This window comes from Miniopterus schreibersii, assembly GCF_964146895.1.
Source record: "Miniopterus schreibersii genome assembly, chromosome: 14".
Lineage (NCBI taxonomy): Eukaryota > Metazoa > Chordata > Mammalia > Chiroptera > Miniopteridae > Miniopterus > Miniopterus schreibersii.
In genome coordinates this window covers 18965248-19106995 of record NC_138114.1, presented here as the reverse complement: position 1 = coordinate 19106995, position 141748 = coordinate 18965248, and the positions used below count along the sequence as shown (strand labels likewise).

Below are 141748 nucleotides of genomic sequence, written 5' to 3'. Positions count from 1 at the left end.
TGTGTTCTTGATTAGAGCACTTCCTTGGGCAGACACTATATTTAGAGTCATCATCCCATTCAACATTCCAACTCCACCACAAGCTAAGTATTATGATCCCCATTTGCAGATGGGGAGACCGAGGCCAGAGGGTGTCTGACTTCAAGTCGGTGCTCATTTTAGAGGTGGGTGATGGAGCCAGCTCTGGGGGCTGGAATCCTCTCTGACATTTTCCATAATGAGGGAGAGAAATGTCAGTGTTTCTGGAAGTGTCCTAGCTGGGGCGGGCTGGGGAGGGGGTGAGGGAAAGCATGAGTACTTTGAAAGCCCTCCCTCAAGGTCTTGCGGTTCTCGGACGCGATGCTGTTCAAACCCCTGTGTACTTTCAAGAGGTTCCCCTCAACACCCACAAGAAACGCTGTTTCTCCTGCGTCACACTGAAAGATTCTTTAACATGGGCCTTTTAAGTTTCACTTTGCACTTCTTAGCTTATTCTTTCCTTTTCCTACCACCCGCCCACCTCACCCATCAACAGCCCTGCATGACAGTGTGTCCACGCTGTCCACAAGCAATTTTCATTCTTTCTTTGAACTAAACGAGGCCATCTCCTGGGCTGAATTAAACACCAATAGTTTATGAAAATACCCATTTCCTCATTCCCACCCCAACATTTGAGGTCATCCGTCTTAAATTTTTGCCAATCTGATAAAGAAAAAAATTGCCTTTTATTTTTATCTTAATATGACTTTCCCAGTTACTAACAAGATGGAACATTTTTTCATATTTTTATTGGCCACTTGGATTTTCTCTCTTATGTACTTGCTATTTTTCTACTGGGTTGTCTTTTTAAGTTAATAGGCTTAAATTTTTAATGCAATTTGTTTCATTTATAGATATAGATAGGCATTAAGCCAATTCTTTCAGTTTTTCTTGTAACTTTTTAGAGTGGACTTTGTCATAGAGAAGCTATGTTATATAGTCAAATTTATGCATTTTGTATTTTATGTCTTGTGTAAGCAGACCTCCCTTACCCGAGGCTATATATCTATTTCCTGTGTTTCCTTTGACTACTTGCACAGTGTAGCCTTTTGTTTAGTGCTTTAATTCATCTGGAATAAGTTTTGTGTGTGAATGATATGAGGTAGAGAATATGATTTTTTCCAAATGGGCATCCAGCTGGCCCTACATTGAACTACAGCCTTCATCATACATTAGGTCCCCATGTACATGTGGGACCATAGAGTAGACATGTGGTTGTCATTGCTCCCAGCATCCACTCATCTTCCATTGGCCATATCTGACTTTCCATCATCAGGAAGCCACCGAGCTCCCTGAAAGGTGCCTCCTGCATGGTCAGTTGGGCTAAATTTTCTCCCAAGGGTTTTGGGAGAGAATCTGAAGAAAGTAGGTTCTGAGAGATCAAAGCCATCTGCTACCCCCTCCTCCCTTGGAAGGGAAGCCCTGGGTGTGTGTTGGGGGGACAGGGAGGAGGGGGTGCTGTGGAAGCCCTAGTGGAGGGCCATGGGGTCTATAAAAACATTAGGTGGAGGGGGGCTGTGGCCATGTGAGATGACCCCACTCTCTCGGGTTGGCTGGGTCCCTCTGTCCCTCCTTTCTGTGCTAGGCTGGTGCATTCCAATAGGCCCTTGTCCCTCCTGCCTGGGACCCCCCATCAGTGCCCTGGGTGGCATTCTCTCCACTGGGCCTTCTCTCCTTGGCTGAGGACAGCAGGATCGTGGCTTCATACAGACCTTTTCCGGGGAAGGTTTGCTGAGGAGGAAAGTTGGTCCCAGCAGGACCTTGGTGGGGAGGTGAGAGTGGAAGGCCAGTGCAGCAGGCTGTGGTGGGGGTGCTCTATCCCTGTGGCTCCACACACAGCACAGTCTCTGTGGGCGTTTCTTTTTTTTCTCTCTTTTAAATTGTTTTTGTTTATGATGTTATGTTTTTAGTTATGATTTCAAAGAGAGAAAGGGAGAGGGAGAGAGAGAGAAACATGAATGATGAGAGTCATTGATCGGCTGCCTCTTGCGCGCCCCCTACTGGGGATCGAGCCTGCAGCCCGGGAATGTGCCCTGACCAGGAATCGAACCCTGACCTCCTCCTGGTTCATAGGCTGACGCTCAACCATTGAGCCATGCCGGCTGGGCTCTGTGGGTGTTTCTTGAAGGAACAGATACTACCGAGCATTTAATATGTGTCTGACATGTTGCTTCAACCCTCCCAGCCTCAGTTTCTTCTTAAAATGCAGTTTATAATGTCCCCCTGGCCTCCCAACACCCTCTGAGCATGAGCAGGACTCCCCGGCAGTCCCTGGGATCTGAGGCAGGACAAGTGTTCACCCATGAGCAGGGCCCTTTCAGTGCTGCTGTGCCTACATGTTTATAGGCGATTCCACATTAGATCCTCTCCCACACATGGGCTCATGTGTGATCCGAACCCCTGCCGTAGTTGTTAGTTCATCTAGGCGCCACATGAGGAACTGGGGACTCAGAGGGGAAGCTACTTGCTCAGGATCACTTAGCAAGTAAGGGCGTGGCCCACCACACACATCTGGTCTGGGAAGGCCTTGGAAATGCTGTGCATTCCAGATGGTACTAATTAGGGCTCTCTTGCCCAGTTTTGTTGATGCAACAAGGACAATAAATAAACAAATGCTTTTTGGAAATAATTGGGGGACATAATTAGGGAAGAAATGACCAGAACGTCTAAATCACTGAACCTTTTTAAGGAAAGCCCTAGTATTATTTCCATATACACTATAGGTGATAGCCAAGAATAAGCTACTGTACGACCCAGCTGGGGTCCCTGTGGCACCTGCTGAAAGGGGAAGATAAGAATCACGAGGGATTACTTATGGTTTACAAGCTAATTTGCACGGTTTGCCTGACAAGCACATTTGCATGGTTTAAATGGTTTCCAAAGAACTTGAAAGCAGTTTGGGTTCTTAACAAAGTTATAGAATCCCTTTCCATCTCATTTGCCCTGTGAATTGGCTCAGCAAACCGTATTTTTTGTTTTGTTTATGTTTAGACTGTGGCTCCAGCTTAAACATAGGCTTTTCTGTTTCTCCTCTGCCCAGCTTGCTGTTTAGGGGGCAGGCGGGCCCGTCCCCTGAGCTGCCTCCACATCAGGCTGCTCCCTCAGCTGTGGGCTTCCTGGGGGGGGGGGGAGGGCCCTTGGAACGGATGGGAGTGGCTGCTAAGGAGTGAGGCCCTCTGGGCCAGTTTGAGAAAGCCCCTTTCCTGTCTTGCCTGTGGGGTCCTCACCTGCCAGCTGCGGGTGTTAGAGAGATAGAGAGGAGGTCAGTATGCCCAGCTTGGTGCCTGACACACGTGCTTGCCTGTGAACTCATGCCCCCTACTTGTCCTTCAAGTTTCCTGCAATTCCCAATCCAGCCTCCCCACCCTCTGCTGGCCCATTGGCAGCAGAACCCCTGGTTTGAATCTCAGTTTTCCCAGCACTAAACGGCTGGGGGTTTGGGTAAGTTATCAAACATTTTTGTGCTTCGATTTCCTCATCTGTGAAGTGGGGCTCTTAGGAAAATTAAATGAAATAATGCATTTTTACGCAGGGCCTGTCCCACAGTGGGCACTAAAGAAATGGTAGATAAAGGTAAAAACAAACAAGAAACCCTGAATTCCCCTTATCACTTTGACATTTATTATGAGTTTGTGCTTGTGCTCTTTTGTACAAGTGCCTGAGGACAGAGGCACCTGGGATGGCTCTGATCCGAAGTTCCTTCCTCCAAATGTAGGGGCTCTTCATGCTGTGGCTCTTGAATTGTTTCGAAGTAAAGGAGGAAGAGTTGGGGTGCAGTTGGCCTTTCTGGATGAGGGATGGGTTGTGGGGAGCTGCTCCTGGCCAAGGGAAGGTGAAGAGGGAGAAGCCAGGAGCTTTCCCTCCAGCCCAGCCAAGGCTCTTCTCAGGTGCAGGGCTCCAGGGCCCACAGTCCTCCCCCCCCCCCCCCCCCCCGTCCCTCCCTCATCTCCTTTTACCCCCATCCCCACTCCAGGCCAAACAATCTGTTCTCAGTCCTCAGTCATGTTAATTAGTTTTGGTCCAACAAATGTTTTCGTGTTTGTGATTTCTCTTTCAGACCAGGCTTGGTGGGAATTCTGAGATAAACAGATCATGGCCCCTACACTCAGTGAGCTCATAGTCCTCTGTGTGCGTGTGTGTGTATGTGAGAGGGTACATGTAAACATCCATTCATTCAACAATGTTTATTGAGCACTTACTCTGTGCTAGGCCTGGCCCATGCTAGAGGCTATGGAGACAGTGACGAGTAAGACAGAATGAGACAGTCTGCCAGGAAAGAGGACCCTGAGGCCCAGTAACGGGTGCCTGTCCATTCAGCTTCCTTCCTGCTCCCCAACCGCACTGGCCAGTGACCACTGGATCCATGTTCAAGTCCTGATTTGACAGGAGGGAAGGAAGGCACAAGCAGGCCAAGGCAGAGAAGCTAGCTAAGAAGGTAGGTGCAAGCTGTGGAAACAGTTTGATGGTTTTTCAAAAGGTTAAACAGAACTCTCACATGACCCAGCACTCTCACTCTCAGGTGTTTGTCTAAAAGGAGTGAAAGCAGAGACACAAACAATTACTGGAGCCCCAGTGTTCATAGCAACATTATTTACAATAGCCAAAATGTGGGAAAAACCCAAGTGTCCATCAACAGATGAATCGTTAAGCAAAATGATATATCCATGCAATGGAATATTATGTACCCATGAAAGGAATGAAGTCCTGACACATGCTACAACATGGATGGACTTGGAAACATCATGCTAAGTGAAAGAAGCCAGACCCAGAAGACAAATACAGGGCGGGGCAAAGTAGGTTTATAGTTGTTTGTATGGAAAATAATGCAATCATTAATAAATAATAGTACAAGAATAAACTCTGTTTCATGTACTCACAACTGCAAACCTACTTTTACCCCACCCTGTAGTGTCTGATCCCACATATATGAGAGACCTGTAATAGGCAAATTCATAAGGATGGAAAACAGGATAGAGAATAGAGCTTACCAGAAGCTGCTGGTGGTGGGGGGTGTTAACTATTGTTTAATGGACACAGAGTTTTTCCTGGAGGTGATGAAAGTGTCAGGTCTAGATAGGGGTGACACACAGCACTGTGAGTGTTTTCAATGAACTGGACGCTTACGAATGGTCACAATAATAAATACTATGCTACGCATGTTTTATCACGTTTTTAGAAAGCGAGTGGCAGGGTGGCATGAGAGATTGCTCCTCCTGAGACATCCCCCTGAAACGGGTCCTTGTCAGCCATGTTAAGGCACATGTTGAAGATGGTGATAAGGGTGGTGGAGGGGAGACAGGGCACAGTACACTCTCGACGTTCAGGAGTCAAACCAGGGTCTGGTGGAGAAGGTTCCAAACAAAGGTGAGGGGAGGGTCCCCAGCTTTCTGTGATATCTCATTTCTCTCTCTCTCTCTTTTTTTTTTTTTTTAAATGTTTTTATTGATTTCAGCAAGGGAGAGGGAGAGAGAGATAGAAACATCAACGATGAGAGAGAGTCATTGATCGGCTGCCTCCTGCTGGGGATCGAGCTCAAAACCCGGGCATGTGCCCCGACCAGGAATCGAACTGTGACCTCCTGGTTCATGGGTCGACGCTCAGCCACTGAGCCACGCCCGCCGGGCTGTGATATCTCATTTCTACAGTGGGCATGAGTACCTCCCCTCGCAGGCTTGTTGGGAAGATTAAATACACTGATACATGTACAGTCCTTAAAACACCACATTAACCACTCAAGAAATAGTATTTCTTAGCATTGCGTTTCTTAGCATAGCGTTAGTGAGAGAATGGAAGTGAAGAGGCAGGGAAAGGGAGTGAGGTCTCTCTCAGTTACTCCCACTTGGAAAAATGCTTTAAAAAATCAAATCACACAAAGTCCCGAGTTACCACGGAGAGGGAGAAGCAGGCATGTAACCATGCCCTCCCTCACCGACCCCCTCCCGATGATAGAAGACCTTGGGTGGAGGCCAAGGCCCTAGTTCTAACGGTGATGCTTCCTGTGAGTAAAGAGGGACAGGAGACCAGGACGTTTTCTTGAGGCCCCTTCACTGTGTGGCTGGTAAGTATCACAGGGAATTCGGGTTTCCCAGGAGAAAAGCCAGTGTCCTGCCAGCGAACTGATGTCACTGCCTTTTAAAGACTAAACCAGGAACCAGCTGTTGTGGAGATTAACTGTGAGCCCAGATGTGCACTTGGAGCCCCACAGTAAACAAATTAGGATTATACCCTGCAAAACAACAACAGCTGTTCTGGTTCTGGCCCCTGGGGTTGTGTATCTGGGCCTTTGAGAAAAGAAAGGCAAATGGAGCGGGGCTCCTTCAAGCATCTGGAAAGCCATGTTTCTGGGGTCCACCTGCAGAGCAGGTTCACAGTAATTAGGATGTTGGGTCCGTTCAGCCATACCTGCTGAGGGTCAGGGACTAGATGCTTATAGAAGCAGGGCCTAGCCCCCCTGGGCTGGACAGCAGTGCAGAAGTCATTGTTCTAGCCCCCTTTTTTACAGCTGGGGACCCTGGGGTCTGCAGGGAGAGTTTTATGTGATTGCAATGTACTAAAAGAACTGATGGAGGTGGGGCTCAGTCTCAGATCAAAAGTGAGGCTCACATGATAGATCTCTATGGCTAGCCTGGGGTGAATGCATGGCCAGGCTCATTTCATTTGTGGTTGGGTTTCAGTTGTTGGCTGTGAGGGGGGTTGATCTCTTTCTGTGTGACACTAACTCTAACGGCCTCATGAGAATCTCACCCTTGACCCTGGTGTCAGCTGCACCAGACCTACCCCCCATCCGGAACAGCAGAAAGCCAGGCAGACAGTCTGCCCCTGCCGATGTGTGTCGCCGCCTGGCTGTGGAAGACTTGGCTAGAAAGGACCTCATCAGGCAGCAGAGGGGGTGGCGAGAAGAATCCCATGAGCAGGTTAAAGTGGTGGACCTGGCTGGCCCTTCTGAGGTCACGACCTTCCTAGGCCAAGTGAGCACCAGCTGTCCCCAGAGAAAGAGCTGCCCCCGCTGGAACTGACGCAATTAGCGACTGAGTCAACTGAGAAATGAGAGGTCTGGGTGGGTAACAGTCAAGAGGTTTTCATGTCTCTGGCCAGTAACGGAGAGGAAGGGGCTGGCCCAGTCCCACGTTCACCTCTACCTGGGCAGTGTGTGTCCCCTCTCTGGCTCCTTCACAGAAGTGAGGGGAGGTAACTGCCTGGACTGGAGTCAGTTCAGTGGTTCTTCTGCCCAACCAAGTCTGAGATGGGCTCAGAGATTTAGATCCACAGAACCCCTAACCAAGACCAGGGCTGGATGTTATAAGGAGGCAGTGTAACATGATGGCTCGTGTTCTTCCCCATGTAAAACAGCTGCCTCTGGAGGTAATGAGCTCCCTGACTCCGGGAGAGTTTGAGCAGAAGCTGGAAGATTCCTTGGTGGATTTCATTCATTCATTCATTCATTCATTCATTCATTCATTCATTCACTCATTCATTCACCCATCTGATAATCCACCCAATATTTTTCAAGCATCAGACATGCCAGGTGCTGGACTAATTGATTCAACTACGAATAAGATAGATATGGCCTTTGGCCCTTGGGAAATAATGGGAACTATAGGCACAGAGTAGTGGGAGCCATGACCTAGACCTGGCAGTCACAGAAGGCTTCCTGGAGGAAGCCACATTTGAAGCTGAAGCCTGAAGCTGAGGAAGACTTAAGACAGAGGAGAAAAGTTCCAGAAAGAGGAGGCAGCATGTGCGGAGGGCTAGAGAGAGTATGGCCAACAGAGGAACAAGTAAGCTCAGTGAGGCAGGGCTTAGTGAGGGGAGAACAGAGTTGAGAGTGGGGTCATGCTAGGAAGTTTGAGTTTATCCCAAGACCCACAAGGAACGAATGAAAGGCTTTAAGCAGAGCAATGATGTGGTGAGATGTGCTTCTTAGCTGGTTTCCCAGAGGCAGACCTTGAGATGGGGATTTGTGGGTAGTTTATGTGGGAAGTGATTCCAGAAAATACCAGTAGGGGAGTGGGGATTCAAGACAGGGAAGGAAGTCAGCCAAGAGAGCGTGTGTGGCCAAGCAAGTCGCCTCTGTGGGTACTGGAGCCTAATCCTGCTGGGGAACTCTGGGAGCCAGCATAGAACTTTCCTTCAGAGTTATTCCCTGAAGGGGTCGGAGCTGGGGTATTTATAAACCACCTCCACTGGCTGCAGAAGACTGTTCGGGGCTGGGCGGGGCATGGACGCTTCCCCAACACAGGTCTTCCAATGGGACAGAGAGAGTGGGCTGCAGAATGGGCCTTCAGACAGAGATGCAGGGCTTGGCTTAAAGTGGGGCCCCAGGGGCCATGGGCAGGGCGTTGGCACCACTGTGACTGTGGGGTGGAGATACAGGCAGGGGCATACAGGGGCCTGGAGGTCAGTGAGGAGGCAACAGGAAGACTTAGCCAAGCAAGAGATGTTGGCAGCCTGGGCTGGAGAAGCTGTGGTTATAGGCAGAACGGGACAATGTCAGGATGCAGACATGGCTGGCCTTGGTGACAGATGTGAGGGGATGAAGACGCTGTAGAGGAACCGCAGCCTCTCAGAGCCACTGCGGGCTCCTGCACCTCCCCAGGGCTCCCCCTCATCTGCATGCTGCTGCTCCTTCCGCAGGCCTCCTCTGCCTGCACACATCTGAGACGCCGACACAACCCACAGGGCGGCCAAGGGCCGTACCCCAGAGACCATGAAGCATGTTTGAAGGGAGATGAAGGTGCTGTGGCAACTGCTTAAAAACACAGACTGGGTTGTGGTCTTGAAAGAGATCACTTGGACCGCGGGTGGGGGCGCTCGCGCACTTGTGTGTGTGTGTGTGTGCGTGTGCGTGTGTGTGTTGGGGGGGTGAGTAGGAATGAAAAAGAGAAAAGCAACCCAGCCAAGCCCCCTACCCTGAATGTCACCCCACTCCCTGAACCTTCCATTATGCTCCCATCTGTCCCCCATGTGGCCTCACGAGGACAGATGCGCCCCGTGGCTTCTCCCCTGGCCGCCCAGGGCCGGCTCCAGGCAGGCGCAGCCTGTTGAGTGATGGAGCCGTGCACAGTCTCTTCCCTTCTGGGCTTCATGTCTTTGGGACGGAGGGAAGGGAGGTGCTGGGGACAGTTGAGTGGTGGTTCTAAGGACCTGGGCCCACAAGGGTGGGGTGGAGGGTGGCTGGAGAAGGGGGTGGGGGTGCTGAAACAGAAAGGGAGAAGAAAATGGGATCGTGTCACCAACCAGGGTTTACTGTCCCCAGTGATAAAATCCCAGTTTAATTGATGAGATAAGTAGAAAAAGAAACCAATGACCGGGGGGAGTTGGTGTACGGATGCCTGGCTCCTTCCATCCCCAGCTTCGATAACTCTGAAGCTTGAGTTCTTTGCTGGCTCTGGTTGTCCACAGCAGTGATTTGCCAGATAATGTACCTTTTATGGGCCACCTTCCCTTCTCCCCTACTGGAGCTTCCTGGGACTGCCTCCTACATAAATGACCTACACTCAGGTCCTGATCTCTTTTGAAGAGACCCCCACACCCCTATAGGTGCATCCGACCAGCAGACCCAGTCATGTGTCCTTTCCTAGTTACAGAAGAAGCATTTTCAGCTTCTGGGTCAGGGAGGTGGCTCTGTTTCACATCAGGACTCCTAGGTGGTGTATCATCAAGGTCGCAGTAAGAAGCTATCTCAGTCCATTTGGGCTGCTATAACAAAATACTACCAACTGGGTGGCTTATAAACAACAGAAATTTATTTCTCACAGTCCTGGAGGCTGGAAGTCCAAGGTCAAGGTGCCAGCAGATTCAGTGGGCCCACTTTCTGGTTCATAGATGGTGCCTTCCTGCTGTGTCCTCACATGGTGGAAAGGGCAAGGGGCCTCTCTGGGACCCCTCTTGTAAGGGCAGTAATCCCTTGTCCAGCTGTTGTGGATCAGGGGTTGAGCATCAACCTATGATCCAGGAGATCCCGGTTCAATTCTTGGTCAGGGCACATGCCAGGGTTGAGGGCTCGATCCCCAGTAGGTGGCATGCAGGAGGCAGCCGATCAATGACTCATCACTGGTGTTTCTCTCCCTCCCTCTGAAATCAATAAAAGCATATAAAAAAAAAATAAGGGCAGAATTTCATATGATCACCTCCCAAAGGCCATCGCCTTGGGGATTACAATGTCAACATATGAATTTTGGGGGGACACAAACATTCAGAAACCAATGGCATATTCAAATGATATTTTGAGGGCATTTGTCTATAAAGGGCTTATTTACAAAGCCTTAGGGCTGTGGGGAGGCACGAGGGACAGTGTAGTCACTCAGGATTCACACCAGCAGAGCTGTTGCCACCCTGAGGTCTGAGGGAATAAAGGGAGGGGAGGTTACTGGGATCCAGGAAAAAAGAGACAGCTGTGCAGAGGCCCCCTGGAGAGGAAGAGGGACATAGCCAACCCAAGGCCACCTCGCTGAGAGACACTGAGGGGAGTAAATGCCTAGAGATCTCCCCTCCCTCCAGTCTCTTGCCCACTGACAGGCTCAGACAGGTGAGTCTCCTGGGCCAGAGCAGTGGAGAGCAGAGTGCAGATGAGACCTGGAGGGCAAATGGAAGATATCTGGTATAGTGGGGAATTTCCCAAACAAACAAGGACACTCAGGTGTGACAAAGTGTCTCCATGTCCACGCGGGGTGGAAACTAAAATGTGTTAGATTTTGAGTTACTGCTGAGAGCTCCATGACGGCCCCTCAACAAGAATGGGCCATTCCCTCTCCTTGGTCATATCCCACCATCTCCCCCAATGAGCCAGGCTTTCTGAGCCCTGTTGTCCTCTCCAAAGCTGTGCTTGGAGTGGAATGCCCAGGACTCGGAGAGACCTGGCTCTGCCACCAACTTCTGTAACCACAGTTAAGTCAATCCCTTCTCCTTCTGGCCCTCACTTTCCCTATAGGTAAAACCAGAAAGGTCAACCAGATGACCTTTCAGGATGCCTTTCATAGCACTGACCTTCTAGGAAGCCTCATGGCACCCTGAGAAGGGAGTAAAACAAAGGTTATCCTTTTGGGAAACCAAGGCCCAGGGAGCAGAAGGGCTTGTTGGAGGTCACTGACCACGTGGAAGTCAATGACCAAGACTCCCATCGCTTATCAGAGCTGTCCCCTGAGCCTGCCCTGCCCCTGCTTGCCTACCATATTTATTTTCGATTAGTGCAGCAGTCAATGTGAAGTTTCAAGATTTCTTGTCTGCTCTTGTTTGTGTGTGTGGCTGTGAACGGAAACGTGTTAAGAACGGTGGTTTTAAGCTGATTTTTAGAGCTCACCTGTCTCTCTTGCCCCACTTGAGGATTCAGAGTCAGTGTAATATCACTTTGGGAACTTTCGAGCCCAGGGGTCCACACAAGCCTCAAGGGGCTTACTTTATAGGGCGTTTCAAAGAGAGTCAGGAGGCCATGCCAGCAACTCTGAGCCTCCTGACAACTGCCCTGCACAGCCTGTGGGCCTGTTCCTAGGCCTGTGTCCTAGGCACATGAAACAAAGACCATTTCATTTTATATCAGAGCCCAAGACTCTGGCATTTACTGTACTCCAAGGCCAGGAGGTCCTCCGACACTACCTTCTTGGAACCACTGCCCTCTCCTCTCAGATTGTGGGACAGGAGAGAGCTGTTCAGCCTGTGAAATAGGTTCTGATGAAGTCAGAGTTTCCAAATTGATTGCTCCAGATCAATGATGGCACACATACATGTTCTCTTTGGCCTGTACCATGTTTTCCCACATCAGTTTATTTTTACAAGGTGAAATGAATTGCCAACAATTAGAAATCAAATTGGTTACTTTAAGATTTCTGGTTACTTTAAAATTCTAGAAGACCTGGCAGCACTGGGCTCACATTCCTGCCTGGGAATGTTTGGCTGGTGCAGAGCTACAGCACCCGCTCACCCCCCAAATAAGACATGTGCCCTTCAGTTCACCATAGTCCTTCCCATTCCTTATTGTCTCCCAGCTGGGAGCTGAATGTCCATTGACACTTATCACCAAGTTTATGCTGCTGTTTCTCATATCAGAGAGTTATGAGGAAACTAAAATATTTTGGGTCCCCACATTTCCAACAAAAGTGGAAAGCAAGTTTATTTATATTACCTGCTTGCCCCGGAGGTGGGCCACCAGTCCCATTGTATAGGGATGTTAGAGTAGAAGTTTATCTCCAGAGCTGTGTTTGGTCCCCATCTTCTCCTCTGTCACAATGACCACCATTACAGTTGTCATCACACCACATTTATTGGTTCTCTGGCAGATTATGTACACAATGAAACAGGTCAAGATAGTCCTTGGTTTGTCTGAGAGGCAGTTTGGTGGGCAAAGAAGACAGTAAACAGGGCAGCTGGGAGAAGAAGGGGTTAGATCTAATATGATGAAAAATTCACCATGGTATAAAGGGCTGCAAGGGAAGCTCTTAAATGACACCAAGCAGCCTGGTGGGAATGTCCCCCTGGCCTTCTGCCCAGCTCCTGACCTAAGCGTCGGCCTGTGTAGCAACTGTAGGGCACAGCCCGGCAACAGCTCATTTCCTGGGCTCAAGAATGTTGGAGAGCCAAGGCAGTTTGGACAGGGACTCAGGGCTGGTCTATAAATTCAGCTACCTCACTGAAAAAAAAAAGCAAAAGCAAAAGCCTGTTTTCCATCTGTCTAATAGGGATATGAAGATAGATGGGCCCTGGCTCCCTCAGTGAGAACCCCTTCAGTCCGGGCACAGGGACTCTATGGGCCCCCTGTTGTCACCACACCGCTCCACTCCGGTTTCCTGGAGGCTCCCCTAGCAGTCCTTGGGGGGCGTACTCCAGGCAGGTTCCCCCTGTCAGGTGAGGCAAGCATTTGGCAAGGTAGAAGAATTTCAGTCTACCGTGATTCAGATTACACTGCACCTCCACCTCTTTTAGGCTAGACTGTGGTGCCCGGTCACAGGTGCCGAGGAGGTCATCATCCCAGCCATAGTCTTGGTCCCAGACCTGCACCCTCAGGGGCCCCCCTGTGGCCAGGATCACATTCCCAAAGTCCAGCCGTGTCTTCCACTGGGGGTTGTTATTGTTCCACACTGTGCCCGTCCTCAGCTCCTGGCCTCCAAAGAAGACCTTCAAATAGGCGTCAGTGGAAGTAATTATGTCTCCCCACAGACCTGTGGCCTGGAAGTTCATAACCGCTAGCTGGGCCAGGCCTCTCTGCCGGGGACAGCAGTCCTGGTTGGTGACTGATGTGCCATGGCACACACACAGGCAGGGGTTATGGGGGCTCTTCTGCTGCCCTGGGGGGCAGGGCCGGCTGCAGTTCTTCCAGCGTGCCTTGTCCATCAGGTACTTGCTCACGGCCTGCCTCAGTGCCTCCCGCCGTGGGTCCTGCTTCTTCAAAAGCACGTGCAGAGGCTCCAAGGTATAGTCCACTGGGCCAGGAGAGTCCACCAGCGAGGTCACCCAGGCTGAGAATTGCTCTTGCCCGGTGTGCTTCCCGAACAGCAGGTCGGTCATGGAGAGGTGGTTGCCACCCACCACTTTGGAGTAGCGCTCCTGGTAGACCTGGTGGAAGGAGGCTTTCATCTTATGCTGCTTCTTCTTCTCCTCACAGGCCTTGTATTCCATGGAGGACTCGGCGAGCTTGCCTATGCTGACCTGGGCCTCGACGGCCAGGCAGTCCGCCACCTCGTTGGCCGTGAGCCCTTCCAGGGCCAGCTCGCAGGTGCGCAGGGCGGTGAGGGCAGAGACCCTGCCGCCCAGCTCCATGGAGTGGATAAAGTGGGTGCCATAGTGGGAGATGAGGCTGCGGTAGTCGGGCTCGGTGGAGGCATTGAAGTGGGGGGGCAGGGCGGTGATGGCCTTCTTGAACTCGGGGTGGAGTGGCGGAGAGTGCACCAGCCGAAAACTGTGGGGGAGAGAAAAACATCAAGGGGGGCCCAGCAGTGGGTAGTCTGTCCCTGATTCCATAACTCCCTCAAGATTGCCCGAGGTCACATGTAAGGGGCAGAACTAGGAGACCCACTCTGTCTATAGCTCCTCAATGACCTAGCTACTTTGTCAAGGCATTTTCGCTTTTCCTTTACAAAATAAAGTTTTTTCTTTCCTTTTTATTTTCTAATTATAAAAACGATGGCACTGCACTGATGGTATTCCTCTAGCTTTGGACCCTTGTCTTGTGTGTTCTTCGTCTGTCTGTCCCTTGGATTGGGCCCCATATGCCTGGATTCCTGGCAGCTCTGGCCATGCAGGCAGGAGGTGCCTGCCTTGTCTCACTGTGGGGTAAACCTGGCCTCCCAGTGAGAAATCGGGGCAGGTGACTTGGGGTTGCCCATTGAAACCGTGCATTTCTTAGGAGTGGGACCTGAGGGTGGGTGGTGTGACCACTCTTGCTCAGCACTGTAGCCTTAATTCCTAACACACAGTAGGCATGAATAGTGTCTGAGTGGATGAAAGAGGCCCAGGGATGGGAGGCATCCAGCTAGGTCTCTTGCCCACAGAAGGCTGGCAATGCCCACTCAGAAGGCCTGAAAGCACCATGTTGGGGCTCTCAGGACAGCTTTGCTTGCTTCCCCTCCACCTGTGCCCTCCCTGGGCTCTTCCAGAGCAGGGCCAGGGGGCACTGAACCACCTGGTGTGTGAGAACCTGGGCTGTGGCTTCCTCCTGGTGGAAACAGCCTCAAGTCCCCACTCTCCATTCCAGGGCTCCCAGACCACCCAGAACCCTCAGAACTTTTTCAAGCCCCCTCTGCCGCCACTCCAGTGCTCACCTGTAGAAGCGACACTCTATTGTGTCACTTCTAAAGCTGTACTGGTCCTGGTGGGTTTTCTCGGCCGCAAAATTGGCTTCCTTGGAGTGTGAGCCGGCCACTGATACTCGAACACTGGTGCTGGGTTTGGGATTTACTTCCAGCCCCACCCGCCAGTCATTGCGGATGCTGGAAGCTGCATCCTTGGCCACGTCCTCAGTGGAACTGGCCTTGGCCTTGATCAGGTGGCTCTGGCAGCCTGAGCCGTGGGCGCGCCAGTGGGTGAGCGCCACAGGCAGGCGCCGGAGGGCATTATTTTGTAGTGTGTTGTGGCAGAGGGTGCAGGTGCGGTCCCGCCGTAGATATGTCTCTGTGTTCACTGGGAAGGAGCCTGAGCGCTGGAGATTGGTCACATCCACACCCTCCCCTGCTAGCAAAGAGCCAGGCACAAACTTGCGAACCTTCTGGCACTCAGATCGCGCAGCAGTGTAGCAGTAGCCAGGGGCAGGTGTGGGTAGTAGCAGGAGTAGGATGCCCAAGAGGAGCACATGGGTGGCCATGGAGCTGTGGAGACAGGGGGTGTTTGGGCTGTGGGAAGCTGGGGACAGATGCAAGGAGAATGTCTGGCCTCTCCCCTCGACTGTGGATGATCAGGGCATGTAGAATGGGGAAGGAATGAGATATCTCTTACATCACTGATTGTTAGAGCTGGAATGGCCTTTACAAACCTGGTCACCTCCTGCCTTGTACAGATGGGCCTAGAGAGAAGTGACTTACCCAAGGTCACACAGCCAGAAGGAGCTCCTTGCTAGGATTTCCACTATTTAAGGCCTACTGGGGATCCAGATTGATGGCTCTGTCCCCTCAGTGGCTACTGGTGGGGAAGGGGTTCTGTGTGCACAGGAGGGGAACAGAGAGTAGCCGTAGTAGATTTGGGAAGGGACCCAGGGACTCTAGAGAAGACTGGATTCTGGAGAAGTGCCATTCTGGGCCCTGGAACAAGCCATGCTTTCCCCATTCCACCTCTCTCTCTCTCTCTCTCTTCCACTAAGCCTTTAATGGAAATGCAAAGAAATGAGGTTGTACACCACCATTATGATCCCAATCTTCCCTCTGGGGCCCTCTCTTTGAGCCTCGTGGAAGAACATCAGCCTAAATTCTAGAATAAAAGCTCTCCGAAGGCTTATGCCCAGTGGATCCTGTGTGGGAGGGTCCTTTAAGTTTGCTCTCCAGATCTCCTGACGCTCGAGTCTGCTTTTCGGCATTCCCCGCCACACTCCGGGGAATTCTGGCCTGACTATGAGCTTCCTTTTGCCCACTATTGGACAATGATTAGTTGTAAGGTTCTTCATTTTGAGGTGGTCCTGGAGTCTCACCTGAGCCTACTCATGACCTGGAATCTCCTCTCTCTACCTCTATCCAAAATTAGCTCCTCAGGGGCCGCTCCCCTCCAGCACCTTCCCCGGGCCAGCAGCTTCTCCGGATCCCTGGGACTATGGAGAGCAGGAACTTGCCCTGCATTCCTGCTGGAGTCTCTGTGCCTGACCGAGAGGAGCGGCTTGAATGGTGGAGCTCCAGGCAACACGGCAGTCCCTGGGGTGGTAACAGAATAGGGAGGGTCTCTCAAAGGCGGACAGGTTATGGCAATCAGGAGGCCAACACAGTTCATATCCTTAATCCAAGGAACTAGTCTCCCTCTTGGCGCTCATCCTGTTATCTCCCAGGAAGCCTGTTTCCAGCTGTCAACATTTTAAGGGGTTTCAGAGACATATATTCTAACCTCAAGTGTGAGGAAACTGAGGCCCGGAGTCAGCACTAAGCTGCCCAGGGAATTAGTGACAAGCATAGCCTGGGTCCCAAGTCTCTTGTCTTACGGGTCACGACACTTCCTGCTCCATCAGGTTCTTCCTCCAAAGGAGCAGCCCCACTCCAGTGCGCCTCTGGCCCCACCCAGGACTCCCAGCCTCCCTGAACCCCTGCTTCCTCCGTACCTGGAGTCTCCGCAGAGATGCTCTCATGCAGACACCCTCTAGCCACGGGAGGCTCCTGAAGTGGTGGTGTCAGCCCTCCAGGCAGGCTCACCACACAGCTCATCACCAGGCCTCCACTGTTGACATCACTTCTGCTTCCTGCCCTGCCCCCCAACTGTGGTCACACACCCCCCTCGCTCTCTCCCCTCCCACCAGCACCCACCCTGTCCTCACCTCTTCATCCGGCCCTGCTGACAGCCCTCAGGAAGCAAACTGTGAAGGCCAGAGGTTCAGTCTCCAAGTAGAGCAGCCTGGGGTGCGGGGCCCTGGGGCAAACAGTGAGGCCTCGAGTGGAGAGAACACAGGGGCTTGAGGACTTCCATGCTCAGCTCTGGTGTCAATGAGCAGGCCCCAGGGGTGGCTTCCCTGCCTCTACAGCACTGCGGGAGGGCCACCTAGGAGGCAGAGCAGAGCAGGCACTCACAGCATGGGCTCGGGCTTGGGCCAGGCGTCGGCCAGCCGTATACTAGCTGTGTGGCCTGGCAAGTTCCTTTAGCTTCTCTGGCCCTCAGTTTCCTCAACTAAAAGTGAGAATAACAATAGCGTAGACCCCAGAGGTTGTGAAAATTTGGGGAGTTACTACATGTGAAGTGCTTAGGACAGTGCCTGGCCCTCAGCCAGTGTTCATACATGTGACCATTCCATCTTCTGTGAGTGGGGTGTACATGTATGGGGGAAATAAACATTTTCAAACCTCCTTGCCCACTTCCTGCCCACACCTACATCCCAGCCCAGCCCAGGCTCTGAGCTCCAAACACGTACCCCAGGACAGGGCCTCCTGTTCCTATCTTTGTGAGAACTAGCGGCCGAACTGGTCTCCAGCCTCCCCCTCCCAGCCTCCTCACCAGCCTTGGCCTGTGGCTACAGCCACAGAGTGGCTAGATGGACAGCTGTGGGCTCTGCTAGGGAGAGATATTTGGGTGGGGCCAGAGGCTCAGGGTCATCATTTTTTTTCTTCCCTGAGGTCAGGGTGGGTAGTTTCCATGACTCACAGGGCAACTTCTGGGGGGCAAAATCATACTGATCTGAGGTGGGGACAGCTGGGTAAGTGGGGAACTGTTCTCTTAACTTCGCTCTCCCACTGCGTCGATGATGGGAACAGAGAGCCACAGACCCTAGACCACATGTGACACCATGAAGTGGCTTATACCTTTGGTTCACGTTCTCCCTTACGTCCCCTGCTCTTACGGAAAGAAGGGCTTACACTGCCTTCTCGGACCTGACCCACCCCCTCCCCTTACTGATCCCCTCCCGCTCCCAGAGATTGCAGCCTCCTGACCCCGTTCCAGCTCCTGCCCAGGACCTGACTCAGATGGCCAGGCCGTGAGGAGGATAGTTCTGACTGCTCTGGAGATCAGTCTGAAGGGCGTGGAAACCCCGTAGGAAGAGAAGCTGAGATAGCGGGAGCAGGCTCTGATCTCAGCTTTGCTGAGAACTTGCTGCGTGACTCTTGGCAGGAGCGTTCCCGTCCTGTGCTAAGTGAGTTTGCTCATCTATGAAATCAAAGGGAGAGCTTGAGGATGTCTAAGAATCCTTAGATCTTAAGTGCTGAGCAGTGCATTTAGCGGGTTGTGCACTGTGGGTGAAGTGGCTTGTGTCCAGGAGATGTTGGTGGGCAGCCCATGAAAGGCAAGTGGTGACATGGAGGTTTGGGCCTATGTGACTGTTGAAACTTGGTACTTAAAATGTGCTTTAAGCATAGTTTTTCCTCAGAGATATAAGTTTCAACTGCCAGATACCATCTCTATGGTTTATTATTAACAACTTTGTTGAAATATAATTCACAACTATATTGTACAATTCAGTGGGTTCTTAATATAGTTGCAGAATTGTGCACCAGTCCCCACAACCAATCCAGAACATTTTTGTCACTCACTGAAGAAACCCCGTACCCGTGAGCAGTCATGGCTTGTTTTCCCCAACACTCACCTACCGTCTGTCTCTGCGGGTTTCCCGATTTGGACATTTGATGTTAACTGAATCATATGAGATATGAACTTCTGTGTCTGACTTACCGACAATGTTTTTAAGGTTCAAGCGCGTCGTAGCATGTGTCAGCACTTTATTCCTTTTCATCACTGATTGATGTTGAGTTGTATGAATGTACCACTTTTTTACTCATTTATCAGTTGATGGACATTTCAGTTGCTTTCACTTTCTGGCTGCTAATAATGCTGCGATGAACATTTGTGTCCAAGTTTTGTGTGAACGTAAGTTTTCATTTCTCTTAGGTATAAACGTGGGAGTGGAATTGCTGGGTCATATGGTAACTTTTTTAGGAACTGCTTTACTATGTGGCTGCACCACTTGACATTCCTCCCAGCAACGTGTGAGGGGCCCACCTTCCCCACATCCTTGAGAGGATCTTACTTTTTGATTATTGCCTTTCTTGTGTATCTGAAACGATTTTGATTTGGATTTCCCCAATAGCTAATGGTGTTGAGCATCTTTTCATTTTCTTATTGATTCGTTTGTCTATATTTTTTGGAGAAGTGTCCATTCAAGTCTTTTGCCCATTTTTGAATTCGGTTGCCTTTTAATTGTTGATTTATAATAGTTCTTTATATATTTTAGATTCTAGGCCCTTATTAGATATATGTTTGCAAATATTTTCTCCTATTCTGTGAGTTCTTTTTACTCTCTTGATGGTATTCTTTGAAGCACAAAAGTTTTTAATTTTAATAAAGTCCTATTTATTTATTTATTTATTTATTTATTTATTTATTTATTTATTTATTTATTTTTGTTGCTTTTACTTTTAATAGCATATCCAAGAAGTCTTTACCTAACCTAAGGTCATGAAGATTTAGTCCTGTAACTTCTTCAAAGAGTCTTATAGTTTTACCTCTTACATTTAGGTCTACTATCTACTTAAAGTTTATTTTTGTGTCTGGAAAAGGGTCCAACTTAATAATTTTGCATGTGAATACGGAATATGTGTATATATTTTAAAGTTACAAAACACTTACTCTTGACAGAAAAGCTCCCTGGATACCCTACACAGAATGTGTGAGGAAGATATTGATCGTGGTTGCATCTACTTACACACTCCATACCTACTACGTAAACAAGACATGGCCTAGAGTCAAAGAGGTCCTTCAACAAAACAAGTGTTTACATTGTAGTTTTTGTGCCTATTTTAGGATCCAAAATGCAGTGGCAGGTGGTGTTCCCCTCATCCTGCGACCATTGCTTGTCCCCTTTTCTTTGCAGGTTTGTGAAACTTTGGGGCTCTTCCTCCCCCTTCAATATCTTACCCAGAATTATGCTTGAGTTTTCATCTTTGGTCTTATAAAAATGAGTGCAAGCCTTTTTCCTCTTTTTCCATTTGGTGGCAGAGTTTTTAGAAGGTTGACACTCAGTTTTTGTAGTTGAGTAGATTTTTAATTACTGAGTTCACGTCTTCAACATTTATAGTTCTATTCAGGTTTTCTCGGTGGGGGGATGTGTGTATTTTTTCTGGTATTGGTTTTTGGCAAGTTACATATTTCTAGGAACTCTTCCAGTTCGTTTAAAATTTCACATATGTGGGTGCAAAGTTATTTACAACAGCCTCTCTTTAAAAATATCTCTCTGAGGCTGTAGTGATGCCCCGCTTTTGATTACAGATATTTAAAATTATGGTTTTTCTCTTTTGTCTAGATCACTAAAGATTTTTGTAGATTTTATTAATTTTCTCAAAGAACATGCTCTTGGCTTTATCCATCCTCTCTATTGTATCATTTTTGATTTTACTTATTTATTTTTAATTTTTAAAATTACTTAAAAATTTTTTCAATTACAGTTAACATTCCATATTTATTAGTTTCAAGTGTACAGCATAGTGGTTAGATATTTATAGGACTTATGAAGTGATCCTCTGATAGGTCTAGTACCCACTTGGAACCATACAGTTATTATATTTTCCATTTTATTAATTTTATTTTTAGCTTTTTATTTCCTTCTTTTTCCTATATCCTTTGAGCTTCCTCTATTGCTCTTTGTCTAACTTCTTGAGCTGAATCTTTAGCTCATTAATTTTCAGTCTTTTTTTTAATTGATGCATGATTGACTTAGAACATTAGTTTGTGTACAACAAAATAATTTGATATTTGTTTGTATTGCGAAATGATCACCTTAATAAGTCTAGTTAACATCCATCACTTTACATAGTTACAGAATCTTTTTCTTGTTATGAGAACTTTTAAGATTTACTCTCTTATAACTTTCAAATATATAATACAGTCTTATTAACTATAGACACCATGCTGTACATCACATCCCCATGGCTTATATTTATTTTATAGCTGGAAGTTTGTACCATTGGACTCCCTTCACACATTTCACCCACACCCCCAATCCCTGCCCTAATCTGTTTTTTACATCTATGAGATTGTTTGTTTTCTTTTAAAAATTCCACATACCAGTGAGTGTTTGACTTGGTCTGGCTTATTTCATTTAGGGTAATGCCCTCAAGGTTCATCCATGTTTTCACAAAAAGCAAGATCTTCTTCGTTTTAATGGCTGAATAATGTTCCATTGTATATGTATGTGTGTGTATATATATATATATATATATATATATATATATATATGTGTGTGTATAATATATGTGTGACATTTTCTTATCCATTCATCTATTGAGGAGCACTTGGGTTGTTTTCTTATCTTCATTATTATAATACTGCAATTAATATGGGGTGCACATATCTTCTCAAGTTCGTGTTTTTGTTTTCTTTGGATAAATACCCAGAAGTGGATCAGTCTTTCTTCTTTTTTTAATGTAAGCACATAAGGCTCTACATTTCTCTAAAAATCTTTTTAACTGCATCTCTAAAGTTTTGGTATGAAGTACTTTCATTATTGTTGTTTCCTAATATTTTCTAAATTTTCTTATGATTTTTCCTTGACTTGTGAGGTTTTTTTAAAGTATGCTTTTTACATTTCTACAAAAATGGAGTTTTAAATGTTGTTGGTTATTGATTTCTAACATAGTTACATAACACAGTTACAGAACATGTTGTCTACATGACAACCATTTAATGTATGTTGAAATTTTCTCTCTTCTAACTGTCCAGTTTTGTAAATGTTCCTATGTACCTGAGAAGGATAATTTTATTTTATAATTTAAAATATTTTTTATTTTATAATTTGCTAAATTTTGGGTGCAGGGTTCTATGTTCAAATCTATGGTTCCTTTGATATATTGATTACTGAGAGAATCATGCTAAAATCTCTCGTTGTGAAAATAGATTGTTCAAGATCTATACATTTTCCCCTACAGCTAGATATCTGTCAACTTTTGCTTTATGTTTTGAGGTTGTTTTATTAAACAAGTTTAACATTGTTCTGTTTCCTGGTGAATTGAACTCTTTATGTGGTAACCCTTTTAATCCCAAATAATGCAATTTTGTCTCATATTACTAGAGCTATCCCATCTTTTTTATTGTTATTTTTAACTGTGGTAAAAAACACATAACATAAAATTTACCATGGTAATAATTTTTAAGTGCACCAACTTTCTTTTGATCAGTACTCATCTTAGAGATCTTCTATCTTCCTTTCAAACTCCCTGTGTTTTTGTTTTAGGTGGGCTGCTGTTAAACATGATTAGTTAGATGCTGTTTTGTCATCCAGTCTGACTACGTATATAACTGTGCATTAAGCCCATTCACATTTACTGTGATTATTGCTCTATTAGAGTTTATTCCTACTGAACTTGTAAAAACTTACATTTTTTCTCTTTAATGGGTTAGATCTTAAGATCTTTCTGATTCTTTAGTGATTAACCATAAAGATGCTCACATTCCTTCTTTGCAAGGCCTACAGCTGTTTACTATTGTTTTCCTTTCCAGGGATACTTGGAATGCTATTAACTAACATTTCTCTCTCATTCTGAGGATATGTTTTGCCCAGTATTTTGGTTCTGTCTTGTCTTTCCTCTACTAGATTAGTCCTCGGCACTGTGACCTAATGCAGTCAGCGTTCATTTATATTTACCCTTGTGTTTCCCAGTTTCTTTGCTCATTGCTCTTTCATCTCTGAGTTTTTGGGAAACTGAGAAATTTCCTTTTTTTCTTAAAGTACACCCCTTAGAAGTACTTTCAATGGGTGTTTCTGGTAGCGGCATACACCCTAGTTTCTGTTTGCCTGAAACCTCTCTATTTCACCTTTGTTTTTGAATCATAATTTCTGCTGGTTGACACCTCTTAAAATAACTTTGAAGTTAGCTCCTTGTTTCTAGCTTCCATTGTTACTGTTGTTTGTCAGTCCTTTATAGAGAATTCGCCTTCTTTTGAGAGGAGGGTCTGTTAAGATCTTTCCAGTTTTGATTTTCCAAAAATTTACTACAAACTATGTACCTAGATATGAATTGCTTTTCTTACCTTTTATTCGTTTATTTGGTAAAAACTACAATAGATTCAACCACAACTGAAATGAAATAACCTAAATAAAGTACTTCAGTGTCAACTGTTCCATTGAACCAATATTTTCCCATGCACAGAGCACTTACTAATCTTGATAGTATTGTTTGAAGGCTACTTCTCTAAGCCCTCAATTATTTGCACAATCAATGATGATTTTCTCCATTCCCAATGGAACTAACTGCCTTCTTGAATTTCCAGTGTTATGTTTTTCCAAAGACTATTGCCAGGTTTTGTGAACTGATTGTGCTGCAATGATGAATTTTTGGACATGGCTTGTCTTAAAAACTTCATAATTGCATCACTTTATATAATAACTTATAGCAAAAACACCTTTTAATATGCAGATAGAAAAAATAATTTGAATACTTACAAAAACCAGAGGAAGAAAAGTTTGAGATATAGGATTTGGAAAGGCCAACTTGGGTTTGCACTGGAGTTGAAGTGTAAGCAATTTTGAGTTCCCCTAAGATGTCGGGGCCATTGTAATAGTCTTCTTTGTTCAGAGCAATGACTTCTTTTTTAAAAAAAGATTTTTAAAATTTATTTTTAGAGAGAGAGGAAAGGAGAGGGAGAGAAATATCAATGTGAGAGCGAAGCATCGATCTGCTGCTTCCTGCATGACCCCTACTTGGGATTGAGCCTGCAACCTGGGCATGTGCCCTGACTGGGAATTGAACCAGCAACCTTTCAGTGCACAGGATGATGCCCAGTCAACTGAGCCACACTGGGCAGGGCAGAGCAATGACTTCTAATCTTAGATTTGTGATACCTCTGGATGTCATCAGGTATCTCTAGAGGTGTAAAATGCTTTTAATTTATCCTGTTTGGGATTTGCTCTTCCTGAACCTGAGGATTCACATCTTTCATCATCCTGGAAAACGTCTTGGCCTTTATCCCTTCATATATTCTGTCTCCTTCATTCTCTTTATTTTTTGCCTTTTGGAATGCCAATTAGAAATATTTTCTACTTTTTGTCTCTCTGTACTGTGTTCCTATTATTTCCTCCAGTTCTTTGCTGCAATTCACTAATTCTTGCTTTAGCTGTGTCTAGTCTGCTATTTAATCCACCCACTGAGTTTTTAAATTAGGTAATATATTTACCAAGATACAAAAATCAAAACAAGATAAAAAGATATATGGTGACTAATCGTGCCCCTGCACCTTTCTCCATTGGCCCAATTCCAACTTTCCTCCACAGGTGGCATTTGCTTCCTTTTTGGTTTCTTTGGTATCCTCTCAGAGGTATTTTTGCACAAACATAAACAAATACTAGTATTAATGTTTGCTTATTTTCTCCCTTTCTCACACAAAAGAAACATAATTTACATCTTGCTTTGTGTTTTGATCTTGTTATTAAATAGTATAGTTTGAAGATCTTTCCATATCAGCGTGTAGAAAGTTTCCTCATTCTTTTATTTATTTATTTTAAAAATATATCTTTATTGGTTTCAGAGAGAGGAAAGGAGAGGGAGAGAGAGACATAGAAACCTCAATGATGAGAGAGCCATTGATCGGCTGCCTCCTGCACACCCCCGACTGGGGATCGAGCCCACAACCCGGGGAATGTGCCCTGACTGGGAATCAAACCCTGATCGCCTGGATCCTAGGTCGACACTCAACCGCTGAGCCATGCCCGGCCGGGCTCATTCTTTTATTTTTTAAAAATCGTTGAGCAGTATTTCATTATATGGTGAAATATAATTTATTTGACCAGTCTCTCATTGATGGACATTTGAAGTATTTAAAGTCTTTTGGTCTCACAAACAATGTGCAATTAAATGACCTTGTACATAACTTGTTTGTTGGGTCAGAACTTTATGCATGTTCACTTTTGTTATAAATTACATATGTATACACATACACATATATACATACACTATACACATGTAGTATGTATTATACATACTAAAGTGTGTGTATATGTATATATATGCCATCCATAGGGTTGGCATCAGTTTTCACTTTTACCATGAGTGCATGACTGGGTCTGTTTTCCCTCAGTCCTACCTTCAGAGTGTGTGATCTTCCAGATTTTTGTTAAGTTAATTTTTACTTTTAATGATTTTTAAAAATTTATATACTTTGTTTTATTGTTGCAAATTTCATAATTATGTTTTCTATTCCTTTAAAAAATTTAAAAAACATTCAAACATACTCATTTAAATTTTACATCTAGCCAATATCTAAAGCTTTTAGTGCAATTAATTCTTTATCTTGTTATATCAGCTAAATCTCCCCTCTTGGTGCTTGTATCCTTACGTGTTTTGCTTATAAGTTTAGATTGTGAGCTCATGCTTGGTTGCTCTTTATCTGTGGAAATACCGCAAAGCTTGGGTTGAGAATATTCCTCCAATGCAGGTTTGCATTTGCTTTTGTGAGGCACCTCCCAGTTTCACCCACCCATCTATTTATGTTTATATTTTGGCTTGGCATATTCTGATCCATACCAGTAGTGTAAATTTGAACCTCAAATGTCGGGAAGGTCAGTCTGTGGTTATGATGTTTTAGGAGACACTCTGTCCTTCCACTCAGATTTGAGACTGAGACAAACAAGTGTCTTACTTGACTCCCTTTCCCAGTAAATAGATCCTTTTTCTAGTCTACCCTTTCATTGATATTATTAGCCCTCTGAGAATTTATTTAGGTTTTATGTGGGATGATCTCAGCTTCAATTCCCCTACCTCATCCCCCACCCCAAGACATCATTGCTTTTTACCCCTGTGGTTATTATAACTTGGGTTCTAGAGGCACATGCCCTCGGGGCATCCAAGGCTGGTCTGCCTGCTTTTCTCTCTAGTTCTTACTTCTTTGGTTTTTCGCTCCTTGGGATTTCTCTTACTTATTTTCAATTTCATCTATGCTTCCTAATACATGCAGTTATATTTAATGCAGGCTTTCTAGGTATTTTGCAGCAGGGGAGATTTTAAGGATAATTATTTTATAATTTTTGACCTTATAAGTATTACTCATTCAGTAAATATTTATTCAATAAACATTTCATTCAATAAATATTGGATGAAATCAATATTTATTGATTGCCTTCCAGACTAGTCTATCCTATTCTTTCTATTTTATTCCACAAGATTCAAAAGACTCTAATAATTATAGCAACCACCAATTAATTCACACACCATTAGATGAAGGGAAGATTTTTTCCAGTTTCAAGAAAGCGATCTAGGCCCATGATGGATGACAGCGACGAACAGGTTTGTAGTGGTTACAAATCCACGCTGACAATATTTTTATATGAGAGACACCCAACTAAGGTAGCATTAAGAGGGCATTTGTAATACCCTTGATTTGAGGTCTACCCTCCACAGAAATCTCTACTAATTAATAAAACGAGTCTAGATTGCTAATGTGCATATCATGGAAATGAGCTGTAGCAGTAGAATCTCTTGCTTTTGTAAAATCATTTAAAGTACTGAGCGTTGCTACAAGAATAGCTTATTGTGGGGGTCCCCCAGAATGCTGGTACTTACAGGATCCAGGACACCGAACTCCTCCCTCTCGCCTGTCCCGTCTGTGTGTCTCTGTCTAACTTCACAGTCTTTCATCTCTTCTTCTTCCTCTGCTCCGTTCTTCGCCTTCACCAGCTATCTTCTTGGCTCACTCATCTGTTCAATGTCCCTTCATGGCTGTTGAAAAATGGCAGGCCAGCCTTCCCCATTGACTCCCATGGCTCAACTCCCGATATTATATAGCATAGGCTTTACTGTTTACAAAGACCTTCACACACATTTTTTTCATCTACTCCTAACAACGTTTTGACAAAAATAATTTTTTAAAGTTATTTTTTTAGTGAAAAAAAATGAGACCCGGCAAGAAGTGCTTGCCCAACATTACACAGCTAACAAGTGGCAGGGCAGGGACCAAGCCCAGGTTTTCTGGCTCGACGCCAGCATTTTCTCAGGAGCCCAGCTCACATATAGCTGCCTGGTGGATTCAGATCCAAGCCAAATTCCAACATCTGGAAAAATTGTATTTCTAACTCATCGGTGAGCTCCCAATTTTCTGATATATCTATGAAAGAACAGTAGGTGTGAGAGTTCTCTGTGAGAGCGGTGGCTTCAGATTATAGAGTTTAAAAATTTAGTGTGGGTTTTGTGAGTGTCCTGAGGGCCATGCTTGGTCATGCCCGGGAGTTTTTGATGAGTTACTAGTGGTCAAGAACTTGTGAAAACATGTCTCACTGAGCTCAAACCTGAATGGAAAAAAAAAAGTTCTGAGTAAGAGCCTGACTAATGAGTCTTTGGAAGAAATTGAGCGGTGTCTGAGGCTTTAACATCTGCCTTTCAGTTAGAATAGTTTCTTCCTAAAACCCTACAGCCACGTGCATTTGACCAGCACAATGCTCTGTGCACATTCATCCATCGTGTGACTCCCCGATGGAGTCTTCACTGAACATCTATTATGTGCCAGGTGCTGCTAGGTATTGATCATTGTAGAAAGAGTTCCAAAAGCACACCAGACAGGATTCTATCCTTAAAGGGACTACAATCCAAAGAAGTTTTAGCACCATGACTAAGTTTAGTCTAAGAAGCCAGACTGAAATTCGGCTCTATCACAGCCGAACTTGGATAGTATCTAATCACTTTAAGCCTCAGTGTTCTCATCTATAAAATAAGGCCAATAAGGCCAACTACTCCTGTAACTCAGAGTATCAATGTGGATATTAAATGAGGTAATATATGTAAAGGGCGTAGCACACAGTAAAAGCTCCAAATAAAAGTTAGGTTATTGCCAAACAATTTTAAAGGAGGTTTGGGATATATGGCTCAGAAACGAGGAACCACAGTAGTCCAGAGTGGTGGTTTTGGGTTTGGTTAACCCACTGATGTCACCAGAATAGGACTTTCTCGAAGGATTGGCAGATGGCTGAGATTGTGCAGAGGTTTTCAGGGAGGGGAAGAGCAGGAGCAAAGATATGGAGGCAAGAAATAGGGACTCACAAGGAAATAGCTTGTGTTTATGGGTAAGACTAGTATATAGGGTACAAGTAGATAGGTATTAATAACTATAATTATTACAAATATCCCATATTTAACATTCACTATCTGCCAGGCACCTTGGGAAGTGCTTTATAATTATGATGTAAATTAATTCTCCCAATACCACGTGGAATCTCCGTATGAAATGTTGAAACTTACCAGCCAAATGTCCTTTCTAGAACAAAGCCCCAAAGGAGAAATGGCTGGGAGTAGAATCTAAACTGAACAGGACAGTGAGGAGCCCAGAGAAGATCCCTACACGATGTCACCTTACACGCTGGGGAGTGGTAACAGAGGAAGCGGTTCTCAAACTCCTCTAAGCCACACTTCAAGGACATTCTTTTACGACAACAGAAGAGGGAGCCCTAGAGTCATGAATCATGGCCAAGAAATCTCTGCCCATCAACCCCACTGAGTACAACCCAAACATCCACTAACTATAGATGGGTGAATAAATGGTGGTATATTCGTGCAATGGAATTCTACACAGCAACGAAACATGGTGAGCAACCGATACAAGAAACATTCTGGATGGATCTCACATGTAAAATGTTGAGTGAAGAAAACCAGATGCAAGAGAATACAAACTGATTCTATGTATATGAAGTTCAAAATAGGGAAAACTAATCTATGGTGGCTGAGATCAGAATAGAGGTTATTTTATGAAGGATTTAGGATGGGGTAATGCCGGCAGCCTGAGCCCCGGGTGAGCCAGTCGGTGAGCACCAGGGGCAAGCGCTGGAGGGCGCCCTGCTGCAGGGCGATGTGGCAGAGGGGGCAGGCGCTGTGGGGCTGAGAGAAGCTGTGTGTCCACTGGGAAGGAGCCCAAGTGCAGGAGGCTGGTCACGTCCATGCCCTTCCCTGACAGCTAGTAGCTGGGCGAACCAGCAGATATGCTCTCAGCTGGAGCATGGCTAGGTAGCTGGGGCCCGCAGTGCGCGGGGCCAGCAGGCGAGGACGATGGCGGTGGAGCACACAGGTGGCCGCGGGGTTGCAGAGATGGCTGAGCATGTGGCGCTGAGCCTGAGCAGGGCACGTAGGAGACAGGTCTTCACAACACCTCCTCCCCTCCCCTCCTCTCCACCGCTCTGCACACCACCATGGATTCAGCCACACCCAGCCCCCTCTCTAGCCTCCCTGCCTCCTGCTCCAGGCAGGCCTCCTGGCAGCAGCGGAGCTGTGTGGGGTGAAGAGCAGGAGCTGAGACTGGCTCAGCCCAGGGTACTCTGGGGCCCTCTGGGAGGAAAGAGGGCCCATTCTGAAGCCAGGGGGTCTTGGTCATGTTGCATGACCAACCATCAGTTAGCTCAGGAGAGGGACTGTTAATGCTAAAACTGGGCAAGTCCTGTGTAAACCAGGGAGAGTTGGTCACTCTGGCCATGCACCCAGCCAATGCTCAGTCTGCCCTGGGAGAAGTAGGACAGAGGCCCGCTGGGTGCTGCAGACCCAACTGGCTCTGGCCCAGCTGTGGCCCCTACATCTCTGGGACCTTGGGTGCTCTGCTGAATGGGTTCCTGTTTCGGCTCTGTGACCATGGGCCAGAGCCTCTGCTTCTATTTCCACATCTACAAAGCAAGATAATTAATACCCACCTGCTCAGTGAATCACACAGGGTCGCTGTGAATGTGAAAGGACCTAGTGGAGACCTTTGACAGGTGGCCGCTGGCATTATGGTCACCTTCACTCTGTTCTCACTCTGGTGGGGGGAGCTTAGAAAGCTGAGCCCAGGTCACCCTGTCCTTACTTGGCTGCAGCTCTATTTACACACCCTGCTTCCAAGCCTTTCTTATAGGAACACATTTGTGGCTGTTTAATCATGGTCAGCACCACCTTTCTCACCTGCATAGCTTTGTACGGTTTACAAAGGCCTTTCACAGACACCCAGAATATAATTTGATTACCTCTCAATTTCTCATTTACAGAGCACAGGATCTACCAAAGCCCCCAGACCTGAGTGTCTGAGTAATTTATAATCCTCATTTAGAGCAACACTACTTGATGCGGTCAGAATAACAGCTGGCGTTTGTTGTCATGGAAATGCCCAATCCTCCCCTGGCCTCCTTCCCTCTCCCGGAACCCCGGTACCTGGCTCCCCCACCAGCCCTCATCTTCACTATCTCGAATTCTGCTTCCAGATGTTTTATTGCAAGTCAGGGCTCAGCCAAGGGAAGAAAATGATACTGCTCACTGCCCCCCTTGTATTTATGAAGACAGGTGGCTTCTCCCCACCCAGCTCGCAGGCTTGCATTGCTCCCACATTATCGGTTGGGAGACCATTCCTATGGGTCTCCATATGTCTCCTTACAGCTTTCGTTTTGGACTATGTTTTTGAGGATTTTGCATAATGGCTCTGGAAGATAAAGATCTTTGTCTATCTCCAGGACCGGGGGCAGATTTGTTTGCTCTCCCCCCAGGGCAATGACTGAGCAGGTTTGTTAGCAACTCAGGGTTCCTCAGCTGTGACACAAACCCACTGCTCGCAAGCATTCACCCAGGCCTGCCTCTAACTTGGTCCCGTGGGACTTGGGGTCAAGGAAATGTGAAGGTCATAATGCCTGCTACGCCACTAGCAGCAAAGTTCTTGGTCTCTCTGACCCAGAAGTTTCCTGTCTTCTGCCAGGAAACTGGGTTAGCCTACAAGTAGGACAACGTCTCAGACCCTTCAAAGCAATGTAGTTTTGTGACAAAGACGGGTGCTGATGGAGATAGGCACTTCTGGAAGAGGAGGGGACAAGAGCCCGATGGAGGCCATGATGGGGATATAAGAAGACCCCATGGGTGTGGTAGCAAATGCGCCCACACAAGTGGCCGGGGAGGGGTGGGTAAGGCTCCCTCACTCTCCTTCCTGTCAATGATGCTGTGGGGGCTGGAGGGAGGAGGGAAACAGCTGCTGATTGTCACTTTGGCTGTTGTTCCTACAGCCAGGAGGGGGAAGGGCCAAGGAATCCCCAAAGCTGATAGACAGCTCTGGGTGGATCCAATCTGAGCCCAGGTTGCCAGAGGGTGCTGGAAACCCAAAGCAGAGGATGGATCCCAGCTATTGATGTTTCTTCGGGTGACTTATGAACCCGCATGGCCCTGGACACTAGTCTGTGTCTTGTGTTTGGCTTTCTGACATTTGCACTTGGACAGTGGTGAACCTTCCAAAAGCCACTGCCCAGGGACTGATGGGGGACTCTGCCTCCCCCCCCACTCACACTTCAGGAAGGTGGGAGGTCACTGGGTGGGGCTGCCTCCAGAGGGCTCATCTCAGCTGCTCACAGTGCCACAGCTGCAGAGATATTCGGACCTATTTTGAACGTTTGGTGGAGGTCAGTCACTTCCGAGTGGGAGGATGCTTCCTTGGCCAGATGGAGTGGATTCAGGCAAGCACATAGCTCAGGAGCTCTGGTTTTGCAGCTTACAACATGCAATCTAGAGTCCTGTTTTAGCTCATTCCGGATTTAGGACTTCGCACTGTACTTTAATTCTCCGTGTGCTGTGCTCGCTTCATGACCTTGCATTCCTGCGGCTCTCTCTACCCCTCTGCCAAGGCTCGGCTCCACTAGCCCTACGCAGCCATCTGGTGACTGAGTCAGGGGCCCTGGGAGAGATTTCTGACCCGGTTCCCACCCCACAAACCTTCCCTTTTCCCAGCGCTGACTTGGCTAATTGATCTGGAGACCTTGCCAAAAAGTATATCTTGGAGGCCTGTGGAGCTTAAACGTGGGACAGCTCAAGGGCCCTGAGGCCGTGGTGGATGGGTGAGTGATGGTGACCACTGGGAGTGCTGCATCAGCTGCTGGGTGAGATGATGGGTATCCAGCCTCATTCAGTTCCCAGGGCCTGAGCATCCCTGCAGGCTGCTATCCTTTCTTACCTTGGAGTTGAGGCTGCAGGGACCATCTCTACCCAGAGCATAGGGCACAGGACTTAACCAGAGACTTACAGTTTTCTGAGGCTGGCTGTGGGTCCAGCCCAGTTCCAGCCATGCTGGGGAGCCATGCCTTATGAGGAGCCGTTATGAAGCTAACAATTTGGTGAAAAATGACATGCTTGCAGATGTTCCAGGACAGATTTGGGGGTCTGAAGAGTTGACTCCAAGTCCCCACTCTGCCACTTTCTAGCTGTGAGACCTTGGGCTGCTTACTTAACTTCTCTAGACCTCAGTTTAAGTTTCTTCTGTAAATGAGGATTATACCTACCTCATAAAGGTTACATGAATAAAGATGGTAAAACCAATTTTAACCTGACATTAGATCCTAAGGGAAGAAGTTATCCCTGGTTGGTCACACTCAGAATGTGCAGACCTCTTGGCTGAAAGCTGTGCTGACCGAGCCCAGCCCAGCCTGCAGCACCCACACTTTGCTCCACAAACATATTATTGTTACTGTTATTATATTGATTAGAAGGTTCTCTCCATGGGGACCTTTTGACTTAAGCCTAAGTCCATAAACCATGATGTCATGGTCCTTTTCGGCTTGCTCTCAGAGCCAGGGGAGTTTTCTTTGCAAGCACCACCCTGTGGACCAGAGCCTAGCCTGCAGCCCCTGCTCTGGTGCCAGCATAGATATTTTCTGTCCTAATCAAATCCCGAATCCACAGTCTGCATCGTGAAGGGTTCAAAGTCTTAGAGGAATCATTTAGCTCCCTGGAGAGAGCTGTTCACCCAGTGTGGAGAGCTGCAGGGAGGGGGCCTCAAGGCTGTTCAATGCAACATGTGTTCATTGAGCATCTAGTGGGTGCCAAGCCAGGATAAGACAAAACCTAGGCAAAGAATGGCCCCTGCCCTTAACAGATTTGTAAGAAATATTTCAACAAGAAGTATGCATCTTTCTCCTAACACCACATCTGGCTTAAGAAAACATAAGTGACTAATTCATGCCTTCTTTCATTAATTCATCAAACATTTTCTTTATGGTTTCTTTTTCTTAATTGTTGACAGTATTACACATTTCCCCATTTCCTTCTTCATCAAACATTTTTAAAGCATCTACTATGTTCCGGGCTGTATGCTAGACAGTAAGTAAAGGTGAAATGACATCTTTAGTTCACAGTTATTAAGCCAATGAACAATTTCAGCACAGGGAGTCCTGCAGAGTTTCTCCCAAGGTACAGATGTGGAGCAGAAGAGGGAGTAATTGAATGATTCGCTGGAGGGAGAGTGGGTGCAGTTCTGTGTCTGGGAGGAGGTAACCACTGACAAGGAATTTTGAAGGATGGGTGATAGCTTGCCAGGTGGAGGCATGAAGGAAAGACACCCCAGGCTGAGAACAAAGCCTGTGCAGAGGCTGGGGCTGAGTCATGGACAGTCAGGGCCAGAGGCACTGCAGAGGTGATGTCATCTACCTACTCATGGTACAGAGGGCCGAAGGGACTGCCTACAGCTATCCAGCCAGTTGGCGTCAGAGTTTTGACGGGAACCCTGGCCTCCTAACTTCCCAGCTGAGTTTTTTTTCTTGCTGGGCAAATGCCAAACATCATACTAAACATCCTCCTCACCACTTAAATCACAAGCAGGTATCTGTTCGGGTCACCTGAATTCAGTTCAAAGTTTATAACTGGAGAGCAGGGCTGGAGGGCTGATGCTCACTGGGGTCTGCGCAGTGCTTCCCACAGCGCCAGGTACACAGCTGGTGCCCAACAGATGTCTGCAGCCTTCTCCATGGCAGGGTGGTGGGGAAAAGCCTCTCCCTCTTTTGGAGGACACAAGGATGGCAAGGTCCGGTGACTATTTGAAGTTGGGACTTGTGAAAGCACCTATGCCCGTCCTAGCAGGTCACCTCCACCCTGGGATGCCTGACCTCTTGTCTGGGACCCTCGCTAGACAGTGAGCTCAGAATGTAGAGACTAGTCTGCCATGGTCACCTCTGGAGCCAGGGGTCCAGCCCAGGCCAGGAGAGGAGGCGCCAAGGAGTTTTTAGATGTTGACCATGAGCTGGAAGATGGAGTGGGGAGAGCCTGTGTCCTGGGTGCCAGTGGACACCTAACTGGTTAGAGCCAGCAGAGGGAGACTGAGAAGCTCCAGCATTTCGCTGAGATGACCTCTTTTGGAAGGATGGTGTCATCTTTGGTTTCCTGCCTAGTTATCATTTCCTCCCCTCCCTCCTTCTGATGGAGACTTGATCTGCTTCCTATTCTTTGCCATGTGCTTCTGAGGAGGCCTCTGCCCTTGTCAGGGACTAAGGGATGGGCTGCGGGGGGTTCTGGACACTGACACCTGAAGGAAAATTGCCGCAAGGGGCCTCTGGAAATCTCTACCTTGCTCTTCAAAAGGGACACAAGAAAATGCAGAATTCTACAGGACAAATGTCCCGATTTCTCAACCAAAAAAATGGACCGGAGAAAAAAGAGGAAAAAGCTGTTTATAGTAGGAGTCGGTAAACCTTTTTTGTAAAAACCAAGTAATAAGTATTTCAGGCTTTGCAGCCCTTACTGGCTCTGTAGAAACAACTCCACTCTACCTGTGTAGCACACAACGAACCAGAGATGATGTCAACGGGTGGAGGTGGCTGGTGTCCCGACAAAGCAGGCCGCGGGCTGGGCTTGGCCCTGGGCGTAGTTGGCCCACCGTGGTCCCGATGAAAAGATTCGTCTGAGCTACGTCAGCCAAGTGCAGTGTGTGGACTTTGTTTAGACCCTGATTTGAACAAACCAAATCTTAAAAACTAAACAAAACAAAAATGTTGTTGACAGTTGGCGAAATTTGAACAATGCCTGGATATAAGATCATTTTAGAGATTATGGTTAATTTTGTTAGCGATGACAAAGACGTATGGTTTTCGTTGTCGATGTTTTGTTTTACAGATGAGAGTCTTTACCCATTAGCTACTGATACTAAAGGGGACATGATGTCTGAGATTTGCTTTAAAATTGCGCAGGAGGTGGAGGGGAGGGGGTAAAAGGGAACAGGACTGGCCATGTGTTGATAACGATTGAAGCTGGTTTATAGGTAAATGAAAGTCTTCATACTATTATGTATTCTTTTGTGTATGTTTGAAAATTGGCATAATAAAAATTTCCAAAAAGAGGGGACAAGAAAGAACTCCCTCTTCCATTGCCCCTGGTCACTGTTGCATCTGGTGAACGTATGTTGCCTGGTGTTAATGCAGCCATTTTGTGACTAAGAGGGGACAAGCCCGAGGACCAGGCTAACGACCAAACATGGCAGAGTGGGAAGAGAAAGGAACTGGGGTGCTAGATGATTCTGCTGAGTTGCCAAATTAACCAGGTAGGAACAGGCCTGTTCCAGTATTCCATATTATGTGGGGTAATAAATTAAGCCCTATTTAATTTTTTGTTTTGTTTTGTTACATGTAACCCAACTAATAGAGAGAAAGGCAAAGAATGGAGGCCTGGCCCCTCTTTGCTGCAGGATGCCACTCATGGCATCTAAGAGGACACCAGGATAAGAAAGGCTTGTGTGAAACGAGTCTTTGACAAATCCCTCTGAGTCCTGGGAGAGGTCTCTGCTTTCTGCCTAGCTTCATTGAACCCCAAAGAGTGAATGTCAGGGGCTGCCCTGGACTTTGGTTGGAAGGATGCTGATGTTGCAATCATAGACCTACAGTTTCAGAAGAGGAAATGGCAGAAACAGTTCCCGAAGGACAGCTGGCCTTTCTGGCATCCTTCCTTACTAGGACAAGGACACCTCCTCTCCCTGAACCCTTCCATACACAGTAACCACAACCACACAGTGTCTGCACACAGGGCACAAACAGCATTGTTTCTAACTGATCTCATGGTTCAGCTGGTCTCAGGGGTATCAGCTGTTCCGTAATGCATGACAAATCACTGTGGTTAACTTAACCCGTCTGAGTCTCCTAGATACGGGCATTAGACACTTGCCAAAAAATGTGCAGAGGGAATGCTGGGGGGCGGGGGAGAAGGGCCACCAGGCATGGTCTCTGGTTCCTTTGGATGCTTTTGGAGCTCTGCCCAGACTCAGAGTGCAGATGCAGCTCCAGCCCAGGCTTAGGAGACTAGATGGGAGGTGAGAGCAGCAGCCTTTATTTTGGAGCAGGTCACAGATCCTCAGTGAGTTTGTTCTCAGTCCTAATTTGGCCCCAGTTTTAAAGGCTTTCCTCAGAACAATGACTCTTAAATTTGAAGATTTGAAGATTGCAGCAGAATCCCCTGGAGGCTTTAAAACACAGATCACTGGATCCCAGCGCCTGGGTTTCTGATTGAGTGGATCTGGGGCCTGAGAATTGGCACATTTAACAAACACCCAGGTGATGCTGATTCTGCTGGTCTGGTGGACCCTGATTCGAGAACTACTGGCCTAGAACTTCTTAGCAGGACCTTGGCTCTCAGGTTTCAGGAGAAAGAGATCCAAGCTTTTCTTCTTCTTTGGGCGGTGGTGGGAACCAATGATGAATGGCCAAAGGGCCTGTGGTCCTTGGATAAGAGAGACGAAGAGTGGTGACGCTCTAAGATCATCTGACCAGGAAGCAGGAGTCTTGGGGTGTGATCCTGTCCTTGAACAATCTCATTGTGTGGCCTCAAGGGTCACTTCTGCTCTCTGGGCCTCAGTTTACCTCTTTGTAAAATGGGCACTTTTCTATATGTGTTCCAGTTTTCACAACAGAAAAGCTTTTTGAAAATAAAAAGGAAGACAAAATGAAGCGGGTGCCCTCTAGGTGATGAGGGTGGAAGAATCTCATGACGGCACCATCGTGTCCTCAGAAGCTTGTGGGTTTGAATTGGACTTGGGTGTGTCTGTGTGACTCTGATATTAACCAGGTGTGAATACTGGGGCAAATCGCCTAACCTCGCCGAGCCTGTAAATGGGGAGCAGGAGACCGACTTGCAAGGTTTCTGTGAGAACGGAGGTAAGTATGTAAAGTGTCTGGCGGATGAGTGGCAGCTAAGTGACTGATTGTGTTGTTTATTATTTTTTTGTTAATCTTCACCCGAATATATTTTTTCCATTGATTTTTTTTTTTTTTTTTAGAGAGAGTAGGAAGGGAGGGATGGACGTAGGGGGGAGGGATGGAGAGAGAGAGAGAGAGAGAGAGAGAGAGAGAGAGAGAGAAGGGAACATCGATGTGAGAGAGACACATCAATTGGTTGCCTTCTGCACGCGCCCCGACTGGGTCCAGGGATCGAACATACACCCCAGCATGTGCCCTTGCCCGGGAATTGAACCCATGACCCTTTGATGCGTGGGCCAATGCTCTAACCCTGAGCAGCATCAGCTCAGGACGATTTTGTTATTTTTCACAGCTTGTCAAGGCCTGGGGGAACACAGAGGCAACCCTTCTCCCCCATCCCTGCCCCACTGTGGAGCCTGTTGACATTCACGTTGATGGTGGAATCTGAACGTGCGTGTCTCTCAAGTTTTCCCCTAGCATGATGATTCTGGGAAACACTTAACTCCCCCAGTTTTCCATGAGCTGTTCCTTCTCCAATTCCCTTTCCTTTGATGATTAATTTAACTAATATTGACTGAGAGCGCACTAGGTGCCAAACACAGGACAGCCACTGGGGATACAATGAGGAGAAAAATCTGGACACGGTCCCTGCTCCCTGTGGACTCATCGTCTAGTGGGCGGAGCGGATATTAACTTGGAATCGCATAGAATCAGGGGAAACTCAACAGTGACAAGTGCTGTGAGGTAGACAGAGATGGTGCAACAAGGCAGGGATTGGACCTCGCTGGTGGGACTTCAGGAAGTGATGACTGGAAGGATGTCCCCAAAGTGAGAAGGGTGAAGAGGGAGACTAGGTCTTTCAGGACAGAGGGAACAGTCTCTGCAAAGGCCCCGAGGCAAGGTGAACATGCGAATCAGGAGCTAGCTGGGGGAATGTGGAGGCAGCAGGGCTGGCAGGACTGCCCCGTGCAGGGCCTCGTGGGCTGGATTAGGGAGTCTAGTCCTTATCCCGAGAGCAGAAGCTTTGCAAGTTTTATAGTGGAGGCAGCTACACGGTCTGAGGTGTGTTTCAGATACCTCCTCTGGATGTATTTGGAGAGGAGGTTTCAGGGCCCAGAGAAGAAGAGTGGGGTGATCTGTTAGGACAAACTTGTGGCAGCGTCCAGAAGGGGCACTGGTGGCCTGGGTGTGGTGGGGAGTGCATTCGAGATGGAAGGAAGTAGCTGTATTTGGGCGGCGGAGGGGTCCTTTAGAGTAGACACTTTAGGGCTTAGAGGTGATTGATGTGGCTTGTGACAGAGGTGTCTAGGGCGGCTCTGGCTGTCTGGCTTCCTCACTGGGTGGATGGTGGTGGCTTTCCCTGAGTTAGGGCAGAACTCCCTTTCTCCTTTCCTATGTCAGAGCCCAGATGGTCACTGGTCACACCAGAGGTTATGAGAAAGGGACACTTTGTGTATATTTCAGGGAAACATGTAAAGTGCTTAGCATGGCAACTGGTACCCAACTAATGACAGTCACCTGCTGGACTCCCTGAGCTGTAACAACTCTGTGACTGCCACTGTGTCACCCATGAACCCATCTCTCAGGGGTTCCTGGCCTCTTGCCACAGACACCAGGCTGACGTTCTTACTTCCTTGGGGAGGGAGGCATCTGTGCCTCCCCCTGAGGTGGGGAGATTTTGTTGTGTCAACCTCAAACCACCTCCTCTTCATCCTGGAAGGTAGAGCAAGGGAGGAGGAGCTGGTGCTTGGGGGAGAGGCTGCAGGTGAGAGGGCAGGGGCCTTGGTTTTGAAGCCCGGGGGTCTGGCCCTACTCTAAAGTAGCTATATGACCAGGGGCAAGTTCCTTTCCCTCTCTAGAACCTCAGTTTACCTAATGTGTATAATGCGGGTAAACATTGGATTAGAGACTTGTCAGAGCACCTCTAGTTCCAACTCTCTGGGTTTTGGGCTCAAAGGAAAATCGACTGTAGGTCAGGACTGCCTTCCTCCGCAGGGGGTGCTCACTCAAGGTGGACTGTTCCCCCCTCCATGCCTGTGCTCGAGCAGGAGCACGTCCTCCTCTCCTCTCCAGTGGGCTCAGTTCGGAGCCCTGTCTTCCATGGAACTTCCCCTGAGCCCCTCTCCTTCGGAATCCCCACGCCCGGTGGCCCTGCTCCTTCATCCAGCGCAGGCTTCTCTCTCCCTGTCTTACCCGCTCTTCAGGCTTCCTCATGCACCTGTCATTCCTTCCAATTGATCGCAGACTGTGCAGAGCAAACTGCGTCTCTCCCTCTCCTGCCGGGGCTGTGGACCGAAAGAGTGCTGGGAAGTGTTGGATATGGACTGTCAGTAAGAGAAACACCCAAGTCTTCCTCCCCTGTGCAAAATCCCCAGGCAAGAAACTGGGACCCAGAACTTGCCTGTTTAAGAGGGTCGCCGGCCGATGCCAGTAGATTTCTTTGCTTTGGCTGTGTTCATCTCCAGAAAAGGGCTGGCCACCCAGCCATTTTCCCCACCTTCTGGCCCAGACTCTGAGCTATGTCCCTATGCCCCCTCTTCCTAACAAAGGCTTCCTCAGTAGAAAAGAACTTGGACATACAATACTTGCCAACAAAAGCAACCATTGTAGCCCCAGGGAAGGGGGTGGGGGTAGAGAATCAGGGTGAGGTTTTGCTCTCTGCTTGCCAAGACTGGCTCCAGGGAAGGCCCCAGCCCCACTGCTCCTGAGTCAGGCTGCTGGGGCTTACCAGATCTAAGGTAGGAATGCGGTGGAGTCTGGGGACAGGGCTCAGACCCCTGAGTTTTCCAGGCAAGCTTCTCTGGAATGGCCCCGTAGTAGGGAGAAAATCGGCAATCACATGCCATATCTTTTCCCTCTGTCCTCACAGGGTCCCCACTCTGCACCTGGGAAAACTGAGACCCTGAGAAGGGAGGCTGTTTTATCTTGAGCTCTTTTAGTGGGTTCATGGAGGGCCATAATGGAGAGAGTCGCAGGCCTGGTCATCTCACGGCCTCTCCTCCACGTTCCTACTAACACACACACACCCCTCACATTCTTGCTCCATCAGCCTTCCCACACAAAACCATAGTCTGGCTCTTGACCTCACAGATCTTAAAGGAAAAGAAAATGGAGAAAGAAGAACTCTGTTCTTCCAGAACTAATATAGATCAATTTGGTGGTGCCATTGCCAAATACAGTCAGCTGTTCATAACTGCAGGTTTTACATTCGAGGGTTCAATCAACCACAGATAGGAAATATTTGGGGGGAAAATTCCAGAAAGTTCCAAAAGCAAAAAATGAATTTGCCACGTGCTGACACTATGCTGAATCCATGTGAATGAAATGATGTACAGGCATACTCGGCTGTAGCCTGTGTGCAAATACAGATCATATGCATATACTATGCCATTTTATATAAGAGACTTGAGCATCCATGAATTTGGTGTCTGTGAGGCTCCTGGAAACATCCCCCAAGGATACAGAGGGAAGACTGTCACCAGATGCTCTGATGTTGCTTGGAATAGAATACACTCTTTATTTCCACAAGACTCTAGAGTTTGTGTCTGTGACTCCAGTGATCCTCACGATTTTCCCTTCAACAGAGAGAGAGAGATACTGCAGGCCAAAGGCAAATGAATTGCCTATGGCCTGTACATGCCAAAGGCCGGCCTAGAACAGTCCCCTGACTGCTGATCTTGTCTCTCTCTCTCTCTCACTCAGCACTAGACTCCTGTGTCCTGATCCCAGCTCTGCTATAAATGAGCTGTGTGACCTGGGACACATCACTTCAGCTCTCTGAACTTGCTTCACAAATGCACTGGCCCTTCAAAACCTCAATGCCACTTTATTCATTCCACAGGCATTACCTCTCAGGAGTCCCGGAGCCAGGAGCTGGGGCCATGAGGATGAACACACTGGCTCTCTGCCCACAAGGCAGGAGCATATTCAGAGCCAAGCAAGGATGTAGATTGGGACACCTCTTGTGGGGTGAAGAGGGCAGGAACCCAAGTCCTTTCTTAGGGGACTCAGGGGTTTCCAAGAGAAGTGTGGTTAGAGAATTTCCATCCACAAGTTGGCCTCCCAATGTCTGAACTCAAAGGCAGAAAGATTACACAAAGATTACACTTTACACAAAGATTTTTTATTCTACAGTTCTTTAAAAAATCTCCAATTCCCTCCTCTGGAGGCTTGAAATATAGTTCATTTGCAAGTCATTAGGAACACATTTATAGAATAAAGCTGGAGAGCAGAGCAGGAGTTGGGCTGTTTGCCTGACTACTGAACTGGTCTGGGCAACATTGCAAAACCAGCACCCACTCTCATCTCTCAGACTTTTGCAGTTTCCCACCTTGGGATGTGTGGCAGGTGCTATTGGTGCCAGGGGTGGAAATAGAGAACAGTTATTTATTGAACACCTACTATGTGCTACAATTAACACCCATTTCATGGATGAGGAAATGGAGGCTCAGAGCTAGGGTTTCTGTCAGGGCTGTCTAACTGTAAAGCTAGGGCTCTCTCCTCACCTTGCTCCGCCCTACTCCTCTTGACTGGGACACTCCTTGGAGTCCAGGGAGCTGCAAAATAGGTAGATCCAAGTGGTCTGAAGGTTTGTGGGGGCATCAAGGAGACTCTCTCTGGGAGATGCTCAGAGTCTCCCCACTCAAATGCAGTCGGACATCCCTTCTGCTCTGTGGCTCTAGAGAGCCGCCCTGCGGCCAAGCAAGGGGAGCAGAGGAGCCAAGTAAATCAGCTACGGGCTCTCGCTCCGGTACTCCCCGGGCAGCTGGTGGGACCCTCGCTCCCGACGCTCAGAGCCGCAGCTGTGGCTCCGCGTGGCACTTCCGATCCGGCGGGGCCGCTCGCCGCCGCAGTCCCCGGCCCCGCGCCCCGCCCCCGCGCGCTGCGCCCCCGGCTTCTGCCCGCGCGGGCCCCGCCCCGCCGGAGTGCCCACCCCCGGCCCGCCCCGCCGGCCGCTCGCCCGGCTCCCGCGCGTCCCGGGGCATCACGGCGCGGGGGAACCGACCGCCGACAGTTGGCACTGGGGGCCATGGCACGTCGGCTGCTTCGCCCTCCCGCCGGCAGCCTCGGGCGCCCGGAGCCAGCTGTCCCGGCGGCGGCGCCGCGCTGGGGACCCGGAGCGGGCGGGCGGGAGGCGGCGGCCGCGGAGGCCGGCCGGTCGGCGCTCCCGCAGCCCCGGGCGCGCTCTAGCCTCGCCCGCAGCCCGGACCTCGGGGCTCCGGCGCCCGCCCGGCCTGCGTCCCCGCGCGGCCACATGGCTCCGCTCCGCGCGCTGCTGTCCTGCTTGCTGCCCCTGCACTGTGCGCTCTGCGCCGCCGCGGGCAGCCGGACCCCAGGTGCGTGCGGGTGGGGCGCGCAGGGGCGCGTGGGGCCTGGGGTGCACGCGGGTCAGGGTGACCCGACGGTGCCTGAGGAGCTGGGCAGCGTGCTAGCGGGTGGGAGGCGGTGCGCACGCTCGGGCTAAGCTCTCTTTTCTTCCCCTGTGCCATCGACTCTGTCCCACGATTTCTGTAACTTTCTGGCACAAGTTTTGGAGAGAGACCCCAGGAGAGGATTTGGAAATACGGATTCTCTTCTTAGGGCTTGTACATCTGTCTCTTTGTCTCTGTGGTTTTTTTCTCTCTGTCTCACTCTCTCTCCTGTGCATTTTTCTCTTTCATTGTCTTCTCTCTCCAGCTTGTGTGTGTGTACGTCTGTGCAAATGTCTGTCACACACATAGAATCAGGCTGGCAGGTGGTTACCCTATACCCCAGCGAACACTCCTGCACAGAAACACATATCCCGCTCCCCAGCATTGTCACGCTCTGTGCAGACACCCTGTCACACACAGATCAAACACACTCCACCCTCACCTTGCAGTGTCAGGTGAGTCCTGGGCTCTGAGCATGGGGAGGTGGCTCCCGTGATTTCCAGGCAGGGTGGTTGCTTGTCTGTGAGCTCTGTTCATGTACCAATTGGATCCCTCTAGCTGATGTCTTGGGGTTCCTGTGCTGTAATAGGTAAACCAGAGGAGAGTTGGACATGGGGGATTTTCAGGACACATCATTTCCCAGGTTTTATCAGTGCTGTGATGGGGGCTAGAGAGGCAGGAGATAGAGCTGTGTGGAAATGAAAATTCCTCCTAAACTCATATCCATGAATCACCAGGCCTGGCAGCCAGGGAGCTGTCATTCCTGCCTGGCCTGGCTTGGGCTGTGAGGACGGGGCCGCTGGCATGCAGCCTGGAGCATGGGGCCATGACCTCACACTTAATTCAGTCGGAGTGGGCAGGTCACCCTGTGCGTCTTTTTTTATTTTTGAAGATCTATACTTACCCGGCTTGGGTTGGGCCATGTAGAAGTCTCAGCAGCCACTATGCTGCTTAAAAAAGTTTTCTTTCTAAACTTGGAAAAATATAGAACTTGTATTCCCTCCTTTCCCTTTCCAGCTCCTCCTTTCTCCTTGACACGTGCCCAAGATCCCCAGGGTTTCTAGGTGTGTTTGTTTTGCCAGCTGCATTCAAGGAGCTTGTGGAGGAGGGCCCTACCCCAGGCTGGTCTGGTGACTTCAGCACATTGGGAATGTTTGGGCAGACCCTCTCTTTGCCCTGGGGGGTTTCGGAGGAATTTCAGTGCTTTCTTCTGCAGTGCCCAAGGTTGGAAAGCTTGTTACTAGAGTGACAGGACTCTGCTTGGCATTATTTGTTTTCTTCTGCTAAGTTGAAAAAGGACCTGGGGACTCCTGGAAACAACTTATGTCCACAAAGTACTTGAACACCATTCATCCGAATGCAGAGATCCAAGGGCTCAGGAAGCAAGAGATAAGAAATGGATGAACTTGGGCTAAGGGATCCTTTCAAGGTGACACTCAGAGTTGCAGATCGCTCCCTGCCCCAGTGGGATTTCTGGCTTTCCTTCATCTTTGTACAGCCTGTACTGAAGTAATTCTTTGTTTACCTCCAGCAGAGCTGCCTCTCTCCCGAAGGCTCAGTGGCTATGGTGTGACAGTGCCCTGCAGCACAGATTTTCAGGGACGCTTCCTCTCCCATGTGGTGTCTGGCCCAGCAGTATCCTCTACAGGGAGTGAGGCAGTGAAGAGACCACCTGCACCACTCTCAAAGTCCAGTCACCTACGGGTGGCCCGCAGCCCCCTGCGCCGCGGAGGAGCCACCCCACAGCCTGACCGAGTGGAGCGCTACTCCCTCTACTTCAATGTCACTGTTTTTGGGGAGGAACTGCACTTGCGCCTGCGGCCCAACCGGCGGCTCTTGGTGCCCGGGGCCTCTGCAGAGTGGCAGGAGGACTTTCAAGAGCTCTTCCGACAGCCCTTGCAGCAAGAGTGTGTCTACACCGGGAGTGTCACAGGCATGCCAGGGGCAGCTGTCGCCATCAGCAACTGTGATGGATTGGTAAGGGACAATCCTTTCCTCAAGCCGCATTTTGCCCTTCCCTCCAGCCCCTGGCTGCCCCAGTCTCTGAGCCTGGCAGACCTGGTTTTCTCCTAAGCTCCCCTATGTTTGGGACTCCTGTGGGCACATTGTGTGGTCTGGGCTGTGCTGCTTTCCAGAGAAAACCCCACAAGCCCTGCTGGCACCAGGTTTATGCTCGCCAGGTGGGTAGTGGCCCAGCTAGCATGATGCCTTATCTTGTTCGTCCCCTCACCATCCGCGGACACAGTGGGGCCACAACTTACCTGGCAGGGATCTCTGAGCCCAGATGCACACGGGGGCTAGGAAGGCGGGCTCTGCTGGGATTGGTTCTTGGCTGTGGCGCTTACTAGCCACAAGGCTTTGGATGAGTTACTTACCCTCCCTGTGATTCTTTCCTGTGTGTAAAGTGAGGCTTTATTCTTTCTGCACATACTGTCTGTGTCCCATATGCCCAGCTCCATTCGGGCTCTGGGGGCTACCGCAGGGCCTGAGGCAGACACAGTCCCTGGACACATGGAGCTGACACGCTGGTGATGATCACATGACCTGCCTTACTGGGCAGCACAGTTGGCAGTCAGCACCTGCCTGGCATGTGGTCCAGCCTCTGATGGTGTTAGCTGCTCTTACTTTTACCCACTGTCTCTGATCCCTGCAACCAGCCTGCTGTTTCCCAGTGCTTTGCTCGGTGAGTCCCCTCTCTTAGGACCTGCTCCCTCCTCCCAGGCACCACACTGCAAACTAGAAAGCCATGAGCAGCTTCTCTCTTTCTCACGCTCAATTCCTGCTGGCTCTTGGCCCCCTCACTGCTCCTTCCTCAGTGCGTCAGGCCCCCCTGAGTCCCTGTGGCAGCCTCAGAGCAGTGGGCACTCTTTTCATGGTCTCTACTTTGTCAGATATGAGCTGATGTGTCCCAGGAAAGGACCCACTTGCCCTTCTGCCTTTCAGCTTTAAGAGAGTGGTGAGTCATATGGGGGCAGTCTTTCCTCCCTGGCAGGGCTGGGAGCACTTCTCACCATCTCCCCATCCTTCAGAGGGATCTTCCTGCTGAGTGTCATCGCTGCCTTTGTCTAGGCCAGTGCTACTCAATCTTTTTTCATGAGGCCCCCCCCCCCCCCGCCAAAGAGCTTTTTTAGACATTCTTCCTAATTGCCACCCCCATGAAATTTTCATACCACAGATATACTGACTATATGTTTATAAACTATGTATATCTGCGCTTTATATATAAAGACTAATTTTTTTGCCTTCCAAAGAACCAGATTTTGCCCATTGGAGGGGATAGGGCTCCCGTTGAGAGACATGGTCTAAGCAGCAGTTGGTTTTCAAAGTTGAGCGTTGGGGTGGAATCACCTGGAATGCAAGGGTTCCATGGAATGGACTCTGGGAAACCCAGGATGTAAGTACAGCTGCAGAAGGCGAAAACCTTGTCCTGGTGCCAGGTGAGCCTTGGCTGCCGGCCCACCCTGGCTCAGCATTTCTGTGCAGCAGGAGCCCTCAGTCAGCCTGCTGGCTAGCGCTGTGCTGTGGCCACACATTTTGGTAGAAAATCCAAGGTGACAGATGTTTGAAATCACCCAGGGATGCAGGGTCCATGCAGATGGAGAGACAGAAAGCGCTGGTGCATACCGGTGGCTTGGCTGAATGACATGTGAACTCCTTCTACAGTCATCAGCCACGGAGGCTGTCAGCTGTGCAGTGACTGGACTGGGTCTCCTACTTCTTTGACTGCCACTATAATGGCACACTGGGGACCAAACAAAGGTGTCAGTGAATGGTCATCACTATTAATAAGTAACTGATAAGTAACTGTCCACTCGCTTTGCACCCTGAAAACTTCCCTGTCATTGAACTAGTTGAGCAGCCTATTGATAAGTGGTCACCGACTGGTAGATTGACACAGGGATCGGGGTCACGAAGGACCTCACCCGGCACCCATGAAGCTAGAGCAGGTGGCCACAGGCTGTGGTGTATGGTGACAAGCTGCACTCTGGTTGTCTGGGGTGGGAGGCTGCTTGGCGGGCCTGGGGCTAGCCATTGCTTGGCAGATGTTGCTGACTTTTGGTGGCCTCTGGGTAAGTGTTCTCATCAGCTGTGTGACCTGAGCAAGTTCCAGCCCATGTCTGGGCTTTATGCTTCTCGTTTGTCCAAAGAGGGGTTGCATTTGATGCTCTCTGACAGGTGGAAATCAATTCAGAATGATGTTTGCAGAAGCCAGGTCAGGTCTCAGAGGCTGTCCTGTGCATGGGCTTCCAGAGGCCTGTTCTGCAGTGGAACTGAGGCTCGCCTGCGTCCCATTGCCCTTGGTGAGGGGTGGAAATGGATCTCACAGGGCTGAGCCTCAGACTGGGCCGGTGTTTAAACCAGGCCACTGCTTGTGACCTCGACTGTCTCCAGAGGCGAGTCCCTCAGTCTGAATCCCAAGGGCCTCCCCATCGAGCTTCCTGACTGGCCACAGCCCGGCACAGAGGCCTCCTTAGGGCAGAACTTTCTTCACTTCTACCCCATTCCAGAGACCTGCGTGTGAGGGTGAGTAACTGTTTACAGTGACCCAGCGGGGCCACCTTTGGACTCAAAGGCTACAGTGCAGCATTTCGATGATAAGGTTTAACTCTGAATCTTCATGTGGTCTCTGGGTTTTAACCTCATTTTCTTCAACATCTCAAATGCCGAAGCCATTCATTCCAAAGAAAATATGAACTGAGCACTGGCCATGAGCAAGGCCCACAGGGAGAGGAAAGTGACACAAATAATAACAGTAACAGGAATGAGTCCCGCCCATGGCCCAGACACAGCATGCATATTGTCCCAGCATGCGTACTGCCCCAGAACACATGATGTCGTGTGCATTCATTACCTTCACCATTGTTTAGCTGAGGAAACTGAGCCATGGGAGGAGATCTGAAGATGACGCAGAGAGCTTCCAGTGGCATAGGACTTTATAGTTTGCAAAGCCCTTCAGTGGAATGGCTGTGTAGGCAGATATTGCTATTACCTTGCTTTGCACAGAGTCAGGTCCCTGCCCTCGAGGAACTTGAGTGCCAAGCAGTGAGGACCCCACAAGTAGATTCAACATTACCTTGTTGGTTTATCAGAACACAGTGGGGAGGGTACTCAGTAAATGGGAGCAAATATTATCTGTGCCATCAGAGAAGATGATATTTGAACTGGGCCCTGAAGGATGAGTAGAAGTTTGCTGGGCCCAAAGAGTAACGCAGGCATTCTGGGAGAGGGAAGAGTTTGAGCAAGCAATTGAGGGACCACCATTCTGGATGGGGTTAGGGAGGGGATCAGAGAAGACACACTGGGCAGGTGGGCCTTGGTCTGACCGTGAAGGAAGGGCAGAATGGGAGAGGGGGGCCGGGGCAGGAATGCGGCAGTCTGCTATCTGAGAAGAATTTGGGCTGGGAGTTGGGAGATGTGGCTGTGTGACCCTGGGCAAGGTACCTTCCTTTTCTGGGCTTCACTTGCCTCCCAGGTACATTGCAGAGGTGGAAATGGATGAGCTCAGAGCCCCTTCCAGCTCTAGTTTTGGCTCTTGGTTACACAGGGCAGGCCTTGTTGGAGGAATTTGAAGCTAGGCCCTTGTAAACCCATAGTTGGCTCCTCTCTTGCTGGTCAGTCCTGGGGCCTACTCCTTGCCAAGCCTGGGCTGGGCTGTAGGGGAGAGAGTAAAGATACCAGTCCTGAGCTTGACCCTCACAGCCGAGCAAACTTGCCTGTTGTAAGATGGTCTGAACAAAGCCCTGTTGCCAGCCTCGCAGCCATTTGGCACCTTAACTGCTCTGGTGAGAAGTACTGTGTCTAAACTGGTGGCTCAATCTTCATTTCAACTGGAACCTGCAGTGTGGGGCAGTGACCATCACCCCTTCCAATTCTGCCATCCATAGCATCACTCACCATTGGGCACCTGGGACAGACCCTGGGAGGATTCTAAGCACTGCGGTTAATTCATGCCTAAAACTGAGCAATGGGCACTTTACCTTACTTCCCACCGCTCTTCTGGAGGGCCTGGTATCACAGCTGGGCGAGGGGGTTGGGAGGGATTCAGGATTGAGGGAGCCAGGACCCAGCCTTGGATGAGTTTGTAGGCTAATGGGGACCCAGATATAAAAGCTGACAAATGGCAATCTTGTGTGAGGCAGCAGCAGGAGGACCCATTTGTTTTAGTTACAGTATCCAGGAAGACTCCCCAGAGGAGGTGGCATTGGCTCAGGACTGTTTGAACATTGTGAACAAGGAAGAAAGTGTGGGGCCCCTGGCCGGCAGAGAGAGCAACTGACTCAGAGAAGCTTGAGGGCATTTAGAGGATGAAATAAGGGATGTGGGAAGACCAAGTCCAACTGCAGTGTTTCTTCTGGGGTCGGGGGTGGCTGTCAGACCCTAGGGTCCAGATTAAGAATGTGCCCAGGCAGCAGTAGCAACCTATGCTCTTCAGAGCCTCCCTCGGGGAGCCTGGCCAGTCATTACAGCAGCCCTCCCCATGCTCAGCCTCCGAGGGCCTGTGGGCAGGGAGGCCTGGGCAGGACCCCTGACTGGGGCCAGGTGCAGAATAGACCCCTACTAGTGACTGTGCCTCTGAATTCCTGGGAGGAACATGGAGACCCGGGGTGGGGGCCAATTCCTTGTGGGTCCTACAGGGCTTCTGAAGTATAGGAATGGGGTGCGCAAAGAGGGGTCCCTGCTTCCTTGTGGGGCCGTGTGCTCACTGTGCCCATCTAGAACCTGGACTGCCAGACTTCTCTGCCTTCCTGGGTCCTGGGCCTTGCTGCCCGGCACTGGGGCGATGGGGGCCTGGCTGCGCTGCCTCTGTGAGTCACAGGACTGGTGCGGAAGTGGCTGCACGTGTAAGATTTGTCAACCATCTGGTTTTATTTTCCACTCTCTGCAGATGGTGCATTTTTGTTGTTATTGTTAATCCTCACCAGACGATATTTTTTCCATTGATTTTCAGAGAGACTGGAAGGGAGGGAGGGGGAGAGAGACAGAGAAAGAGAAACATCGATGTGAGGGAGACAAATTGATCAGTTGCCTTCTGCACACGTCCCAACCGGAGTGGGGCTCCTGTAACCCAGGTACGTGCCCTTGACAGGGAATCGAACCTGAGACCCCTTGGTCCATGCGGCCATGCTCTAACCGCTGAGAAAAACCGGCCAGTGCGATGGTGCTTTTTTTTTTTTAAATTCTCACCCGGGGATATGTTTTTATTTTTATTTATTATTATTATTATTTTTGGTTTATTTTTGTTTAAAATATTACAGATGTCCCTTTTTCTCCCCCAATGACCCATTCCACCCTGTCCCATCCCCCTCTCCAGCCCCTCTCCCCACCATTGTCTGTGTCCTTGGGTTGTGCATATACGCATATAAATTCTTTGGTTACTCTCTCCTCCTCCACCCTCTCGCTCTCCTCCATCCCTCTAACATTTATCAGTCTGATCTATGCTTCTGTGTCATTGAGTCTATTCTGTTCATCAGTTTATTAAGTTCTTTAGATTCCACATATAAGCGAGATCATGTGATGTTTGTCTTTCTCTGCCTGGCTTATTTCACTTAGCATAATTTTCTCCAGGTCCATCCATACTGTCCCAAAGGGTACAAGATCTTTTTTCATAGCTGCGTAGTATTCCATGGTGTAAATGTCCCACAGCTTTTCTATCCACTCATCTACTGATGGGCACTTGGGCTGTTTCCTGATCTTAGCTATTGTAAATTGCACTGCCATGAACATAGGGGTACATATATTCTTTCTGATTAGTGTTTCTGGCTTCTTAGGATATATTCCTAGAAGTGGGATCACTGGGTCAAAAGGCAGCTCTATTTTTAATTTTTTGAGGAACCTCCACACTGTTTTCCATAGTGGTTGCCCCAGTCTGCATTCCCACCAGCAGTGCACTAGGTTCCCCTTTTTCTGAATCCTGGCCAGCACCTGTCATTTGTTGATTTGTTGATGGTGGCCATTCTTACAGGTGTGAAGTGATACCTCATTGTGGTTTTAATTTGCATCTGTCTGATGATTACGAGGATATGTTTTTAGAGAGAGGAAGCGGGGAGGGAAGAGAGAAACAGTGATGTGAGAGAGAAGCATCCATCCATTGCCTCCCGTACACACACTGAACCCGCAACCTTTTGGTGCATGGGAAGATGCTCCAACCAACCGAGCCGCCTGGCCAGGGCTATAAATGCTGTATTTTTAGCAGGTTACACTGAGTAGGCCCCTGGCAGATGGTGTCAGGAGGGAACAGGGGAGGCTGAGTCCCAGCCCTTCTTTTTACGTCTATATAATGTTGTACAAGTCACAGAAGCTTTCTGAGCCTCAGTCCTTTAGTTTTTAAAATGGTATTACAATGGGAGTGTGGGGTGGGGTTGGGATTGATAGCTAAAAGGTCGGGTATTTTTATGCAGTGTTGAAATGCTCTAACATTGATTGCAGTGGTGGTTGCAATAACTCTATGCCTATTCAACTCTAAAAGCCGTTGAATTCTATACTTTAAATGAGTGAATTGTATGGTATGGGAATTATATCTCAATAAAACTGTTACAAAAAGTGCCTGGCCCATAGAAAGGCCAGTGGCAGGCATTGTTAGTAGTAATCAAGAGGCTGCAGTCTAGGGTGGCAGAAAGTGAGGGGTCTCTTTGCTCTGATACAGACTAGCTGTGTGGCCTTGAATAAATTTCTAAGTCTGTCTGTGCTTAGATTCCTCATCTGTAAGGAGGGAGAAGAGCCATCAACTATCAGGTTGTTCAGAGGATCAAATAAGATAATATAAAAAAGTGGCCGGGCCAGGCATGGCTCAGCGGTTGAGCGTCGACCTAGGATCCAGGCGATCGGGGTTCGATTCCTGGTCAGGGCACATGCCCGGGTTGCAGGCTCGATCCCCAGTCGGGGGCGAGCAGGAGGCAGCCGATCAATGACTCTCTCATCATTGATGTTTCTATCTCTCTCTCTCCCTCTCCCTTCCTCTCTCTGAAATCAATAAAGATATATTTAAAAAAAAAAAAGTGAGGGGTCCGGTATATGGTGGGGCCTTAAGAATGGAGACTATTATTAATAGTAATATTTATTTTTACAGTAATGACTACAGTAATTACAGTAATTGTTAATGGTGAAAAATACTACAAATATTGTTAGAGTCCCTTGTATCGCAGCAGTACATAGATTATCAGTGTTCTTGATGTGAGTCTGAGGCCACCTGTGGTGCCCAGGCTGGCCAAGGCCTGCTCTCTCTGCCGCAGCAGCTTTCTCTGCTGAGTGGGTCAAATAGCGCAGTACATGGAGTGTGACTTTTACAACTCATCTGTGCTACCCCACTACCTTCCAGGACAGGAGGATACTGAGAGGTGCCAGATGGAGTATTCCATTAACAACCTGTGGGGCCCTGCCCAGGCGCAGGGCCTTGACTAGGTCCTAGGAGTGCAGGGCTGCAATGGAACCCTCTCTGCCTGTGCTCCAGAAGCCCACAGTTTAAAGAGAAGGTCAACACGCAGTAGGTGATGTGAGACAAGACCGACCACACTATGCTTCGGTGTCTTGTGGAAATGCAGGGAAGCGTAATGCACTCAGTGGGTGGCCTGGAGGTGAGTACTGAGAAGGGAGGTGCTTCCTGAGAAGGAAGGCTTCCCAGGGGAGGGGACATTTGGGCCTGCTTTTTAAGCATCGGTAAGAGCTTTTAAAGCCAAGAGGTAGGAATTATAAGCATTCTGCAGGGAAGGAAATCCTATGTCTTCACAGGATTCAGGGAATGGTAAGGCATCCCAGCTCTCCATGGGAGAAGGGCAGTGGTGAAAATGCAAGTGTGGAAAATCTCTGCCTCACCATGGAGCTTAGACTTGTCCCTGTGGCAGTGGGGAGCATGGGAGGTCTGTAAACGGGAGTCACATTAGTGTTGGGGGAAGTATCTTTTCCTTTGCCTGCTGGTGCAGTGCTGGTGCGGCAGATCTGCCTGTGGCTCATTGGTGTCCTGTGTCAACACCTGTCCTTACTCTGGGGGCTGCTGCTTGTTGGCTGGGGAGTGAATGGGCTGTCCTGGCAGCTCCTTCAGAAGCCCCAGCTGTGCTCTGCCCTACCCTGGAGTTTAAGTGGTGCCCTCACCTAGCTGGCCTGACCCCATATATCTTGGACTATAGGCCACCTGAGCTCACACGTCTGTGCTGAGAACCCTGGGAGGGGCAGGGAGTGTCTGGCCCCACGTTGGCATAGGCCTTGCCTCCTTTCTCCATGTGCATCTCCAACCTCGATGGTGGCACCTGCGCTGCAGACCCCGCCCACACCCCAGCCAGACTAGAGTGTTCATGCCTCCCTTTGCAGCCCCTCTGACTTTGTTCTCTCTACTTTCACTTCCCATGGTGCTTTCCCCTTCTCTCTGCTTGATCCACCCCCCCACCCCCAGTCTTGGCCATTTGGTTCTCAGAAATCAGAGACTGTCTTACATTTCTGCATTTCTCTGGGTGGGAAAGAAGAGTCGAGTACTTAAAGTGCTGCCACAGTGCCTAGATAAATATGGAAACTGAGGCAGGGCCCATAGTAGGTTCATTTCCAGATCTCTGTTCTCCCAGTCCAGTGCTCTTCTTGTTTCCAAAAAGCCCCGTGCTGTCTGGGCCTGTCTGAATGGACTGGCTGGTTTTCCAGTCCTCAAGGTGGTCTGATCCTGCAGATTTTCAGCTCCCCAGTCTCCCGACAGCTGTGTCTCGCTGGATTAATAATTTATTTATGATATGGAATAAAAGCCAGACATCACCTCACTGCCACTCCTCCCGAGCAGAGCCGGCCTCCTGTTCCAGCAAGGGCTGATCTGGGGACATGTTTTATTTTTCTTCCCTGGCATCTTTGGGCTGGCTGGAGCGCTGGTGAGTGTGGTGGAGGCTGCACTTGCCTCCCATCTGCCTCCCAGTGTCAGTGTGGTACAGGCCCAGGGTGGGGCCTGGGTGAGGACCCAGGGAGTCTCTGCATTCCCCGACCCTGCAGTGGGGAGTTCCCAAACCACCTGCCAGGGCCAGCATTCCATTTGCAGCATGTGGGCCTTGCCCTGCCTTCAAAGACAACAATAATAGTAATACTTGCAGGCCCCTGGCTGCTCCAAGGAGCTCCACATCGGCACAAATAACGCTCGTGTTATGATAACCTCCCGTGGCGAATCCCAGGTCAGCATCGTTTCCACAGTTCACCCCGACTTTGGCCTGAGTGTGCACAGCTGTGGCTGGAAGAGGCATGGAAACCTCTTGGTCCCCTCTTCACTTTCCAGACTAGAAAGCAGAGGCTCAGGGAAGGGATGAGACTCACCCGGGGCCATGCAGTGGGTGATTGTCAAGGTCGATGTAGTCAGGGGGCGTGACTCCCAGTCCAGTGCTCCCCCCACGATGCCATGTGGCCTCTCGAGTCAGTGGAAAAAGCTGAGTAAATGTGAATAGTGACTCAGGGTCGTAAACCTTGTGATGGCCAGTGATGCGATGACCCAGCAACAGCTTGAGAGCTGGAAGGCTAAAGAGATTGGTCCAGAGGTTGCCCTGTGGGGGTGTCCTGGGACTCCTTGGGCCTGGGTCCCAGGTAGAGGTGTTTACAAGACTCCTGCTGTGAGTGTCATTGTTTTCCTAAAACTGGGTGGGCAACTCAGAAAAAACAAATGTCAACAGCCCAGTTAAAGGGATTGGAAGCTCAAGGGGAACCTGATGTTTCTTAGCCCCAAGTCAGCATTGCTGATGTTTTATCCATTTTCAAAATATTGGAGGGCAGTGGGCTACTATTCTGCACACATGGCTTGTGGTGGAACACGACAAACCCTGCAGTCTCGTTTTCTTCTGCTTCTGCGATGCAGCTGAACAGGCCCCTTTTAGAGAAAACCCCGAAGGTGGGGACGCTCGTCAGGACATGCTCGTCTGAATGCAAACCCTGTTCCCAGCGGGCCTCCTGAAGCCCTTTGTCAGCTTTTGCTCCTAAGCCAACCAAACACTTCTACCTTTGATCTGTCCAGAAAACACCCGTCCCCCGGGCCACCCCGGCCCCGCAGCTTCATTTCCGCCCCTTGAGGCTGGCAGGAGCTCACACTCGGAATTAGCTCCTCCGGCCACAGAGGCCTTGTGTTCCGTAGCCCAGCAGGCTGCTGGCCCCGGTGCGCTGAGTGCTTAATGCTTTGTCACCTCATAATTTACAGGCCCTGGATGGGGAGGCTCTAGGTAAAACACGATCCCCTAAGCCATGGCCACGGTTTGTGGGAAAGCAGATCTCTCATTAAGGGCCGTATGCCCCCGGGGAGTTTGTTTCGGAGGTTTGGCGCCAGGGATGCTTATTTAATGTGGTTTTGTCCCAAAGTTGGTCACGTGGCATGGGTCAGGACTTGTCCTCCTAAAGCTTGCGTCTAGAAGAGGAACAGACGGACACACCTGGATGGGGGTAGAGTGCCCTCCAAGAGCCACTGGGGGCACAGAGGAGGGAGAGATGATGGGGTGACGTTTGAGCTGGGCTGGAGGGCATTACTGGCAGAACTCGAAGCAGAGGCATGGCCTGGGGCCACGTGAACACCTGTGGTTCAGGGTACAGAACAGACCTGGTGCGGCTATGGGGGGTGTGTGTGTGTGTGTGTGTGTGTGTGTGTGTGTGTGTGTATTTTTGTTGCTATTAACTCCCAAAGAGAAACAAACAGGACTTGACAAGAATAACAAGTGCTGGGGTGGTCGAAACCACCCTGCTGTCTCTCGGGGTGATGGTCGTGGCCTCCCTAACTGATCTCCCTACTTCCATCCTTGCATCTGTTCACCAAGACCTCCCCTAACGCTCTTTGGGGAGCAGCCCCTAGGGCCCTGGGAGTCGTCCCTCCTTCCGGTCCTCCTGTGATCTCCTCTGCTCCTCCCTCCCCGCTCCTGGTGCCCTCCTGGCTGAGACACTCCTCCCCAGAAACTTCCAGCACCTAACCCTCATCTTCCTCTGGACTTTGCTCAGATGTCACTTTCTTAGTGCCATCTTCCCTGACTCCCTTATTTAAAATTTCAACGCCCAGTTTTCTCCTCTGCTTGATTTTTCTCCGTGGCTATTTCCATGTGGTGTGCCGTATTTTACCTAGTTCACCGCTTGGTACTGTATTAGCTCAAGTGAGGAGGAATTTTTGGCTGTGTCCTCAGCACCTAAAACAGGGCCTGCTCGGTGCATATCTGATGAATGAATGAAGACTAGATAAATAGTATTGCAGACAGAGGCTTAGGAGAGGTAGAATTGCAAAGATGTGTATGAACATGTAAAGAGAGTTGAGGACCTGGTGAGTGGCGGAGTGGCTGGGATGTGGGTATTGTGTTGCTAGGAACTGAGGGCGTAACACAGACAAGCTTTGATGAAGTGTCCAAGTTCTAAGAAATCAGGAAAACATGCTACTGGTGCTGGGCCCTGAGCAAGATTAAGGACAGTAGATGCCTAATTTGATGGTGATTTCCAGCTCTCCGTGGGCTCCTCCCACTGTGCAGAGGATGTGGTGACGCCTGAAGGGGATGTGTTATCAGGAGTTATTCTGTAGAGCTGGGTCTGGCACAGGAATCCAGGCAGCCAGGTCTACTCCTTCCCATCCTCCTGTGCTTACCCACCTTCTGTAGGGAACCTTCACCACCCCCCACCACATCCCTCATTTACGACTCACTGCAGACCTGCCTCGTGTCAGACTAAGTGGGAAACATTTTACATGCATGATCTTGTGTGGGGGAGGCATGGTTTAAAACCAAGCCAGCACCCCTCTGGGCCAGACTGATGGATCAGAGGGGAGGCCTGGCTGGATCAATGACCTGGGACAAGTGACTTCAGCCTTGGGGGGGACTGGCTGCATCTTTTATCTAGAGCTGCCCACCATCCTCTAGCTTGCTCCTGAGCCATAGGGTTCAGACTGCAGGGCCTCAGTGCAAGGGGCCACTTCTCAGCTCAGGGCCTGGCAGCCACCCGCCGTCTGGCATGTGAGGACTGCTTCCTGTCTCCTCCTGAAGCTACCGCCACTGCTGCCAGGACTCTGGGCCAAGCAGGGGGCCAGGCAGAGCTCCCAGCCCGAGCTTGGTGGGCGGTGGTGGTGACAGAGGGGAAAGCCTCAGAGCCACGTGGCTCCTGGGCACAGGGAATGGAAACTGGGGGTGGCTGCCAGCCTGGCAAAGTCTGCCCTTGACTCTGGTTGGGCTCCAGGGTGGGGGTTTGCAGCAGAAGGGGAGTCTCGGACACCTGCAGTGTGAGGCCCTGCCCTGCCCCTGGGCCAGTCCTCCTGACACTGGGGGTGAGGTCATAAAAAGTGAGCACCTTTCTTTTAAGAACTTTTATCAAGCTTTTGAAGACCTAAGCAACTGTGTTTTCCACGGGCCAGAGGACAGAATCAATCACTACCTTCATCTTCAGCCGCAGCAACAGCATGAGAGAGGTGCTGATGTGGAGACTCCCCAGTTGGGGTGGCCAGAACGTCATTGATTTGCCACTGGCCACCCAGCAGATCACAGACCCTCTCCCCCACCTCCCAGACCCCCCCTGCTCAGGGAAACTTTAGTGAATTCTTCACTTACAGTGGACTCGCACCTGGAGGGGAGGAGATGGTTAAGTTCTAAGACAGCACCTAAGGCACAGCTCACATGTGGTCCAGGTGGCTCCTGGTCATGCTCCGCATGGGGAGATGCTCGCAGCGGAAAGGTGCGCAGGAAGCCAGCCTGTCCAGACTCCTTGCCCAAGCTCCCTCAGCCAGGGCATGTGCCCATTGCCCTCTCCTTCCCTCTGTATTTTTCTCGTCCATTTCCTGCATTTTGACAAACTCTTCTGGCCCAACACTCCATGCTGCTACTGCTCTCTTTGTGAAACACGGATGATCAGTTCTTTGAGCACCATTCCATATTTTGGAGGCTTCCAGAGTCTAGATCATTGGTTCTGGCCCTGGCTGCAGATTAGAATCACCAGGGCAGCTTTGAGGAAATCCTGATGCCCCCTGCTGAGATTTGATTCATTGGTCTGGGGTGTGGCCTGGGTGTCAGTAGTTCTGCAAATGCCCCAGGTGATTCTACTGGGCATCTAAGGGTGAGATCCACTGCCGTAGCCTCCTGGGTTTGACAGAAATGTTGGGATCACATGGGGAACCAGGAGAGGCAGGTTGAAGAATGAAGGAAAGGAGAAGGCTGCCACCCTGCCGTGGGCCAGGCCTCAGGAGGGGCATTCCTCTTCATCGTTTTATCCCAGCCTCCCAGCAACCCTTTGGCTTCAGTGTGGAAACTGAGGCTTGGAGAGGGCCTGTCACTGGCTGGAAAGGACAGGCTGGGGTGGAGCTCCAGGTGCTTCACTCTCAAGCAGCCTCTACACCACTTTGCAGGGAAGTTGGGTGACAGAAGGAGAGTTACACGTTGTTTCCTTTTTAAAATTTTGCTTTAAAATAATTGTTATACAATTACGACTTGCTCATTGCAGCAGGCAGACATTCCATGCAGGATGGACTTTTCCTTTTCAGGTAGGGGACTTTTAGAAAAGTTAGAAAAGACTTAAAAGTTCAAAGAGAAGGAATTGCCCACAGTTTTGCCACCCAGAGACAACTCTCCAAAAACTGGGTTTTTCCACCAACCTTTTATCTGTGCATGTTCTTTCTTTTAAAATTACCCTGCACCAGCCTGTTCTCTTGGTAAGGACTTCTCCCCTTAAGGATGCTCAACCACTGGTATTTTTCCTCAGATATTTTTTTCCCTGTTTACAGGTAGGGGATTTGAGCAGGTCAAAGCCTGGTCATAGTGGAGCCAAGAGTTAGAGACAAACCATTTTGTGGTTCTAGAATGCTGCTCCTGGCATTCCCTTTATGAGCCACTGGGGCTCCCAGGCACACTTTGAACAATAGTTATGATAACCATGCAGAAAACTCGAACACGTGCATGGTTCTTGCTGCCACGTGGGACCCTTCTAGGTGCTCTATTAATATTTCTCAGAGCAACCCCACAAGATAGGTGTGTTGTAATCCTGAAGCATAGGGATGTTAAGCGACTTGCCAAGATGACGTGGCCTGAGAGGAGCAGAGTCCAGATTCTGGTTCTAGGGTCTCTGCATTTACCCACCACACCCACCACATCACTTCTCCCCCTAAGAAAGAGTCTTGCTGCCAATGGACAGGGCGGCCCAGCAAGACCTCAGTAGCCTTTCACCCAGCACCTCCCAGGGTGTGGGGCCTGCAGAGGTCATGACCCTAGAAGTGAGGCCAAGCAGTCATCCCAGATAACTTCCTCTGGCTGGTGGAGGCTCTCCGCTTCCTGCTGTTCCTTCCGACCTTTTGGCCTGTCCTGGGAGCTCTAACGCTGCCTGCGTGAGGCAGGGCAGGGTGTGCCAGGACAAGCCTGGCGATTCTCGGCTCCATGCTCTGAGGGCTTGTCCTCCTGCCTGTCCCCAAGGCTGCAGCTTGGAATGAATCGGCTTTCAGACTTTCCTTGGCGTGGGCCCAGGCCTTGGCAGCCCAGCCTCCAGCAGGGCTCTTGTGGCTTGGGGCTTCCACATCAGGTTTGAATTATATGAATCTCAGCATCCCCAGGCCTTCATTCCAGCTCTGCTGACTCATGCTTTCGTGGTAGTAGGCAGCCCGTGTGTCTTGTGTGTGTGTGTGTGTCATCTGCCTGCACATGTGTTGTCTCTGTGTGTATTTTGTCTCCGTGCATGTGTGTGTGTCACCTTGGTGCGTGTGTGGCATCTCCCTGCATGTGTGTCATCTTTTTTTCATAGTTTTATTGAGATATAATTCACATGCCATGCAATTCATCCATTTAAAGTGTGTGATTCAGTGGATTTTTATCATATGCACATAATTATTACCACATTCAATTTGGGAACAGTCCCACTATCTCAAAAAGAAGCCCTGTACCCTTTAGCTATAACACCCTAATCTATTACCGCAGCCCCCAGCAATCACTAACCTACTTTCTGTGCCTATAGATTTCCTCCTGTTCCGAACATTTCATATAAATGGAATCATATAATATGTGCCTTTTGGTGACCGGCTTCTTTCATTCCACATAATGTTTTCAAGATTCACCATGTTATAGCAGATATCAGTACTTCATTCCTTTTTATGGCTGAATAATATTCCATCGTGTGATATACCACATTTTGTTTATCCATCAGTTGGACATTTGGGTTGCTTCTACTTTTTGGCTCTTCTGAGTAGTGCTGCAGTGAACATTTGTGTAAAAGTTTTTGTGTGGACATATATTTTCATTTCTCTTGATTATATACCAAGGAGTGGAATTGCCCGGCCATATGTTGACTCTGTTTAATATGTGAGGAACTGCCAGACTGTTTTCCAAAGTGGCTGCATCACTTTGCATTCCCACCAGCAACATATAAGTTCCTATTTCTCCACAATGCTGGCAACACTTATTATAGGACTTTTTGATTCTAGCCATCCTAGTGGGTGCAAAGGGGTATCTCACTGCGGTTTTGACTTGCATTTCTCTAACGACAAATGATGTGGAGCACCTTTTCACGTGCTTACTGGTCATTTGAATGTATTCCTTGGAGAAATGTCTACTGAGATCTTTTTTCTATTTTTAAATTGGGTTGTTTGTCTTTTTATGATTGAGTTGTATGAGTTCTTTATATGTTCTAGATACAAGTCCCTCATCAGGAGAGCAGAGGTTGGTCTCTCATGTCCTTATGCACACCCCAGCTCCATCATTCTAGCTTGCAGTAGATGCTTCATGAAGACATAAGGACATATTGAGGGAGGAATGGATCTGGGCCACCTTGAAGAGTCCTGGCAGGAGTGCTGTTCTCAGGGTGTGTGGGTGTGTGGGATGGGGCTGGCCCCCTCTCACTTGTCATGACTCAGAGGCAATGGCCCAGGATGACCCATCAGAGGGTCTGTTACCTGCAGGTTACGTTGGGTGCAGCTTTCAGCTGTACTGACTTCAACAGAACAATGGATGGTGGGAGAGATGGGGGAAGGATTTGAAAAGCTCCAATCCTGGAACCCACCCCTCCTCTTGATTTTTAGCTTGAGTGCAGGGAACATGATGGTGCCATTTCCTGTGATGAGGGATGGCAAAGGAGGAGTAGGTCTGCTTTAAAGTTTGAGGTGCCCACTGGAGGCCCAGGGTCTTTATCATGGAGGCTGTTGGACAATCTTACATAGAATTCTGGGAGGGGTCAGGGCTGAGGGTATAATTTAGGACTCCTCCGAAAGTGCATGGTATTTAAAGCCATGGATCCAGGGAAATTCCCAGGAGAAATGTGGGGCTGGAGGAGCTGAGTGAGACCAGAACAAAGAGCTGATTGCTGGTCATGGCCGCTGAGGTCACAGGTGGCCCTAACAAGAGCAGTTTTCAGGAAGCAGTGGCTTTAGAAGCCCCTGTGTGTGTGTGTGTGGGGGGGGGGCGGGTAGAGGAGAAGCCTGAGACCTGGAGGTGGAGGCAGTGAGTGTAGCTACCACTTTCTGCTTTGGAGGGAAGCAGAGACCTAGCAGTAGCTGGACTGGGCCGGGCGGGAGAGAGTTTCACAGGTGGGAGATCCCTGGATGCACCTGTGTGTCACTGAGAATGGTTAGGAGAGGGAGCATGAGACTGTCAGTAGAGGGAGCACGGTGATGTCAGAAAAAGGGGTACTAAGCTGCCAGAGCTAAGTCCTTGAGGAGGTGACGGGGGGGTGATCCTGAGCACAGGGTGGTGGAAGGACAGGGGAGGGCCTGCCCGATGGTGTCTGCCTTCTGCTTGAAAACAGGAGAGGGTGAGGGTGGGGGCAGAGTTGCAAGTTGAAGACGCTGGAAGAACTAGAATGCAGACATATCAGGGAGGGGCAGCAGAATCCCCAGCCAGCATCGTGCTCACAGGAGAGCTGTGGTTGCTGATTTCAAGTGAGACCAGTGGGCACCATGTGCACCTGCTCCATCAGTGTGCATGGGGTGTGTGACCGGTTGGGTTGAACCGGCGCAGAGACTTCTCTGGGAAGGTAGGACAGAGGGGAAGGTGGGGAGAGTTATGCGTGTTTGCAGGGGAATTGTTATGTATCTAGACCAAGAAGTCCAAGGTGGTGAGAAGGGATGTGAGGACTGATAAAGTGGTGGGGTCACACATTGGAGGTCTTCATGAAGTTTAATAATAGCTGGAGCCAGCATGCTAGAGAGTTAATTGAGCAGGACGGTGGAAGGGAAGGAGACTGTTGAAGTTTCTGAAGTTGGAGCAGGTGCTGCAGTCTAGGGACTGGTCTTGGGAGGGCGCAGGGCTGGCAGTGGCTGGGATAGAAGTAGGTTTCTGGGTTGGAGTGAAGCTGGGGAGCCATTTCTGATTTTCACACCACTCCCAGTTGTGTGCATCACTGCAGACTTCACTTGCGGGGTTTTCTTTCATTTCCTACAGTGGAACAGTTTCAAGCTGAATTTCTGAAAGCCTAGAACCTGAGACAGCACAGCTGGCAGTAAAACTCTCATAATGGAATTTCCAGAACAAGTTGGGGCCTGAGAATACACTCTCCTTGGGAGGTGGTGGGATAGCTGGGTTGAAGGAGACCTGCTCTGCTTCTTTCTCTTTTGGGAGGCCCTACAGAGGCCGGTCTTGGCAGAAGGACAAGCAGATGTCTCCACTGGAGCTGCCATCTTGAAATGCTCCCTCTTTCTGGGCATTCCACAAAGGCTGGCGAAGTCTGAGGGTGCCACATGTGGGTTCAGGATCCCCCTGTTCCAGAGCCAAGCTGCCTTCTCCGAGCCAAGCCACTTGCCCTGTCTGGACCCCAGGCCAGATCCTTGCCTGTTGTCTCCACTTGACTCAGCACAGATGGAGCCCTGCCCTTGTCCAGGCCTGGACTTCTGCACCATCTAAGGACAAGTATTCCAGTCTTCGGGGATCTCTTCCTGGAACCTCCCTGAAGATCTCTTTGTTGGCTTTTTGTACCCTTGCCTCCCAATTTACACGAAAGTACATGCAATTAGAATAAATATGTTTATACACACATGCACACATACATGCTAATTCCAAAACAATATGGCTTCAGTTGTCTGCTAAAATATTTGGGACCTCACCTGATGACAGCTACCGGTGACAACTGAACTTGCTTAGTTATGACCCACGGCAGGGTACAAGTAGTTTCTAAGCCGGCACTCATGGCCCTGGTCACCATGTGACCCTGTTTCCTTCATTTGCTGTGGAATTACTCTGGAGTTGAGGGCTTCCCCTGAGGGGAAGCAGGACTGGGAAACCTCAGTTAGTATGGCATCTGCATGAAGAGGGAGCAGAAGGCATCACCACTGCAACCAAAACAATGTCACAGTGATGCTGGAAAAGTCAAACAGGTCTCCGCCATCAGCCAGTCACCTCCTAGGAAAGGTCCCTCAGAAAGTTATATTAAGGGGTCTTGAGCTTGGCTGAGGGGGGCCAGGACTGCCCATTGGAGTTTCCATTCAGAGACATTGCCCGAGGGCCTGAATAGTATGTTGCTCAGTTGGGCGGGAAGGGCTCTTTTCTGTCGCTTTTATTGCATGAAGAACCTCTCTGGTATATCGTTCTTGCTTATTTATTGTTTCCAAGGAATAAAGTCAAGGTGAAGACACCACAGCCGGCCTTCCTTTCCCAACCTACCAGAGCTTATTCCCCACCTTTTTCGTATAGAGAAATCTGATTTGACTTTAGAGCTTTAAAATTAGCCACCACTTCTCAGAAAATAAACATCTCATAAATTGAGAGGCTGGAGTAATTTGGAGAGGAGGCAGAGAGCCAGGAAGGTCTCGTTGCCAGTCTGTCTGCCCTGCGTGGGGCCTGCTTTCCTGGCCAGGATGGAGCTGGAGGGGATCGTGGGCCAAACCCCTCGTGGTGTAGATGGGGAAACCGAGGGCCTCGTGGGGGGACTGGCCCAGGCTGCCGCCTGCTCTGGGGGCCGAGCTTCCCTTCCCATCCCCTCTCTCGGAAGAGGGTCTCAGAGGCCGAGGGGGCGCCCAGGCCTGGACAAGAACTGCCTGTCAGGACCAGACCCGAGGCACAGAATGGACAGGAAATTGCCGGGGAAGTTCTGCCCTTGATCGGGGTGGAACTGGTGGGACCCACAATCACAAAGACGCTTGAAATTTATTTTCCAAGTTGCATGTTACAGGGCTGCCTTTGCCCTAAACAGGTAAACCGGGGTGGGGAAATGGGGGTTGCTGATCTCTTCCCTGGGGTGAGGCCTGTGGGCGGTGTGGGGGCTGGGCCAGACTCGGGAATCCTGGACTTCCACTCGGGTACTGGAGTGCTGAGGGTGTGGAGGATGGTGTGTGGGGTGAAAATCCTCCCCCACTGGGGTCAGGTCACCTGGGGAGTGCAAGGGCTCTGCTCCTTTTAAGGCTACGTGTTGAAATTTCTCCCCATTCTCACTCCATGGTGGGAAGCCCTGCAAGGTCCGACTAGACCAGAGGCCCAGGGATTTGCAAAATGAGACTATGAAAGAAAAGTTTCTTTGTTCCAAGTGGCCCCCAAGGGCAGAAGCAGGGCCCAAGGGTGGCCTGAGGTAATATAGCCTCCTAGTTAAGAGCTGGGCTCTTGTTCTAGTCCTATCACTTGCTGGGTGACTTTGGGCAAGTTACTTAACCATTCTGAGCCTCTGTTTCCTCATCCATGAAATGGGTTTAATGTTTGTGGCATCCTTATAGAATTGTTGTAAAGATGAAATAAGATTTGTAAATATAAGTGGCAGATCCTATTATTATGATAAGATTGTCTATAAAGGGTAGGATGTAGGTAATTGTGTTTTAGCTCAATAAAACTTTGAGTGTCCCTACATAAAAAAGATTATATCTTGAGGGAAGGAGCTCTCTGTCACTAGAGGCATCCAAGTAAAAGTTAGAGGTCCCCTAACTTGGGTGTTGTTGAAGGTTTGAAGATCTGGTGTCCAAATCAAGTCCCCAGGTGATGAGGAAATGTCAGATTTTGAAGAATCCTCCTTGTGCAATTGGTTAACCAAGTCTCAGAACGGGGATGGGCCATGCTAGGTGGCCCAGTGTGCGGGGTGGCTGCGTGGGGTCTTCTGCCCCCTGATCTGGAGAATTCTACTGCCAGGCCACTTCCAGAGGTGCAATGGGCAGAGCCAGCAAAGGCCGCAGCCCTCAGTGAGCTTGGGTTTATACGACTTTCAGGCCTTCTGACTTGTGCTGTGAGGGTCTCTTGCTTTGCTTGGCCTTGAACGGGGCAGGCACAATCCCCTTGGGTATCAGAGAAGGGTATAGAAAGAGGGCTGGGGTGAGTGTGGGGCTCATAAGCCCTTGTGGCAGCAGAGCTGCAGGAGCTTTGTAGGGAATGCCCTGGGCCCTCCCACCCCACAGCCCTTGTGTTCCCTGGAAGACAGTCTTCCTTTGGGAATTCTGCTGGGCTGCAGTGGCCGAGGCCCTTCGCTTTAGCCACACTTGTCCAGGTTCCAGCTCAGCCTCTGACCATGAGCCTGAATACCTTCGGGGTCCCCACACTGCCCTTCATGCTTCCACACCCTTGCCCAGGCCCCTACCTGGCGTGCCCTTTCCAGCTCAGGTGGGCTTCTTCTGCCGCCCTAACAGCTTCTCTCTTCTGATGCAGTCATCTCCCTTCCGCTGGCCATGGGGGTCTAGCAGGGACTGCGAGTTCTAGGGTGACCATGCGACTCCTGCTGGACCAACCAGTCTCCCTTGGGCTGTTACAGATGGGACTATGAGAGGACAGTCTCCTTGTCTCTGGTAGCAGGGCCGAGGTGCGTCTGCAAGAATGGGCTACGTAGCCTTGTCTGGGAGAACAGAGCTGATGCAGAGGGTGCTGAGAGGAGGGCTGGAGAGGGAGCGAGGGCATTGGGTCCCTTCCTTCCACTGCCTGCCCCTGCCCTGGTTTGTCATGGGGCCAGTACACTCCACTTGGGACCAAGAGGGTTCAAGTTGAATGTCTGCCCCTTGCAACTGAGAGCCTGATGGATACTTGCCCTTCAGGTATACCCACCACAGCACCAAGCACAGCATGTGGCCGTGCTCTGCTCCTCTGCGGACCTTTCCCTCCAGGCGGTGAACAGCTCACAGCCAAAAGCTGGGCCTTATTATCAGTTTCTCCCTGCCCTTGGCACATAGCAGGTGCAAAAGTGAAAAAGTAGAAGTGCTCTGAATGAAAGGAAGCATGCACAGTGTAAGGTTCGATGTTGACATTTTAATAAGCAGACCCAAACTTTTGCAGACAATTGAGTATTGCCTCATACAGTGGTTACCTTGGGAAGCCCCAGACTTGTTCCAGTACGATGCTGCTATTTTCCCCGGGATGGTTTTGGCCTCCTGGTTGGGTCTGTTTATGAGACAGAAGGCAGCCATCATGGTTTTGCTCCAAAATGGTGTTTTCAGTTTGATCAACAGATGTAGCTGGAAGGGACATGAAAAAGATTGGCTGCTGCTGGGAGGCTCCATGGTGAGTGCTCCGTAGGCCTTGGAGGGGTTCCCTGAGAAGCAATCTCAAAACAGCCTGAGGTGGGAAAACTGGAAAATTGGCTTTAGTTTCATAAAGTGGCTGCTTGAAAAAGAGGCGCTGCTATTCTGACGGGGAGGATCCAACAGATTTATAAAAACAATTCCTTCAGCCCAGCCAACTTGGCTCGGCTGTTGAGCATTGACCTAGGATCCAGGAGATCGAGGTTCGATTCCCAGTGAGGGCACATGCCCGGGTTGCGGGCTCGATCGCCAGGAGGGGGCGTGCAGGAGGCAGCCGATCAATGACTCTCTCATCATTGATGTTTCTCTCTCTCCCTCCCCCTCCCTTCCTCTCTCTGAAATCAACAAAGACATATTTAAAAAAACAAAAACAACAACAAAAAACAGATTTCCTTCAGTAACTGCGTCATGTTCACAGCTGTATTCCCAGTGTCCAAAGTAGTGCTGGTATGCAGTAGGCACTCAATAGATATTTGTTGAAGGAGTGAAGGAATTCAACAAATATATATTTATTAAGGATTGCCTACTATTTTCCAGCACTGTGGTAGGTAGGCTGCTCTTAGTTGTTTTATAGAGCTGACATGTATGTGTGTGTGTGAGTGTGTGTGTGTTGGGGTGAGGGCCCTGCAGCTACACATACATTCACATACATCTAGTTACCGGTTCCATTGCCCCTGGGATCATTGCCTTCATCAGGGCCTAATAACATATTGGCTGGGCTTGGCCAAGGTTATATGTTTTTATTTCCAAGGCCAATACCTGACTTTTTAAAGAGAATATTTTGATGCAGGCAAAAAATTAGATTAAAAACAGAGCACACACTCCTGGGGCACTGCTCTGGCTGGTTTATTGTCAGCAGACAGCTGCTTTCCCTGGCTTGCATACAACATGCTTTAAATCTGAAATAATAGCACTTTGTAATGGAGTGGGGAGCCAGCTCCCACCTTTGAGATAATGAAGCTTTACCCATGGGATTTCTCATCTGTCTGCCTGCAGGTAAAGGCAAATCCACATGATAGTGGTAGTACTTTGGGGTGGAGTGCGGTGCCCTGGTGTGTGTGCATACCCCTCATGGCAGTAGCCCTCCCCCTTTAAGCACTGGAACCCTTTGATTACGTGAAATGTTATGTAGAACTCCGTGAGTGCATAACACAGTAAAAGCAGGTCTGCTTCTCTTGAAGTTGGCATGGACCCCCTTGCACAGCCTCCTTACAACCCCTCCCAGTTGCCCCTGGACCCCAGACCTCCCCAAGGCCCCGGAAGAAGAGCCCGCATACATGTGTTCGCATACGTGTGCAGTCACAAATGCTCACTTGTACTGTGCCATGTATTCATGCCTCTTCTCTCTCCCCATTTCTTCTGCTCGTTTCGTTCCCGGTTCAGGCGGGCCTCATCCGCACAGATGTCACTGACTACTTCATTGAGCCCCTGGAGCGAGGGCAGCAGGAGAAGGAGGCCAGCGGGAGGACACACGTGGTGTACCGCCGGGAAGTCGTCCAGCAGGAGTGGGCAGAGCCTGGAGGGGACCTTCACAATGAAGGTAGGCTGTGCGCGGGGCCCCAAGCTCTGCTCTGTTCATACCTCTGGGGTGTTTTTAGGTAACATCAGGCCTTAAGTCTCTCAATGCCTGGCCTTAGTCTTCTCATCTGTAGAATGGGACTGGGCAGTGTAGACCTACTGCACCTACTGCACCCAGTGGGTCTTAGAGGCTATTATAACTGGCTGCCATTGGGGGCCAGAGGAGCTACTTGAGTCCCCAGAACTGTGGGACTTGGGACTCCAGAGGTCTCTGAGGGGCTCAGTGTTGCTTTGCAAGGCTAATTCTGTGCCCAAGTAGCAGGCAAATGGCTGCAGTCAGCTCTTTCCCCTTATACTCAACTCCACCCCCAGGAGCCACAGGAAGGAAGTTCTCAGGGCGCTTGGAGGGACTCTGCTTGGTGTCAGGGCATCGGGGGCAGCTTGGTGTCCACTAGACCATTTTTAAATCCTGTCTCTATTGCTGTCTACTTTGTGACCCTAAGCAAGTTACTTAACATCTCTGAGCCTCATTTCCAAATCTATAAACTAGGGATGATCGTTGTTCACCTCTGAGATTGTGTATGAAAATCCCAGCATGGAGCTTGGCACATAGTAGGTGCTTGATGAAGGGTGGTTCTTATTCTAGTATTGTTATTAGGCTGACTACAGACACGTTAGGGCATCCCTGCGCCCTAATGTCCTGGTGACCAGAGTAGTACTCAGGACCCATGGCTGAGCGAATGAAGCAGTGGATTTGATGTGTGCTGGTCATGGGCCTGTGGCCAACATCATAGTCCAACTTAGCCTTGTCATGAAGGTTTTGGCCAAGACGACAGGAGGAGGCCCTGGGTGGAATCCAGCCATCAGCACCACGCCCTCCAGCCAGGGACTGGCGGGTTGAGCACAGCGTGAAGGAATGCCTGAAAACCAGTTGTCCCCACATACAGTGCCTCCTTTGAAGCTCCAGCTGCTCTCCATGTCCTCATAAGAGAAGCCGCAGCACCGGGACTAGCCAAGAGGAGGAGGGCTCTGCAGGCCTGGAGTGGAGGGTGGGGGGCATGAAGATGGGCAGAGCCTTAGGGGCTGGGGTGGATTGCAGGGGCAGGGTGGTGACAGTCACGGGTCCCTCCACCAGGGCTGGGAAGAACGACAAGGCTCAGTGGGCTCCGTTTTATTTGAGGCCAGTTCTGAATCAAAAGATCCCAAGTCCCCTTTTGGGGAGAGACCCTGGGGAAGTCCTGCTCACAGCTCTGAGCCTGGAACCAACCCCATTGCCTGACACATTCTGTGGCTGGGAAGCCGAGACCGCTGAGCTGGCGGAGCTGTTCAGGCCTGGGATCGGGTGTGATTCCCTCTCATCAGGCTGCCCCCTGGAACTCCTGCGGGCCTGTGGGCGATGGGCCTGTGGGCAATGGGCCTGTGGGCAGTGCCATGCCCTGGGCCCATCTGGGTTTTTCCTTAGAAAGATGGGGCAATGGAAGACTTTCTTAGAAACCTGTGACTCTTACTCCGTTATTGTAAGACCAGTAGAGAGTCTGAGCCGGCGTGTGGAGCAGTTTCTGGATGCGCCTGTCTCCATTTAACATTCCTGTTGAAGACAAAATGTTTTATCCCATGTCTTTGAGTATACTTGGCACACAGAGAAAGGCCTCAGAGGCCTGGGCCAGCTGATCAGCGCCTGCTTAGCTGCAGTAACCAGACTTTTGAGGAATCTCCCCCAGACTAAGCACCTGCCCCCATCTCTGTCTGTCCCCATCCTGACCAGGTGTCAGCCCAGCTCAGAAGTCCCCTCTCCTGGATCCCCCAGCCCCCTGGATTTCTCCTGGGACTGTCCCCTTCTTCCAAACAGGCCAGGGTAGGGGTGTCCTAGAGGACAGATACCAAGTCTTAATGATATTTGTGTCACTCACATGAGCTGTGCTTTTCCATGGGGTGTGTCTAGCTCTCCTCAAGGAAGGAAAGGAGACACCAGAGGATCCATCAGATGGACTTTCTAGCTGCCCCACAGTAGAGGTGGCTGAGCTGCACCAGTGAGCTTGGGAGGTGGAGAGACTCTTCCTGGTGGCACTCAGGGTGTGGCCTTGGCTGCTGCTTCCTGAAGAGAGCATGCACACCCCCCACACACTGACACACTCACCTACACACATTTGCTCACTCACCTACAACACACACCAGTCACATACCTCACACTCACACTCATTCACACACTTAACATTCACTCACACTCATTCACACACTCATCCCCCCCGACACACACACACACACACACACACACACACACACACACACACCCTTGATGGGCTCCAAAGAAGAGTTAAGTGATTTTTTCTCAAGGGCTCTGGTGAGAAATCTAAACTGTTCCAAGTCCTGGGTAGAAATTCCCTTGGCCTCACCCCAGCCCCTCAGGGACCTCCCTGTGGACCCTGCCTTGGCCTTGGAAGGTGTGCCCTGGATGCTTCCCATACTCCTAATGCTGCCCTTTCCTCCCTTAACCCGCAGTCCTGCTCTGTGTCACCTCCTTCCCATCCTCCCTTTCCGTCCTGAATGTCAATAGGCCATGTGCGCCTGTGGCCAGAGTTCCCGATTCTGGGCTGGAGGCTGGGGCTGCCAGAAGCCAGGGCAGCCAGCCAGGCTGGGGTTTAGGGCTGCTCTTTTTTTTCTTTTAATTGAGATGAAATCCACCACTTTAACCATTTTAAAGTATACAATTCAGTGGTTTCTTACTATATTCACAATGTTGTGCAACCATCACCACTATGTAATTCCAGAACATTTCCATAATTCCCATAAAAGCCTCTGTACCTATTAATTAGCATTCACTCCCGTTCCCCTCTCCCCAACCCCCTGGCAATCGCTCATCTACCTCCTACCTATACCAGTTTGCCCATTCTGGACATCTCACGTAAGGGATTCTGCAGCATGTGGCCTTTGGTGACTGGCTCCTCTCGTGTAGCATGGAAGCCTCATCCTGCTGGAGCCTTAGCAGGGCTCCACTCCTCTTGACGGCGGGGTAATATTCCATGGCAGGACACACCACGTTTTGTTTAGTCGCCTGCTGATAGACATTCGGGTTGTTTCCATACTTTTCTATTATGATCATGCTGCTGTGAACATTCACGTACAAGTTTTTGTGGAACATATGTTTTCAATTCTTTGGGGCATATACCTAGGAGTGGAATTTCTCGGTCCTATGCTAATTCTATGTTTAACTTTTTGGGGAATTGCCAAATTGTTTTTCAGAGCAGCTGCATCATTTTATCTTCTCTTGAGGCTTCTTGGGTGGGCTCACTGAAAGCCTCCTAGTGGCCTCTGCGCCCACCCCTCCACAGTTTGAGGGTTATCTACTTTGGCCTGAAGGAAGAGAGAGAAACATAGACAAGGGTGGGGTGTGGTTGGGACATCTCCAGGGTCTACGACTGATGTCCGCAGGCCCTCCCCAAACTCCCCTCGATGTTTTTGTTGAGAGAGAAATCAGGTGGGCCCTGATAGGGTGTGATAATGGGAGAGTGGCAGATCTGAGTTTACATTCTGGGCTTCTGCCATTAACTTGCTGTGTGACCAAGAGTCAGGTAACCTCTCTGAGCCTTGTTTGACAGACCAGCAGGGAGAACTGTGAAGGTCATGTTGCACATTTCACTTGCAGTATGTGAACCTTCGGGCCCCGCTCGCAGGTTGGGAGTGACTGTTACTTGTTCTACTCACTCCAACGGTGAGCCCGAGTACCTTCTCCTCCCCCCCGGGGGTCCTCCCTCCTCCTTCCCAGGACTTTGTCTCTGGGTTGCTGTACACATTGTTGAGCTCAGGCACCAGGGCTGCCAGGAGCCCTTGTGCAGTGTGACTTGCAGAGAAACACATTGACTTCAGGGGCAAGTGAAGGCGACACTGGCCTGAGCCCTGCTTACCAGGCTGGGATAACCCAGACGACTGGCTGCCCGTTTCTGGTGTCCCCCATAAGCCAGTGGCCACACATTTATTCAGCCCTTAAGCCTAGTGCTCTTTTTCCTTGGCATGATAGCTCCCTAGCCAAAGGGACAGTAAAAAGACAATAACACTGAGTCCCGTAGTTCCTATTGCCCTGTCCTCAGGGCCCATGGGCCAAATATGGCCCATCACTTGTTTTTATCAATAAAGTTTTATTGCAACACAGACACACTCATTTGTTTACATATTATTGTGACTACTTTTATGCTTCAACAGCTGAATTGGATGGCTGAGACAGAGGCTATATGACCCACAAAGCCTATCTAGTTTTATACAGAAAAAGTTTTACAACTCCTAGATTATATAATACAAGTTAATAAATCCTAGTTATATAAATGGTTCATTTTTAGCCAAAAAGCCAAAGCTGTGATGGTGAAATTTTGGGTCACTGGCAGTGATTAGAGGGTTTTGAGAGGCTTGGGGCATACTCCAGGGGTCCCTAAAATGTCCTGCATCAGCTACAGTAATATTAGTTTTTTCCTTTATCAAGATGTTTCCACTCACTGCCACTTTTGATTTTTATAGCAATCTTGTGGAGCAAAAGATCAACAATTATCCATCTGTATGTTACAGGAGGAGAGATGGAAGTCCAGAGAAGTGAAGGGACAGGGCTTGGGCCGGGGTATTCAGTGAGATAGGACCGGGTAGGAACTGGAACCCAGGTCAGCTTTCATTTCTCTGCTTCTCATTGTCAAGACCAGCCATGCCCTTGTGCCAGGAAAGGGGCTCATGCTCATGAATTACCTGGGGAGCAAACCCTCATGCTACTTAGGTTTACAGTTTACAGAAGCAGGAAAAGGGACTCATGTGACAGGGGGCAGGGGTGGGTTGGTGGGCAGTGTCACAGTGACAGCCCCTAATGTGGCTTTAACCTTGGTCTCTTCCCATCCTGGTTCCAGCCTTTGGCCTGGGTGACCTTCCCAACCTGCTGGGCCTGGTGGGGGGCCAGCTGGGAGAAGCGGAGCGGAAGCGGCGACATGCCAAGCCTGGCAGCTACAGCATTGAGGTGCTGCTGGCGGTGGATGACTCAGTGGTGCGCTTCCACGGCAAGGAGCATGTGCAGAACTACGTCCTGACCCTCATGAACATCGTGAGTGTCCCTGAGTCTTGGGACTGGGGGGTTGTGCGGGAGGTGGGGTGGGACCACCAAAATTGGCCTGAATGCCCCGTTTCTCTCGGGCCTGGTGTTTTCTGGGTGGACATGGGAGTCTCTGCTCCTTAGTCCAGCTGGACAGTGGGTTCCATGGTGAAATGGACCTGAGCTGGCCTGACATCCACCCTAGGCTGCAGCCTGACCTCCACTGTATATGCCTGTGCTGGGTGCCCACAGGCCATCCACACTAGTCCCTGGCCAGCTGGAGCATTCGGACAGTGGGTTCTGGGCTTGGACATGTTCAGAGCCTAGGTCAGGGGTGGCCAGGACTTTCCTGAGACACCTCATCTGGAGAAATGGGCAACACCAGGCTGGGATCCTGGCCAGGCGCTGTCAATCTGCTGGGGGAAGGAGGGTCCCAGCTCCCAGTGTGGGCCTTGGGTGTTCACAGAGACCTGACAGGCAAGGAAAATGCGGGTCACAGGCACACTGAAGACTGCTGAAGCAGAGAGCTGTGCCCTGTTCCAGGTGTGCGGTGGTTACTCAGCTGCTGCTGGTGGCTCTCATACAGACATGCAGGGCTCTGGTCATAGGAAGACGTGTTCCAAGAAAATTCAGAAATACAGTTGTTTTAAGTGCTTTTAAAAAACCTCTTACAGAACATTTAAATCCAGTTATCTATGTGAAACTGCCAATTTTTGAATGTTGAAATAAAAAAAAACTATTGTGGATGTTGAACAGAATATATCTACACACCACATTTGGCTTGTGACCTACAGGTGGGCACCTCTGAGTTAAAGGGGCAGAGATGACAGAGACCAGAAAGGGAAGGATGGTGAATACATCAGAGGTGGGCCCCACGCTGTTTCTCTCTGGCAAGAGGTGCCTGTGGCTGTGGCTCTGGGAAGGATGGGGACTGATATAGGTGAAAGTGGGATCTGTGGTGGACATTGTGCTGGCCACAGCCAGATGGTGGAAAGGTGGGCAGGACCCCAGGTTCTCTCCTATGGAGCTGGGTAGAGGGGGTGACACTTTGGGGCCAGGCCCCACTCAGCATGCTGGGGCACTGTGCAGTCCAGGCAAGAGGAGGCGAGCAGCAGAGGGGCAGGCAAATGCCACATCAACAGGAGACAACAGGGCGGGGCCTTCACCTCTGAGTCTGCAGGTGACTCAGCTTAAAGGCTCATCATAAACGTTCATCCGGAACACAAGAGCTGAGAAAGAAGATACATGGTGGGTCCTGAAGAATTCGAGGAGAGCCTCTTTTGAAAGCCAAAGGTTCCTGTATGTGCTTCTACTGGCCTTAAGGTTAGGGTCCTCTGACCTGAGGCTTGTGGGGAAGTTGGCTCGCTGCATTCTCAAGGAGACCAAAAGATGACTGCCCGTGGGCCAGGGCTGGGATAGAATCACCTTCCACCGAGTCTAACATGGACAGTTCTTGGAGGCTATGAGGGACATGCAGCTGATCACAGCACTGCAAGGAGAGGAACATGAGTGAATTGGCCAAGAGCATGGGCTTTGGGGGTCACACTGTCTGGCTCTTCCTGTCTTTTGACCTTGGGGGCAAGTTACTGACCCTCTCAAGTGTTCCTTTCCCCACTTTTAAAATAGCATTAACAATACTTACCATGTAAGGTTTTGGGGAATATTAAACAGCATGTAGCATAGAACCTTGCGTAGCATAAGCTCTCAATAAGTGGTTTGTGATAATAACGATATGACTTTCATGAGGGGAGTGGTAACACATTCCTGGGAGCTCAACAGTTGCAGAAGTGTCAACCCTATGGTCATGCCAGTCCCCCTGGAAACATCTGTAGGAGAATAAAACAGCACAGCACTGCCTGTGCTGTCCGGGGTCCATAATCTGGCCACAGCTGGTAAGAGAGGTGGCTGCTAGGAGGCACGCAGCAGCCCCTTGTTAGCTGCGTGACCATGCACAGGTACCTGCCTTGCTTAGGACTCTGTAGGTAGTCCTAAGGCTGATGGAAAATCTACTCAGACTAGATTAAGAAAAATGGTAATTTATTGGCTAATGGGCCAAACTGTGGGAGAGACAGGATGGAGCTGGCTCTATCCTCAAGTGTAGAGGCTTATGTGGACTCTGTTTTTAGGTTCCCTTCTTCCTGTGCCATCCTAGTTCTTTCTGATTAACTTTTCTATGCGACGGATTCTGGCCATTAACAACATCAGGCTGACTCCTATCTTCATGGTTCCATTGCCAGAGACAAAAGAAGTTTCCTTTCCAGTTCCCAGGTAAAAATTCCCAGGGCCAGACTCTGATTGGTCTAACTTTGGGTCACATGACCACTCTTTAGACCAATCACATTTGGACAAGGAGATAGAGTTACTCAGAGGAAGAAAAGGGCTAGACACAGGATGGCCCCTGGAGAAATTGTTCTGGGCTGGCCAGACACCCCAGTTTGTGTCAGCTACAATATTTAACTTTGGAGAGCCTCTATATTTTGCTAATAGTATCTGCTCCTGGGCTTTTTTGTGAGGGTTAAATACAGGGTGTCCCCCAAAAATGTATACACACTTTAACAGCTGATACCTCAATTGATGTTTCTTTCCTTTCATATTTAACCCATTGGAATGAATAATTATTCAAAATGTGTTTGCATTTTGGGGGACACCCTGCATGTATAAAGTGTTTAGCACATGCCTGGCACATAGTGAGTACTCAGGGAACGTGTTCTGTCATTCTTCTAGCCATATTATTTGTCTCAGTGTGTGTGTATAAGCAGTTCTTTGTCTAAGTCTCTGAAGGTGAGGTCCTTGAGGGTGGGGGACTTTTCTTCTACTTATTTGAACCCCAAGAGCACACAGCACAGTGCCCAACACCTGACAGATGATCAGTAAGTGTGGAAGCTGATGGTGTCCATGGGAGAAGTAGGGGGTCAGCATCCACTGAGATAGGAAAGAGGGAAGACAGCAGATTTCTGTCTGAAATGCCGGCGTTAGGAAAAGGGCAGGGGTAGAAATCAGCTCCAATTACAGGAGCCCCAGGGACGGGAGGGGCTTCCAGGAAGTCTGCCCCTTGCCCCCTCTTTGGTTATTAATTCTTTTATTCCTTACAAAGCATGTGGCTTTGGACTCAAAAAGCAAAGACTACCATGTGAGGCTGTTTGAGAAAGAGAGAGAGGGAGAGAGGATGACTATGCTAGGAACCCCCCCACCCCCCACTGGAGCTCTGGACCACCCACCCACGCTCTATAAATAACTGGCCCAACCTAAGACCACACAGCTGACCACACAGCTGAGTACTGATCCCATTAGCGGGAGAGCCAGGTTGGCCGCTGGAGCCAGCAGGTGGGAAGGGGGAGGAAGCGCAGAGGGGAAGGGGCTAAGGAGGCCCTCTAGTGCCGGGAGCCTCCGTCCAAAGCTGGGGCTGAAGACCCTAAGATAAAAATAAAATAAAATTGGGTGTGGAAGCAGACGGATGCTATTACCCGTTCAAAAGAGAACACAAAGAACAGAAACATTCATAGATCAGAAATGTTGAAATGGATTTGCAAATAGACAATATTGGTGTTTTCTACAGAGTGGAAGGGGGACAGAATTTGCGTGTCTGTAGATGAGAATTTTGCATCGCCCTTGCTGTTAGTCATCAGCAGTGCTCTCAGTTGTAAAGAAGTTTCTTAGAATCAGATTCAGGTGAGGCTGAAGTGTGCTGTTAACAAGGCACAGTTTCCATGGAAGTCCACATTTTTATTCTCGGAGTGCTAGGCCTGGACTGGGTCCCAGGTAGAGAGCCCTTTTCATGGGTGGGCATCTGGCTGCCCATCTGACTCACAGGCTCCATCCTGCTCCTGGTGCTAGAGGGGTGGCAGCCTCACTCAGGCCACACTCTGGGTTCTGGCTGCATGATAATCCTAAGCAACTAAATGATGGGCCCTCCCCCCCTTCTCGCTGGGGAGTAGCGGTGTGGAGGGAAGCCCGAGGGTTGGGATGGTTGAGGGTGGACCATCTGAGGAAGACCAAACTCCCTTGGACCATGTGCTCCATTCTTTCTCATATCTTTTAGAGAAACCCTCCTGTCTGAGCACTCCCATTCTGTTGCTCAGCTTCTCCTTAAATGTCTGCTGGTTGGTGGGAGCAGGTCGGCACATTCTGGAAGGTGGAATAGGCTTCCTGGAGCCCCTTCAGTTTGCCTCACCCCCCAGTCTTGGCTCTAATTTACTCATTTGTTCAAAGCCAGGCACTGCTGCCTCCATGGGCTCCCCCCAGTGCGAGGCATTGGGCAGGATGGGGCGATTGTTAGTCAGGGATCTGTGTTTGCAAGTGACAGAGACCCAACTCACACTAGCTTAGGCCAAAGAGGTGATCAATTGGAAGGAAGCCCCGGCAGTGCCCATAGGGTCATATAAGAGCTGCAGGACAGGGCAGCTTTAGGGACCACAGGGACGAGGGTTTCAGGCGTATTAGGACACTCTCCTTTTCCCCAGTCCCTTGTATGTGCTTAGCGATGTAAACTGGCAGGGACCAGGCTTTCTCCCCACGGTGGGAAGTGGGGCTCCTGGCAACCCCAGATTTGAACGCTTCTGCTCTTAGGACCCAAAGGCTTTCCTAAGGAGGAGTGGGTCATGTGGCCATCCTGGACTAATTGCTGTGACTGGAGGGTTGGCTGGAGGCCCTGGTGGAGCCTACTGATGTATGTGGGGTGAGGTGGAGCAGGATCTGTTCCTGGAGAGCAGGAAAAAATATCCAAACCTGCAGGAATTTTTATGAGCTTATTTGTGTTCAAGTGATGACAATTGCTGGGAGGCAAAATCTCAATGGATCGAGAAAATGCCCTGGAGAATGGCAGTTTTTCAGCTTATTTTATACATTACAATCAAAGGAGGGGACGTAAAGAGGGTTCCATGAAGTCCACTGGTGGTCGATTAAGGGGGCAGGAGAAGGCAAAGTGGGGAAATCTCTGGGACTGGATAAAAAGTAAAACAGAGAGACACCTCTTTTATAATGGTGGGTACAGGATAGTTAACAATTAACATTCACAGCATGTAGACGGTATTCTGGAAGCAAGATAACAATAGGGGAAAAGACGGAGAGAAAGGCTTTTATGAGAAGGACAAATAAGTTTCTTTAGGAAAGACACATGGGCTTTTAGGAGAACAAACGGGAAATAAGAAAGTTTGCGATAGTGTTTGTTTGCACTGGTGCAAGTGTCTCTCTGTCTTTTTTGAGGCCGTGAAGCTCCCTTGGGAAGAGAATTTATGGTAGCTCATTTCCCAGAAGTTGCAGCCTTGTCAGATAAGGGAATTTCTGAGAAAACCCCTTTCTGCATCTGTGGAATCTCACATGACCTCAGCTTAAGATAGTCTTTATACTGCTCTGTGCTTCTTAGTGATTCCTCAGACAGGCCAGGGGCAGGACTTTGGGAGCAACCCAGGAGATGAGGGATTGTATGTATGCGTGTCCCAGGAGGGGCCACAACCCTGTGCCAGTCCCTGAAGTCCCTGCTTGTGGTGAAAACCCACGTGCTGTGCGTTCTGGGCCACTGAGTGCCCTGAGTAAGGCCCCCACCAGACCCACTGACTGGTCTAGTCTGAGCCCCTCTAGAGAGGGTTCTGAGAGAGTGACCTGGAGAGTGATCAGCGCAGGTGACTGGAGGTTAGAAGGGCCGCTCTTTGGGGTTTTGGAAAAACCCCACTCCTGAGGCGCAGGGTTGAAGGCAGTGAAGTTAGGAAGGTAATGGGGAGAGTCAACAAGATCTTGCTCCCCAGGCAGAATATGGGGCCTTCCTTTGGAAACTGGAAGAGGTATCTTGATGGATCACACAAGGAGACATTTAATTCTGGAGAAATAAGTGTACTTTGGGAGCTGGGGATTCCACTGCCTTGCCTAGATTGAAATGTGGTTAATTCAGAGGCTCTAGTTAAATCCCTCAGATCTGGAGCTGTAAGACACAATGTGGATGGTGGTGGGGAGCAGAAGGGAATTTCTGCCAAGTTCTGAGGTTCAAGATGTGGAGGTCAGTCGCCCTCCAGTCCCTGGTGTCCCTCCTCATGTCACCGGAAATTTACTGTAGGAGGAGGGTAAGCCCGTGACCTGGTCCAGCCCTCTTGGCCAAATTAATGTGTTCTAACTTCTGACCCTTGACCTCTGACCCATGACTCACAGTCTTGGCCAGGGAGTTCTTCCACTGCGTCCTCACCAAAGACTGTGCCAGGCGGGGCTGCCTTGGGGACCGCTGTTTCCACAGTATTGTTGCCACCTCCCTTCCTCTCACAACCTATCAGAAAGTAGGTGAGAAGAGAGTCAGTGTCTTCTCAGAGGTTCCAGGAGTGTGTTTGAGGCTGGTTGTGCTCACTATTGGCTTGCCCTTGTGAAAGTGAGAACAGAAACGGCCTCGGGTGCCTGCGGGGTGCAGGTGAGATAGGGCTTCCCATGGGGGCCCTGTGCCTCTGGGGGAGGGAGGCTCAGGCGCTGAGCCGGCCACGCTTAGGGGGCTGTTGCCCTGGGCGTCTGCTGCTGTCACCCTCCCAGGGTTCAGAGGACAGCCAGCCCGAGTTCCGGCCACGGGGGTGAGCGGATGGGCTGCCGACAGCCGCTCCCTCCCAGGGGCCCTCGGCTCGTCCTGAGCATTGTCTGGGAACTTTTATTTGGCTGGGATGTTTAAAGCATAATTCCCCTCGGGATTTCATGAAGCCAGTGAAAGGGTTTCCCTTCGCTCTCCCCTCGAGTGCCTGCCTGTGACCATTTCTGATCCTGATTTTCAGGGCCAGGGCTGACCTGGCGATATCAGAGAAAGGAGATCCGGTTCCCAGGATGGATAGTCCCATTGTGCTCACCCAGGGGAGGGGGGCAGAAGCCGTTAGTGAGAGGCTCAAAAAGACTGCAGGCCTCGTCACTGCAGCTCTCGGGGTTCTCGGGGTGTCCTGCTTCTCATTTTCCTTCTGCGTTAACCTGGGATTTGCTATAAATATTCATGGAGCTCCCGATGGTGGGAAGTACTCCCTCCTCAGCTCTCCCTCACATGCTGGTGGGCCCTGCATGGACTTGTCTTTCTCTGTGCCTCAGTTTACCCAGGTGTAACGGGTTACTTTCCTTAAGGCTTCTTCAAATCCCAGGACTAGGGAACCATTTGAGAGCTTTGGAATGTAAGGGCAGTGTGTCCAGCATTTAGCGAGTGCCTGGTGTGCTTATATGACAGACAGACTCCTGTTCTAGAAGCTTTGGTCTGGCTGCAAAAACAAGCCTCAGCCCCGTGGAATAATTTGGGAACCGTTGAAAACAACACTGAAGGGGTTTAGAAGGGGCTGCTGTCCCTGTGGACTGGGGGAGAGAGGGAAGCTTTCTGATGGGGGTTGGAGCTGAGCCAGCCTTGGTGGGAGGGGTAGGCGGGGAGGTGAAGAGCAGGCAGGGGGAGTGTGGTGCTGGGGAGGGGCATGGCAGGGTTGTGGAAGCAGGAATGGGAAGGTTGTCCTGGGTGTGCAGGAAGGTGATGGGTGTGCAGAGAGGTCTCAGGGAGATAGCTGTGGCAGGACATTCCATCAGGCAGCAGTTTGGGCTCTTGTGTGGAGAAAATGTATGAGGAACAGTGCCTGAGGGTGGCATTTTGGGGAGGAGAGGATGGACATCAGAAGCCAGCTGAAGCTGTGATGGGCCAGGAAGCAGGGACTCTCGGAGCTCTCTTGGGTGTCTCAAATATCACAGCATCATTCTGGTACCTACTGCATGTCAGGGCTGACACCTTTATAGATGGGCCCCTTGAATCCTCACTACAGCCTACGCTGGTGACGTTCCTTGGACCTGTGGCCCTGAGAAGCCAAGTGACTTGCTCAGAATCTGCACAGCTAATAGGTGGAGGAGCCAGGATTTGAACCTGTATCTGTCCAATTCCGAAGTCTGTGCTTTCCCTCCATGGCTGCTGTGGCAGAACTTGGGTTAAGCAACCTTGGGAAGCAGGAGAGAAGGTCCCTGGGCTCCTGGCCTGGGAGGTGGGAGGAGTGCTGCCCCTTAATAGAGGACTCTCTTCCTGAGATGGGTCTCCCTGTCAGAGTCAGGGTCCTGAAGCTTCACACCCTTCACCTGTTGGCTGGGCCTGCCAGTGGGGTCATGGCAAGAATCCTCTCCTTGCTTGGGCGTGACGCACTGAGTCACTGGAGCGAGGACTCCTTTGGATGTGTGGATATGGGGAGCCTCTCAGGGCCTGGAGCTGGAATAGAAGAGGGGTGAGAAGAGACAAAGAGGCCTTTCATCGGTCCTCATGGAGCCAGTCTGCAGCCTGACCCCTCTTGGCAGCCCATGTGTCTGGGTGGTGGGCTCCCTGCCTCCCCTACTCCTCACCCCACCCAGCCAGGCTGACACTACAAAGGGGTTGGGCTGGGCTGTGGGGGAGACATTGGCTGGTGCCTCTGCAGGGGCCCTACCAGCTCTGACCCACCTTAGGGCCCCTTTCGGAGCACTGAGGCTTCCCAGGTGCCCTGCCTGGAAAAGCTTGGTGCCCCTTCTAGACCTGGGAGGTTTGGGTGCAAATGGCTGTCAGGCCAGGACCTTGGTGGCCTCAGCCTGGGAGGGCGGCATTCTGTTGGCACATAACACGTATTTTATATGCCTCATAGAAGCTACTTGGAGTATCACAGAAACTGCTTTTTTCTTTCAGAAAATGCTGCTTTTCCAAACCACTTCCTTTTGGGGCACGTGAGCCTCCAGAGCAGCTCATCCTCCCTCTCTTTTTGGTCCCCTCTCTCTTGTTTTTCCCTAAAAAGCTCTCCACTGCTTTTAGGGCACTCAGAGACCCCCAAACAAAGCAAAAATTCACTTATTTTAAGGCAATGGTTCTTAATTGAGGGCAATTTTGCTACCAAGGGGATATGGGGGGGCGGGTTGGAGATATATTTTGGTTATCACAGCTAGAGGGGGTGGCTGCTACTGACATCAAATAGGAGGAGGCCAGGGATGCTGCTAAACATCTACCCTGTACAGCACAGCCCTCAAACAGATCACCAGTGTCAAAGTGTCCCTCATGGCCAGGCTGAGAACCTGCCCTGAGGTGTTAGCTCCAGTTGCCACACAGTGGTAGTTAGATTTTCACAGCAAGCCCATGGGCAGACAACAATGTCTAACACAGAAGGATGCGTGCTGGGGCTCCTGGCAGGAGAGACATCATAATGTGCACCCTTCGTGTGTGAAGGGAGCTTTACAGTTCACAAAGCACTTTGTAAAGCCAGCGTCACAACAGAAATATTAGTTCGCCTCCCCAAATCCTGTTCCCAGGGTGGCCTGAAGGGCCACTCCTCAGCTCCCGGGAAGTGGCAGTTCCAAGCTGACGGATGCCCCTGATGGACATGTGCTCACCTTCCATTCTCAGGCTCCTGCAAGGCTGGTGTGTCCACACCCACGAGAGGAGAGCTGGGCTCAAGGGGGTGAGATTACATGGCAGAGCTGGCGTCTTTGCAGGCCTCCACGCTGCCTCTTTACACACAGGCAGGCTGACCTGGGGTATCAAGGCCGCTGCCTTTTGGAAATTCTCTCCTTCCCCGTCCCTGACTTAGAAGGTACCCCCCTGCTCCCTGCCTCTCCATAGCCTGCCCTGCTTAAGGTTCACCAGCCCCGACTCCTTCAGCCCGCTCTAATGGTACCTCCACGGAACCTCTTCGATCTCACAGTACAGCTCATAGCTGCTTAGTAAGACTAAATTACTTGAGGACAAGGCCTCTTTCATATTCCCACCCTAACAAGGGGGGGCGGCATTTTCTGAAGTAAGGGTAAGGAAATATGGATCGAAGGGCACAAGTGTGCTGATGGAGATGGAGTGTCTACAATCAGGGTAGCCTGGCAAACCCCAGGCCCCCTGGAGCTCAGTTTCTGCCTGTTGCTCACTGATGCCCTGGTCAGCTGAGGCAGGCTTATGGGCTCAGGTAACCAGGGCGCCTGAAGGCCTGCCTTCCTCCACTGAGTTGTAAATTCATCTTCTCTCCCAGAGAGAGAAAGTCCACCCCAGCCAGCTGGCCACAGAAGCTGGTTCTGGAGAGGAGCCGCATCTAGTGATTAAGAGTCACAGAGATCTGAGTTCAAATTCTGATCCTTCCACTTCCTAGCTGGCTGGCCTCAGGCAAATTACTTAACCTCTCTGAGCCTCGGATATCTCACCTATGAAAAGGGAATCATTCCTGTCTCCAAAAGGTTGTCCGGAGAGCGTATTCGAAGCCCTTAGCACTGCAAAACCTGGCACAGAGTACGTGTTCAGTGAATAGTAGCACATCCCTCCAATGCCAGCACTCTAGCCATCTACTTTCTCCTCTGGTTTTATCTCCCTTGGGACAGAGAGTCCTGACCTTTGTTTGTTTTTCTGGTGCACACCTAGTGGTGCACATCCCAGGCCAATATGTGAAGCCGAGCTCTAACCTGGGGGCCTTGGCAGACCACCTTGAACTTGGCTGAGGCATGGTGGCAAGGAGACCAGACACACTGTTCTTTTCTGGCCTGTGGGTGTGTCTTGGGGCTGTCATGCTTGTGCCCACTGCCACGCAAAGCAATTCCTGTCCTCCTGAGCTGCCTCACTGGCCTCACCTCCTGCTATTGGGAAGCCGATGAAGCCAGGCCTTTGGTGCACAGCCGGGCTGGAGCCTGTCAGGGAGCTGCCTGTGTGTGTTCACAGTGGGGGGGCCTGGGCCTCTCAGGTAGCCTCATTTCTTGGCTATGGCTCTGGCACCAGCTTGGCACTGTGGGTGGAACCCGTGTGCCAGGCGGCTTCCTTAGTTCTGGCTGGACATGGTAGCCCTGACCCACCTCCTCTTTGGCTTATTCAAGGCCTCATGGAAGGTCCAGCTGAATCTAAGCCCTGAGGTCCCTACTGAAGGCTCACAATGGTGTGTGCAGATAAGTGTGCCAGGGTCCCAGAGACAGACTGGACCAGAGGACTTGGCAGGGCCAACCCCACCTTCATTTTAAATGGGGGAATAGGAGAGTAAAATAGAATGACTTTATTTTTATTACCCTTATTTAGTATAAGAAAAGAACAGACTAGCTCATTGCTGAACCTGCTCCTATCACAACCTCAAGACTATTTATCCATTCTTGTACCTTAGGCCACCTTTTGGGGTTATTTTCCATCTTCCTGTTCTGTAGATCTTTTAGTGGGGTCTGTGTAACTATTCCAGTATTTTTAATTTTATTTGATAATGCCTTCCTTTCATCATGGCTCTTAGAGATGGTTTGCTGGCCCAGCGTTCTAGGTTGACAGTTTCTTTATCTCAGTGCTTTGATGTTGTCACTTCAGTGTCTCCCTGTGTCACTATTAAAAACCTGTTCTCAAGCCCATGATCATTCCTTGGTGAGTCATCTGCCTTCCTTCTTGCTGATTATAAGATTTTCTCTCTGACTGATGTGAACTTGGAGAGAAGTCCCCGAGAGACTGGTCACCTTCTATCCCCAGGAATGGAACACATGTGCTCAATGGAACTTCAAGAGGGAGACTGAGGCTGCTGGAGGAGGTCATTGGGAAGGCTGAATGGGGCACAGAGCATCCGTTACTGGAAGTGTGTGAGCATGGGCTGGGGAGAAATTCCCTGTCACATGAGGTCCGCCTCAGTTATCTTGATTGCCAATGACCCTGGAGCTCTTTCAGTGGCTTCTGCCTTCCTCTCCCTGCACCAGGCCTCTGCCCATCTCCTTTGAAGGGTCCATGACCTTCCCAATCCAGGTGATTCTGGCTCCTCTGGCCACACACCACCATCTTTTGCTGTCCCAGCTCCTGGAGTGTGGTATAGGGCTTGTGCCCCAGAGCTCAGCACACTAGTCCCCAGAAGCCTTTGGTCCCCAGGTTATTTCAGAGTGCCGATGGTCTCTGTAGGTGGCATGGTCTTTTCTGCTTGCTCAGGATTTACATTTAGTCTAGATACCTAGGAGCGGGAGGTGGAGTCAGGAGGCCCCATTCAACCTGCTGCCAGTGTTGGACACTCATATTCTGATTCTGCCTCCTGCTCAGAGTGCAGCTGCCCCCTCTCCAATCCCACTGTGAGGACCTCCCACTGTCCCCGGGGGGGTTGTGGAGATGGCAACCATTGGAGCAGGGTCACTGGAGGCCTTGAAGGGATTTGGTCTGCTGAGTGTGGGGACAGAAGTGAATGACTTGGCAGTGTTCAGGCAGCAAGTTGCCTGGCCAATTTGAAAAGACATGAAGGCAGGAAGGCAATGGCCCTGGGTACTTCTAAACACCAGAGGCCCTGCAGGCGTGCCTCTCACACCCAAATTATCCCAGTGACCACTCTCTTCCCTTGCACCTGGGCAACTGGTGGGTTTACATGTGTATATGTGGGGCACAGGTGTGGCTGTGTAGGGTGTGTGTTGCCCATGACCCCATCCTTGGTCTGCATGCCTATTAGGCATGTCAGGGAGGTCCAAGACACTGACCCCACCCCGGTGTAGAAGGAAGGTCGTGTTCCAGTGTTGGAGGGGCTGAGATGTCAGGGTTATTTAAGAGTTATTCTGTTGCAGACCAATGATCATTTCTGTACATCAGCGAAGAATCTTGGGTTGGAACTGTGCTAGGGAGAAAATGTGTGTGTGGCTAGTTGGATCCTACACTTTCTACCTGGCAGTTCTAAGATAAGTCAGGAGCATGTGGGTTGAGAAGGACACCATCTCTTCATGCATTTGAGCACTTCGTTTCCATGATGACTTTGCTCCTGCTGGGGAAGAGAGGAGGGTGGAAGGCAACACCGCCACCATTGGACTCCCTGTCATTCCCTGTGGTGGGGTTTTGGGGGAACTGCTGTCCCACAGTGGGCAGGGGTCTTTGTCCTCAGTTGGGTCCAGACATGGATGCCAGCAGACCCTGGTGGGAGCCTCATGCTCACAGTTCTCAAGTCTGCATGCTCATGAGTTGGGGCAGCTGCCAGCTCTGGGCACTGGGAGAGTGGGCAGGGCTCTATGATGCCTGCAGCTTTTGCTGCCACAACCCTGCATCCACAGCCTAGCTGTGTCCTTGGCTGTCCCAGGAGGGGTGTGTTAGCACAGGAGCAGGCCTCCGGTCCCCCTCCCTTCTTCCCCTCCCCGAGGGACTCTCACATGTAGGGTTGGCCTCACTGTACCTCTCCACTTGGTGGACAACAGTCCCTTTGTGGCTTGTAGGCTGATTACTTTGCTCATGAGCTGAAGGGCATGGAGAGACAGAGTGGTGAGAACAGGGGAATGGAGAGGACTTCCCTATAGTTCCTGGGCTATGGGACAATGGAGCTACCCGATGCAGTACTCCTTGAACTTGACGGTGCCTGAGAAGCACCGGGGAACATGTTCAAATGCAGACTTTGACTTGGGAGGTTGGCCTGAGACTCTGCATTTCTAACAAGTTCCCATGTGATGCTGCTGCTGCTGGTCCAAAGTCCTAGAGTGCTCCCCACTGGACTTGCCCTGGGGGAGTGCCCAGGCACTACAGTGGCAGTTGGAAAGGTACACAAGGAAGTGAGAATGAGCGACCTGACCCAGATGGCATTTCCAGAAGGGCTCTTCAGAGATGTGGAAAGATGAGTCTTCATCAGAGTGGCTGAGTTTGAGACTGGACCCCTCACACTTTCGCTCCCAGGAGAGAGCTCACAGTGGAATTAGAATTTGAATCCCAGCTCTGCGGCCCGTTTGCCGCATGGCCTTAGACAGGTCATTTTGCCTCTCTCTGCCTCAGTTTCTTCATCAGTAAAGTAGGGGTAAGAATGCCTGCCCAAAAGGCCATGGTGAGGCTGAAATGGGATAAGGTATGTCAGGTACCTGGCCCAGTACCTGGTACATAGCAGGCTCTTAATGAACGTTTGCATCCCCTAAGACTGCAGTCCTCTCTCCTTGCAGGTGAATGAAATTTACCATGACGAGTCCCTGGGGACCCACATTAACATTGCCCTTGTCCGCCTGATCATGGTTGGCTATCGACAGGTAAACCCCCTTGTCAGCGGGCAGGCTGTGGAGGGGGAAGGGGCCTGGGGCCAGTGCATGATCCCAGCTGCAGTGTTGCTGAGGGGACAGTACCTAGGGAACATTTGTCTTCAGAATCAGAACCTGGGGCCATTAACATTGAGGCTTCAGTGGCAGAGGCATTGGGGATGGTAAGCAGGGACTTCTGGGTTCCCTCCAATCTGATATATGGACAGTCCTATATCCTTACAGCTGAGGCCCCTCTCCTTGAGGAATTGATGGGGAAAGTGGGGCTTAGAGAGTGGCAGTGACCAAGGCAAGTCCTGCTGTGGTTGGGCCCAGGGGCCTTGGACTGCCATCAGTTGCTATTCTCCCCCAGATGAGGGTAACAACCGAATTTTCCTTCAGGAGCTGTTGCAAAGATCAAATAAGACAATGAATATGTTAAGAGGAAGAGCTCAGAATCACTCTGCCTTGTGGGTTAGCTGAGGGATTAGATAATGTGTCCGGTTCTTAGCAGACAGGTGTCCCTGCACAGGGCTTGGCACAGGAACATTCCCTAAAGTAGGAGGGCTGTGTGCCAGCAGCAGCCAGAGTCAGTGACCTCGGGACAGCTAGTGACCTTGGGACAGGCACTGCAGTTCCTAGGGCTGCATGAAATGTCTGTGACAGAGTGTGACTGTAAGCGCTCTGCAAGCACAGGAAGCTTTGGCTACCCCCAGTTTCCCACATGGGCACACTGAGGCAGAGTTCTCCTCTGCCCGTGGGATTGCTGCTGTCTGAGGGCTCCGAGCAACCTCTGTACTGTTGACATCTCTGGCCCCCGCAGTCCCTGAGCCTGATTGAGCGCGGGAACCCCTCCCGTAGCCTGGAGCAGGTGTGTCGCTGGGCGCACTCTCAGCAGCGCCAGGACCCCAGCCACGCGGAGCACCACGACCACGTGATCTTCCTCACCCGGCAGGACTTCGGGCCCTCAGGTATGCAAGGTACTGTATTCGCCTTGGCCAGGTGCGTGCAGCTGCGGGGCAGAGGCTGAGGCTCGGGGCTGTGCTCGCCCTGGGGCCACCCCCAGCGGGTTCAGGGGCCAGGTTCCCTGTCAGCAAAGAGGTCTGTGGGACTTTAGAGACAGGACCAGATGGACGGGTGGACAAGCTTTGCAGTGATTTCTTGGGGACCAGGAGAAGCGAGGGAGTCCCTACACTGGTCCCCGCTGTCTTGATGAGCCTGCAGGTGGCTCTGTGTTTGCCATCCCAGAGCCTGGCTGTTTGAAGACCCTCAGAGGTCTTCAAGATGCTTCTGCTCACATTGTATGCATCTGTCCTCATCACAGGTCGTGGGTACCTAGTGGGGCTCGTGTGGAATTTGGAAAGGAAGTCCATGCTCTACCCGCAGCTGCGTGCCTCTCTAGTGTAGTGATCCAAGCTCACTTCATCTCCCTGGGTTCTCCTAACTGCCAAATGGGAAAATTAATAGGATTTTCCTTCCTCCGTTCCAGCTGCTGAAAGGGCCGAGGGGTGCATGAAATGTCTGTGACAGAGTGCGACTGTAAGCACTCTGCAAACACATGAAGCTTTCACTACCCCAGTTTTCCGCATGGGCACACTGAGGCGCCGAGTGGTGAAGAGGCTTGCCCGTGTCCCACTGTAGAGAGGAGGTGGATCTGAGCCTCAGTTTGGATGTCTTGGCTCTGAGTTGAGGGCTTTCTAGTTTTTTCTGGTTTGATGCTAGAAGTGAGTTGACCAGCCATGCCTCTGGCCCAGAGGCCTCCTTGTCTGAATCCCTGAAGCCCCAAATGTGGGCCTGCATGCACACATACAGATACAACACACGTATAAACACACAGACATACAAGTACACACAAACAACACAGATACACATACATAGACACATTAACACACACGCATACTCAGACACACACTGCATGTACACATACACAGACACCTGTACATGTGTGTATCTGCACCCCATGTAGAGAATAGCTCAGACCTTCAGGACAATAGAGGCCCCAGGAGCCTCTTCCCACCGTAGCCTCTCATTATTTACTATTAGCCCCCAAACCATCTCAAATAAAAGGACACTTCGGCAGTTCTAAAGACAGGGCCTAGCTGTCGGGTAGCTGCAGGCCCAGGCAGGGAGCACTCTGTCCCCTCACCTCCTCCTTGGACGCCTTCCCCAGACAAGTCTGTACCCCAGCCCATGACTAGGCCCCAGGGGAGGCTGGGAAGCAGGCCCCTTACAGAACAGGCCTCGCCCACAATTGCTGCTTAGCAAATGTTGGCCTGGTTGTTGCTAGTACATCCCAGCCCTGCTGCACTGCCTATGGCTCCCTGAGGCCTGCTCAGCTGTGCCTGCACCCTTGCTCATGTTCTCCCTACCGTGTGCCCTCTCCCGCACCGCTGGAGAGTTGTCTCACCTGTCCTCCAGGCCCAGCTCTGTACCACCTGAGTCATTCCTGGTGACCCTCAAGCCCTTCAGTAGAATCCATTCCCTTCCTCCAGATACCCCCTGCACCGCCCCCTATGCTCCTCGAACTCTGGCCCTGCAGGCCACACCTAAGCGAACCTCTAACCCCAAGTCTGCCTGCTAAGCCACCTGTTCCTGAATGTGTGGGTGTGTGGCAGGGAGGGGGTTGGGGGCTTGAACTTGTTTCCTCTGCTTTCCCCATAGAATCTAACACAGTACCACCCCTAATCCCACATTAAAAAAACAAACACAACTTATTTGTTGATTGGCCAACTGACTGGCTGGCTGGAGGGCCGTGGAAGTTGGGCATGAACAGTTTTGGTCCTGTCTGGAAACCCCACTGCCTGGTTTAGAGGAGTGGCCGGCAGGTGCAGGGAGAGTGCAGGCCAAGAAAGAAGCCGTATAGCCTTTTGTTACGGGGCAGCTTGGCCCAGGTTGCTCTACTGCAGGTGGGACTTTACAAAGATGCTTCTTACTCCAGGGACCCTCTAACAGTGGACTGGTCATGATGTCCCTGTGGCACAGACCTTGCCTGTCTTATCTCACTGTGCATCACTTCTCTCTCTGTCCTCTCCCTCTCCCCACAGGGTATGCACCTGTCACTGGCATGTGCCACCCCCTGAGAAGCTGTGCCCTTAACCATGAGGATGGCTTCTCTTCCGCCTTCGTGGTGGCCCATGAGACTGGTCACGTGTAAGTAGCACTGAGAGGGTGGGCTGTGCTGTGAGCTCTGAGGAGGTCTGTGGGTGTGGGAGGCTTTGCCCCATATCGGGCTCTAGTCCCAGTGTTTCGGGAGATGCCAGAGGAGCTGCCCTCAGAGAGAGCCCAGGGTCCCAGGCAGCAATTCTAGGCCTGCCTTGGGCCCAGCCCCCAAATCCTGGGGTGATGGGGGGCCAGATGTGGCTCTGTCTTTGGACAGGTCAGTGGCAGTGTCCTATCAACAGGCAGTGGTCAGTGTCCTGGGCAGTCTCTATCCCTCTGTCCCATCCACACCTAGAGGCCCTTCTGAGACCTGTTCCACACTGGTGCTCAGCATTTACCGAGTGCCAGCCTGAGCCCATAAACAGGCGCACTCAAACTCAGGCCACCAGCCAGCTTGATCTTTGAGCCTGGATTTGTACTGGGCATAGTCATTCATTCATTCACCCAGTATTTCTTGAGTAGCTACCATGTGCCAGGCGCAGTTCTAGGAATGGGGCCTAAATGGAGAACAGGACAGGGAAGCACATAAGAAACTACATGCTGGGAGAAAGCCTCTATCCGATGTGTCAGATGGTGACATGTGCTACTGTTATGCCTCTCAGCCTTGTCTCTCCATAGGGACACGCTCTCCAGCCCACACACAGAATGAGGGCTGTTCGCTGCAGTCTGAAGGACATGGGAAGGAGACGGGGGGGGGGGCGGGCGCAGCCCTAGGGGGGGCACTCTAGAGAGTGGGTATGCCATCCACAGTCTCTGTGCTCCTCTCCGCATCAACCCTGTCAGCACAGGAGGCCCATGCAGATTTCATCCCAGCTCTGTCCCTCATTGAGCAGGTGGCACCTACTCTCTGGGCCTTGGTTTCCTCATCTAAACATGGAGGCTGACACTTCTGAGGTCCCTTCCTGCCCTGGAAGCTGATAGTTGCACATATTCAGGAGCCAGGAGTCTGTCTTCCTTCTTTGGGGGTGGGGGGGTGGAGGGAGGGAATGTCCACTCTTCACTGGACAGAGGCCCCTCCATCTGGAGAGATAAGTTCAAGCTTAGAGGACCATGTGTCTGTCTAGTGGTCAAGGCCACATACAGCCATTTGGAAGTATTTAAGAATTTAGAACCTTTGGGCTTTGACATTAAATATTAAATATAAAGAGCAGACTTTAACATTTAAACTATCCTATGGTAGGTGCATACCATATGCAAAACTCTGTGCTAAGTACTGCGGGGTCCTGGAGAGGCTCTGAGTCCCACAGAGGGACTCAGTAAATGAGATTGAACCCCCAAAGGCCTTGGGCGTGGTCGGAAGATAGCTCATGGCCTGCGAACTGTTCATGGTGGTACAGGTGGCTTCTGCTGTGGAAGGTCAGCCATGGGCTGGGCAGCCAGTGAGGGTGTCCTGGGGCAGGAGTGGGGTTTGAGCTGACCTTGGAAACTGAGACGATATGGGTGGGGTTTGAGGAGGGTCCGAGTGTCTGGGAGTAGAGAACAGCAGGGGCAAGGCTTTCCGGGAAGCATGAGTCTGGCCCTATTGAGGGACAGCGGGGCCTCAGCCTCCATCCAGAGAGGTGGTCCTCCCCACTGCACGGTTGGGAAACTGAGGCCAGGAGGCACGGTCTGAAGCCTGGTCAGGGCAGGCTTTCCCATTGTTGGCCCAGCTGCCTGTCTTCCCAGGGATGGGCTCCCTGGCATGACTCAAGGCTCCCCCTGTCTCCCCACACCCTCTAGGCTCGGCATGGAGCATGACGGTCAGGGGAACGGCTGTGCCGACGAGACCAGCCTGGGCAGCGTCATGGCGCCCCTGGTGCAGGCTGCCTTCCACCGCTTCCACTGGTCCCGCTGCAGCAGGCTGGAGCTCAGCCGCTACCTCCCGTAGGGCACCTCCACCTTTGGGGCCTGGGGTGGGGGAGCACGCAGCCCGCCGCTTCCTCTCCCCCAAGCCATCTCCCTTCCCAATACCATGCTGCCTCTGAAACACACTCAGTTCAAAGCTTTGCTGGTCAGACAAGTGTTAGACTTGAGTGCAATGCCGAGAATGGGCACAGAGTGGGTTTGGGTGGGGCAGGTGCAGGCAGAGACACTGTCACTAACCTCACACGGCAGCTGACCAGGGCCCAGCAGCCTGCGTCCTGTGTGGCAGTCTGAGTTTTTTTACCCTCAGTGCAGTGAGCCCTCCAGTTGTCCATGAACCAACCCTAATCTCGGCCATGATGTTCCTCTAACATGGGCAAAACTGGCCTGTCAGATAGCTACAAGCTGAACTCCTAACCCCAGCCCTGGGTGCCCTTGCCCTGGAGCCCCCCAGACAGTTGTTGGTGGACATGAGGCCCTGTGTGAGATGAGACACAGCACAGGGCAGCAGCCGGATTTCTGCCAGCCTTCCTGCTCCATAAACCCTGAGAATTCCTGCCTCAGCCTGGTTTACCTCCCTGTCTTCACCGGCAGCTCCTACGACTGCCTCCTTGACGACCCCTTTGCGCCCACCTGGCCCCAGCCCCCGGAGCTGCCTGGCGTTGACTACTCAATGGATGAGCAGTGCCGCTTTGACTTTGGCACGGGGTACCACACATGCTCTGCGGTGAGTTCCCACCAGCCAGGTTCTCTGCCATCTGGGTTGCCGAGACCATGTCCTTCTGTGACCTGGACTGGTCATTCACAGAGCATCTTCTGCCCAGGGGGGCTGGTGGTCTGGAGATGGGCCCAAAGGCTAGATCCCATCAGGGAGATTCAGGGTGACCAGGGCCCAGCCCTGCCACCTTCTGCTACATGCCCGCCCTGCCCAGTCCCAGTAGGAGTGGGTGTGTGCAGTGGCTGGAGAATGCTTTAGCCCTGGGAAAGATGGGAACAATTGCTAACCAGGCAGAGCTCAGAGAAGGGGACATCCCAAGGTAGGGGGCTTTCTGAGGGGTCAGGCCTTGGTGACTCACTGCACTGAGGGCCTTAAACCCCCCATCTAGTAATGCAGCCCCCTTCTCAGCTCTGCAGGACCAAGAGGCCCTATGCATGGTCACCTTCCCCACAGCCCAGGCCACACTGTAGCATGTGTTCTCTGCTTTGAGGGTGGACAAACAGCCTGGGATATGGGCTTTTAATGCCCAAATGCCATATTTGTAAGGACAGTTGTCTGGATGGCAGGGGGTGAAAGGAGAGAAAAAGTAATTGGGGCCTTTCTGGACGACCTGAAACATAGTTACCAACCCGTGGCATGGCTGGGTGAGGCTGGAGGGAGGTGACAGTCCCAACCTTGTCTGGGTGCTGCGGGGTCTGGGCTGGACTAGTAGCAGCCCCCTCGATGCCCCCCACATGCACATGGGACATCGCTGGGCCCAGCCTCCCTAGAGTCTAAAGCCCTAGTCCCAACTCAGTGACAAAGTACCCTCTGCAAAGGCAGGGAGGGAGGCCTGGGGAGGGAGACAGAGGAGTGTGGATTGTGGCTGGCCCCTTCATGGTACCCTGTTGGAGAGAGGAGGGGTTGCTGGAGGCCACTGGCATTTGGGGAACGGTTGAGCTTGAGGGTGTGTGGGGCTTTGGCTGGACAGGCTCTTCCTGCTCCCAGCTTTCACCACTCCCTCCTCTCTGTCACTGTCCTTTGCGCCCTTGTCAGAGTTGGAGAGCCAGTCCAGCCCGATAACCTCGTTTTCCTTGCCACACAGTTCACGACCTTTGAGCCCTGCAAGCAGCTGTGGTGCAGCCACCCTGACAACCCGTACTTCTGCAAGACCAAGAAGGGCCCTCCCCTGGACGGAACCGAGTGTGCGCCAGGCAAGGTACCTGCAGCAGGCGCGAACTTCCTGGGGTCAAGCCTCCTCACCAAGTGTGTAATGAGTGTGTGGCATGGTGGTGCTAGGGAACAGATGGGAGCCTGTGCACATGGAGGCCCCACACCAACTCCCACACACACATCCTTTCTTCTCTCCCACATCGCAGCCTTTGCTCCTATAGTAGGCAGAATTTGGCATCACCTCATAGCCCATCCAGCAGAAATGCTTACTCCCATTTCACAGATGAGGAGAGTGAGGCCCAGGCAGGTTAAGGAGCTTGTGGAGGTCTCATAGGGAGTGATTAGCAGAGAAAGGATGAAGAGAGGACTCCAGGTATCCTGCCTACAGCCCCCCCAAGGCTGTTTCTCCCACACACGTTCTCCCCCCGCAAACCTGACCTTTCATGTATTTTCCTGGTGTGTGTTTGCTCCTGCATGCATATGTGCGGGCCAGGGCTTCCTTTGTCAGGTTTGAGAGCCCTGAGCTGGGTTCTGAAACCCACCTCTGCTCTATTGTTGGCCCTGCTCGAATCGCTGTGTAGTGACCTTGGGCCATTTATTGAACTTCTCCAGGACCTGCTGACCCCTGACCACACACACTGCCAACCCCTCATGTGTTTCTGAAGTCACTGAGTTGTCTCAAAACAAATGAGAGAGCTCAGAAGCAGAGCATTAACAGAGGTGTGATGATTACTCAGCCTCAGCTATGATCCCAGGCCCTGGGGACCCACCCCCACCAGCCTGTCCTCCGGCCTCTGTCCTCACCAGGCTCCTCCCACTCACATCCTGGGCCCCCCATAGCCTTGTGCAGACCCAGTAGTCTCTAGACCTGGCAGGCTGTTATTCTGGAGACTGAATGTGGCTGCTCCACACGTTATCACAGTTCCAGACCCTCTCCTGTCACTATTTCACATAACAGCTCATCAGTGGTTCTCAGTTTTGGCCACATACTGGGACCATCTGGGGAGCTTTAAAAGTCCCCACCCTCACATCAGGGAGTGACAGCATGTGGGGACGAGTTATCTCTTTGGGGTGATGGAAATGTTCTAAAATTGGATTGTGGCGACCGTTGCATAACACTGCAAATTTATGAAAAATCATTGAATTGTACACTTGAAATGAGTGAATTTTATGGTATGTAAAGTATATATTTGTTATGGTTTCTTTAAAAAAAAGATCTCTTCCCCTAGAGATTCTGATTCAGTGGGTCTGGGGTGAAGCCAAGGCATCTGAGGTTTTGATGGTTCCCCAGATGACTCCAAGGTTTGAGAATCACTGAGTTCTCCTTGAAAAAGACCTGGAGAACTTTGCTGTATTTTTTCCAGTTGCCTTAGAGGAGAAGGGCAGGGAGGTAGTTTCAGTGGAGCCCTTTGTGCTTGGCCCTGCACTAAGGCCTTTGTAGGTGTTACTGCCTTTGGTTCTTAGAACTGCCTCATCTAGCAGGTGAGTAAATGGGCTCGGCAAGGTGAAATTATTCCAAAACCACACACAGCTAGTCATGGCTGAGCTGAGATTCAAACCCAGGCCTCTTAGACTCATGCACACACTCCCTCCCCTGCATGAATGGGCCTCCCTGTGGGGCAGGCCTGCCTCCCGTGAACACACCTGCCTTTGGCCTCTGGATGGGGATTTTGAGGTACAGAGCCAAGATCTACTCCAGATAATCTAGTGTAGGAAGACTGTGTCTTCTCACCCCTAGCAGCCCTGTATTTCTCCTGGGTTGGTGAACAAATTGCATAGTTATCATCAGTAGTGCTACCTGCCATTTCTGGAGGGCTGCGTGTGCCAGGCATTATCTCACTGAATGCCCACAGCAGCCCCATGGGCAGGCACTGTTACCCACATGGTACAGTTGAGGAAGGCGCTCAGAAAGGGGAGCCCTTTTGCTGAAGGTCCCTCAGCTCACTGCAGGGTGAGATTCTGTGTAACCTGAGGCTTGTGCTCTTAATGACCCTTCCTCTGGGTTCACCCGTGGTGCCCATGCCCTTTTCTTCATCTCAGTGGTGCTTCAAAGGTCACTGCATCTGGAAGTCACCAGAACAGACTTACGGCCAGGATGGTGGCTGGAGCTCCTGGACCAACTTCGGGTCATGTTCACGGTCATGCGGGGGCGGAGTGCGATCCCGTAGCAGAAGCTGTGACAATCCTTTGTGAGTATGCTTGGCTGGGGTGGACACAGCAAGGACCCCTCTCCTCAGGCCTGAGGCGCTTGGAGGGGAAGGAACTGGGGGGCAGGACACAAGCGAGAAGGACCCCTGCAGGTTGTGTATTCTAATGGTTGAGGACCTGAAATTGTCAGGCAGAGGAGTGGGGAGGATCACTCCCACCTGGGTCTGACATCTCCCACTGGGTCTGACATCTGAGAATGGGTTTGAACCAGTGATTTTCAACCTTGAGTGCAGAAGTTTTTCCCGGAGAGTCTGGGGTACCCAGGCCTCTGCCAGTTTAACAAGCCCTCCTGTGACCCTGATCCTCTGGCGAAACTTTGAGAAAACACTGATCTAAATTGCTTAGTAGTCATGTCTTGGGAGAATAAATACCCCAATTTTGTTTTCTACTATATGAAACGAAACTTTCTTTAATTTTTCTTAACTTAATTTTCCTTTCTTTAATTTTTCTAACCTCTTTCTAATATCAAGTGCCTCCTCTGACCTCCACCCAACTTTCAGCATTCTGGGGGAGCATTCTGTTTCTCCCTTATTACCCCCTCTATGGGGACCTCTGCCATGGTTTTGAACTTCTGAGCGCCAGGTCTGCATGGACTCCATCTCCCAGGCTGAAGCAGCCTGCTTACAACAGCCTAATGAGATTGGGGCTGGCATGTGGGCTGGCTGGCATGTGGGCCTGCTGTGTCCAGGAACCAGGGGCTCTGAACCACCTCAGGGTAGGGTCTGCCCACCCCTCATGCAATGAGTGATGGGCTGAGGACTGCAGGATGTCAGGGTCCTAGCACTGCACTGGCTCAGTAGCAGTCATCCCCCCCTCTAGCATCCTCAGAATAGGTCCTACGTACTCTGCTGTTTATCTCCAGGGATGGGAAGCTCACTACCTCCTGGAGCAGCCTGTTCCTACAGATGGCTGTACTGACCTTCCACACACATGAGCCAAAATGAACTGCCTTATAACTTCCACCTTTTGGGGGTGTGGAAGCTGGGGTTAGAGCAAGGCCCAGTCATGGTGCCCACTCTGAGTAAACTACCTTCCGGTCCTGGTGGATAGTTTTCCCCTTGATCAAAGCCACCAGTTATTGACTTCTCTGTAATAATAACTGTTTTTATTTTATGAGGCTTAAATGAAAGAATATGTGTACTCTCAGCACCATATTCAGTACAGATGAAGCCCTAATAAATGACAGCTGCTGTTATAATTATCAATCTATGGAGCACTTTCTCTGTGCCAAGTGGGATGCTGAGCGCTTCTCTGCATAAACCCATGTAATTCTCCCAGAACTTCTGAATAGAGCATCAGTCACCTGGTGCACTCAAATACTTCGTATTAATAATCCTACCTAATCCTCTGAATTCAATGGAGAAGAGAGTACAGACTGCTTTAAATACCTGGTGTGCTCCAGACACACCAGGAGGTAGGTAAAATAAGAGGTATTATGGTCCCTCCTTTAAAGGGGAAATTAAGGCATAGCAAACAAAACTCATTGACTTACCCAGGATTGCACAGTCAGGACTTGGGGTTATAGGAATAGTTGAGTCACCGACTGAATCCATATTGTAAGCCAGGCCTGTGCAGTGGTTGAAAGAATATAGAGCTAAGATGCGTAAGACTGATTTTCCTTCCAGCCGGCTGGGAGGGTTAATCATTCCCATCTTCTCCACCCCCTCACCCCCCCACCCCACCCCCAGGGGAATAGGTGGCATGTGCTTGAATGATGGAGCCAGTGATCCAGGCTTTGAGCTCAGCAGCCGCCACAGTGGGGGACCCTCTATAGTTTATCAGTTAGTAGGGCCCCTTTTTAAGCTAGTCTAAAGGGCTGAGTGCCATGTCGGAAGCCCAGCCCTGCCCAGCCTGCCCAGCCAGCAGGGTCATTGGATCTCCCTGTGCCTGCCCTAGCCCAGCCTACGGAGGCCGCCTGTGCTCAGGGCCCATGTTCCAGTACCAGGTCTGCAACAGCGAGGAGTGCCCGGGGCCCTACGAGGACTTCCGCGCCCAGCAGTGTGCCAAGCGGAACTCCTACTACGTACATCAGAACGCTAAGCACAGCTGGGTCCCGCACGAGCCCGATGACGGTGAGTGGGCCCTGCTCCCCTCCCCTCCTACCCCCCGTAGCCTTGAGCATCTGCTGCGTCCATGTCTTGCCAGGCAGGGCCTTCCAGGCCTGGGCCCACCAGTGAAGGTAGAGGGACAGTGGGGTCACCAGAAGGGACACTGCATTCGGCAGACTTGCCATGAACACCTGTGCAGACCTTCCCGTTGTGCGCCTCAGGGGGGCCATCGTCCTCATATAGTTACCCCTGATTTATATGCTTACGATGACTATTCTATGGAGATGCAAGGAGAGTGTCTCGAGCGCGGGCACTTCACCCAGAGGGGCTGTGAGGCTGGCAGCCGTGCTGGCTGTTGGGGTTGGTGTCTTTCACACATGCCCTTACCTGTCCAGGTAGGCCTAATACAGGTGCAGGCACCCCTTGCTTTGCAAAACAAACGTCTTGAGAAGCTTGGTCCTATCACATACCATGGTTTTAGGTTTTACTGATTGTGCCACCATTTCAGCACTTAATGAAAATGATATGAAAGGCAGACTGATGAGAACCTGTGGGATCCTCATACAGACACCCTCCAGGCTGCTCTAGGACAGACACAGGCCTCGGGACTCGCAGAGGGGACCAAGACAGTGCTAGTGCATCTGCTGGGGAGCACTTCTGGTGATGGCTCTTGTAGTGGCAGAGGGAAGCAGTGAAGGGCTGGATTTATGGTGCCGTAGAGCCTTCAGGCTGAAAGGGCCCTTAACAGTTCTTTGAGCACAGCTCCCCCTGCTACCCTCTCCATGGCCCTTCCACAGACTAATGCCCACTCCTAGCACGCAGCCCTCAGCCTCAGACCATGCCGATTAGAACAGCTTTTCCTCTCCAGGCCCTGGCCACCTTTTTGTAGCCCTGGTTCCAGAGTATCAATGGCAGGACCCTCAGCTGTTCAGCTCACATTTAGAATGACAGTCTTCAAGTTGAAAGGGACCTCAGAGGCCTCTCCATTGCCCCCCGGTACCCATACCCCTCAGGAACATGTTTATAGGGAGTGTCTTCCCTCTGCTTGTATTCCTTGTGCTCTGGGGAGCTCACCACTCCCTTGCCACTGTAGGTTGGCTTCCATGGCAGCCCTGAGACCCACCCCCCTAGGGCATGGTGGTCAGGGTACCTGTCTTTGGGACGGTTGGAGCGCCCACCCTTTGGCCCCACCAGGTCCCACCAGGAATCTGGCTCCTGTGTGTAAAATCCAAATTGGTATTGGATGTTGTGGCTCTGGACTCGAGTCCTGAGTGCTGGGGCAAGACGTCACTAGGTATCCTGGGAACCCAGGGCCCAGAACAGGAGCCCAATGTTTCCTTAGCAATTTGGCTGAGTGAGCGGCTTGCTTTGAAAGCCTTGCAGATCCTGTCAGAATCCAAACAACCACTGCAGCACAGGGTGGGGAAGGGCTTTGAGGGGTGGGGAGGCCGATGGGGCAGCTGCACTTTGGGTTTTCCCAGGACTTTGAGACAAATTCCAGGAAATTAGCTAAGCCTCAATCTCCCATTTTCTAAGAAACACAGTGAGTGTTTATATGTTCTCTGGGACCTCCTTTTTAGGACATCAATAGCCCAAATAGAGAATAGAACATTTAATTGTTAGAACTAGAAAGGACCCCTCCCCTCCTCACTGCTGCTCCATTTACAAACCCACACACAGACCATTGTTCTGCCTGCCTTTTACACAGCCTTCTAACATTTCCAAGCATGTTGAGATACACCATCATATGTGTGACTGGTGACATGTACGTAGAGATTAGAGCAGGACCCAACCAGACTGCCTGGGCTAGTATCCTGGCTCTTCCACTTACTGTGTGGCCTTGTACAAATTCTTCAACCTTTCCAGTCCTTGGTTTCCTCCTCTGTACTGTTAGAACCTACTTCCTTGGGGGTACAGAGAGTTTAAATGAAGTAATTCACCAAAAGCATTTAAAGGCTTCCATCAAGAGTGTGTAATGGTGTGGAGGTATCTGGCACATAGTCAGCATTCTCTACGTGTTGGCTTATTATTGTCGTCATTATTATTTTATCACCTGATTTTTCTCAACAATCTGATGTGGCATTTTACTGATCAAGGATAATAAATAAGAAACTGAGGCTTGAAGGGGTCAGATATAATTTGCCCAAGGTCACATGGCTAATGAATAAGTGACACAGCATGAGTTTGAAGCCCCAGCCCCAGCTCTCCCTACTGTCCAGAGCTGGCCCTGGAGCTTCCAGTTTGGCCCTGTGCTGATGTTGCCCTTGTCCAGCCCACTTTCTCCGAGCCCAGCTGGGGGCTCAGCATCGCCCCTCTCCCCACAGACACCCAGAAGTGTGAGCTGATCTGTCGATCGGAGGATACGGGGGATGTGGTCTTCATGAACCAGGTGGTCCATGATGGGACACGCTGCAGCTACCGGGATCCCTACAGCGTCTGTGCCCGCGGCGAGTGTGTGGTAGGTGACCCCCTCCAGGCCACCCACTCTGCCAGCCCTGGGAGGCCAGAGAGCTCCACCCCTTGCCCCTTCTGCCCCCTACAAAGACCTGCGTTGCCTCACTGTCCCCACCCTTGACATCCCTTGGTCCTCAACATAGCCTGGGTATGCTAGAAGGGGGTTATAGCCTAGCCCCATTCAAGACGAGAGGAGTAGCCAGTTTTGCCCATGTCACATGCAAGTTTGTGACAGAGTCCTGTCCAGGAATGTCTCTTGGTTCAGGGTCCTCTCGTGTCTGGGGCCTGGGGACCAGGGAAGGGGCCACAGACTGCTGACCCAAGGATGGTGATAGGGGCATGGGAACCTCCTCTCACTGACCCCACCTCTGGCCTCAGCCCGTCGGCTGTGACAAAGAGGTGGGGTCCATGAAGGCAGACGACAAGTGTGGGGTCTGTGGCGGTGACAACTCCCATTGCCGGACTGTGAAAGGGACTCTGGGCAAGGCCTCCAAGCAGTCAGGTAAGCAGGCTGGGGCTGGAGGGATGACCAGGAATGACTGGGGTGCCCTTCCTCCTGGAGCTGGGCCATAGTTTATGGTGGGGAGAAGGGGCCTTGAAGCCTGTCTCCAGACCATCCCAGACTGCCCAGGGCTGGTGAGCCAGAAGCTATAGCTGGTCACCGCATTTACTAGGCAATCTGCTACCTGTGTTTGGGGCCAGGAGCTCAGAAGCGGTTTCCTGCTAAGCAGTGTGTGGTAATAAGAGTCAGCCATCTCTCGGCTCAGGGGCTGTTGGTGGGAGTGAGGTGCCAGACAGGTCTGAAAGTGTGGCCTAGGCTGAACTGGTAGTGCTTTTCCTCTCTCCTCTCTCACTTTAAAAACACATGTGGTGCCTCATGCTTTGAACTCCTGGTACTTTTGAGTTCCTTGACTTTCCTTCCCACTTCAATCTTGCCAAACTTGCTATTGAAAAGACCAGATATTAGTCCTTTACATTTTAGTATGAACTAGATCCATTTCCCCTTGGGGGATGTTACAGCTCTACCCCGCCTCTCTTTACTGAGAGAAGAGTGGTGGCTCTGGGAAAGGTCTGTTACCAGGCCTCAGACTGGGAGGGCTGTGAGGGCCCAGGGCAGCCATGCTGGATCTTCATGGTCTGCTTTGTCTAAATCCCTGCAGTGGCTTAAAGGGTGAGAAGAAAGGGGGGAGGGAAAATCCAGAGAGAAGAGGAGGGTCAAGAAAGTGGGAAATAACAGCAACTAACACACACAGAGCCGCCTAGAGTTCATAGAGCATCTTTAGCTACAGCAGCTCATTTGCTTCTGTCAACACCTTGTGGGGAGGGGCCCATGCCTATTTTACAGATCAGGAAACTGAGGTTCCTGGGTACCTATGGGGGAGGGCGCAACAGGGCATGCTGGGTGGTGGGACCACCAGCTCACGATGCTCATGGCTTTTCTGGGTCCTTCTCTGGCAGGAGCTCTCAAACTGGTACAGATCCCAGCGGGTGCCAGGCACATCCAGATTGAGGAGCTGGAGAAGGCTCCCTACCGCATTGGTGAGTGCCAGGGTGCTGGGAGAGGGGCTGCTAGGCCCGGGAGCTGCCCGCAGGTTTGGGGATCTGGGAGAGTACAGGAGAGGATTCTAATGCAGGGAGGAGTTCACAAATTTGAGTAATATCAGAGAATCCCTTTTTATTTTATTTTTCTGTGCTTCAGCCATTTGGACTGGGCTCCCCTCAGTCCTGCTTCTACCTCATTGCCTGGACTCGCTCATGCAAATGCAGTCACCTGGTGGGTCTGTAGGGACCTGGTTGGTACTCGCTGTCAGCTGGGGTTGTGGGGCTGACAGGGCTAGGTCCTCAGAAGGCTAGCCCAAGGTTATATATGTGGTCTCTGTCACATGTGGATCCTCAGGAGTGGTGAGAGCAGGCAAGCCCAGGGTAGAAGCACTTTTTGTTGCTGTTAATTCTCACTTGAGGATATTTTTCCATTGATTTTCAGAGAGAGTGGAAGAGAGGGAGGGAATGGGGAGAGAGAGAGAGAGAAAAACATCAATGTGAGAGAGACACATCGATTGGTTGCTTTCCACACCCACCCCGATCAGGGCCGAGGATTGAACCTGCAACCCAGGTACCTGCCCTTGACTGGTAATCGAACCTGTGACCCTTTGGTCCACAGGTCGGCGCTCTAACCACTGAGCAAACTGGCCAGGGCTGGAAGCACTTTTTAAGTCTATTTGTGTCATGCTTTCTTTTCTAAAAAAATTTATTTATTTATTTTAGAGAGAGGAAGGGGGAGAGAGAAGCAGTGATTTGCTGTTCCACTTATTTATGCATTCATTGGCTGATTCTTGTATGTGCCCTGATGGGAGATCCAACCCACAACCTTGGTGTATCAGGACAACACACTAACCAAATGACATACCTTGGCCTAAAAAGTCATGTGGCCAAGCCCAGACTCAAGGTGTAGAAACAGACCATCTCTTGGTGGGAAACATGATAAAATCACAGCACAAAGGGGCCTGCATACAGGAAGAGGAGGAATTTGTAGCCAGTTTTGGAGTCTACCACGTGGACCCTTAAATTATTCTCATTATAATGACAAACATAGCCACTAAACTAGATGCCTCCTCTTTATATTTGTAACAGTTGTACAACTGCATAGTCAAGGCAGACTAAAAGTTAGGGCCTCCAAATGAATCAGTAAAATTCAAATTAGAAACATTAATGTCATGAGAGGGGTTTTTTGTTGGTTTCTTTGCTTCCTTCTGTTTTTGTTGAAACTATGTTGGCAGTCAAACAATGAACACGTCCAAGGGAGGCAAATCCATAGAGAGGGAAAATAGATTAGTGATTGTCAGGGGATGGGGCGGGGGGTGGGGGGGTAGGGGGGATGGGGAGTGACTGCTAATGGGTCTCAGATTTCTTTTGGGATGATGGAAATGTTCTGGAATTAGATTGCACAACCTTGTAAATATACTAAAAATCACCCGAATTGCACACTTAAAAGGTTGGTTTGTGTGGTATGTGAGTTATATCTGAATTTAAAAAACATGAACATGGTGGAGAGCGAGGTCCTGGCAGGGAGGTGGGCAGCAGGCTGTCGCCTACACTTGGGGCAGCGCATGGCTCTCTCGTACTTGTCTGTGTTCAACCCCTTACAGAGGGCACATGGCTACACTGTCACCTAGGCACCTCTTACATAAGTCACACTGCTTGGCCCCAACTTGTCATAAACGCAAACATGAAACATAACATCTCTTGGCAGGTTCATGTATCACAAAAATGCTGACATTTATATTTTTAGATTATCATCAAAGTTATGCAAACTTTTAAAAAAGTCTCCTGGGAACTTGTCTCCCCTGGAAAATATACCCACATTAGCATAACTGTAATTGATCTGGAAGGCACCTAGAGGGATGATCCAAACAGGCAATACGCCCAAGGGGAGACTGAGGTCCAAAGTGGATTGTGTGCCCTCTGTGTGCCCTGATGCACCTACAGGGTGAGCCAGTCTGGGCCTGGGTCTCCTGTCTCCTGCCCCATGCACTTGGCAGCCACATCACTGCACAGGGAGTGCAGGTTTGGAGGGCTCTGGCTCAGCCAACTCCTTGCCCACTTGCCTGGGGAATCCTGCTGGAACAAGGCGAAGGGAAGAGGGGGGGCAAGGAGAGAAGGGTCATTTACTCCAGAAACAGGATGGAGCTCACAGGCTGCTGCTGCATCCCCACAAATGATTCCATAACGTCAGCAGCCCCTCGGGCCTCCTCGGCCAGCTCCTTCTACCCCCGTCTCCAGGAGTCTAGCGTCTGGATGCCTCGTAGGTAGGGAGTGATCGGGTAGCTCCTGCAGAGGTGGGGCAGAGGCTCCTCGCTCTGGGCAGGCTCTGTGCGTGCTCATTCCCGGGTGTTTCCCGGCTGAGTTCCCTGAGGGCTGGAGATCTGCTGGAGCCAGGACAGGGAGGGGATGGAGCTCAGCATTGGCACAGTTTATGTAATTATACATGTGTGAGGTACACGGCGGGCCCTCAGCACAAATGTGTAGACTGTGTGTGTGTGTGTGTGTGTGTGTGTGTGTGTGTGCACATGTGCCTTGTGTATGCCTGACAGGATATGTGCTCTCTGGGGAAGCGTGGGACAGGTGGCGGCCTTGGCAATGAAGGTGAAGGCCCTGTCCAAACTCATTAGCCTCCTGGAATCTGGGGACTTGGACTCTTTAAAATGAAGAGAAGTCACGCTGTTATAATGTCTACACATGCTGCGCCTTGAGCTGGTACTTTTCATACATATCTTGTCTAAGCCTCAAGACAATCCGTGAAGGCTCTTGTTATATCCCGTTCTGTGGTTGGGTGAAGAGGCGCTGGGAGGTTAAGATAGTTGCCCAGGGTACAGAGGGGTCAGTGGGAGGGCCAGGACTTGGAGCTAAGCCTCGATGGTAGAGTCCATGCTGAGTCCAGCCCACCCCCCTTGGAACAAGCATTGTACAGTAGGGGTGGGGGCGGTGTGAGGTGTGGGAGCAGACAAGGGCCCAGCCTGGGGAGCTGCCCTGCTCTAGCCTAGACATTCTGGCCACTCTGAAGGCTGAGAGATATCAGAGATGAGGGGGCATCTGTCTCCTCCTGCTCAGCAGGGAGGCTGGTCCTCCAGGGAGCTGGGCCAGCAGCCCACTGCCCCTCAGAGCCTCTGATTCCCCATCTGGATTAATAATAGCACCGGCTTCAGGGTGTGTGCGAGGATTGCACTGAGGCAGTTAGCGGAGCGGCCAGCATGTGGTTGGTGTTCTACGTTGTTAGCTCTTCTGGTAAAGTTTCTCTGGACGGTTTGAATCTGCATGAGGAGGGGCCACCCCAGGGCTCTGCAGCCTTTGCTGACCCCACCTGGCTGAGGGGCACAGGCCCAGGCTGCAGCCCTTCCCCACCCCTGCTGATTCCAGGGCAGCCGAGGCTGCAACTCAGGACTCTGCAGGGGCGTCTGCACCTACACACCTCCCACCCAGCACCTTTTAGTAACAAGTTGTGAATTACTCACTGACTGGGACTTTAAGGGGTAGAAATTTACAGATATTTTAAAAACTCCCACTCCATGCCAGGCTATGTGCCTGACCAAGGACACCAAGAAAGAGGAGGTGAGCTGACAGGCTGCAGGAGACAATAGACAATATAATCACAACGGTGCTAAAAGGCACTTTTCTGATGATTTTACAGTAGTGCCTACTGTTTATTATCTGCCTACTGCATGCCATGCTCTCTGCCTAGTTCTTTACATATACAGACTCTTTTAATTGTCCCAAGGACCCCATGGAGTGTGGATGGGGGTAGGGTACTGTGATTTTCCTCATGGGGCAGCAGCCTTGTGAGCTTGATACAGCTATCATTCCCATTTTACAAATAGTGAAACTGAGGCAGCACAGGGAGGCTAAGGAACTTCCCCACGATTGATCTGACTTCAGAACCTGTATTCTTAACCTCTGTGCTCTGTTATAGAAGTTCTAGGGAGGGTAAATCCCTGAGGACTGGGCAGTCAAAGAGGGCTTCCTGGAGGAGGGGGAAACTGTGCTGGTCTGAAATGTGGGTGGAGATTAGGCAGGAGGAAGGGAAGACAGTGGGGGTGGAAGGAATGGTGTGCATCAGTGTCCTGAGGCAGGGACACTGTGGGGGCCCTGTGGTGACTTGTTTGACTGGGGAAAGGCTCTGGCGGGAAGGAGTAACAGGTCGACAGGGAGCCTCGAGGGGCACGCTGACAAGGTCGAAGCCCCTGGTGAGGTCTGGCTTGTGCTCCTGTGGAGGGGAACAGAAATCTCTTGTCCCTCTTTCCCTGGCCAGCGGTGAAGAACCAGGTCACAGGCAGCTTCATCTTCAACCCCAAGGGCAAGGAAGCCACTAGCAAGACCTTCACCGCAATGGGCCTGGAGTGGGAGTACGCAGTGGAGGATGCCAAGGAAAGCCTCAAGACTAGCGGGCCCCTGCCTGAAGCCATCGCGGTCCTGGTGAGCCCCGCCCCACACTGGGGCCCTGCTCACCCGCCTGCTGCCCCAGCCCTGTCCTCCTAGCTCACTGTCGCTGCTGCTGAGCCAGCCCAGGCCTGGTGGAAATCCTCCTGCTCCACCTCTTCAGGAGCCTGAGCAAGGCCAAGGTGCCTCCATCCCAGGCCAGCTCCTCATTTGTGCTTAAAGGCTGGCAGAATGGCAAGAGAGGAGGGAAAAAGAAACAGTTGTCTCACTGTCAGACCAGAGACGCCGCCACACACAGGGAGTTTGTTCTCCTTAATGTAGGGTCAGAAATGGAGCCTGGAAGGAGCGGGAGGGACCTGGGTTTGTTCCTGTGTTGCACTGGCATCATCCAGCGTCAGCATACATTCTGGCATTGCCAACGAGTTGGCAACTGACCCTGGGGTGCTGTCTGGCACTGCGGGCTTCCTGAGGAGGAAACAGGGCCACTGTCCTGGCTGGGGCCTCTCTGTCCAGCCCTTCTTCCTAGACCATAGGCCAGAGCTAAGGAGCAGGGATTGTTAACCCAGGAGACCAGGAGGGGCTCTGTCCACAGTGCCGTTGGCTTCGGCTGGTTGCAAGGGATATTGGGCAGGCTTTGTTCCTGGTGCTACCCTCACTAGTCAGGGAGGTTCTGGAGGGCAAGGTTGAAGGCCTACTTACTGATGTCAGCATATTAATTTAATCCAACACGTATTTTCTATTCACCCTATATTTATTGATCACCCATATGTCTATGGCCAATTGATTTTCAACAAAGGTACCAGGACCATTCAATGGGGAAAGGATAATCTCTTAACTAATGGTGCCGAAACAACTGGATACCCACAGGAAAAAGAATGAAGTTGGACACCTACCTGACATCATGTACAAAAATTAGCTCAAAATAGGTTAAAGACCTAAATGCAATACCTCAAACCATAGAACTCTAATAGAGAATGGATACATCTCATGCGGTTGGATTCTTAGGGGTGATACTGAGAGCGTGAGCAACAAAAGAAAAAATAGATAAATTGGTTTTCATGGAAATTAAAAACTTTTATACATCAAAGGACATTATCAAGAAAGTGAAAAGACAGCCTATAGAACAGGAGAAAATATTTGTGGTCATATATCTGGTAAAGTCTAGTATCCAGTCTATATTTATTGACTATCTACCAGAGCCGGGCACTGTGGGTGCTCTGGTGAGCAGGACAGACTGACAGACATTGTGGGAGGGGAAAGACACAGGCTGTGCTCAGGCCTGGCACACAGTAGGTGCTTAGCCTGAGTTTGCTGCATAGCTGCTGGTCTGGTTGGCCTCCCCAGGCCACACTCGGTGGTCTCCTCCTGTCTTTCACCAGTTCTGAGTCCCACCTCACAGTCTTCCCTTTGACACCTCCCCACATGCTGGCTTTGCTTCTCTGCTCTCCAGTCCTGTGCCATCTCTCCCACCTCCCCTCAGGTACTCCCCCCAGCTGAGGGTGGCCCCCGCAGCAGCCTGGCCTACAAGTATGTCATCCACGAGGACCTGCTGCCCCTTATCGGGAGCAACAGCGTTCTCCTGGAGAAGGACACCTACGAGTGGGCGCTCAAGAGCTGGGCCCCCTGCACCAAGGCCTGCGGAGGAGGTACTGGTCCCCTTGGGCCCAGCTGCCCCAACCTTCCAGCTGCCTTGTGGGGCAGCCCAGCGCCAGAAGGCTGACATTGTCTCCACCTGACGTGTCCCCAGTTCATGACTCAGTTTCTCCTTGAAGATCTCCAGGGTGTGGAAGCCTGTCTGGGTAGGGTCTCTGGGATGGGGCTGGGGTGCTAGAGCAGTATCCAGGGCAGGGCCTCTGTGCAGAGGGGCAGCCGTCCGAGTGGACTCCCCATCCACATCATACCTGGGACAGAGAGATAGGCTGATAAGGAAGGCTTCCTTAGAAAGGGACTTGGGCAAGAGGGAGTGCAAAGGCACAGAGGGAGGTGGGATTGCCCTCCAGGCTCTCCAGAGCTCACTGTCCCCGAGGCCCCAGGCAAGGCAGTGGGGGCCTGGCAGGACCAGTCCCTTGGCAGCCTGCCCTCCCCGCAGGTATCCAGTTCACCAAATACGGCTGTCGGCGCCGACGAGACCACCACATGGTCCAGCGGCACCTGTGCGACCACAAGAAGAGGCCCAAGCCCATCCGCAGGCGCTGCAACCAGCACCAGTGTCCCCAGCCTGAGTGAGTGACCCTGGGAGGGACGAGGCGCCTGATCCCACACCTGAGGTATTGCAGACCTCTCGGCCCTGGCCTTGGAGCAGGGGCTGCAGAGCCTGCTTCCTCCAGCCCTGCAGCCTGGACACTCGGCCCCTGCAGGCAGGGCTCCCTGAACAGAGCAGCCCAGCCCAGGCTCTGCCCACGGCCAGCACTGCCCCCCTCTTCATCTGTCCCCTCTGGGTTTCTGGATTAACTTCCATTTCCAGAAGGAAGAGGATTCCTTTGTACTGTCACTCCCGGCATTTTTTACAGATGGGGAAACTGAGGCCCAGTTTGGGGGCATAGCTTTCTCTCAATGATCTGGGAGGTCCATGGAGGTGACGCAGTACTCCCAGGCTCCAAGCCCCAGGCCAGGGTCCTGTCCACCAGCTCTTCTCAGCTTGATCGTCTGGGCCGTGGACTCAGCCTGGCCTTCTAGCCCTAGCCATGGTCTAGCCCAATTGGGGTTCCCCAGCCTGAGGATACAGACTCTTTTGAGCACAGAGTCATGTTCTTCGGGTTATTTGGAGAGAGCTATGGGGAGGAGAAAAGCTGTGACTTGTGGAGGATTCAAGGTCAGGCCTCTGAATCTGTTGCAGAGCCAACCCAGCGCTTCCTTAACCCCCAGGCAGGGCTGAGGGTAGCTGGCTGGTAGGAAACCTCAGAGAGTCAAATCCAATCTCCTGCCTTCCCAGGAGTCCTCCCAGGGTGGGGGGCAGGTGCCAACTGGCCTCGCTGATTCACAGCAGCTCCTGCTTCCTCAGACTAGGGGAGCTCCAGGGCCAGGGCTGGAGCTGGTCACCAGCACTAGAGCCCGCCACGGCCTCCCTGTGCTCAGGCCAGGCTGTGACGCCCAGCACCTCAACCACTTTCCCCACAAATGTCTATGATCAGAGAGCATGTAAGGCTAACAGGTCACCACCCGGCTTGTCTGTAAAATTGCCTATTGACGTCCTGGGGCTTTTTGGTTTTTAAAGGAAGGGGTTGGCTGACAGAGCCCTGGTTTACCACCAGCTTATCTGATCAGTGCCAAAGCTCTGCAGGCGATGAGGGTGATAGTAATAGTGCCTGCATTTATTACATCCTTACTGTATGCCATATGCCCTGCCAAGAGCTTTACGTATATCAAGTCCTTTTATTGTTCCAAGAGCCTCATGGGAAGGGCATCTACTGTACAAGCTGTGACTCATCTCTTTTGTGCATGGCCATACCTCAGCACCTGGGACAGTACCTGCGCCTAGTAGACACTCTAGTAAATATTTACAAGGTGCTGAAAGGCTCCTGATGTAAAGATGGGGTAACTGAGGCTTGGACGGGTTAAAAACTTGCCCAAGGATTTGCAGGATGCCTGGATTTTGATATGCCTTATACCCATTTTTCAGATGAGAGATTAAGTGACTTTCTTGAGGCCACATGGCCTGGCAGCTGCAGAGCCGGATGGACAGTTGTCCTGGCCCCCAAGCATTCTGAAGCCCAAACCCACTCTCTGGCTTCTGCTTGCAGTAGTTCAGTGGGTGGAAACAACCCTGGGAGGAAATGTCCCCATGGTCCCACCTCCCCTCCACCTTCTTCTGTGTCTGTCCTCAGGTGGGTGATGGAGGAATGGAGCACCTGCAGCCAGAGCTGTGGGAAGCTAGGGGTGCAGACTCGGGGAGTGCAGTGTCTGCTGCCCCTCTCCAATGGTACCCACAAGGCCATGCCAGCCAAAGCCTGTCCTGGGGACCGGCCTGAGGCCCGGCGGCCCTGCCTCCGAGTGCCTTGCCCAGCCCAGTGGCGGACGGGAGCCTGGTCCCAGGTAAGTTGTCCTCAGAGGCTGGGAGTGGCTAGGCCAATGGGCACCTTCTCTGGGGAGTCAGGGAGGAGGTAGGTCTGGATGGGGGAACTACTGCGATCTGGTGCTCACCGCAGGCAGAGTTTCTGGCTGACTGTTTCCTCCCCTTATCTGATTTGGTTTTTCTCAAAATGAAATGGAACAGCTCCCATGGCTCTGGGCTAGGCCTTCACATTCATTCACTATTTGCCTTGACCTTCATGCAGCACCAGGAGACGCTGGCTGATATCCCCATGTTACAGATGAGCAAACTGAAGAAATATTTACTAAGTGCCAGTTACATGCCAGGCCCACTGAACTAGGAGTGCAGGAATCCAGCATTAGCCAGACATCTGATTCTTGTGCTTATAAAGGTTATGGTCCAGTGAGGGAGACATAGGGACAAGCGAACCCCTAACAAAAGCATTTACAGTGCTGTGCAGGAAGTGAATGGATTAATGTATCTGGGAGGGCCTCTCTGAGGAGGTGATCTTTGAGCTGAGACCTGAGAGATGATAAGCTGCAGGAAGCCCCTGTGGCAGAAACAACCCTGCCACATTCCAGAAACTGAAAGGACATTGGGACTGGAGCTTAATGAAAGGGGCGGGGCCTGCAGGAGGACATTGGAAAGGTGGTCAGGGCTTTATGGAGAGTTAGGACGCATTCTCAGAGCAGTGGGAAACTGCTGAAGAGCTTCTACATGGGTGTTACAAGCTCTGATTTCAGGTTTTTAAGGCTCACTCTGGTAACTCAACAGAAAGTTAATTGTTGGGAGGCAGGGTAGAAAAGGGAAACAGTAAGAAGGTTGTAGAGGAGTCCAGGTGCTCGTGGCCAGGCCCTGGTCATGGCCATAGGATCTTTTTTTGATGTCTTGGGTTTTCTCTTAAAAATTCATTTGTCATGAACCTTGAAGACATTATGCTAAGTGAAATAAACCAGCCACCAAATGACAAATACTGTATGATCCCACTTATATGAGGCACCTAGAATAGACGGATTCATAAAGACAGAAGGTAGAATGGTGGTGCCCAGCGTGGGGAGGGAGGGCTAAGGAGTTAGTGGTCAACGGGGATGGAGTGTCAGTTTGGAAAGATGAGAGTCCCTGAGATGGACAGTGTGAGGATTGCACCACAATGTGAATGTGCTTAATGTCGCAGAATTGTACACTTAAAAATAGTTAAAATGGTAAATTTTATGTGATGTATATTGGACCACAATTTAAAAATCTCATTTAATCAAGGAGATAAGCACGATGATGCTTATTGTAATAGCAAAAAATTAGGAAATGTCCTAAATGTTTATGTATAGGAGATTGGGGGGGAAATCATGGTCTGTTCATATAATATAGTACCGTATAGCAAGAAAAACAAATAAGCTTGAACTATACATATCAACATAAACCTCAGAAAAATAAATTTAGGTGAGAAAAAGCACTTCCAACTTAGAGTTTTAAAAGGCACAACGCACTATTTGCAGATATGTCAGAACGCTGGTGTGTTACAGTTACTGGTGGTATTAGAACAGGTTTTCACGACCAACTTCTTCATATTTTCCTGCTTAAAATATTGCAGAATAAAGAGTATTTTGAAATAACCAAAATTCCACACACAACTCATGAAGATTTTATGTTCATCTCCATAATATGTAGATTTGTCTGTTTTAATATAAAACACCAAGATGGCTGGTCCCAAAAAAGACCCCATAGATAAACCTAACAGAGAAGTGGCAGGTGGTGGGAGGTAGTTGCCCCTTGTAAGACTGACAGGCGCCTGAGGGCAGTTGCTTGTAAGTATTTACCCCAGGAGGATGCACCATCTTAATCCCATGGTTCTGTGTGGCCTGTGACCCTCGTGATGTCTCTTTCGGGTTGTCCCATGCCCAGTATGAGAAGTGGACCTCTGCAAGTTCCCCATCCCACTAGGAGAGGCTGACTCAGTGCCTAAAACCTAGCGATCCGGCCGCATTGGGCAGTGTTGCTTCTCCAGGGGGCCTCAGCCACCACCAGCCATTTGTCAGGGGAAGACGTGTGTAAGGTTTGGGGATGCTGTGTGTGGCAGCCCTTGCATGTGGTTGTCGCTTTCTGCTTTTTGTACCCATGCCTTTTACCTTGGGGAAGAAGACACTTTTGAACAAACCTCTGCAAGTTGAGTTTTGGTCATTCGAACCACAGAGTCATTGAATGTCAGAGCTAGGAGGGTCTATGGCAACCCTGTTACCCAGCTGTCTGTTTAGCAGATGCCACCGTCCAGGTTCCTTCATCCTGTTACCAAGATGTCATCAAGTAGATAGACCTGCCCCAGGTCCCCAAGGGCTGGTGGATCAAACAGGGGAGTTTGTCAGGGTGATACACAAAATATTTAAGGACCCAGGCACAGACTAGACAGTAGATACAGGGAGTGTTGCCAGAATGGGGTCCTGAGCCAGGGTTCACCATCTCAATGGTGGAAGGCTTCATGGGGTTCTGAGCTCAGTGGCTGTCTACCACCCAGGACAGGAATATTTGGCAACAGCTGTGCTGTCCTGGTGAAGCTATTTAGAAGCAGTCCTTGCTCATCCCTCTGGTCAGGTGGGGACTTCCCACCTTTCTCTGTACTCTTTCTGTCCTGGGCATTGGCTGGATTGGAGCTCACCACCTCCTTCCTCTGTCTCTCCACCTGCTCCTCCCTGGCCACTGTGGCCTGGCCTGGACCTGGCTGACTCATGGCAGTGCTCTGCCACCTGTGGAGAGGGCATCCAGCAGCGGCAGGTGGTGTGCCGGCCTAATGCCAACAGTCTCGGGCAGTGTGAGGGGGACAAGCCAGACACCATCCAGGCCTGCAGCCTGCCTGCCTGCAGAGGTAAGCCGGGTAGGATGGGGGGAGGGGGAATGGAGGACAGGCAGGCCCAGCTCCTCTGGCCTAGGCCTGAGACCCAGCCCAGCCTGTATTCTGGCCCCCTAGAAATCCCAAATATTAGAGGTGCTTCTCCTTGCTCATAGGAAATGTCCAGAACTCTACAGTGACAGCTGATGTCCGGGAACTCGTGACCCCACAATCTGGGTCTCTACATCTTATTAACAAGATATCATCAAGTAAGTGTATTTCTGAGCCCCACCCCCTCCCCCAACCCTCCAGTGGTCAGTGTCACAGGCACAGCCATGCAGTGGAGCAGACCCAACTTCCAGTCTGTCCATGTGACCTTAGCCTCCAGAGGCCTCAGATTCCTCAGCTGTGAGGTGGGGATAATGCTTGTCCTGATCCATGATCCCTTATCTGTAATTCTAAAATGCTGAAAGCTGCAAATGTTTCCCTAAACTTGGTGCAGACTCATTTGGCAGCAAAATCTGACCTGAACTAACAAGAGATCAGTTATTCTGCTATAAAAACATTGCCATATTTGGTTATAAGATGATGTCCCAATCTCCACTGGGGATGTTATATAATATGAATACAGTGCATATTACTTTTCTAACCTCAGAAGTTCTGAATTATGAATCATATCTGGTTCCAAGATTTTTGGATAAGCAATTGTAGATCTGAGCTGCCTTCACAGGGCTGCTGAGAGAATTAAACGAGATAATGCATGCACTCCTGTCCAGCTGTCAGCTAACAACAACCAAAATAGTAGTTTCTCTCTGCCTCATGATCAGTTATTCCTCCCATCCATCCACCCACCCATCCACCCACCCATCTATCCAACCACCCAGCCATCAACAAATATTGACTAAGCACCTGCTATGTACCAGAATCAATGCTCTATGTGCCCTTCCTAGATTCCTTCTCTCTTTTCCTTCCTCACCTTCCCAAGGATAAGGGTCTGAGAAGATGGGTAGCAGAAAGATCACAGACCCTAACTCCTAGCTCAAGGACCAATTGTCCATGTGCCCTTGTGCAAATCCCTGAACCTCTCTGAACTCAGTGACCTCATCTGTAAAATAAAGGGATCTGACTAAATGTTCTCAGAGGATTTTCTGGTTCTAGCTTTGCTGCTTCTCTGCTCCTGTGCTGAGGCTCAGGCTGTGCAAGCGCCTGGGTTTCCTTCGCTTTTCTTCCCAAGAGCAAAGTATGGGCCCCTAATTCTGCTTTTAGAATTCTGCCGCCATCTAGAGGCCACAAAGCTCCTTCACATTCTGTTAGCGGAACATGAAAACATTTTTAGATGGTATTTTAACCAAAGCAAACAAACTAGTATAGTGAGCACTCCTCTATGCCAGGGGTTTTATAAATGTTATTTATAATGTTATTACTCATGGGTGAATGTCAGCATCATCCCCATTTTACAGGTGAGAAACTGAGGGTTGGAGAAATTGACTTGCCTAAGGCCTCACAGCTTTTAAGTGGTGGAACCTTGATTGGAGCCTAGGTCGACTTGATTTCAAATTTACTGGTGGAGGGCTTAGTGTTCCAACTGTGCTGCCTGTGGTAGGATGTTTGATCAGCCTGTCACAAGTGTGACTTACCTGGGCGTTTGCCTGGTCCTAAGTGGAGTGGACCAGACTCCTTTGGGTTGTTTGGGAGGAGGCTAGGGTTCCCACTTCCATCTAGAGCAGGGTTCCCAAGCTCTGCTACAGATTACGATCACCCAATGCCCACAGCCAGACTGACCAGGCTCCCTGGTGTAGGAGCTAGGCAGTGGCCATTTGTAAAGCTCCCCAGGTGATTCCAGTTGGCAGCCAAGCCTGACAATTATTGATGTAGGGCTGTGGTTCTCAGAGCTTCCCATGTATTGGCATCACCTTGTAGGTTTTGTTAAAACACAGAGCTGGACCCCACCCCCAGTTTCTGATTCGGGAGAGCTGGATGAGGCCTGAGAATGTGCATTTCCAACAAGCTTCGGGTGATGCTGATACCGCAGGTGTGGGGACCCCACTTTGAGAACCACTGATCTAGGGGAGTTTAGTCCCTCTGCCACATAAGAGCTGTCCCTCAGTCCTGTCTCTCCTCTCAGGCAGCCCTGTCTCCATCTTGGAAAAAGCTTTATAGTGAGTCCAGCCAGAGCAGGAGAAGAGGGGCCTGCAGCTGGTGGGCTGAGGGGGAGGGGGAGGCTGTGTCCTGGTGTCTGTCACCTGGCTGATGGATGTCCTCCCATCATCGTCCTTGTGCTGTGTGCACAGCAGAGCCCTGCATGGGGGACAGGTCCATCATCTGCCAGATGGAAATGCACGACCGCTACTGCTCCATCCCCGGCTACCACCGGCTGTGCTGTGAGTCCTGTACCCAGAAGGCACCAGGCCCTGACGCCAGCCTGGATCCCGGCCTGACACCACCACCCTTCTCCACCCCCAGGAGCCCCTCACCAGGATCCAAGGCCCCTCCAGATGCTGTGGGGCCCACTGTGGGGCCAACGGGTTCAGATGACCATCCTCATGGCCAATCCACCCAGCTCCCAGGACCTCTGGGCACAAGCCCCCCAGTGACCCAAAACCCTGGTTTTGCTCCCCAGAAACTGAGCCCTGGAGCATCCCGGGGTACTTCCCCTAGCGCCACCCAGTGGGTGCCTTGGGGCTGGCCCACTGGCCCACCCCTGCCAGCCTCTGAGGATAAAGGGCAACTCAGGGAAGACCTGAAGCATCCAGGCACCAGCCTTCCCGCCACCTCCCCAGTGACATGAGCACCGTCTTGCCCGTCCCACCAGTCGTTTCCACAATGTGGGCCCGAGCCCCTGGCTCAGAGGATGCGCAGTGGGCCAGGGGCAAGCTCAGACTTCCTTTTAAATTATTTGCCCTCTTCTTCTTGTTTTGGGCTGTGATACTTTTCACCCGTGAAGTGGGTGTGTGAGGAAGAAAAAAATCAGGGAAAACCCTAACCTGAGATACCTCAGCAAGCAGCCCAGTGACCGAGTTGAACTTCTCAGGGGCTCCTGTCTGTCTCCCTGGCCAGGCTTGAGGGCCAGCTAATGCCCTGTCCTCACAGCCACTGCGTCCCACACTGGATCCATCTGGCTGCCTGCCTTCACCAGAACTTGTGGGACCCCTGTGCAGGCCCAGAGAGGCAAAGCAGGGCCAGGGAAGGTGAGGGGGTGCCCCCAGGGCAGTCATCAGAGAGGGAGGGAGCTGGGAGTGAGTGTGGTCCAGCTGCAGGGCTGGGGCAGATGGGAGGCAGGTTCATCTCAGGCCCAGCTTTTCGTAGCAAGAGCTCCATGGGGCTCTTCCAGCCAAGGCCAAGGAGCAGAGTCCAGCTTGCCTTTGCTGGCTGGAGGGCAGTGTTGGCGGTCACCTCTGCCCCAGCAGACAGCACTTTCTGTTACTTCTGGGGCCTCTAGTCTACAGGTAGGCCTCCCAGCCTCACTCCAGCTCACCCAAGAAGGGGGCTCCGAAGACTCTAGAAACTGTCTTCTTTATCCAGGGGTCTCCCAACTGGTGCTAGAGCCCTGGCTAGACCAGAAATGGCAACTATGTCATCACTCCAGGGCATGAAGGGAGACAACCTGGAAGGGGACTTGTAGGACACAGAGGGAGACGTGAATTCTCAGGCTGTGCCCCATCAGTCACTGACTTTTGCCAGAGACCACTCCTGCTGGCTCTAGAGGTTTGTGGTGCTGATTAGGGGGGCGGAGGGTCAGGCCTCAGAGCTAAGGACCAGAGTCCACTCATAGCCGGGCCCTGGAGATGACAGGGGCCACCCAGGGCAGGCTATGAGCCTCTGTCCCATGCTGGGGTGGAGAGTAGACACTGACCCACAGTGTTGTGGTGCTTCAGCTGCCCTGCCCCCCCTTACCTCCAAGGGCAGGTAACTTCCCTAGACTCCTTGGCTCTCTGGAAGCCACCCTAGTCCTCAAGATCCCCCCCAGGGCTCCTGACTCTGAGTCGTGCGGAGAGTCTCCCAGACCCCAGCAGGTGCTGAGGTGCTTGCTAGTTCTCCACCCCCCCACCCCCCGGGAGGGCTGTTCCTAGCCAGGCTAGAGGCATAGGAGCAGTGGGCCAGCCTGTAGGTGCCTGGAGAAGAGAGCCCTCCCCCCCTCTGCCTGCCCCTCCCTGGATGCTGGGCACACACTGAATCATTCCTGTGACCCAGCCTGCCTGCGTTAAGGGCTGTAATCTCTGCCTTTGAGATCCAGATCTTTAAATTTTTATGTATTTATTAACATTATCCTTGGTGTTTTGTTTTGGACTCCAAAATGTTGTTGTGTTTTTTCTCTGTTTTAGAGGACAGGGACCATGAAGGTAGAGCTCTAATGTGATGGTGGGCTGGGCTGTAGCAAGATGATGGGGGTGGGGGCTGGACGGAGAGATGCTGGAGGCACGAGATGACTTGACCCTCAGCCTCCCTGTAGGCCTCACTGGCCCTGGGGCGCCTCTGGGCATCAACTCAGGGTGCTCTTGAGAGGTAAGGACAGGGCTGGGGGCCCTACTCAGGTTTCACCACCGAGTAGCTGTGTGGCCTTGGGCAAGTCACCGTCCAAAATTTAATCCAAAGGGTAGAAGTGCCTGGGAGGTGGTCTTGGGGTGTGCACAGTGAAGAAGGTTCTAATTGGCAAAGCTGTTCAGACCTGCAAGGGGACTCCCTTGGAAGGTGGTGAGCAGTCTCCCCCTGCAGAAGTCCCAGTGGAACGTGGGTGCTGGACAGAAGGTGGAGGAATGTGCTGCATCTTACTGGGCAGGGCTGACCTGAAACGTGAGCTGTACAATTTAAAAGCGCCGATCCACACTGACGCCCCGCTGTGTCAGACACTGCTAATCCACCGCCGAGTGCATGGGTTAGTGCTTCACGGGCCCCTCCCTAACACTGTGGGGCCCCGGACAAGGGCACAGAGAACCCCTCGGAAGACTTCATATGCCTGTGGGGCATTCGGGCCCTCAAGTTTAAGCTCCATTTACATTTCCCTGCAAACAGCCCCCGCTTGGAAACCACCCCTTTTAAACAGCTACCACTTGGGCCTAGAGATGCACACATGGTAATGCAGTCACACCTTAGGGGGACTGACCTAGAGAGATGCTAGCACAGTCCCTAGAATTGCACTCGGGACTGTCCAGGCGGGGAATTCTGATGGGCCCAGGTACCTAGAAGGTAGCCCACAAAGGGGGGGATTGTGGGCCCCAGGTGGACATACGCCCTTGGTGCAGTGCAGCCCTTGCCATGGTTGGTAGTGTGGGCAGAGCAGCCCTCTAAGAGCCTCAGCACCCGGCTCTGATGGCAGTTTGGCACATTGCTTGGGGCAGGAATGGCACATGGAAACACATGCTTATGTCCTCCCCCACTGCCCCGGCAACAATATACTAGAAACAGTATTTCCGTCCTAAAATCTGTCAAGCTACATCTTCATTTTTAATGGCACACAGTACCCATTGTCTGGCTAAATGACCGTTTATTTAACCCAAATCCCCTAGGACTGTGAATATAGGTTGTTTCTAAATTTTGATATCATAAACGTGACATAAATCTTTTCATTTTCACCTGATTGTTCTTAAGAGAGCTTTCCAGAAGTGAATTGGGATGATAATGAACCAAAACCACATTTTGAAGGCACTTAATATTTATTTCCCAAGTGCCTTCCAGAAAAGTTGTTCAGACTTTAGTGTCTCGATGGGATAATAGTACTACAGCCCAAATCTTAAAAATTTTGGTTTTCTTCATCTTCTCTCAAAACACTTACAGAAGTAGTCTTGTACAACCAAAAAGATGACATTATCAGCACTTTTGAACTTGCCTTCTGCATGGCAAGCATTGGCATTCGTAATGATGTCCCCAAGAGCCTAGGATATTTGAATCAGCTGATCATGTCCTTAAGTAGTCAGCAGGGAGTAGGGGGCAAACATTGGTTGGGAGGCAGAAGATCCAGGTTCTAGCCCAACTCTGTATGTCTTCATATCTGACCATCAGTGCTTCACTTGACCTACCACCTGCAAGACGGGGAAACCACCTTTGACCTGATCTTTTTCTGGGGCAGTTGTGAAGATAGTATGGGAGAGTAGTCATGAGACCCATTGGTAAGTGTTAGCTTGTCCCTTGTATAGAAAGTTGCCAAGAGCTCTGACTGGTGTTGTCAGTGGTTAGAGCATTAGCCAGCGCTCGGATGGGTCTCAGGTTTGATTCCCAGTCCAGGGCATGTACCTGGGTTGCAGATTCGATCCCCAGCCCTGGTTGGGGCACATGCAGGAGGCAACCAATCGATGTGTCTCTTTCACATTGATGTCTCTCTCTCTCTCCCCCCCTTCCCTCCATCTCTCCCTCCCTTCCACTGTTTAAAAAAAACAATGGGAAAAATATCCTCTGGTGAGAATTAGCAACAACAAAAAAGAGTTATCAAGAAAGTAGGTGTGGTAACAGTAATGTGGCTTTCATTCTAGATTAATTTCTGGAATGGGTGCTTGAGTTTAGAGGAAGATATTGCTAAAGTTTATTGAACACATACCATGTGCCAGGCACTGTGCTATGTCCTTTACCTAATATCTCACTAAATCCTTACAACCCCCATGAAGAAACTGAGGCTCAGAGAGGTTGAGTCACTTGCCTAAAGTCACACCTCTGTCAAAGGGTAGACAGTCTCTCCATAAGCAGCTGAGGGGAGATCACGCAGTTGACAAAACACATGCCTGGAGTTCTGTATGCAGGACAGCCGCTGTTAGCCAGTCAGTGACTGCTTGCAAAAGGAAAAGGGTTTGAGGTTCTTGGCATTGAAATCAGAGCCCAGATAATCCACTTACTGGTTAATCTAGTGCTCTGGCTGGAAAGAATTCTCATACAAAACAGAAGCCGAGGCTCAGAGTAATGAAGTAACTGCAGAAAGTGACACAGGGAGTGGCTGAGCCCGGCTCTAAAGCCACCAAGTCTATCCTTCCACTCCGCCAAGTAGCTGAGGAACTAGAATGTGTTCAAGTCAAGGCATGATATAGTCCTGGCCACTAGGTAACACTGAGCCATCAATTAACACCTTTCGCAGTGAATGGAATTGAATTCCCTACTGCTAACATTCTGTGATTTAGAATGCAATAAAACAGACTCCACGAGAACTTTTCCTGATCTGTGAGTGTGGACAAAACCTTTCCCTCTCTAGGGCTCAGCTTCTACTATAGAATAGGTGATTGAACTAAATGCTCCTTGGGTAATTGTTCCAGCCAAGAGCCAAATTGTCTCAGGGCCTTGAGGCCATTGTTATGGGGATGTGGGGCTTAAAGAAAAGGGTTTGAGGTTCTTACCTTAAGGGGCAAGGAGAGCCAGAGAGCTGATGCAATGGACATGAATAAGCTAGAACGTGCCTCAAATGAACAGCATTGTGTCCAGAGCAGGACTCTCAGACTCCAGGCAAACCTCGTAAATGAGGGTGGGGACTTTAGTGAATGAGAGCTTCTGCCGGGCGGAACCGGATCCAGTGTTTCCATAGCTTCTGATGTTTTAAGAGACATTGTACGTCCTGAATTTTAAGTGTTAACAAAAAATAAATACTCCGAAGCTCAGATGAAACGTATCAACTGGCCATATGCTGCCTATGGTCTGCTGAGCTGGGCCAAGGTGGGCTGGTCAGGACCTTTCCAGAGCCACCAGCACAAGCATCTTTGCTTGGGGCTCCTCCACTCCTCCTCCTTCCCCTTTCTCTTCAAGTCTGGGGTGTGCAGATCCAGGTCAGGGTGCTTTAAAGGGCCAGGACCCTGCAAGGAGAGCCATCCCTTTGCTCTGGCTAGACCAGTTTGGAGCAGTTGTTGCTCGCAGCTCTAGAAAGAGGCCAGTAGAGGGTTCTGGCTGTGTGACTGAGAGGACTCCTATCTATCTCTGTGCCTCAGTTTCTTTTTTTAAAATTTATCTTTATTGTCAAAAGTATTACAGATGTTCCCCTTTTTTTCCCCATTGATCCCCTTCACCCTCCGCCCCAGGCCTTCACCACACTATTGCCTGTGGCCATGGGTTATGCCTATATGCATATAAGTTCTTCAGTTAATCTGTTTCTTTTTTAAAAAAAAAAATGGTTTTATTGATTTTTAGGGAGAGGGGAAGGGAGAGAGATGGAGAGATAGAAACATCAATGAGAGAGAAATGTAGATTGGCTGCCTCCTGCACGCCCCCTACTGGGATTGAGCTCAGAACCCAGGCATATGCCCTGACTGGGAATCGAACTAGTGACCCCTTGATTCATGAGTCGACACCCAACCACTGAGCCACACTGGCCGGGCAATTTCCATTTCTTTTTGATCTCTCCATGATACTTAGTGAAACAGTATGCTGTGCTGATTACATGCATGGTTGCCCCTTACTAGCTATGACAGGCTACTTAATCTCTCTTTGCCTCTGTTTCTTCACCTAAAAAAAAAATGGAGATAATAGTAATATTTAATCTTATTATGAGAACTAAATGGGATAATATATATTAAATACTAAGCATAGTGCCAGAGATATCAAAGCCTTTAACAAATGTTGGTGATTTTTATTACTGGGATCCCCACTTAATTCTATAGTATGAACAGACTGTCCAAGTAAGAAGAAGGGGCCTAAGTGAGCTGAAGGGTGACCTGATGCCCAAAGAGAGGAGAGACTTCCCTGAGACGGTCAGCTCACTGAGGGCAGGGCCAAGTGCCACCATGGCTGTTCCCTGGCAGGGTTTGGGGAGAGACCCTGGGATATGCACACTGGTCATTAGCCCTTTACCCAAGTGCTGTCCATGGTTGGGACTGGACGATTGCCCACCTTCCTGCCCATGCGGGGGGCCCACCCAACCTTAGAAGAGGTGGACAGCCCTGGCTGGCGTGGCTCAGTTTGTTGGAGTGTCATCCCTTGCACCGAAGGGTCACAGGTTTGATTCCCTGTCAGAGCACACCCAGGTTGCAGGTTCGATCCCTGGTCAATCCCCAGTTGGGGAGCATACGGGAGGCAATTGATCCATGTTTCCTCTCTCACATTCATGTTTCTTTCTCTTTCCCTCTCCCTTCCTCTTTTTCTAAAGTCAATGAAACCATATCCTTGAGTGAGGATTTTTAAAAAAAGAGAGAGAGGACGACAGATCTGGGAGAGTTGCTAATAAGCACTATTTTCCCCCTTTCCTGCTGGCAGGAAGAAAACACCTAAGTAATCATTACCCTAGGTTAATTATCTCTGATGGCAAACAAAAGCTGAGCTGAATGGAAAAAAACAGAGCTGGGCTACATCAATTTAATACCAGCTCTTAAAGGCTAAACAGCCAAAGCCTGCAGAGGACAAGCCTGTGCTTCAACAAAAAATCAAACTGATTGACCTGGGGGGGCAAGGGGGCAAGGGGTGCCGCTGGACAAGCAGGAGGAGGGTGTCCTTTCTAAGGTTTGGATCTCACTGGAGGGATCAGTTCTGGATTGGTGACTTTCTGAGGCAGGAATTGGGGAAGTGATGATGAACTGGGGTCAGGTGCTGCCAGGAGGCAAGGATGGTTTAGCAATTGGGTGTCCCCAGGAACAAATAAAAAAGCCACAGGGCTCTGGGGGGTCTTATTGGTAAGAAAGCAACAGTTACTCAAAGAGGAGGTGATTATGGCATTTTACAACTGCTGCAGGGCCTTGGGGAAAACAGCATTTCCTGCTGGCCTTGCAGCCGGCCGTGTCTGTTGCTCAGCCTGCCTGACGGGTGGCAGGGCTCTGTGTGTGTTTTCCGTCTGAGTTGATTGCTGTGCTTGTGTTCACTTCAGGCTTTTACTCTTTCACAACCAAGGCAGCCAAAATTAAAATACAATGACTATTACAGCATCTTTGTTGTTATTTTTATTTCCTTTTGCATTTTTCAGTGACTCAGAGGAAATAAAAATAGCAAGGAATGGGTCACTAACATAGAAACCTGGGAAGGGTCTCAACTCAAACCACATGCTTCAGGAAGATACACCTAAAGATGCCACATTTGAGGTCAAACCGAACGAAGGCTCCAGGAGTAAACGTGCTTTTTTCCCTGAAAGAAGTACAGTGATAGCAGTTGAGCAAAGAGAAGTCTAGAATCCTCACAGTTCCCCCCAACCTGGTGGAAAAGGGACTGTGGGTTTGTGAGTGCCCAGATGGGCACTGTAACACCTGGCACTCATCTCCCATTAGGGATAAAGAGCACCTCAGATAGAGATGGATGAATTGCTAATATGCACGTTTCCCTCTCCCAGCTGGCAGGAGGAGTGTGTAGGCAAAAATTACTCTATATTAATAATCTCTGATGGCAAACAAAGGCTTAGGTGGATAGAATGAATAGACTGCTGAGCTACACCAAAAGCAAACAAAAAATTTGAGATCCTCAGACCAACATGGGTGGTGGGCTTTTCTTACAGGGCATCCCCTGTCGAACTAGGAAAGTTCCCGACAGGACGGGAGTTTTGTTTTGTTTTAAAAATAAAATTATATCTGAATAGACATTTCTTCAAAGCAGATACACAAATGGCCAATAAGCACAGGAAAAGGTGTCCAACACCATATGCCATCCAGGAAAGACACATTAAAACCACAATGAGATACCACTTCACATTCACTAGGATGGCAAAAATTTTAAAGAGACAGATAATAACAAGTGTTGGCAGGATGTGAAGAAATTCAAACCCTCATACACTGCTAATGGGAATGTCAAATTGTGCAGTTGCTTTGGAAAGCAGTTTAGCCATCCCTCAAAAAAAGTTAAACATAGCCCAGCCGGCATGGCTCATTGGTTGAGCATCGACCTGTGATCCAGGAGATCAAGGTTCGATTCCAGGTCAGGGCACATGCCCAGCTTGCTGGATCGATTGCCACCAGGGGGCGCACAGGAGGCAGCTGATCAATGACTCTCTCATCATTGGTGTTTCTCTCTCTCCCTCTCCCTTCCTCTCTCTGAAGTCAATAAAACTATATATTTTTTAAAAAGTTAAACGTACTGTTATCACATGACCCAGCAATTCCACTCTAAGTAGATACCCACAAGAATTGAAAACATGTCCACACAAAAGTTTATACACAGATGTTCATAGCAGCACTATTCACATTAGCCAAAAGGTAGAGACAACCTAAATGCCCATCAGCTGATGAATGGATAAACAAAATTGGTATGTCCATATAATGGAATATTATTTGGCTGTAAAAGGAATGAAATATCGATACATGCTACAACATGAATGAACCTTGAAAACATTTTGCTTAGTGAAAGATGCCAGTCAGAAAGTATACATTCTGGAAGAAGACACTCCTCAGGAATAGAAGAAAATATTACATAAGAAATGTTTTAGATTCTCAAGAAATTAAAGATAACAAACTATCTGAAATAAGTGTTTGAAGTTGCGAATAGAATGAGTTGAAAGGAGGTTATGTGGACTAAGAAGAGAACAAACACACACCACCACAGCAGAGTTATTGAATGTAGTACTTTCAAGGGTATAGTTGACATTACAGGAAACCAAGGCAGTGAAATGGAAGACAGATTTGAGAAAAGTCACACAGCATGCAGAAGAAATTAACCCAATGTGCAGTAGAGGTGTCGTCTAAGACTACCCTATCAGCCCATGAGAAGGATACAGTTGCAAGCTGTTTGAGCTTAGACTGATCACTTAACCTCTCTTCTGAACTCTCATCTATAAAATTGTGCTAATAACATCTACCACATGGAGTTATTATGGGGCATACAGGTCCAAGAGGATGGGCTTTGCCACTCAAGCTGCCAAATTTGTATCCTGAATCTGCTTCTTAGTTGTATCACCTTGAGCAAGTTACTTCTGTTTTCAGCTCCTTATCTGCAAAATTGTTCTAATAATAGTAAGTATCTACCTCATAAGGTCCCAGTGTAGATTAAACACTTAAGAATTGGAGGATACTTCTTGAAATAACTTTATAAATATGTGAATATTTCTGTTTATATATATTTAATATATAAACAGAATCAACTTATGCTTAATGGTGAAAAATGAGAGGCATTTCGATGAAAAGTATTTAAATGCCACTATCACTATTAGTTACTTAATATCATTCTCTGAAAGTATTAGCTAATGCAATCAGACAAGAAAAAAAAAAGTATGAAAGGTTTGAAAGGAGGTGTGGTCTAATTGAGATTTATAGAAGAGTTTTGACATGAGCAAAATTAGATACCCAGGGGAAGAAGGAAAGACTTGATCATTGTGGCTCTGGGGACAGAATTTAGGTTTGAGCAGCCAGGAAAGGTAGTAAGATCTCTGTTACCATAGATGTCAAAGCTGAAGTTTGACATCATATTGTATGGCACTACAATGGGATTTCCCATGGTCTCAGAAGGGTGCTAGAGATCTTTTGAGGGACGTCCCAACAATGGGATTCTAAGGTTCTGGCAGTGAGGTTACAACCTCCCCACCCCAACCTTTGCTGAAATGGGCCTCCAGCCTATTCTCATTTAAGTGGAATGAGTGGGGCAGGGAGATTGTTGAGCCAGCACACTGGGTAGAGACAAGCTGACTTCTACGTGTGTCCTTAAGCCAAGAGTCCTGGAGTAGCAGCTCTCTCATCTTCAAATTGCAATCTGTTCTAGTCACCGTTTCTCATGGTGTGGTAAATATACTCTGGTGGTACAATAGGTGAACTTAGGTGGCACATGGAGGAATGATTTAATATTTGTATTTCATATGTACGAGAAACTTTTACAAATAACACAGTAAAACCATGATTCCATGGATATAATTGAAAGGGGAAATCTGTCCTTACACTTCAGGCAGAGGAGCAGAGGGTAAAAGAGAAACTCTAGGGCCTCGATTTAGGGAAAACTTAGGAGTGACCCAGCAGTGGTCACAGCATCCTGACACCCAGCAGAAGTGAAATGAATGCCAAGCCACTGAGACAGGGAGTACTGCAAAGCAGAGCACAGAGACTCTACAAAGCCAGACAGGCCTACGGGCCACAGCCCAGTCACCAGCTGGCACAGAATCAGAGGGGCACTGATGGCCCAGTGCAGGTGACAAGGCAGGCAGACCCAACATCACCGGCATTTCCAGGATAACCAGTGACAACTCTGACCAGTGCTCTTTCAGATGTCTGGAATATTGAAATCCCCCCAGCTAGTTGTCCCCCTGGGGTTTAGCAATGACTCCCTTCAAGCATGGAAGAAGGAGGTAGCCTTGTTGGGAGACTTTGAAGAGGGCCAGGGAGTCAGAGCCAACTGTGCCTTGCTCCATGTCCAAGGGGCGGAAGAGGAACCAAGAGAAAGCGGGGGTGACATGGCTGGAAATGAGAGAAGAGTCCACTTTTTTGTCTGGAGACAGTAGATTTTGGGGTGAGGCCTGCAAGGTAACAGTGTATCAGAAAGAGCACTGACTGAGGAACCCCACAACCCTGGGCTTGAATCCACTATTTATTGGCTGTGTAAACTAAAATGTGGATAATTACACCTACCTTGTGGGTTGTCTTGAGCATTGAATTAAGTCAGGTTATCCCACACAACCATAGTTTGGCCATATGTTTTTTTGCAATATAGTGGTTTCCCATTTGCATATCACAGCATTTATTTCCACAGTGTTTTTAATGTGTACAAGGTCCAGCTCAGTCCCCTCATCTTTCTTTCTCCTGATAGACTGCAGGGTTGCTGAGAAAGATCTGTTCACAATCTATGCTCAAAATATATGGGTAAGAAGCCAGGCCCTAGAATGGCTGCTCTTTAAGTGCAATGACAATGGGTGGGAAGGCCAGGCAGTGACACAAGCATTTTGCAGAGTTGCAAAAGCAAACGAGATGGAGAATGCAAAACAGATAAATAAATTTGAAGGATGGACTAGGCAACTTTGATGAGAGGTACACTCCATGGAATAAAAAACTATGAGAAGCTGCAATGGCAAATATTAATCTCTTAGCAATATTTCCTGAAAAAATAAAGGTGAGGTAGAAGGATTACCCAAAGAGCCAGGGGTTTTGTGCAAACAAGTATGGTTTATTTTGGAAGTACATAACTTACAGAATATTTTTGCTGTGTGTATTCTTAAAAATCATTTGTAGTGGAGGAGGGGTATATTCTCATAACCACAACTGCCAAGGGGCAGGGACCCTACGCCATGAACAGACCTGTTCAGCTCACCCTCTTGATGAGGTTGGATGGGCCAAGGTGGAGATGGCAAGTTTGGGAAGAGAGGTTGGAGGAAGCTAAACTGCTGCATTGATTAAAAAAAAAAAGTGGGAGGAAGTTTTGACATGTTACAATATGGATGACCCTTGAGGACCTTATGCTAACTGAAATAAGCCAGACACAAAAGGACAAATAAGATTGTATGATTCCACTTACAGGAGGTACCTGGAGTAGTCAGATTTACAGAGACAGAAAGTAGAATGGTGGTTGCCAGGAGCTGGGGGAGGGGAGAGGAGAACGGGGAGTTATTGATTAATGGGAAGAGAGTTTCAGTTTTGCAAGATGAAGAATTCTGCAGATGGATGGTAGTGATGGTTGTACAGCAACGCGAATGTACTTAATACCACTAAACTGTGCACTTAAAAATGGTTAAAATGGTAAGTTTTATGTGATACATATTTTTTGCTGCAAATAAAAAATAGGGGGAAAAAATAATAAATGTGGGCTTTCTAGGAGAAAACTGCTGTCAGAGGGCAGGGCAGGGCAAAGGAAAGCCAGTGATATAGCAAGAGGCTGCCACCAAGAAAATATCCCCAATGGAAGAGTGGCCAAGGACTTTTAAAAACAAAGCTATTTAATATTGACCATGAATGGAGCTTTGCTAGATTCACAGCAAATCCCCATCCAGCCCCTGATCTCCATTGAAGTCTACTGCACACAAAAGCTTAGTGTGAATGGGGTGTTTGGGAAAACCCTGAGGGACTTAATCCACCAGGATTGATGCGAGGTGGAGCAGAACTGCAAGTGTGGAATGGGGCCACAATCCATGGACTGAACTCCGTAGAAGTAGGAGCTCAGAGCCACGGGTGACCTTGACATTGTAAATCCCCAGTGCCTTTCTCCCCTCACCTTTCAGAGAATTGGCAGAAATCTCAAGGATGACATTGGATTTCCCAGAGGGTCAAGGTCATCTTCTCTAGATCTTAAAAGACAAAGCAGCCCCGGGTACATCTGAACCACATTTATATTATGATGTCCCTCTCCCCCTTGATCTTGCCAACCACCATTTGGATAAGCTTTCTGCTTTTCAGGAATTAACCACCACTTTTGGTGAGGGTTGTTGTTTGTAAGGCAGTAGAGTATAGTGAGTGGCTATTCTAGAACCAGACATGTTGGGTTTGTATCTGGGCTCTGCCACTTACTATGTGGCCTCAGATGAGTTATTTCACCATTCTGAGCCTCAGTTTATTCACCTATAAAATGGGAATTATATTAATACTTTTGGAAGAATCAAATATAGTACCACATAGTGTCTGAGAAACAGAGTGAAGAAATAAAATGGAGTCATTACAGTCCAGCTGCTAAATTACTAAAATTAAGTAGGCAGAAACATAAGGAAACAATTATTCTTGTTTCAGCTGACTCTGGGAACTTAAAAGTTTTGAATTTTCCAGTCCTGTGTCAGTACCTGGAGGTATGTCTGTGCATTGTGCGTTAATGCCCAGACTTACATCAAGTCTTCAGTAAACCATCTGAAAATGCTCCATTGTCTAGACCACCAGACATCTGACAGATACCATCTTAGACCAATTCAGGGCCTGAGAATGCAGAAGCTGGATGTACACTTTACTATCTACAACCCTCAGCTTTTCTTTCTCCTTTGGATCACACTGGGTATTGCCCAGTTGTGTTCCCTCAGAACACACTGGGTATTGCCTTAGTTGCAAAACCTAAGGCCCTTGAGTAAGTCTGTGTTATTTATATCTAGTCAAAGCTTCCTGACTCTTTTGGGTCAGTTAACAGTATTCATGAGCTATTCCTGAAGTTCCTGCCTCAGTGCCCGGTAGGAATTCAGTAATTGGTATCAATGATTATTTTAAGGAGGCCTGTGGGTTCCTGACCTCTGCTCTAACCTACCCAGAGCCTTGTGTGTCTTAGTTCAAAGAGGGGCAGAGCTTTTTTCTCAGGCCACCCTAGCCACCATCTGCCCTTTAGTTCCCTGGAACATACAAGAACCAGGTAACCCCACATGGGCAGTGGCACTGGGGCGCTCTCCGAGGGGCGGTGAACGGTGGTGGGGGTGGTTCCACGCAGCTCGCCCCTGCTCCAGGAATAAACAATCCAAAGCACAGACCGACTGCCCGTGACAGAGCGAACTGTCCTCCTAAAGGGAAGATGGCATTTTAATAGACTCTATGTGATAGGAAAGTACGTATTGCTGGTGAGGTGGCGGCAGCAGGGTGGGGAAGCTTTCACTCCGGGCGGGCTTCGGGCCGGGCCGAGCGGGGCGGCTCAGGCTCCTCGCCACTCTGCCTTTGGCTCTGACGCTGTCTCCTCTGAGCTCTGGCTTGAATGCACCCGGAGAACCTGTGCTTTCCCGATGTACTCTGGGGGAGGGGAGACACGGCCGGCAGGAGAGGATGAGGAGGGCCAGGCTCACCTGGGAGCTGTCCCTCTGCCCACAGGCCCAGGGCAGATGTGGGAGAGCCGAGGGCGATGCATGAGCGCCAGCTAACCCAGCTTCTGCTCTGGGCTCTGCTGGCGACTCGGAGGAGCTGACTGCCTTCTCCGAGCCCCACTACATCCAGGTAACAAATGTCTATGAATGCCTACTCTATGCAGACACTCCACCAGCACTCAGGACCCTTTACAGTCTAGTTAGTGGGAGAGAATATAGTATATGGCAGATACCGGTCTTCTCTCCCCTCCCACCCCCGCTCCCCTCCCCCTGCCTTGGTCTAAGGCACCAGGGTGACCGCAGCAGCCTCCTCCCTCATCTCCCTCATCCCCTCTTGCCCCCAAGAGTCCCAGTGATCCCGAGAGCCTGGCACATAGGTGCTAAATAAGTTTCTGTTGGATGGATGGATGGATGGATGGATGGATGGATGGATGGATGGATAAAATGAGCGGCTTCCTTGGGCAGAGACCCATCTCCAAGGAAGCCTAAATCCCCCAAGGAAGCCAGCCAGGGTGGGCCTCAGTGAGCCTGCAGTGACCCGCTGCATGGAATCTTACCCGGTTTTTCGCTTTTTGGTAGAGGTGGTGTCTTCAGTTTCTTCGGTGATAGGCTATAACCAACACAAAGGAAAGAAGGTCGGGGAAGGTCAGGCTGGACCTCACCATAGCAGGGGGGCAGGGTGGGCGGGGAAGTGAGGAAGATGCTCCAGGAAGAGGCAGGAGCCAACCCTCCCTAAGAACCAGCAAGCAGAACCCTGACAACTGTGACTCCATTGCCTGCTGAAGTCACAGGGAACCAAGGCCCCCCATCCCAAGAACTGTAAGGGAGGCTACTATACAGCCCTCCCCCAGGCCCTCTCTTGGCCTCTTGCTTCCTTGCAGACAGGAAGCCTTCCCCTGTGAGTGAAGACGAGAACCTGCTTCCCGAATGAATTGTTTACAAGCATGAATAATGCTCTTATATTATCTTGTATCGGCATTCCACTTCAGCAGGCCTTTTAATGCACCTGATGTAATTTTCCCTCTCTACAGCTCTGGGAGAGGGGCCTTCGAGAGGTAAAACTGAGGCTCACAGATGGGAGGTGTCTTGACCAAGGTTGCAGTGAAGCCTGCCTTTCTCCTGTGCCTCCCCTGGCCTCCCAAACTGGCAAAGCAAACCAAGTGCAGGCCTAGAGCAAGCACCCACACCTTTAACAAATCTAAGTGAGCACAAGCACCTGCCCCCTTCTCCCCAAGCCTACCACACTCCAACCACCCCCAAACTTAGCATCCCCTAAAATGTGCCCATTACTGACCTCCACACCTGACACTCCCTACCCTCTCCTTTACCTGTTCAGATCCTAGTCACCAAGCAGTGCTCTCCAAGCTCTATCAGAAATACTTGGGTGATGTTAAAAATACACAGCCCCTGTGTACCCCCTGCCACCTGCTGTTAGACTCTAGAAATTTTCACTTTTAACAAGCTCCCCTGTGAATCTGAGCGCTGTTGGGCATATAAGCCAGGCGTGCCCAAGTCTGACGCCAACTCTTCTGCCGACCAGACAGGTGACTTTGGGTCATTCAACTGTTTCTGAGCCTCAGTTTTCTCATCGATAAAATGGAGGTGATAGAGCCTCCATGGGCGGTTGTATGGACTAGAAATATTTAAAACACCCAGCGATGTCAAGCAGATATAATGGGCATTCAATATTGCAGGCTCCAGTGCTGACTGTCAGGCCCTACTCACCTGCTTTGTGAGGCCTTCCTTCACCTTCCCTTTCCCCAAGTTGGAATTAATTGTCTCTCTCCAGCCATCCAGGGTGCTTAATACCGACATAAAGATACTGCTGCCTGCCTGTATTAGTGATCCTTCTCTACTATGTCTTCCCAAAGACCAAGAGCTTCTGGAAGGCTAGCTGCGGCTTCTCCATCCCTGTCCTGCTACAACTGACACTCGTCACCTCCCCCCAGGCATCCCCACAGCCGGCAGCTGGAGTCTGGTCTGGCAGAGTGGGCCTCAGCTGGAGGGGCCCATGGGAGGGGCTGACCTCTTCCTCCAGGACTGGCTCAGTCACCCCAGGCTCTGGCCAGTGTCAGGCTCCATTCTCTGGTCCCCACTAGCCTCACTTGGGAGGACAGGTGCTGAACTTGAGGAAGCGGTTCTGGGAACAGAGGGGGCCAGTGAGGGAGTGTGAAGCCCACCTGCCGGATGGCTCTTGCCTCTCTTGAGGTGATTCTTGAACTTTTTGGAGCTGGTTCAGGAGTTTTTCTGTTGGGATGGAGACTAAAGCCTTGGGAAGGAGCTGAGCCACTGCTGTCTGCAGGAGCCTCAGTGCCAAGTCCTTTTCTGTAAGCACAGCCAGGGAGCAGAGTCCTCAGGGGCATGATCCCAGCCCCCATCCTGTAGTTAGAGGGGACATGCAGGAAGCAGGGCCCCCAGCTCTTCTGCTCAACCCTGGCTCAGGGCAGCTTTTTCAGTCATCTCACATTCTGCCCATAGGACCCCATGGGCAGCTCCTACTTCTCCCTGGCCCCTGTGTGTGCTATGTGCTCAGTCTTTCCACACCTCCCATGTTCTTGGCCTACCTGCCCACGACACCCCCCTGGCCCACTCTGGGAAACCTATAGGGGCCTGCCCTCTCCCCCTCCCCCTTCACTCTCCCCATCAGGAAGCCTTCTCCAACCAGTTCTCCAGCTTTCATCATTCCTCACCTTCCCACTTAGACATACCTTCTACCCCTGCCCCAGTGTGTACATAGACGTCCATTCATGTGTTCATGTACATATACGTATGTGTTCTTATGTGCATGCATTTGCATCTGTGTGTGAGCTTTCCACAGTGGTGGGTAAGGGGCTGTGTCTGCTAAGTCTGGTCTTTGGATTTTTCCCTCCCGGGTGCTGAGGCTTGCGGTCAGCATGGAGGAGGGGTCCCTTCTGAGGATTGGAGCATGCAAATCCTGCTGGGGAATGGAAGAAGGGACCAGGAATGTCTAACCAGAAAAAGTTAGTCTGAGGCTCTAAAAAGGAGAAGAGGCTCAGGGAGAAGGTCCTGGGGTGGGAGCCGAGTGACATGACATCTGAGTACTTCAGAACCAGGGGACAAGGCCGTCAGCATGCTCCACTCAGACCCGGGTATGGGGCTGTGCCTCACCCTTGGGAGGAGCGTAGACTAGCCAGAACTGGATAGCACTCAAGGAATCTGTTTGCAGAATCTGACAAAGGAGCTCCAAGATCTGTGGGCAGGAGGACAGGCCTGGGTTAATGTGCTGGACGGCATGTTCCAGCTGCCAACACAGGCGCCTGCCCCAGAAGTGGGATCCCAGAGCCACATGGTTGGCTGAAGTCCCCACAATTGTCCTTGCAGCCCCTCTGCGTGGGACTTTGCTCGCTACTGCGGGCTTGCTCTCCCAAAGGCCCTGCAGGAAGATTCTCAACCTCTTCACGAACAGGTAAGGAAGCTGAGGCCATGAGAGAGGGGGACATCCAGCAGAGACTGAGGCAGCACTAACCCTGAGTCAGATATGTGGACCCTCATCTCTCAGCCTTGCTTGGGCTGGTCATACCACAGAGTCCCTCCCTGGGAAGGCAAAGTCAGAGCTGGACAGTCAGCTCCTCAGAGACGCACCGAGTCTGGAATGGAGTCCTTGGTGTGGGGATTTCAAGGACCCCATGAGCCTCCCCTCCCTGAAGTTCCCAAATTCAGAGACTGGAGATGTTAGCAAAGAGGTGGGGCGATCCCAGTGGGCAGCCTGAAGACTGGGGCTGGCGGGTTGTGCAAACTGCTTGGCTTGGGGTTTCTTCCCGCCCAGCAGCGCACCCGCTCTGCTCTTAGCTGTGTCTTCAGCCTTTGCCACCTCTGCTGCTTCACGGCCCTTTCCCCCCTGCGTTCTCCAGTCAAGGATCATTTGGAAAAGATCCAGCTCTGTCTTCAATGGGCTATGGGAGCACGCTAGGCCCGGGTGTTGATGGTGGCTGTAGCTATGCTTGCCTGGAATTTGAGCCCCAGATGGTAAGTGGAGCACCTGGCGCCCTAGGAAAGTGGGGTTCCCTCTTTCAGGAGAGCCCACTTGAACCAGTGGTAGTCAGAGGGGAACCTGGGATTGCCTCTCCCCAGGCCTATGCCTGCTAGGGTGTCCACCCTTGCCCCCAGGTACCCACCCCAGATGGTGACCCCACCCCCACTCTACCCCAGCTCCTTCTCAATTCCCCACATCCAACTTACCTGCCCTTCGCACCCTCCCCAAGGAACCTGAGAACCTACTTCCAGGCAAGGTGAGGCCGCCCTATGGTGGAGAAAGTACTGTGTTCCAGTCCCAACTATGCCGCTCCTTCTCTGGGACCTGGGCCACAGAATGTCACCTGGCAAGGCCTCAGTCTCCCCATCTGGAATGGGGATCCCAGGACCTGTCTGCTCTGTTCACTTCTCTGGACTGTTTGAAAGCACTGGTCACAGGAATGGGGTCGAGATGCTGGCTCACTGTCTGGCCTTTCCTGGGGAACATGTGTGCATTTCAACAGGGACTTTCAATGCCTTAACCCACTGGAACCAATCATGGACTCGTCTCAGGCCTTGATGGGAAACTTGAATGCTGAGGAGGCGGGCTTTGCACTTTGTCGTGGCAGACAAGACACCTCTCAGAGTATGGGGAGACTAGGCTGGGACCGGCCTTGCCAGCTGCAGGGTACCACACACCGGGGTGTGGTCTGAGGCCATACTAGGCAGGACCTTCATCTCAGTGCTTCTCATTCCACCACTGAAGCTCCCTTCATTAACCTGCCAAGTGCCAAAGCTGGAACAGACTTTACGATGACATGTCTATGCTCCCAGTTTGGCTGGATCATGGAACCAAGGCTCCCAGGAGGGGAAAGAACTTAAAGAGGGAAAGGCTTACACTGAAACCTGGAAGCAGCAGGGGATTAGAATGCAGGCTCTTGACTCCCAGGTCTCACAATCTTAGGTGCAAATATGGCTGAGAGAGGGCACACTTCCCAGCAGTTTGGAAGAGTCCCAGTTGGGATCACTGTAGGCCTGGGAATGATCCCATCCTGTCCTCCCTTAGACTAGGGCCTCTGTAGGGCCACAGCCCCAGCCTTCCCAGGGTCTCACCAGCAGCTCCTGATCCTGCAGGACACAGGTCTGGACTCCTGCATTTCTGCCTGAAGGGCAGTTCCCTCGGCCTTGGCGGGAGTGGCCGCGGCTGAGGGCTCTGGAGGAAGCAGGGATGAGCCTCCCAGTCTCTGCCGAGTACTTTGCACCCTGTTCCCGCTGAGGTGCCTCCTCCTGGAAGGAAAGTGGCCAGAGACTCGGGGGGTATTGGGGGTGGCAGGGGGGGAGAGAGAGAGAGAGAGAGAGAGAGAGAGAGAGAGAGAGAGAATGGATAATAGATAGATGGCAGATAGATGATAGATAGATAGATAGATAGATAGATAGATAGATAGATAGATAGATGATAGATAGATGATAGATAGATGATAGATAGATAGATAAATGATAGATAGGATAGAGAAGACAGAGGGGAAGAAAAAAGAATAGGAGGAGGCTGGGTCACATCTCCAGGGTGCCCTCAGCATCACAGCACTGCAGGGACCCAGGATGTAGACCAGGCCAGCCCCACCCTGTCCTAGACCCCTTTCCCCAGCAGGTGGCTCTTCCATCATAGCCAAAGCTCTTCCTCCTGGAACTTCATTGAATGCTGGCCACCCACCTACTGCCCCCACCCCTCCCCACCCACCGTGGTCCCGGGCTTGTCCTCCCTGCTACCCTTCCCCCCAGCCCAGCAGAAATTTGAAGACAGTATTCTTTGCCAAGCCCCGCCCCCGCTTCCCCACCTACCTTAATTCCTAGCTCAGCTGCCCCAGGCCTGTCTCCCACAGCTTGGCAACCTTTCTTAGCCCTGGGAAACCCTCTTAAGCCAGGTCTGTGGGCACAAGGCTTGGGCCTCTAGACCCTGCAACTCCAGTTAAGACTGATAGTATCCTTTTTCCCATTTTAAAGACAAAGCTGAGACCCAGGCCGTTTAGCAGAGTTGCTCTGAGAGCCACAGTGAGTTAGCTACAGGAGGATGAGAATTCCACTGCCCAACACAAGTGCAGGGTGAGACTCACCCACGAAGGGCCAAGCCTGTCCTAGGACCAATTCCAACTACCTTCAAGTTTCCTCCTACTTGTCTTTACTAATCAGCAAATAGCACCCACGAGGTTCCCCCAGTCCTGTTTGGAAACCTCCAGGGACTCTCCACTCCTTATGAGATTAGACACTACACTAAGTTCAGAACTGACAACAAGCTGGCCTTGTCCACATTCTAGGTCAGCCCCTTCCCGCCTTCTCCCGCACTGCTGCTCACTATGTCCTGCACTTCAGCTTCCTGCTCTCTGAAGATGTCCTGCGTTTTCCCGCTTCTGGGCTTTTGTGCTGCACGCCTCCACTAGGATGCCTCCCTTGTCCACTTCTGAACCAGGAACCCTTCTTGGACCTCTCCACCGGGGCAGGCTCTCGCTCCTCAGAGCCCTCACTGTGGCCCTCTCCCTTCGGTTTGTATTTGTCGGCCCCTCCTCCCCAGTACCAACAGCAGCGCCGCAAGGAACGCTCGCTCTTCTGCCGGTCAGGTTGACCGGACTTGGGAGGGATTTCCTACCAAAGGGATGGATCCATTTCATCTCTTCCCAGACAGCTCCTCTGTTCTGCACCCACCTCTTTGTTCTTCAGCTCATTCTCCCTGGTAAAGTTGACCACCTGGGCAGCCAGGTCCTTCAACTCCTTCTTCCAGGCCTCTGGAAGGAGAGGACAAGATCCTGGCAACTGATGTCTGGGGCCCTCTTCCTTGCCCTCCCTGTGGCACCAGGTGTTGGGGGAGCTGTAGGTGGAAGAGCTGCCTCTCCTCCCAGCCTTTCACCTGCATCTTAAAGGGAAGGGGAGGCAGTGCCCTTGGGGGAAGGATTAGGAATCACACCGTTGGTGGGTGGGAGGGTGGGTGTGGAGGAGGCTACTGATGTCCCAGCCTGTGGCTTTACTGGGAGACACTGGAGAGCATTTGTTTCTTTGTGCCAAGATGTGAGTGGTTTAATTTAACTTTGCCTCTTTTAGAAAACTGAAGCCATATTGAGATTCAGCCAGGTACTAAAATATTAGACTATTCCTGGAGAGGGTGGTACAGAGCACGGACCAAGCCTTCTGAACCTCTGCCCTGCAGGTTGACTCAGCTGCTTCTCGGCCTCCCCACCCCCCAACAGAAAGGGCAAAGCCTGGCAGGGCAGAGGCCTCCAGAGGGCGGCAACAGTGCTGTCTATGGCTGACTGTTCTGATGGCTGGTGCCTGAATACAGGTACTAAATACCTCCAGTGTCATTCCAGTCTATAGCTGTAAGTCATATGACTTGCCCAAGTCTGCTTGTCCTCTGCTTGTAGTTACTCCTCAATCACCCCAAATCCAAGCAGGAGCGCATTTCTGAGGACCTCAGGGGTGGGGAGCAATGCAGCTGCAGATGCCGTAGGAAATGAGGGGGAAAATGGGGTATCTGAGGGGATCCCACTTCCTTCACAGGCACCCGGCCTTGGAGAGTGGTGTAACCCCAAAGTAGAACCTCTGTGGCCCAAGTACCCACCAGAAGGAAGCTGAGGGTTCCGATTGGACTTCGGGTCTCCAACAGGGGCAGAGGTGATGGGCATCCCCATCAGACAGTGGGACAGTAGTTCAGTTTGAGGCAAGGGAGTCAGAGAGAACTTGTCCCTGACGACACAGATGGATTTCCCGGTGAGATCTGTGAAGGGGTAGAGGCTGTGGGAATGGGGGACTGGGTGGACCCCCAGAGCTCTAGGAGGCTGGGAAGGGAGAGCACGGGCCCCCTTCTTCGGGTAGCTATAGCCCATAGATCATCAAAGCCCAGAGGGCCTCTGCAGCCACCCAGACCTTACTCCCAGGGGCGCTGAGGATAAACAGCACAGGGATGTGCTCAGGGTCACACAGGCTTCCCACACCCCTAGTCCTGAGGTCCTGTTGGCTTTCTGACAGAGCAATGACTGCAGGTGTGAGCATTCAGAGGTGAGCAGCCTAAAGAGGGACACCTGAGCGTGGAGGCAGTGAGCCATAGCCGCGGAGAGAGGGACCTGGGCTCAAACCACAGGGAGTGGATTTAGCTAAACTCTCTGGATGAATCATCTTGCCATCCGTCAGCCTGTGCAGGGCTGAGTACAGGACAGCCCGGAGATGGTGGCAAGCAGTTTACACATAAGGACACTTCGGCCCAAGGGCTGTGTGATATTATATTACTACTGACAGGCTTTGAGGACCAGACTGGTTAGGACAGGATTGCTGTCCTAACACTTTCCTTTTGGACCCCTTACTCTTCTGGTTCGTCCTAGCTCACCAGCTACTACTCATTTCCTGTGCAGTCTACGCCTCCTCTCAATCTCTTAGCCTTGGGGTCCCTGGGGCTCAACCCCCAGGTTCTCCTCTCTTACGTCTACACGGTCTCCTGGATGATCCCATCCAGGCACGTCACTTCAAACGCCATCCGCACTTGAATCGCCCTCCTGTTTGCATCTCTCCCCTGACCTCCATACCCAACTGCCTCCTCTGTGCCTCCAGCTGGATGTCTAAAAGAGTCTCACATTTAGCATCTCTCAGGTCCCAGACCAAACTCCCCCTCCTCTCCTATCCTCCAAGGACCCCTTCTGAGCCTTTGTGTCCCGGCCAATGCAACTCCAGTTTTCCAGTTACTCAAACCAAAAACCTAGGAGTCAGCCTTGACCTCTCTCTTCTTCTCACACTCTGTTTCTAATCAATCAGCAAATTCTGTTGGCTTTACCTTCTGTATATCTCTAGAGTGGGACCACTAACTCTTCCACTACTACCTCCCTGGTCCAAGCTACCATCCAGACAGAGGCCAATAATTCACTCCTGACACTTCTTGGCTCTCAGCTTTCCAGTGGTTCTCATCTGACTCAGTGAGATGGCTTAGTGATGACTGCAGTGGCCTCCAAGGCCTATATGGTCTGGGCCCCCATTGCCTCTCGACTGCATCTCCTGTCTCCCCTCCTTACTCTGCTCCAGCCACATTGGCCTCCTTGCTGTTGGGCCTTTGTGCTTATTGTCCCCTCTGCCTGGAACATTCCCCTCCTCCCTCACCCTGATAGCCACATGATTGATTCATGTCCTCTCTTCTTTTAGTTCTTTGCTCTAAAGTCGTGCTCCTGATCAGGTCTCGCCTCTATAGCCTTGGCACTTACCATGCTCTGAACACCTTATCTATATCCTAGCCTTCCCTGCCAGAGAGTCAGCTCCATGAGGACAGAGACTTCATTGTCAGGGTCCCAGGATCTAAAAAGTTGCCTGACTCATACCCAGTTCATACTTCATAGCTGCTTGATGGATGCAATGGCCTGCGTTAATGACCAGAGTGCAGCTCGGAGGCAGAACATTCCTGCCTTTCTCTGATTTGTAGGGTGGGCTAATCGGCAATGGAAATTCTGCAGGGACATTTAGTCTGACGTTGGAGCCTGCCCCCAAGGCAAGTCTTGGGTTGGCCAAGTGCTTACAAGTGGCCAAGCAGTTCTGTGGCCCTGGCCAAGTCTCCATCCTCTCTGGGCCTCAGCCTAGAAATAGGGTCTGGGTCCTCCCTTTCCAGGTTTTAAGACTACCCTCCCTCCACCCCCGGCCAGGCCCTGGCATACCCCAGCCCCATCCCAGCCCTACCTTGGATGTGAGTCACTTGCTGGGGATGGGGGTGATGCCGGGAGAAGAAGGAGTGGTGGCTAAGGCGGCCGAAGCGGTAGGTGCCAGGGGTTGGGGGCTCGGGGGCCCTCAGTTCATCTCGGATCACCTTGAAATCCACGATCCCTGGGACAATCAGTTCTTTCTGTGGCCTGTTGACCTCGTGGCTTCCTGGCCTGTGCTCTGACTTCTCAGCCTTCGGCTCAGCCTTTGGACTGAAGAAGAGGGTGAAGGAGAAGCTAATGAAGACTCCTCGCAGCAGTGCCTGTCTGAGCTCAGGGCTCAGGGCTCAGGCCTCAGGCCTCAGGGCTCAGGGCTCAGGGCTCAGGGCTCAAGGCCCACGGCTCAGCACTCAGGGCTCAGGGCTCAGGGCTTAGGGCTCAGGGCTCAGGGCCCATGGCTCAGCGCTCAGGGCTCAGGGCTCAGGGCTCAGGGCTCAGGGCCCAGGGCTCAGGGCTCAGCGCCCAGCGCTTAGTGCTCAGGGCTTTTCACGAGTCCATTCCTGAGGTACTCTGAAAAGTGGTTTCCAGGATTTGTCTACCATCCCCCTGGCTTCAAAGCTGGGCCTCCCTCAGGGTCTTCTCCCAATTGGGACAATCCAGTCTCAGGGAGGCTTCTGGCTTCTTAAGGTGCCTTAGCAGGGAGCTAGGATCCATTTGAGAAAACTCAGATGGAATTCCCCAGGACCCCAGTTTTCTCTCAGAAACATCTCTAAAGCTAGAAAGAGAAGCTGTAGACCCACCTACTCATCCAAATACCTGGATTGGAGCAAAGGCACATTATATACACCTCCAGAGCCAGAGGGCTGATCCCATCAAGGGTCTCTCCCCAAGCCAAACTGTTGGCCGCCCAGGAGAAGCCAGCTGTAGACTGTCACCTTCCCCCATGCCATCAGCGGCAGTTTTGGCTTAGACTCAGCACTGGGGGCCAAAGCTGGCCCCAAAACCAGACTATACCGGCAAGTCCTTTTCTCTGGGGGGCCCCTCCCTGGAGATGCCGAGCTGATGTGGCAGCTCTCAGAGCTGCAACGCTGCAGGGAAGCTTCAAGCTCTTGCTTCGCGTCACTGGAAAAAAGCCGTTTCAGGTTCTCTATTCTCCCCCCTGCGCCCCCCTTCCCTCTCCTGAGGGTGCTGTGCCCCTGCTCCTGGAGGGAGAGGTCAGAGTCGGTCCAGCAAGGATCCAAAGGTGGGCTGCTCTCTGCCTGGTGTCTGGTGGGACCACCTGCCTGCTTGCTGTCTGCTTTCCCTTCTCCTGGTGCCCCTGGCTGGAGGGAGTCCCTCTGTGGTATAGATGGACTCTTGATATGCTAAGAAAGGTGTTCTGCCTCTGGACCCTCTCAGGATTTTGCTGACCAGGCCCCTGAGTATCCTGTTCCGTCCTCTGTTCGCCTCTAAGAGATCTGGGACTTAAAGAAATAAAGAAAAATTTCTCTGAAAGTCACAGTTAGCTGGCCTCTCCTAACCCCAACTAACAGAGAAAGTCACCCCCTAGAAATCCCTGGAATTTCTGCGCTCAGTGCTCCTGGCTCCTGCCACCACACCCTCCCCCCATCCGGAGAGGGGTCCCTCCTGTGACCTGTGGTATCTCAGGCCCGAGAACCCATTGGGGACCTAGCTGATGGCAGTGGAAGGTGAGGAAGGACTTCCTCTCTTGGACCCTCAGTCTGTAGAGTTCCCCTGAGGCCACCTTTGTCCCATCACCTTCTTGGTCAACAGGGTAGGCATTTGGGGTCTCACCTCATCAGTGGTTGTTCAGACAATTGGGTCTTCACCTCTGCAGCCATTGTACAGTTTCTAGCAATAAAGATCAGTGCACTTAATACTAGTGTTGAAGATGGGTATTAGGACCTCTCATAGACTGGTAGTGGGAATATAGGCTGGAACAGACATTTTGGGAGAAAACGATTGGCAATATCTTGCAAAATTGAACATTTGCATACCTTATCACCCAGCAATTCCTCTCCCAAGTATACACCCAAGAGCAACACTGGTAGATGCACAACTGGGGCTATTTGCAAAAATAGTCAAACTAAGATGATTTAGATTATTAAAAACCTGGGGACAATCCAAGTGTCCAATGGCAGAAGAGTGGATAAATAAGCTGTGGCACATTCAGACAACTGAACATTATATTGCAATTAAAATGGATGAACCACAACTACATGCAGCTACATAGATGAATTTTACATATACTACACTAAGACAAGGAAAGCAAGTGGCAGAAGACCATACAGCCTGAGATCCTTATCCAAAGTAAAGTTCAAAAGCAAGTAAAATTATCATAAACTTGTGATGAAACAAAAGAAAAGCAGGAAATGTTAAACACAAAATTCAGCTAGTGGCTATTTCTGAGAGCAGGGCGGGGGAGGGCTGGGAGAGGAGCACATAAGATGTATTAGTGGTGATATTCTAGTTCTTGGTTTGGGACGTGCATTTACCGCTGTCCGTTATATTATTAAATAAGCTAATTAAATGACATGGCTGAAAAATGATAGGTGTCCAAGCCAAGAATGGTGATTAATCTAAATCTATGGACCTGAATGTATACACATATACCTTTAGCCAAAATGCTGGGGGGTTCAGGTGTCAGGAGTGGGGTTGGAAAAGGCAGTCAGTGCATTCTGAGAATTAACCCCCAGAATTACAGACCCTGCAAGGGAGCCCAGGGACCTCCCCAGGGCTAGCCTTTCATCAGGTTAGGGTGGAGAATGCAGTATTGCCTGAGATCAGGGAAGGGGAGAAACTTTGAGGTTGCAAAGCAACCCGACTCAAAGACTCCTAATCTTTTCTCTAAAAAGAAAACCAGTTGGCAGAGCTTCCTTTGAAGGAAGCTTTGGACATCCCGGGTGAGGGGGCTGCTCTCTAGAGCACTTAGAGGCTGCAGGCTTGAGAACAGGACGTTTGGAGGCCCCCAATGCACCT

General features: G+C 50.6%; 3 protein-coding genes across 8 annotated transcripts; 1 reads left to right on the top strand and 2 right to left on the bottom strand.

The window, feature by feature from the left end:
• Positions 1-12257: 12257 nt before the first annotated feature.
• PRF1 (perforin 1) lies at positions 12258-15307 on the bottom strand (the record flags this gene model as incomplete). Its single annotated transcript, XM_081158416.1, has 2 exons — positions 12258-13906; positions 14769-15307. The coding sequence occupies 2 exons, from the start codon at positions 15305-15307 to the stop codon at positions 12772-12774; spliced, it is 1674 nt and encodes a 557-aa protein (XP_081014542.1). The 3' UTR covers positions 12258-12771.
• Positions 15308-42127: 26820 nt separating this feature from the next.
• ADAMTS14 (ADAM metallopeptidase with thrombospondin type 1 motif 14) lies at positions 42128-116885 on the top strand. 6 transcript variants are annotated; one of them, XM_081159056.1, is made up of 22 exons: positions 42128-42366; positions 43973-44418; positions 67169-67325; positions 72184-72374; positions 86166-86249; positions 87058-87214; positions 89279-89384; positions 91113-91256; positions 91830-91962; positions 93038-93151; positions 95146-95294; positions 97210-97385; positions 99686-99819; positions 100194-100317; positions 101274-101354; positions 105619-105782; positions 107227-107392; positions 107836-107968; positions 109571-109778; positions 112501-112630; positions 112771-112863; positions 114889-116885. In XM_081159056.1, the coding sequence occupies exons 1-22, from the start codon at positions 42285-42287 to the stop codon at positions 115380-115382; spliced, it is 3666 nt and encodes a 1221-aa protein (XP_081015182.1). In that variant the 5' UTR covers positions 42128-42284; the 3' UTR covers positions 115383-116885. The 6 variants fall into 6 exon arrangements, with proteins under 6 accessions (XP_081015182.1, XP_081015181.1, XP_081015186.1 ...); XM_081159055.1 differs by having other exon boundaries at positions 114886-116885; XM_081159059.1 differs by having other exon boundaries at positions 42228-42366; positions 43976-44418; positions 87058-87205; positions 114886-116885.
• Positions 116886-128974: 12089 nt separating this feature from the next.
• TBATA (thymus, brain and testes associated) lies at positions 128975-140610 on the bottom strand (the record flags this gene model as incomplete). Its single annotated transcript, XM_081158682.1, has 9 exons — positions 128975-129069; positions 129698-129750; positions 131321-131465; positions 132270-132351; positions 134226-134399; positions 135810-135889; positions 136720-136875; positions 138810-139042; positions 140564-140610. 9 exons carry the CDS (start codon positions 140608-140610, stop codon positions 128975-128977), a joined length of 1065 nt encoding a protein of 354 aa, XP_081014808.1.
• Between the last annotated feature and the right edge of the window lie 1138 nt (positions 140611-141748).

Coding starts and splice junctions, on each gene's coding strand:
- ADAMTS14 (XM_081159055.1), top strand. CDS start 42,285: ATGGCTCCGCTCCGCGCGCTGCTGTCCTGCTTGCTGCCCCTGCACTGT. Junction 44,419..67,168: donor TCAGCAACTGTGATGGATTG/GTAAGGGACAAT, acceptor TTCCCGGTTCAG/GCGGGCCTCATCCGCACAGA. Junction 112,864..114,885: donor TATTAACAAGATATCATCAA/GTAAGTGTATTT, acceptor CTGTGTGCACAG/CAGAGCCCTGCATGGGGGAC.